The sequence below is a fragment of the Ruditapes philippinarum genome, unplaced genomic scaffold (assembly GCF_026571515.1).
Source record: "Ruditapes philippinarum isolate M1 unplaced genomic scaffold, ASM2657151v2 ctg207_1_1_1_1, whole genome shotgun sequence".
In the NCBI taxonomy this organism is placed as follows: domain Eukaryota; kingdom Metazoa; phylum Mollusca; class Bivalvia; order Venerida; family Veneridae; genus Ruditapes; species Ruditapes philippinarum.
In genome coordinates this window covers 101,860-246,038 of record NW_026859581.1, presented here as the reverse complement: position 1 = coordinate 246,038, position 144,179 = coordinate 101,860, and the positions used below count along the sequence as shown (strand labels likewise).

The 144,179-nt window shown below is 32.0% G+C and overlaps 6 protein-coding genes across 7 annotated transcripts; 4 read left to right on the top strand and 2 right to left on the bottom strand.

The window, feature by feature from the left end:
- Window positions 1-16,087: 16,087 nt before the first annotated feature.
- On the bottom strand, window positions 16,088-25,384 carry LOC132757118 (coadhesin-like). 2 transcript variants are annotated; one of them, XM_060748306.1, is made up of 5 exons: window positions 24,818-25,384; window positions 24,027-24,105; window positions 23,644-23,826; window positions 21,408-21,587; window positions 16,088-19,136 (listed from the first exon to the last, which is right to left on the bottom strand). In XM_060748306.1, the coding sequence occupies exons 1-5, from the start codon at window positions 25,136-25,138 to the stop codon at window positions 19,126-19,128; spliced, it is 774 nt and encodes a 257-aa protein (XP_060604289.1). In that variant the 5' UTR covers window positions 25,139-25,384; the 3' UTR covers window positions 16,088-19,125. The 2 variants fall into 2 exon arrangements, with proteins under 2 accessions (XP_060604289.1, XP_060604290.1); XM_060748307.1 differs by having other exon boundaries at window positions 16,088-19,192; window positions 24,818-25,383.
- Window positions 25,385-33,248: 7,864 nt separating this feature from the next.
- On the bottom strand, window positions 33,249-45,680 carry LOC132757117 (plexin-B2-like). The gene is made up of 6 exons (XM_060748305.1): window positions 44,708-45,680; window positions 44,011-44,113; window positions 39,984-40,190; window positions 37,808-37,939; window positions 35,881-35,981; window positions 33,249-35,609 (listed from the first exon to the last, which is right to left on the bottom strand). The coding sequence occupies exons 1-6, from the start codon at window positions 45,589-45,591 to the stop codon at window positions 35,459-35,461; spliced, it is 1,578 nt and encodes a 525-aa protein (XP_060604288.1). The 5' UTR covers window positions 45,592-45,680; the 3' UTR covers window positions 33,249-35,458.
- A 35,263-nt stretch (window positions 45,681-80,943) lies between these two features.
- Window positions 80,944-85,936, top strand: LOC132757116 (toll-like receptor 4). Its single transcript, XM_060748304.1, has one exon. It carries the CDS (start codon window positions 81,085-81,087, stop codon window positions 83,686-83,688), a length of 2,604 nt encoding a protein of 867 aa, XP_060604287.1. The 5' UTR covers window positions 80,944-81,084; the 3' UTR covers window positions 83,689-85,936.
- A 5,135-nt stretch (window positions 85,937-91,071) lies between these two features.
- Window positions 91,072-92,379, top strand: LOC132757132 (alpha-2A adrenergic receptor-like). The gene has a single exon (XM_060748329.1). The coding sequence runs from the start codon at window positions 91,234-91,236 to the stop codon at window positions 92,377-92,379; it is 1,146 nt and encodes a 381-aa protein (XP_060604312.1). The 5' UTR covers window positions 91,072-91,233.
- Window positions 92,380-99,655: 7,276 nt separating this feature from the next.
- LOC132757114 (plexin-A1-like) lies at window positions 99,656-132,311 on the top strand. The gene is made up of 31 exons (XM_060748302.1): window positions 99,656-100,992; window positions 101,520-101,622; window positions 103,909-104,115; window positions 105,418-105,549; window positions 107,431-107,531; window positions 107,808-107,928; window positions 108,733-108,904; window positions 109,103-109,196; window positions 109,926-110,013; window positions 111,437-111,589; window positions 111,911-112,030; window positions 112,610-112,706; window positions 113,044-113,216; window positions 113,530-113,681; window positions 115,254-115,359; window positions 117,212-117,372; window positions 119,007-119,186; window positions 120,028-120,124; window positions 120,708-120,817; window positions 122,158-122,299; window positions 123,631-123,795; window positions 124,003-124,264; window positions 124,728-124,876; window positions 125,275-125,381; window positions 126,224-126,283; window positions 126,998-127,072; window positions 128,091-128,313; window positions 128,851-129,016; window positions 129,250-129,432; window positions 130,844-130,929; window positions 132,114-132,311. Exons 1-31 carry the CDS (start codon window positions 100,109-100,111, stop codon window positions 132,285-132,287), a joined length of 5,043 nt encoding a protein of 1,680 aa, XP_060604285.1. The 5' UTR covers window positions 99,656-100,108; the 3' UTR covers window positions 132,288-132,311.
- Window positions 132,312-132,788: 477 nt separating this feature from the next.
- Window positions 132,789-141,754, top strand: LOC132757115 (plexin-A1-like). The gene is made up of 5 exons (XM_060748303.1): window positions 132,789-132,846; window positions 137,079-137,226; window positions 137,597-137,740; window positions 138,175-138,249; window positions 138,742-141,754. Exons 2-5 carry the CDS (start codon window positions 137,188-137,190, stop codon window positions 138,838-138,840), a joined length of 357 nt encoding a protein of 118 aa, XP_060604286.1. The 5' UTR covers window positions 132,789-132,846; window positions 137,079-137,187; the 3' UTR covers window positions 138,841-141,754.
- The last annotated feature ends 2,425 nt before the right edge of the window (window positions 141,755-144,179 follow it).

Sequence of the window (144,179 nt, the reverse complement as noted above, 5' to 3'; positions counted from 1 at the left end):
GTCAATGAGAACATAACTGTACAGTAACCTGTGACAATAGGAAAGATTATCCCTGAAAAGGGTTGTTGGTGCCAGAAAAAGGCCTGCCGTTAAAGCCGTTTAATCGTGCGAGGGGCTCACGCACCGTAGCACACCGTCCTCGTCGACCCAAGCACCTACTTTGTAGGGCCACTTCACTCGGCATAAGTCAGAACATCGGCAGCTGGTCCGATCTTTATTTGCCGTTCCCAGTCTTCAAAACTTCTGCCGATGCCCTGTGCCTTCTTAGCGACGTGCAAGCTCCGAGGGGAAGTCCATTGGTCGGTGTTGGGAGTTTTCTATTTATATTTCATTGTTGATCAACTAAATATAATTGTAAAAAGATTAAACAAAGAGTTACAATAGCTAAACTGCCCTAACCTAATCATACTGTAGTGTACTGTACTTTATTCGTACTTGACAAGTTATTTTTCTTTCATTCTTTAAGCAAGTTATGATATCTACCATCCATAAACATACAATAAGATGTGTTTTATTTAGAAAACAAAACACAAACCCATTTATAGGGTTATGATCTGTTAAATCTAATCTTTTTGTATCCAGAATATTCTTCGCATGGTTTTTAATAAAGTGCATTTATAAAATAACGAAGGTATCCTATGTCTGTCTACCGTAATGTTTCACTGATAAAAATTGTTAAATAATCCTTTGATGCATGCTGTACTCGGCTGCATGTTCCAGTTTGAAACATAAGTACTCATATTGCAATTACTTCCGATGTAAACGATGTTAACTTTCTATACTATTCAACAAAAAGATATCTTATACGCAAAAAGCACTTATGGGTGCATGCAACTAATTTTTTTCTGGTGATGCCCTATCGTGGTAAACTTCGAAAATAAAAACAAATCGAGAAAATAATGGCGGCCAGATTTTATTTATACTGTTAAAAGGTACTGTTACCTTTGTAAAAAAAACAAATTTCTTAGTCACGTGATACACTTGCATTAACAGTAAGAAAAACTCACAAAAGCTTATGGGAAATTAACATTACGGAAAAAGTGAGAAGTAATAATAAACTATTTACTTACTTCTATATAAATAGAACCATGACGTGCAAGAACTTATGACCATGTCATGTATAAGCTTAGGCCAAAGCCTCTTGGATTACAGAGATAAAAATCCTTCAAAATACATCTTGTGGACATGAACAATTTCACACAAAAATCAATGGTTAAAAGGCACATAACTCTATCAATAATAATTTGATTACAGCAAAAATAGAACTTAAATTTTGTTTTCATATAGCAAACAATAATGCCAAATATAAACTCATTCACTAAAATTTTTCAATAGTTATTCTGCGGAAACTAAAAGCTCCATAGAAAACTCCAGTTAAAAAGGGTGCATAACTTTCAATATAAGTTGTATGATTACGGCAAAATATCTGACTTGTCCAGTGTTTTTGGTATGATATACTTAAATGTCATATATAAACACAATCATTGAAAGCCTTCAAAATTTATGCCGCGGAAACCAATAACTTCATAGAAAATTCAGGAAAATCGGGAAATAACTCTAAAAAAAGGTAAAATCAGTTGATTGCAGCTTAATATCGAATATGATCTGTGCTTTGATAAATATACTTACATGTTAAATTTAACACAATCAGTGTGCTTATTCAAAAGTAATGATGTCGAAACCATTGTCTATGGACAGGCAGACGAATGGATAACGCCATACCAAAATACGCCTCTAAAATCTTCGGATGTATAAAAACAGTTTTTTTGCAATAATAATAAGGAAATCTTTTTGTGCCATCCTGCCAGCCATGTCCCGAATGTTTTTTCGCAAAAAAACTTTCAAATTTCTTTCTAAAAACTGTCAAACTGTTGCTTATTCCAGCTTTTGCTTTCCGCGCTGACAACCGCATTTTGCAGATTCATGCTATTTTTCATTAAAACTTTGAACTTTCATTTAAAGGTAAAATATTTTCAGAGAGCAGAGGAAATAATTTACGTAAATAACCGAATAAAAGTAAAAATATTTATTATTAAAAAACTTTACTGCGTTCGTCACGCAGTATATCAATATGGTGTTAAATATTGCAAATTCAGTCATTTATTGCATGTAACATGTAAATCATTAGTTTAATTGTAAATATTTGTACTTTTCTTAACATCTTAATTAGTATACATTTTTTGAGGTTGTTTATTATCTAGAGGCATCCAGCTTAAAAACACAACAATATGAATGATCACAAACCAAATTTACCAAAAGGTAGGAAAACTCTAGCTGACATATTAAAGGAGTGTTACAAAATGAACGCATTCATTTACTGACGTCATAATTAGTATTTTGTTGTTTTTGCCAACATTTAAGCATGCCAAACTCACATATTATTTTTGCTGTTTTGTTTTCTAGGAGTAGTGTGGAGATGTTTTAGTGTGTCTGGGGAACAAAATAATAACACTATTACGTAAATTCCTTGAATATTTTATTGTTCGGAAATATAAAGACCAAAGTGATTTTCCTCGAACAAAACATGCCTAAAATATCACCACTTTTGGAATAATTGCGTTCTTTGAATATTTGTTTTTGCACAATTTTATGTTGATAGTCTATGACATTTGCATTTTATCCCTGGAATGCTTTAAAAAATGTCGCTTGCTTAAAAGTCGTGAAAGTCATTTTACAAATTTCGTCCAATAATCTGAAAATCATGCAAACAAACTTCTCTTAGTAAATGAAAATGGTCGTTTTTCCGTTCGGGAACTTGATTCTTCTCAATATGATATATAAAATTGTTCGCAAAAGAACACCATTTTCTGCTGACTATCTTTGAAACACCATCTCTTGATTCCGTTGCGGATAAACTAAAAAAGCGAAGAAAAAATACTAAAAGTTTCATGCAACATAATAAGACAAATCTTGTTATAAAGATGTTTCCAGAAATTGTTTATTTTACAAAATATATACATGTACATGAAATATATAAGGAGCACGAATTTTCGATTAAAAACAGCCATTTATTGCTAGCCTCTTGATGTATTTTCCCTTGGATTAGAGCTTCGTGCCTGATATTGCAGATAGTTTAGAAGAGCTTATCTGAAAGAGAATCAGACATATTGCGTTCTAACGGTTGGCTCTATATACATGTTTAATTTAAGAAACATTATAAGACAGAAAAAATTGCCAATTAATTAATAAAACCACTATGGATTGTGCCCCATCGTGGCTTTTTCTCAAGGACTAGAGCTTTGAGCGTTATTTTGCTGTATAGAACGTCTAAACTAAATGAAGGCTAATCTGCAACCGAATTAAACTAATGTAGTTATAACCGTTGGCTCCAGAAATGTTTAATGGAATGTCATAAACATTATATACTGATTAACAAATCGCTGTTCCGAGAACTTTATTACACGAGGTCATTTGTTATTGGTCAGAGCTTTTAGCCTTATATTGCTATAAAGAAGAACACTTAAAGATCAGGTATGTTGTAAATGAGGTTGTTACCACACTTAATCGAAATTTTATATATGTATATAATTATGCTTATAAAACAATTTTCAAACATCTAAGAATATGTAAAATATGTACTGCAAATATTTGAGCATATAATATGTAATTATTTAAACATACGCATTCATTTCTTATTGAAAAATTGACTTTAAAGAAAATAAATTTCTTATTACCTCCCTTTATTTACATGAAATGCTAAATTCGGTAATATCTTTATAAATAATGCTTTTGGAACTTACACTATTGATAAATCTTAAGTTGATCATACCATTTATGATATAAAAATATAAAAAAATGTATTACAGGATCTTAAAACTGATACAAGTGCTTATCCACAACGGAATCAGGAAGATTGTGTTTTAACGGTGGACAATAAGGAATTTGTTTTTAATGAAATTTATACACTGTATATACAGATAAACAAATCGCCGATCCAAAACAAAACGACCTTGCCAAGCGGACCACAAGAGATCATTTGCTTTTGCTTAGAGCTTTGTACCAAAAATTGCTGTAAAGAACAATCTGCAGGGTTATGCCAGATCTAAACCGCATAGTATAACACAATTTGTGTTTAAATGGTTTTGCACTAGAAAATGGTATTTTGTAACAAAAATTTATACTTTTTTATGCCATAACACACGTGCCTCTTGCTATCATTTTCCTAACGTTAGAACTTTCTGCTATTAAGAAGATTCTCCAAACTAAAACAGTGGCTATAGAAAAAATTGTGGGTTTTTGTTACGAAAATTCTTAAGCATTATATACAGAAAGGAAAATAACCGATCTAAAATACAACCATGCCATGCAGGCCTCTCGGGGATTTTGCCGTTGGGTTTTAGCTTTGTGATAATAGTGGTTTTAGAAAACCCTTAAAATATGATTAACAAGATCAACAAGGAAAGGCGGCATTCCCATACGACCCAGCAACAAGAACAAGTTGCAAGGAGCCCAGGCGGACCCCAAACAAAAACAGGACAGGGCAAAGACAGTGCGCGGACAGGTTAATCATTAAATGATAAATAATTTGTAAACTTCCACAAGGGCTAGTCCGCAACACAACCATACATATGTTGTTTTTTCGAATTACACCATAAAATAGAGTATTTTTTACAAAAATTCTTACATTTTGCATTTTTTAAAGTCTACGGAAAGAAAGAATAGAAAGACAATAGCCAGGTTTCTGCAATATATTTTATATGTAAATATAATGTAAAACAAAATAAAAATAACGATACGTATTGACAATAATTGTAAGGCAGAAAAAAATGGTACGAAATGACAATTATTGTAAAACAAAAAAAAAGGTATGTGTTGACTATGATTGTGATATAGGGAAATAATAGTATGTTTTGACAAAATGACAGTAATTGTAAAACAGGGAAATGATAGTATGTTTTGATAAAATGGTGAAAAAATAATAATGTTTGTATTGACAAATATTGTAGAACAGAAAAATAACGGTATATATTGACAATAATAGTAAAACAAAAAATGTATGTGTTGACACTATTTAAAAAACAAACAAACAGTGAAATAATGGTATGTATTAACAATAATGTTGAAACAAAAAATAATGGTTTGTATTGACAATAATTGTAAAACAGGAAAAAGAGTGGTATGTATTGACAATAATGGTTAGATTGAAAAAAAGTAATGGTCGTTTTGCCAATAATTGTGAAGCAAAAATATTTTGATGTATTGACAAATACTCTAAAACAGAAAAAATAACAGTACGTATTGACAATAATTGTAAGGCAGAAAAAAGGGACGAAAGGACAATAATTGTAAAACAGATAAAAATAATGGTATGTGTTGACAATAATCTAAAACATGCAAACATGGTCTGATTAATAACTATTGTAAAACATAAAAATAGCATTGAAAAATGTATTGAAAATAATAATTTATTGTTCAGCAAAAAGAAAGGCATTTGTTGACAGTAATTGAAAAAGGAAAATAATGGTATGTATGAATAATGATTTATAAACAGACCAACATTGTCCGATCGATGATTATTGTTTAACAGAAAAATAGCGGTATAAATTGACAACAATTGTTAAATAAAAATAATGGCATGTATTGAAAATAACTGTAAAGCAAAACACAATAGTATGTATTAACAATAATTCTAAAACAGAAAGTAACACTATATATTTTCAATCATTAAAAAAGAAACAACAGAAAATAATGGTATGTATTGATAAAAATGGTGAAACAAAAATAATGGTATGTATTGATAGTAATTATAAAACAGGAAAAAAATAAATGCTGCATAAATTGTAATGGAGAAGATTATGTTATGTATTGACAATATTTTAATAACTACAAGTAATAATATTTCATGCAAAAATATGTAAATAAGAGGTATTGACAATAATTGAAACACAGAAAAATAGTCGTATGTATTGACAATAATTGAAAAACAGAAAATAACGGTATGTATTGACAATTATTGTTAAACAGAAAATAAAGGCATGTTTTGACTATAATTGTGAAACAAAAATATTTTAATGTATTGACAATGTTTGTCAAACACACAATTAGTGTATGTACCAATTCGGGCAATATGTATTTCACATAAACAGAATTGAAAAAAAACAACGTTGTTCATCTTTTTATAATATATTCAAATGTTATTTGGACATAAATTTCTTAACTATTTAAGGGCTAGCTAGCTAGCTCACAGAACGTCGGTGCTTCTTCTCGGGTACCTGTTTTCCCGGAAAGTCGCCATATGACTGGTGCGACGTTAAACCAAATAGAAATTGTTTACCTAACATTTTAATTCATGACCAATTAAATTCTTGAGAAAATACTGTATATAAAAAAACTAATCTCTAAAGTTAGTATGGCATTATTTGAATAATATGATCAAAAACAAATTGAGGAAAGCAAAAGTAAAGACACTAATGTATGTTTCTGGCGTTAGAATTTGATTCAAGTCTTAGAAACTTTGTTAAAGAATACATGCACATCATATTTTCATAAAACATACAGATACTTAAAAAGAATCTACAAATGCGTAAGTCCTTTTTAGGAATAAAGTCAATCACATTTAACCAATGAAATAATATGAATAAAAATATACCCAAAATCAAATTATCAAGACGGTGCTATGGCGCAGGCAGTTACATTTGTTTCATATTTTTTATAAAAACACATATGCTTCAAAGGTCACATCGAATAAAAGCATTAGCAGCTTAAACAGTGGTGAAATGATGTTTGGCATAAGTAGGGGGGGGGGGGACTTTGATACCGTGTAATGTAAATATTGCAAGGATCTTATTACTGTATTAGGTAAATGTTTGTTAACAGGAGAGACCTAAATATTGTACCAGATAATAATTATTTTCGCTGTCAAGATTGCCTTTAATAATGATGGTTTACAATTGACAATAAAAATATTAAGGATAAAATATGAAAACTACCTAAATTACGCTACTGATAGATTCTAAACGACATTTATATAACATACAACAAATAACGAATACACCAGCAGTGATGTTGATAATACAATTTCATATAAGATTTAAAAATATATATATTAAAAAAGTAATGGTTTTAACATATACACCAGCAGTGAAATTGATAATACAATTTCAAACGACATTTTAAAAAAATATATTAAAAAAGTAACATTTTTATATATCTACTTAAACATGAATTAACAAAGTGTATGCCAACTGTGCATTACTCATGGTGTTGTTGGAGCTTTATGCTTTTTTGTCACATCAGTGTTATTTGTTCCGTGTGGCGGATGTAAAAAGTCTCCCGTAAATTTAATCAATGATGTTATATTTTCGATCCTTGAAGATCGTTCAGCACGACATTACTGCTGTGTATACATGTTATATGGTACTTTTAGATTCTTCTATTTGGCCATTTTCAACTTGGGTGGATCCAGTATTCCTACTTGAATACTGTATAATCACCTTAGGGATATGCCGCCTGCTTTTTAAATTTGTCTTTTGACGTTTTTTCTGTGATATGCAGGGCTTCATAACATCAGATCCCCTTTCAAAATTCCATTTTATTTAGTTTCGCCCATTGTTGTCTCGTTTAGAGAACATGCATTCTTTTACTTGGAGACCATACACTGCTTATCATGGAACGGCACCACTGTGTCATATTGAAGGTTCCATGATAACCGCCGTATGAACACATCTGCGGATAATACAAAATTCAAAAAACCACCATTTTCGTGATAAAGTGTTGAATTCTGCTTAAGAATAAAATAATATACCGGTAAAAACAACCAAATTTATATAATATACCGGTAAATAGAACCAAGTTTATATAATATAACCAAGTTTATATATCATACCGGTATATGGAACCAAGTCTATAAGATATACCGGTATATACAACAAAGTTTATATCATATACAATTGCACATGTAAATACAACCAAGTTAACATAATAAACTGGTAAATAGAACCAAGTTTATGTCATATACCTGTATATGCAATCAATTTTAATAATTCTGACCCTGACAGAGGCTGTGCCATACTGTTCCAGCCAACAATATATTTGTCTACTTTTTATGCTTCACATGTGATGAATCACACACATACAAAGTAATGTATTGTTTATGTCATTATTCACATTTCCTTCAGATACAAAGTAGTTGCTTTAAGTCTTGCTGGAAATCTTTGGATGCCAATGAGTAGAGTAAAAAATTAAAAGCGTTATTTAAAAAGAGAAGAAAATAAGATACAAAAGCAAAGGTAGAATAACTTTTAATTTCTATGTTTAGGTCAATATAGTCAGTTTCAGATAGTGATACTAGCATATATGGGAGTACACAAACACAGTGGAAGATTCCTGTTACTGTACTTAAACGCGTGAATTTTGTCAAATGTCTTCTGCTACTGCTTACAACAGATGATTTCCTTTTACAAAGAATTACAATAAGTATTATATTGCATATTGTTATAAACGAAAGTGGTAATACACCAAAGACATACACGTCTGAGATATGTCTTATTGTATATCCTGAGCTAGAGTAGTAGCCATTACATACTAAAGTTGCATCATACAGGTTCATTCCAGCAAGTAAAATGAAAAGTGTAATAAAGGCAAATTTTGCTCTTCTGCCAGCCCCCTTTGTATTGAATTGTAATGGAAAACAAATACTCAACGTTCTTTCAGCACAAATACAAACAATCAACCAGGCTGAGAGCTGAGGACAAAACAAATCACTGCATAGCAATACGCACTCAAAGGACAGTGTCAAAGGTATGACAGAATTCGTCCATGGATTAAATACCACATTTGTAGTTAATCTATATAGCATACAAAAACTGTCAGATGCTGAAAAACATATAAAGTACATTGAACATGCTAGCTTTCTTGTATTTTTTCCTTTGATCCAAACAGTAAGAGAGATACAATTTCCTAAAAGTCCTACAGCAAACACACATGCATTAATAAAGAACGACACTTTTCTCATGTACATACGAAATAAAATAAAATCATCCAATGAATCATCATCATCCAGGTTTGAAATATTCATTTTTATAGATTTTAGTACAACACTGTTAAAAGAATTGAATATAGGTTCCGATGTTTAAATAATTTCTCACTATGAAGTCTAAATAGCAGATACTTTGTTAAGCCTTTATATTAAATAAAAAAATATTTTCATACTGAAGAGTCAATCATGCCATTTAATAGTTGAAAAGGTTAAGCTTCATACCACGTAAAGATATTTCATCTGAAAACTATACATTTTTAACATTGTATTGTGTGTATATTTTTGCTAAATTACAAATAAAAAATATCAGTATACTTTTTTCATTTGTAGTAAATATTATTAGATCTTATTAAAAAATTCGGAAATTGAACAAATTTTTGTTTTATAAATGAATGCAGATCTTGAAAGACTGAAGGAAAAGAATTGATATGATAATAGATATCATGCTATTTATTCGTGTAGATTGGTCTGTTTATATAAGGATAGGTAATTGATAAACTTAAATCATTTGGTATGAAAATTGTTTGTCATAACAATTTTAGTTCACGTCATAACTCGTTGTCTCTCTTATCAAATCAATATAATTACTATGAAAAATGTTTTTTCAGCTCGTTTTCTCTTTTACTTACGTTGTGTACCAGATTAAATTTAGAACAAATTTGTGAGCTTATACCATTCTTATTTATATGGTAACGTCAATTATAGAATGACATGCCTCTTTTTAAAAAGTGATTTGTCATACTTCAAACTACACACGTCTTGTTTTTAGTTTCTTTTGCCAGACTGCACACGTTATGTTTTCAGTTTCTTTTGCAAAACTACACATTTTCATGTTTTAGTTTCTTTTGTTAAACTACACACATCTTGTTGTAGTTTCTTTTTCAGACTATACACATCTTGTTGTCAGTTTCTTTTGCCAGACTGCACACATCTTGGTGTCATTTTTTGTCAGACTTCATTTGTTTTGTTTTCACTTTCTTTCGTCAGAGTACACACGTCTTGTTTTCACCTTTTTTTGCCAGAAGTCTTGTTTTAAGTTTCTTTTGTCGGACTACACACGTCTTAATTTTCAGTTTCTTTTGTAAGATAATACACGTCATGTTTTCAGTTTCTTTTGCGTGGCCACTTTAGACTTGTTTTTTGCCGAACTACACGCTTTTTATCTTTTAATTTTTCTGCCTGAATACATCAATCCTTGTTTAACTGATGGCATGAGTTATAAAATTATTTATTGCTCACACAAATTTTAACCAGCTTAATTTCCAGAGTTTTTATTTATATGTATTTTAGAAGTTGTTTTTGATTAATGTAATGAGACATTAGATATAAAATAAGTAATATATAAAAACACCTGCCTTAACTGTAGGTACATAATCTTTCTTCAAGTTAGTATGACCATGTCAAATTTTCCACAGGTTTCTCAACGTTGATGAAATAGATTTTCCAAATTGGTAATTCACTACTTCAACTTGTTGTTAATATGTTGTATGTTTTTTCAACTTTAATTTAATCTGGTCTGATAAAAAGTTAATTTGGAATCACAATGACTGTATAATTTCTTTTACATTAAGTTACTTTTATTTCATCATGTTTTTTGTTGCTGACAAATACTATAACAAATCCTCACTTAAAGACAAAATATTTTAATTTTTCACAATTCTGAAGCACATTTTAGGAGAACGGTCATGTTCCTCTGACAACTTCTCAAACATTTATATATACTTGCTGAAAGTTGTTTTGATAAAAACGTAAAAATATGTTAACAGCCTGCCAACATCTAAAACTGGGACTCATTTATTAACTATTTTTATTTTGGTATTTCAAATCTTAAAGGCACATTAGATTAACCATCAGATATCAATAAAGGTCCTCTTCTTTAGAAAGGGCAAACATGTGTTTTATACTATTTTGATAATGCATTTAGAGCATAATTGACGATTATCACTTAACGTAATTTTCTTAGATATAAAGTCAGTATTTATTTATTTTAATTTATTTATTTATTTCTTTTGCAGAAGTGTTTTCAGTATTTTACTTATAATCTATATTGTGAATCACTGCTTTGCTTCAAAAGCTCAAAAAACAACAATTTCGAGATTAATTATGCAATAAGAATGCGGTTTAACATTTTCTTGACGAGACAGTTCTGGCCTGCGTGCTTTTGTTGTTTGTTTTTTTCCAAATCGATTATGCATAAATATTTATCATTATTATTATTATTATTATTGTTAAAGTGAAACATTGGGCGAGAGATGTATGCTATAATTATTTGTGTGGCCAACCTTATTATAAAAACATAAATGATTTATGAAATGATAAATATTTTGATAATCTTCACTCATATTTCATTTATTATCCGACTGCTAGTACGCGCGTCTGGTCATGCACTTTGAGTTTGTTTATCTTTATTTAAGTGTAACATAGACCATCTGAAATAATGCAAGGACTTGTACGCGACAGACAAATGGTGTTATAACAGTTGCCTTCAGAAAATGGTAATTATTTCTAAAACTGATACATATTTTATACATAAAAAACAAGTTGCCGATTTAAAATAAGGACCAAGCCCTGAGGCCTCTCGGGAATATTATCCTTGGGCTAGAGCTTTGTCCTTTATAGTGTTGCAACTGAGAAGATCCCAGCTAATGCAACAGAATCAGACAAATGTTGTTATAAAGAAAGTTCCAGAAAAATGATTTTATCCACAACGGGATCAGGTAGATTGTGTTTTAACTTTTGGCAAAAAGGAATGTTTTTTAAAGTAAAATTTACACACTGTATATACAGATTAACAAATTACCGACAAAAAAACGACCTTGCCATGCCGACCACTTTTTATCATTTGCCTTTAATTAGAGCTTTATACCATAACTTTATGTAAAGAACAACCTGCATACTAATGGTATTTTGTCATGAAAATCTTTACAACTCATATACCATTTAACACACGTGCCTCTTGCAGTCATTTTCGCAACGTTACAGTAAAGCTTTCTGCTGATACGAAGATTTTCCAAACAAAAACAATGGCTTTAAAAATGGTGTTGTTTTACGAAATTTCATAAGCTTTATAAATAGAAATGAAAAACGCCTTTCCAAAAGCCAATCATGCCATGCAGGTCTCTCGGGGCTATTGCATTTGGGTTATACTTTTGTTGCTCCGCGTCCGTAGACGCGGAGGTATTTGTGTTTACTTTTTTTGTCCATGGATCCGATTTTTATCAATTAATCCCTTCGATTTACAGCTAAAAATAAATTCGGGATCAAGAATACCTTCCGATTTCTATCATGGAAAGTCATATACTGGTTTCTTTCCCCTTCGGTGATGCGCATGAATGAGAATAGGAAATAGTTTTACGCCTCAACCGCTGGGAAGGCAGTATAAAAGATAAAACAAAAATAAACTCAAATTCGGTAATTTATTTCTTACATTTGTATCTTCTACAGGAAATTATTTTGTAGTTAATGTATTTTATTTATTTATTTAGTATATATAATGATGACCTTAACATTGTGAAAGTCCTTAAATCTATTTATAGAAGTAGTTTTATGAAACGGTCATAGTCGCGCTTTGATAATAGATAACGATCTGGAGAATTTTCAAAGAAATGAAATGCAAATATATTCAAACATTAAATTGCAATGTTTATAAAATAGAACAAAAATCAAGTAGGCCATTTTTTACGAATTGTTGTTATACATGTACGTAGTATTATCAATTTGACAGACTGATGGGTCAGACGAGGTTTTCGAAGCAATTCAACAAAATACATGTAGCAGATTGACCTCCCAATAAATCAATTAACAGACTTTGTTCATTTTGACTACTCTTTTGTATGTTCCAAAGAAAATACCACAGAAACTTGAAATTATATCAAATAACCAATATTAATGATAATATCCAAAAATTACCCCCTATAAATTATAAATAAACTTATACAATATGGGTGGTCTATTTTGGATATTATAGGTATTTTTGGATATTATCGTTATTATTTATAGAGTTTCATGTTCCTATGGAAAAGAAACATTTATTATTCTAATCTCTTGCATGCTTAACTGATGGCATGAGTTATAAAATTATTTATTGCTCACACAAATTTCAACCAGCTTAATTTCCAGAGTTTTTATTTATATGTATTTTAGAAGTTGTTTTTGATTAATGTAATGAGACATTAGATATAAAATAAGTAATATATAAAAACACCTGCCTTAACTGTAGGTACATAATCTTTCTTCAAGTTAGTATGATCATGTCAAATTTTCCACAGGTTTCTCAACGTTGATGTAATAGATTTTCCAAATTGGTAATTCACTACTTCAACTCGTTGTTAATATGTTGTATGTTTTTTCAACTTTAATTTAATCTGGTCTGATAAAAAGTTAATTTGGAATCACAATGACTGTATAATTTCTTTTACATTAAGTTACTTTTATTTCATCATGTTTTTTGTTGCTGACAAATACTATAACAAATCCTCACTTAAAGACAAAATATTTTAATTTTTCACAATTCTGAAGCACATTTTAGGAGAACGGTCATGTTCCTCTGACAACTTCTCAAACATTTATATATACTTGCTGAAAGTTGTTTTGATAAAAACGTAATAATATGTTAACAGCCTGCCAACATCTAAAACTGGGACTCATTTATTAACTATTTATATTTGGTATTTCAAATCTTAAAGGCACATTATTAACCATCAGATATCAATAAAGGTCCTCTTCTTTAGAAAGGGCAAACATGTGTCTTATACTATTTTGATAATGCATTTAGAGCATTATTGACGATTATCACTTAACCTAATTGCAATTTTCTTAGATACAAAGTCAGTATTTATTTATTTTAATTTATTTATTTCTTTCTTTTGCAGAAGTGTTTTCAGTATTTTACTTATAATCTATATTGTGAATCACTGCTTTGCTTCAAAAGCTCAAAAATCAACAATTTCGAGATTAATCATGCAATAAGAATGCGGTTTAACATTTTCTTGACGTGACAGTTCTGGCCTGCGTCAATTGACAGACTGATGGGTCAGACGAGGTTTTCGAAGCAATTCAACAAAATACATGTAGCAGATTGACCTCCCAATAAATCAATTAACAGACTTTGTTCATTTTGACTACTCTTTTGTATGTTCCAAAGAAAATACCACATATAAATTATAAATAAACTTATACAATATGGGTGGTCTATTTTGGATATTATAGGTATTTTTGGATATTATCGTTATTATTTATAGAGTTTCATGTTCCTATGGAAAAGAAACATTTATTATTCTAATCTCTTGCATGCTTAGCAAAGTTCATGATAAATAATGTCTTTCGTCCGCCTTTCATAAATAATATACAATTCTGGTAAAAACCAATTAACCATTGAAAAGTTTATAAGAATATCTGGTCATCAGATATCCATTAGTTCATCTTCACTTGCTGCATTTCTTACTTGGACGCCCTTTGATGCTTTGCACCAATGCTTTTCCTGTTATATCATGTTATATCATTTGCCGCGAAACATGTAACGGACATTTTGAAAAAAAAGCCCAAAAACGTCCATGAAAGTTTTTGGTTTGGCTTACTTTGGATATTACTAACCATCATTAGTTGTTGATAATTGTAAAAACATGAGTAGCATTAAATATGAAAAAGAAAATGTACATGCTTTGATATATTTTTTACAATCAAAAATTACTACAGTAAGGACACAAACAGATCAATGTTGCACTATTGTCATGTCACATTACAAAACTTGTAAGTATGGTGGCTGATTTACGCCATGTCGTATTTTCGCTTCTTCGCCTCCAAAATGCGAAAACACGAAGGGACTACAAAGTTGGTCTTTTTCGTCCTTTTGTGTTTTCGCTTCAGTCTTGTTTGTATTGGAATTACTTTCCTAACCAGGCAGGCATCAGTGAAAAGATTTTGTTTAAATTTAATATCTGCCTCCTCTCTCATGTACAGTGTATACGATAAGTATAATTGTGCAAATTTAAATGATTTACAAAATATCCGGAATAATGTATAATAGTACTAAATCTAAATAGAAAATGACCTGTGCGTAGGAATGATTTGATAACTTATCTTTAATGTGGGCATTTATTGCGCGGAGCTTCTCGATTGCTGCATATTGAAACAACAGTTGTATTTATGTTATTTTAGTGCTGTTTAGAAAAATCTACAAACTCTCAAAATGGCTTATCTGCAATATAATCATACAGATGTTGTTTTTATGAATGGCACTTTAGAATGGTGTGTTTTTTTTAAACAAAATTTCTTACAGTTTTCATTATTAATGTCGATTAATACAATAAAAAATAGAAAGATAAAAAATAGCCAGGTTTCTGCATGTTACTTTTATTACAAATAAAACTGACAATAAATGTAAAAGAAAACAAAAATAACGGTACGTATTGTCAATAACTGTAAGGCAGAAAAATGGTACGTAATGACAATAGTTGTAAAACAAAAATGTTATACGTTGACAGTTATTGCAAAACAGGAAAAATGGTTTGTATTGACAAATATTGTAAAACAGAAAAAAATGGTATATATTGACAATATTGTAAAACAAAAAATGGTATGTGATGACACTATTTGAAAAACAGGGAAATGTTGAAACAAAAGACTATTTTTTTGTATTGACAATAATTGTAAACAGTTACAAAGAATGGTATGTATGGACAATAATAATTGCAACAGGTACTTTGAAATCTGTATTTGAAAGGTCCAAGCCCTTGTCGACACTCTGTAACGTGGTAAATATTGCTTTGTGTGATATCTTACATTATAATAGTGTGACTTTAAAAAAGGGATATTGTGTATACAAATATGATGTAAGAAATTCAGTTTCTGATGGTCATCAAAATCATAACTATATTTATTTATTGCATGTATAAAGGTATAATTTTCATTAAAATAGAGTATTTAAAGAACCAATATGCCTCAGATATTCTGATGTTAGAAGTTTGAAATATGGAAACTTAATAAGTGCACATGGAAAAAATGGCAAAATTTGCTAAGAAAAGTGTGAATAACTAAATTACTGACATATATTTAGTTAAATTAAACAAGAATTTGTAACAGAGATACCAACGTCCCCCGCCTCGGTGAAGTATGGATCTTAGGACTTTCAGTCCAAATTACTATCAATGATAGATCTGCTAATGCAACAATAAATTTATTAAAGAAATAAAATAAAACACGGAATTAAAAAATCTATCATGTTTATCTTTGATCTCTAAGTGTGACCTTAACCTTGGAGGTAGGGGTGCAGGTGTTGTGCATGACATATCATCTTATTATTGTGACTATTGGTGCAAAGTATTTTCAAAAGTCCTTGAACTATGAAGAAGTTGTAGATCGGACATAAAATATACCATTAAGTGTGACATTGGAGGTAGGGACCCATGTTTTTCTACACATTGTCTTATTATTGTGATTATTTGTGCAAAGTATTTTTAAAAGCCCTTGATCTATGAAAAAAGTATGGACTGGACACAAAATATACCCTATATATACCCTTAAGTGTGACATTGGAGGTAGGGACCCATGTTTTTCGCCTTACATATCGTCTTATTATTGTGATTATTTGTGCAAAGTATTTTTAAAAGCCCTTGATCTATGAAAAAGTATGGACTGGACACAAAATATACCCTATATCAGACTTGTTTAAAATCTTTTACACCTTAGGGTGACCTTCACCTTGTAGGTAGTGACACAGGTGTTACGCATGACATATCATCTTATCATTGTGACTATTTGTGCCAAGTATATTGAAAATCCCTTGATCTATGAAGAAGTTATGTACGGCACACAAAATATACCACACAACAGACTCTCTTAACCTTTGACCTCTAAGTATGACCTTGACCTAGGAGGTAGGGATGCAGGTGTTGTACTTGACATAACCTCCTATCATTGTGACAATTTGTGCCAAGTTATTTCAAAATCCCGAAGAAGTTCTATTAACATTAAGTTCTATGTTAATCATTGACCTCTAAGTGTGACCTTGAACTTGGAGGTAGGGATGCAGGTGTTGTGCATGACACATCATCTTATTATAGTGACTGTTTGTGACAAGTATTTACAAAATCCTTTGATCTATGAAAAAGTTATGGACCGGACACAAACTATACTTTATAACAAACTATGTTAATCTTTGACCTCCAAGTGTGACCTTGACCTTGGAGGTAGGTGACCGGTTATTACGCATGACACATTGTCTTATTATTATGAACAATTGTGGCAAGTATTTACAAAATCCCTTCAAGGATAAGAAAGGTATGGACCAGACACGACATATACCCTCAAAAGACAATGTTGACCTTGAATGTGCAAGTGCGACCTTAACCCTGGAGGTAGGGGTCTGGTTGTTCCGCATGACACATCGTCTTATTATAACAAACAATTGTGCCAAGTTATTTCAGATTCCTTTGTTAAATGACAAAGTAATGGACCGGACACGAAAGTGTGACGGACGGACAGACGGACGGACGTTCCAACATTTTGGCTTTAGGGGCTATTTTATTGGTTATTTTCTTTGTTTTCTTAAGGGCTACTAGCCCCTAAACCCTTTGATGAAGGAATGAACCTATTGTTCTCTTTTGTTCTCTTTACTGTTATATAGCCCCTAAACCCAAAATGTTTGCTCGGACAGACAGACAGACAGACGGACGGACGGACGGACGGAACCTATTTCTATATCCCCCTTTTTTCTTCGAAAAGGCGGGGGACAAAAATAAAACGTATACAATGTATATTGTGATTACTGTAATTTGTGATATGTATTCATAAATGCATAATATATTTTATGTTGAAATTTAATACGTGTGTTTCTGTTTCTTATATAAAATATTTGATAACAAATAACGACTTAATATGATTTCATTTATATTTTAATATCTATTAAATTGTATATAATAATCAAAATTGTAAAAAGCATTTATATTGTCTTCATGCAAATCATTTTTTTTCTTTAGAAACGTCTTTTGTACATTATGTAATAACGGGTCGAAACGTCCAGTCATTAAAAGGGGTCTTCGTGTCTAAGGGTCTAAGTGTCTTGGGTCGAGGTGTCTAATGGGTCGAGATGTCATAAAGTCCTTGGCAGTAGAGTGTAGACGACAATAGATTCGACATAATACTGCTGTCATTAAACAGTTCCATTGAAATCGGGTCTACGCATTTATGAAAATTTTATTTTATGTTCAAGTTAAAATTTGTTTCTAATAGTGCCGCTAATTTGACTGTGCACATTGCAGTCACCTATGACTATATGCCTATATTTAGTTTGATACTGTACTCCAACATTAGGTTGTCTCAGTACATCTGTTTCGACTACAATGTAATTGACTAAAGGACTTATTAGCTTTATTCCATGTACATTATATTTATGTTTTATATCTCATATCAACTTAAAACTTAAAAGTTTTATTTTGTTTACATTGTATTCACTTTAGATCTCTTTTGACTCATTGTTACTGACCCTTTATCTCCATTTGCCAGAGTATTAATTTACTTCTATAGCTGGTATGAAATAGTGTGTTAGCTGTAAAAAGTTGCCACTTACTTCATCTCTGTATATATACTTTTCTGGTCCTCCGAGATCAATGATTCGAACACTTTCAGTGTTCAGGATTAATTACCGCATAATACGGTGCTTAAGGGCGTTAGAGATGCTTCTGTTCTTTTTTTCCATAATTTCAATAAAATCGAATCTGCAACTTTGTAATATTTGTTTTTGTTTTATTTACATCGAGAAATCTGTTCTTCCAACAACTTTAAGATAAGTGTAGTCCATTGTTTCTCCAACTGAATGGACAAATATGTGAACATGAAAATAACGAATTTACAAATACAATGTCCGACATATTCTTTACTTACTAAGACTTAACCTTACAACATTGAATAGACATAATGTTTTCTTCAATCAGAATAATAATTTTTTTTCAAGACGTGTATTTTTGGATATGGTAAATGTAATTACAGATGAATTCATATTTTTTTATCATCATTCTAAAGTCCTGTCGTTTCTGTTGATTATTAGAACGTCACAAAAGCTACAGTATTTAAATCAAAATCCTCTTCTTCTTAAGTCATCATAGTTGAAAATGAAAGTTGTTTTCTCTAATAAAGTAAATGCAGCCAATACATCACGGCAAACCTTAAAAATTCAAACCAACTTATATGCCTCATTAATCTGATCCATATTTTATGGTTCTGGAAAAAAATGAGATATTATTTCTATAAAATAAATAGATAATTAAATTTTACAAACTTGTCTTAATAACTCCTTGGTTTTTAACTTAAACATTAATATATAATCATATTATCATAAAGTAAAACATATATAATATGCTATTGACATTATTTTGACATAAACCATATGGTATAAATTGTTTGTAGAGTAACATGAATTCTGTTCTATTTTCAGACAAGTACACACATTCATACATGAGCTATAGGGTGAAAACCCTTATATATATTTTCTTGAATGATCCGAAGAACACAATAATTTAGTTATACGAGGTATAGTCAAATAGTTCCCGGACTGGTCTGTTTAAAAAGATTATTGATGTCTGATTGTCATGAAATTTACCATGAAGGTATTTTTAACTAATTTGAGTAGCAACATGTATGAAAAATGATCAATTTAGTAAATATTTGGATTTTTTTCACATGTAACACGCCCGCAACCCGTGTACAGAGCATTTCAGAATTAATTTGATTTTTATAGAAGTGAATAATACTCTTTAATGAATGTTTCAAAATACTGGCACCAGAACGTCGTGCTGAACGTTACTAGTAAACAACTGCAAAAATTCAGCGTGATGACGTATCGCCATTTTGTGCACGATTATTCAAGCCACGTGAAAATTTCTATACGAAAGAATGTCAACCTAAGAAAAACGTACGGAGCAGCGGGCAATAATGAAATTCTGTGCGATGTGTGGAATGACTCTGACTGATACCTGGAAGTTTTTGAAGAAGGGTGTTCATAATTGTTTTAGGACATTTGTGTTTGACTGGCGCAAGCGTTTTAGGGAAGGTCGGACAGAAATTACCGAAAGTGCACGAAGCGGAAGACCGGGTAACGATCAGCGCTCAATCCCAGATATGAAGGACGTCATCGCCGAAGATCGGAGAAAGTCGATTGCTGAACCGTCGGGCTCTGTCATGGAACTGTACATAAGATAGTGACGAAGGATTTAAACATGAATAAGGTATGCGCCCACTAGGTACCTAGGTTACTTACAGCTGAAAACAAAGCAACCCGTGTAGACGCTTCCCGAGAATTTTTACGGGGCGATATGATAGAGACGGCGAACGATTCCATTATCACTACGGATGAGACGTGGGTGAATTTTTACGACCCAGAGAGTAAACGAGAGTCGATGGTGTGGAAACGACCTTCATCACCTCCCCCCAAGAAGGCAAAAACCTGCAAGTCGGCAAAGAAAGTTATGTGTATTTTCTTCATGGAAGCCAGGGTATACTGTTGCAACATGCGGTGCCAAAATCGGCGACAGTCAACAAAGAGTACAATCAAAAGGTAAGCATTAATTATGTCGCATGAAATGTTTTTACTAAATTTCTATGTTTATTTAAATGTAAGGTGAAAAGTATATAAAATATAACAAAAAATGAAAGAAACTATTATTTTTATAATTTGCCGCATTTTTGGAAGTTTCAAATAAAATGAAGTTGTTATAAACATGTTGTGCGGAGGGATCTAACGAACGCTTTCAGGAAATAGCGAGCAGGGTGCGACATCGAAAAATTAAATTTTTCATCAAGATAACGCTCCAGCACACCGCGCAGATGAGGCACTCTTTACCATTGACTGTTTAGGATATGAGCGGCTACGTCACCCCCCTTATAGTCCTGATCTCGCCCCCTTAGACTTTTGTGTTTTCCTTAGACTGAAAGCAGATTTGAGGGGTCGGAGGTTTGATACAGAAGATGATATCAAATATCCTGTGAGGTCCGCAATAAGAAGTTACACTCAAGAGTGATATGCAGACATTTTCCGGAAGTGGGTACAGCGGCAATGGAAGTGTATTGAACACAATGGGGACTATTTTCAAAAAGTTTGAATGAACGTGACGGTAAGTTGTTTCTGGAATATGAACGCCACCTGAACGTCGTTAGCGTCGTCGACGTCGCCGAAGTGCTCCGTACGTGACATAATGTGTAACTTTAACGGAGTGTTAAATATGTGTAACATTTATGAAAATCATTGACTCTTATATATTCATGCAGCGATTTCTCTAAATTTTAATGTGATATATGTCATAAAAACATACACAAAATAACAAAGTTATCGTTAAGTGTCCGAGAACTTTTTTACTATACCTCGCATTGAGATCATGCATTAAATACATACTCATATCTGTTTAAATACAAGCATAATAAAAAGAGAATAACTTCTTACAAGTGCATGCTTCCTTGTTACACGATGCTCCTGCGCCGGTGTACATGTTTTCTTCACACTCTTCCTCGCCATTCAAGGCTACAGTAGGTATCGTGCAAGTTCGTGATCTACTTTTAACACCTCCGCCACATGAGACACTACATGTACTCCATTCTGTCCACGTGGTCCACATGTAGGAAACTTTATATCCATGGAGAATAGGGTAAATATAAAAAAATGGTGGTCTGACGGCATAAAGAAAAAACTTATATATATATTATAGATAGTCTTTTGTGGCATCAGATCACTCAATATATCATATAAAGTTTTCAAATAATTTCCAGTACAGATTATTTTCATAAAGTTTGTTTATAGTCAAACTGTTTTTTAATATTTCGGATCAGCAATATGACAAAATAAATACAGATAATAAGGGTATTGTTTTGGAAACGTTTATCTCCCTATAAAATTCTTGAATTTGCGCCTTTAAATAAGGGTTTTGTTTGAAAATAAGCTGTGGGTTGCGTAATGTTTTGATTAAGTGCGCATGCGTTTGACGGATGAATTGTGAATAATAATAAAAATTGCACGAGAAGATAATATAGAGGAGGGGTATAATATGGTTACTAACATTATGGTGGTAGTATCTAATAACAAACTCACGGTTAATGATAAGTAACTGACTGCTCAATTCTGCTTTACAGTATCTTTTTTTTCATTATGCAAAGACATTATATGTGCAGCTACTTATTTTTGGACAATGTTTCATTTTAATTAATATATAGGTCTTATCTGTTGAATGATGTGAAATTTTTTTACCAAGAAAACGATTTTATAGGTTGAAAATCTGTTGCTATTCGGTCTGAAATTAATGTTTTTAAGTAAGAGAACATTAATTACTTATATATTCACTAAAAAGCAATTGTAGCAAGAAATTCTTTTAGTCTTTTAGAACAAGCTTATTTAAGTTGTATTATGGAATGGAAAGAGAGGTAACTCTATAAATTATGTTGGAAATTCTTCAGAGTTGCCTTCCTTCTATTATGTTTTTCTTTTACCTTTTTCAGCCTCTCTGTAAAGGGCATGACAGTTAAACAAATACGAACACAAAAACATACAACAAAAGTCGTTATGTAGGTAATTTAAACTTGACCATGTAAACATTCCTCATGTATTTACCATTTGTTATTATCAAAAGTTATGCTAGAATTTGAACAATAAAATAGCATTTGATGTAAATATCTTTTGTATATTATCCGTGCAGAAAAACCCAAGCCTGTTTTCTTAGAACTAACAAGTACTGTTATTACCCCTCACTTTTTCGTAATGATAATTCCCCATAGGCCTCTAGGAGTAACTTTTACGGTTAATTCAAGTGTACCACGTGACTAAGAATTTTGTACTGTAACAGTACTTTTTAACACTATAAAATCTGGTCACGTTGTCTATTTTCTAAATAAAATGGCCGCCATATTTTCTCGATTCATTCTTATTTTCGACGTTTACAACGATAGGAGATCACCATCTTTTTCTGGAGTAACTGTGTCACCAAAAAAATTAAGTTGTCTGCACTCTGGAGAGATTTGCGTATACAATCTCTTTTTGTAAACATCCGTTTTCATCGGAAATAATTGCAATGTGAATAATTATGTGTCGAACTGACACATGCAGACAAAAGATTATTTAACAATTTTAATCAGTGAAACGTTACAGATATGGTGGATTGATATAGGATATCATCGTTATTTTGTCAAAAACCATGCGAAGAATATTCTGGAAACAGAATGATCAGATTTCACTGATCATTACCGTATAAATGGGTTAGTTTTTGTTTTTCTAAATAAAATACAGCTTATTGTATGTTTATTACTAGTAGATATCATCACTTGCTTAAAGAATAAAAAGAAAAGAAAACTTCTCAAGTAGGCCTAAAGTTCATTTAAAACGTAAAAGGTAAGGACAGTTTAATTATTGTTACTATTTGTTTATTTCTGTTACAGTTAAGATTTAGTTCACAATTTCAGATCATCACAGTGTTTTTGTTCGGCGTGATAAAATAAACAACACATGGGTTTGTGAGGAACAGTAAAAATATCACCCCTCGTAAATATACGCCTTGGGTAACAGTATTTCCTCGGGATGATATCTTTACTGTTACCCACAAACCCATGTGCTATTTATATAATGTCACATTATCGTAAAGTTATGCGGGTAACTAACATTCTGGATGAAAATGAACTGCACGATGTAAACTTACTCTTACTGGGGATGCATTCAGTGAATGTACTCCAGTCTCCGGTATAAAGGCATTCAGCGACTGTTCCAATCTCAGCATTAGATTCAACATACCCTACGTTACATTTATACCGTATCCTTTTCCCAATGTCTCTCTTATTTCCAAGTATAAACCCGTTCTCAGGAATCGTTATATTGACGCATTCTGAAACAATGGGAGAATAAGAAAAGATAATTACAGATTAACATGATATTTTACAACACAGATGAAATTGAAATATTGATATACGTGAATGAATCAAATTAGCTTTACTTGTAAAGCAATTATAGGGATTTTTGGGGGTGGGGAACGCGAAAGAATTAGTGCTTTGTATGCAAGTTGTCCATCACATGTACACATTTTACCTTTGACAACACAGGTGCTTACATCAGACTCATTCGTTTCACAAACCTCGCCATACTTGCAATTATCCTGACACGGAGACTGAAAATAAAATAAAAAATATATGTGTCAAAGAAAACCACATATTGATTATCTTATCCTCGTGAATGCTACATTTAAATGCAAAGTTTGTAACCAAAACAACTACTTAATAATTAGTTAAGATATACATTGCTAATAAGAGATTTCTTCTGTTACACTTACATTGTTGAATTTGCTTTCATGATATCAGCTTTATTAAATGTATCAAAAGAACAATGATCCAATTAATACATAACATGGTTGTAGTATATATGTTTCATACATTATATAAAGCGAACTTTAAACCTCTTGCTCATAACCGCTGCAAAATAAAATAGTGATATTCGTCTTTAATATCGTTACGATTACAACATATGAGACTTGTGATCAGTAAAAGACAGTAGCGTTCGAGAAAATATGTCCTCTACCCAACAGGAACACAACAGATATGGATATGAAAAGGGTATACCCGATGCAGAGTATTTATTTCCTTATTTGATAATAGAAAAAAGTTAAATAAACCATATATTTTGCAATACTTTCTGATGCATTAGAAGTATTTTGCCTACATAATCAATATTTATTGATTCTACAAATCTAAGGGAACGAATATTCAATTGAGGTAGCTTATTTATAATTCACTATGTATATAACCTACCTTTAAAAGAGAATATAAATGAAATAACTGCTTAACACGAGAAAAAAATAGCAAAAATAAATTAAGAAATGGCACCTTTGTTATGTTTTGTTCCCCTTCCTGCAGAGTTATACTCCCAGTTGTGAGTGTAAGGTCTTGTAATGATGATGCAAATAGTTCACAGACGTTTATTCTATTCCTAAACCTTAATGCTTTGCAGTGCGTACGAGCAGCGCATTCCTTTACGCAATGTGTGACGGAAATTCCAGATATAAACTGAAGTCGATGTTCTGTCAAATAACTCATTTTGTCAAATGTAAAAGAATAACTTAGTTCAAACTTGTCAAAAGTTATGAATACCGATGATATATTTGCAATGTGAAACGACATCAAACTGAGAAAACATTTGAACTTCATAATTTGATATAAATCTATTCAAATTATTGCAAAAGGTAGTCAAATTGAAATTATAATTAAAGTCTTACTTTAATGACAGAACATTTAGTTATTGTGCCTTCAACGTCACGGCTACAATCAATGTCAGTAATTCTTGCGAGGGTAAATAAAATTTACTGGCATGAAGTGGAAAGCGATGAATAAAGTCATAAAGTAAAATGTTTTAGATTTCTGAACAAAGGATGCTTTTCAAAACAAATTATCTGATCGAAACTTTTGATAAGCTACTCCTTTTGAATCCGTTCGTATATTGATTCACAATTAAAACATTCATATTTCAATAAAAGTACATAAAAAGACTTTCCGGAAAGCTTTCAATAATTTTATTGTTAGTTGAAGCGCCATGTACTTTGCAAAAAATAAAAAAGCCTACAAACAATGAAACGTAAAAAGCTTAATCAATTTCTATATAATAACAATCTTTCAAATGTGAAAGACTTGTTGTGTTTTAAAGCAAACAATTCAGTAAAATATCAAATGATTAAGAGAAAAGTACTGGATAATTTCTTCCTCTTAAATAAAGCAATAAAAATAAATAAAACAACAATTTATACATGGTATAAAAATACAATTATAATAATTGTCAGTCAAAAATGAATTTAATAAGTTAACCCCCTACCCCCACACCCAACAAAAAAAACAATGATAAATGGATTGGAATTGATTGAAATGAATTGGAATAAACAAACATTTTATTTCCAAACGCCAGTTACAAAATATGAAAGTTTATGTGCAAGTCTCGTAAGAAACGATAAGTTTGAAATGTTTTTCCCTACTTACCCCCTCCCTGGCCCTTTGGCCTCTCTCTCGTTCCCAATCTCCCCCTCTCTCTTCCACTCTCTCTCTTTCTACCTCCCCATTCATGTGATAAGCATGTCAATTGCTCTTCATGTGCTTTTAATACTTCATTGTCGTATTTATTTTTCTCGTGTTTTTTTTTCTCTTTTTTTGTTCGATGGGTTTTGTTGTTGTTGTTGTTCTTATTGTTGTTGTTGTTGTTTTTGTTACTTTTATTAGTGTTATATACATGCAAGAATAAGTTCAACTTCAAAATATGACTATATTGATGCTACATATATTCACACGGTTTTTGAATTAATTAAATGCAAAGTTTAAACTGAACTGAAAGGATGAGATCATTTGAATTCTATCTAAAGCTATACGGCTCATAAAGCTGAAAATTAGTGAAAAATGTACATAACGAGAGGAAAACGTACATAACGAGGACGAGGTCCGTTCAAGCAGGTAGGTTCTGTCAGACACGTACAGTAGAGGTCATATAGCAACTTCCTGCTTTAGCAGTGGATAAAGACTTCGAGAGTAGAACTGCAGACGTTCCATAAGCTAGCTTGATAACTTCCTCACATGAAAGTCCTCGGTGAGATAGTTGATAGCCTATCACCTGTTGATTATTTTGCAGACACTCAAGACCAACATTATATATCCACATTTTTGTGCAAAGGATAAGACTTCTACATTTCATTATGTCTTGCAACCTTTTTGAATATTAAAGAACGTTACAACCTGTCGTGAATTAGCGTGAAACACACTCGCAGTAACAAATTTATCACAAGAACTCTAGGACATCTTCAGAGTTATCACTAGAACTCCAGACATTTGAAAAATCGGGCATACATTTGTAAGCGGGCGCTTCATGTTTGCAACTTTGCATTATAATTAAGTAATTAAAAATGGCAAGGATAATGGCCAGAAATAAACAGGTCAATATTGCGAATTGGCAAATTATTTTTTACTTAAAACTACCTGATTTTAAACAAGAGGCGACGAAAAATTGATTTGTTTTGACACATAAAACATAATACAATGTAAGGCGAGCTGAATCATTAAAGTTTAATTTAGTACTTTAAACTTACTTTTAAAGATGAGTATTACCATTTTTGACGAGTGTTTTTGTAGTATATACAAAAGTTTTTTGTGTACGAAACAGGCGTATCTTATGAATTTAAACATGTGTCAAGATCCCGAAAAGTGGATTTTGTCGCACATGGAAATAAGAAAGAAACAGACCACCTATTTTTAGACATTTTGCGGTTAAATCAAATAAAGTAAGAGTTAAATTTTGCCGCGACTTTTTTTAAAAAAAAACAACAACACCTTTTTAGTAAAATAAATAAATATAAGAAACAAAATCGTGGAAAAGTTGTCCTATTTCCAAAATAGACCTGCAAACATTCGATTATTATAAAAATATGTATATTTCTTCTGAAGTCGCGTGATCGAATGAATAGGAACCAGTGGTTGCAAGACGGGTTAGATAAAATATATGCAATAATTTTCATGGGACGGATATATTATTCTTGTAATATACATGTAAGCAATTATTTTAATGCGGCAGATATATTATTCTTGATCCGTAAATGTGACCAAGCAGTAAAATGCAAAGTTCCACAAAGTATAATATATTTGTGCTGTCCTAAGTCAAGATAGTAAACAAAAAGTTTGTGAGTTATACGTGTTAGTGGTGCATATAATATTGAGTAATATTGTACCCTCTTGACAGCACTGATTCAAGATTGCCTCGGGAAGATAAGTTGCTTCCCAGCTTTAATTACCAATTATGAATATCTTTTCTCTGCAATTTTCTGCTGCTGGTTAACATGCATCCAAGGTTGAATTTTGAAACTTGAATTTTTCATATCAGAAATCTATATAACTTGATTACGAAAGATCGGTGGTCCTGTTCAGGCGTCCACACGTGTCTAAAATTCTTTACGGATTTGTAACAGAGGTGTTGCTACACAAGAGCAGTAAGGTGTTTACACAATTTGCGTGACTTAAAGCAAACGAGTTCATGTCACGTTTTTAATGAAGCTTTTTATATTGAAACTCCATACAATAATTATGATGTCGCCCTCGTATATAAAAAGACCCAGCCTGTTGTAGTCTAGAAAGTAGTAATTTTGAAGTGGCCTATTTTAAGTCATCCTTAGCAAGACTGGTTACATTTAAAGTATATCTTTAGTTATTTAGTGCATTAAATGTTGTTTCTGAGTTCTTTCAAGGTTAATTTTTGTGTATTTTTGCTGGACATCTGGGTAGAAGGTTTAAGGGCGCACTTTGCATAAAAATACACACCTATTGCTATTTGGAATATTTTATAGTCTATGATTACACGAATTAAAAGCTGCATAACAAATTTTAAGGGCTAATGTATTTTTTGTGCTTAATTAACTAGGATTGCATTTTCGATACCCATACAGTTCCTGAACCCAGAATTAGGCCTTAAATGTGATGGATTAATTATTGGATATATAGTAGGAAAAATCAGTATGAACTGTCTTAAAGTCTAAGGAAGTCGAGTCCACCCCACCATAATAAAAGCATTATAAGGGTTAAAAGTGCTCACGAGTATCGTGTATGCAATTCGAACATCTCGGTTATTTCCGAAGTTTGACTGTAAGGGCCGATAAGATGTGATTGCCGTGCACTGTATTTTGAATTTATTCGGTTATTGCCCTCCTTAACATATTTTGTTTGTTTTATAGATCTATACCGACACCAAACAAAGCAAAACAAAAATATTATTTTTTATTATATACTTTTAAATGAAATATTGAGAAATATTGATGAAATAACATGCATATTTTCATTTTCCGTATTTTCACTGTAAAAATTTATTTTTCACTGCAGTGAAACATATTTTCTGTATTTTCACTGGTGTCTGGCCGGACTACTTTCTTTTAAATTCTGCCAGTACACAAAATTTAAGGGAAAGTCTTTCAAATTTTATCGCAAAAAAGAGAAAAATGTATATAATAAACAGAAAATTCAAGTTTTTTCTATAAATACATGATTTATTTTCATCTTGTGGTATGAAAATCATGATATTTCACTCGTGGCGATATATTTATTTTCATACCACTTTACGAAAAAAAAGTTTCTGTATTTATATTAAAAAAAACTTGAATATCCTCTATTTATTTAATTTTATCCATGAAATATGGTGCTATATCAGTCAAATATATTTCATATTTTTTGAAAATAAATATGAAATATAAATATGAAAGTGGGCGGAGTCAAAACTCATATTTATTATAAGGGACTTCTTTCGCCGTTTTGTTTAAAAAATCTGATAAATACAAAACAACTTTTTCTTGAATTTTGTTTTGAAAACTATCTAGCATGATAGAAAATGGGCTAACTAAGAAAATTAATCCGAACACCAATATCTTTAATTTAGTAATTAACGCTGTACAGACGTTTAAAGAGTTGTTTACATGACGTCACAATGTAGCGCCAAACAGCGCGTGCTTACGCATAAATTACTGCGCGCTGTACAATTGCAGTTGGTAGCAAGCAAGGGGATTCGTTACCATTTTCTTTGATAATGAAATTAAATAAAAAGGTTATTTTTTCGTTTTTCGTGAAATATGGTATATATTTTCACTCAACATGATAGAATCCCACATATTTTCACTCGCCGTACCGGCTCGTGAAAATATGTGGCATTTTATCATGTTTCGTGAAAATATATTCCATATTTCACGCAAACGAAAAAATATCTTCTTAATAATTATACTGTGCGAACCATTGCAATTTGTTTTTACCAATTTTTAACCTAATAAGTTATCAAATCATAGATGATACTATAGACACTTTTAAAAAGAAGTCCTTTATATAACAGATATGGACATATTTTCCAGTGATAATTCAATAATGATATAAAAAGATACTATAATGTCATTATAATGTGAAAAAAATATATTAATAAGAATGCCATTATATTCTGCAAAAGAAAAAGATTTAAGAGCTCCAATATGATTTGAAAAAGATAAAGTTAGAAGAATACCTTGATAATGATTATAATATGATATATGAAAAATATAAAAATCCCATTTAAAGATGAAAAATATATAAGAATACCTTTAAAATATGACAAAAAATATAACTTTAAGAATATAATTAAAAATCGAAATAATGATATAAGAATACTATTATAATGAGGAGAAATATACATAAATGCCATTATAATATGAAAAAAAGTTATAGAAGTACAATTATAATATAAAAAGAAGATAATATCAATTCCATTGTAATATGAAAAATGAGATTATACGAATACCATTGTAATATGGAAAATATATAAGAATACCATTATCATATGGAAAGACGATCGATATAACAATACTCGTACCATTATCATATAAGAATACCATCATTGTAATAAAACTAAATAGATATAAGAATATAGAATACAATTGGTATAAGAAAGAAGATAATATATGAATACCATGATTATAATATGCGACGACCATTTTAATAAAAGAAAAATAGAAGAATACCGATATAATACGTCAAAAGATAATGAAAAAATATACTATTATACCATAATATATATATAAAAAGATACAAGAATGTCACATTTTTTGAATGCCAAAAAGGTTATTATAGAAATACATCATCATATGATTATTTTAATATAAAAAAAATATACAATTATGAAACAAGAGTTAAAATACCATAATGATATGAAAAAAGATATACAAGGACCATTCAATTATGGAAAATAGATTTAAGAAATATCATTATGGTATGAAAAAAAGAGATAGTAAGAATACAATCATGAAATAAAAATGTATAAAAAATATAAGAATCAAACTCACTACAATTACGCGGTTTACAGTTTAATGCTTATTTTTCTGTCATTCATGTGAGATTATGATTTGCTCACTTGAGAACAAATTGGTAATCACTGGTTTATGCATCAAAGCCGTTTACTTGGACCGGCCGCCAAGATGTTACCAAACATTTAAACTGGCGTAAAAACAAGGCAAACAAAAATAATTCATATTCACAAGTCAAATTTGAAAAAAAAAATGTTTGTTTGAACAGTGGTTCTGCGCTTGCACCATCATTTATCATTTCTGTTTCCTTCAAATTCATATAATTTCTTAGAGCGGTTTTATACCACCCGCTAAAAACAAAAACAACCAAAAAATATAGAAAACAAATTCACATAATAAAAAATAGGTATATCATTTATGAAGGTTAAGAACAAAACAGCTTATGCTCATACAATGTCCTTAGATTCATTTCCCTAGACTACTGTATAATGTTTTATATCCGAACTTGTACATTTAAATTGACTTTTACAAAAACAGACAATTGTAAGGCCTGATCTTAACTTTTCACGAATGCATTGCTTTAGACAATTCAATTACCATTAATAACACGATTCAATGAATAAAGTAAATAAAGTTTGATAACTGTGACATACTTATACATATAATTGATACCACATTTGGGTCGTCCGTGGCTGAGACGTTAGGGTCGTTGACTACAAACCGCTGTAGGTTCGAATATCCCCGAGGACTTACATGTGAGGGAGTTATCCAGCTAGCTGGATCTGCTCTTGAAAAACTTCTCCTTTGCTTAAGCTGGAAGTCACTTTATGACCTCTACTGTACGTGTCCGACGAAACCCCGTCTGTTTAAATGAACCTCGTTCCAGTTATATACGTTTTTGAGCTTAATGAGCCTTAAAGCTTTAGATAAAATTCAAGTGAACTCATCTTTCTTTTCAGTTAAAATTTTACAAGATATTCTTATACAAATACATGTTCTGTAACACTGAATTATTTCATGAACCCTGTGAATATATGTGGTATCAATAAAGTCATATTCTTAAGTTGAACATACTTCTTGCATGCGTATAACATCAAGAAAAACAACAAGAACAACCTTAAGCAAAGCAAAAACAACAGAACCCATCGAAAAAAAAAAGAAAAAAGAATAAAATGCGAGAAAAACAAAAACGACAAATAAAGTATAAAAAGAAGAACATGTCACGTGCTTATCACATGAATGGGGAGGTGGAAAGAGAGGGGGAGAAGGAGGGGAGATGGAGAGAGGGAGAGAGGGGCTAAAGGGTAACTAGGAAAAAAATTCTCAATTTAATGCGTTTGACTTATCGTTTCTGACTTTCATATCATGTAATTGACGATTGGAAATAAAATGTTTGTATATTCCAATTCAATTCAATCAATTCCAGTTCGTTTTATTATTGTTAATTTAAACTTATTAAAATCACATTTAACTGACAATAATTGTATTTCTTATACCTTGTATGAATTTTTGTTTTAATTTTTAGGTGCTTTTTTAAAGGAAGAAGTACCCAGTACTTTATCCAAAACAATTATTATTTTATAGAAATTGATTAAGCTTCTTAAGGTTCCATTGGTGTAGGCTTTTTATATATTTTTGAAAAGTAAAGGGCGCTTCAACCAATAATAAAATTATTGAAAGCTCTCCGGAAATTGTTTATTTCTGTATTTATTATTGAAATTTGAATGTATAATTGTAAATTAATATGCAAGCGGATACAACAGGAGTAGCTGATCAAAAGTTTTGTTCAGATAACATGTTTTGAAAAGCATTCTTTGTTCAGAAATCTAAAACAAATGTTTTCTCTGTTTGATTTCGTTTCACAGTGCAAATACATCAGCAGTATTCATAACTGTGGACAAGCTTGAACTAAGTTATTCCTTTACATTTGACAAAATGAGTAACTTGACAGAATATCGACTTCAGATTATATCTGACATTTCCGTAGCACACTGCGTAAAGGAATGCGCTGCTCGTACGCACTACAAAGCATTCAGGTTTAGGAATAGAATACATGTCTGTGAACTATTTTCATCATCATTACAAGACCATACTCTCACAAATGGAGGGAAGGAGAACAACACATAACAACGGTTTCAGTTCTTAATTTATTTTCCCTATATTTAACTCTTATTGAGCAGTGATTTCATTTATATTCACTATTAAAGATAAATAAGTAATATTCATAATCAATTAAAACCAATTAAAATATGAGCCGTGTCATGACAAAACCAACGTAATGCGTTTGCGACAAGCATGGATCCAGACCAGCCTGCGCATCCGCGCAGTCTGATCAGGATCCATACTGTTCGCTATTAGTTTCTCTACTTGTTATTGGGTTTGTAAGGCTGGTCTGGATCCATGCTGGGCTCATATTTTGATTCTCGTTTGATGTACTGTTCATATTTTGATTCTCGTTTAATGTACTGTTTAATACATATTGACTACATTGCTCTTTTGTTGAATTGATGAAAGTTAAAGCTGCATTAAACTAGAACTGCCACTGTCATGGCGTGAATACCCCCGCATACCACTATGTCAGAATCAACAGTGACCATTGAGAGCCCATAGACAACCTCCCTGCAAAATCTGAGGTTACTAAGCCAGTGCATTGCTAAGTTATGTATTCTACATGCTTCAAATGTGAAAATGTCAAAATCAATACACTGCAGACATGTATTCTTAAGTATTTGAGCAGACAAGCTTATTTTAGTAAAATCCCTATGACCTTGACCTTTGACACAGTCGCCTTAAAATCAAAAGGGGTCATCTACTAGTCATAAACAACCTCAATACCAAATATGAAGACTGTTGACCAAAGCCTTCTTAAGCAATTGAGCAGACAAGCTTTTTTTAGTCAAGACCCCTGTGACTTTTGACCAAGTGACTTCAAAATTAATAGGGGTCACCTAATGGTCATGATAAACCTCCATGCTAAATATGAAGACTGTGGGTCAAAGGATTCTTAAGTTATTGGGCGGACAAGCTTTTTTAAGTCAAGGCCCCTTTGACCTTGACCTTTGACCTGGTAACCTCAAAATCCATAGGGATCATCTACTAATTGTGACTAACCTCCATGCCAAATATAAAGACTGTAGGTCAAAGGATTCTTAAGTTATTGGGCGGACAAGCTTTTTTAAGTCAATGCCCCTGTGACCTTGACCTTTGACCTGGTGACCTCATAATCCATAGGGGTCATCTACTAATTGTGACTAACCTCCATGCCAAATATGAAGACTGTGAGTCAAAGGATTCTTAAGTTATTGGGCGGACAAGCTTTTTGAAGTCAAGGCCCCTGTGACCTTGAACTTTGACCTGGTGACCTCAAAATCAATAGGGGTCATCTACTAATCATGACTAACCTCCTTTCCAAATATAAAGACTGTAGGTCAAAGGAATTCTTAAGTTATTGGGCGGACAAGAAAAAACCGACGGACGCCCGACGGCCGGACAGCCGGACGGACAAGCTGATTCCAGTATACCCCCCTTACAACTTTGTTGTGCGGGGATATAATAAATTTCATAAAAACGAAATAGCTACTTTCCGTCAATAAAATGTGTTTCATATCGACTCCAATTATTATTTTGGTATCTAGACAACCAAAATGTCATAATCCTAACATTCTTTAACCTAATTGTTGCAAAATCGGAAGTACAATTTCTATTTGCAGGAGAATCTCCGCCTTTGGGTCATACAAAAGAACATCAAAAGAAAATCAATAAACATTTATAAGTAGCAGTCCAAATTTAAACGTTTAACGGTATATTTCCGCATTATGGATGTTTTCATACAAATTTGATCTTTTTTATGAAATGATAACATTTTTTGTGAACGACAGGTCTAATGCACCGTGAAACTAAAACGGTAAAACAAAAGAAATGTTTTACATGGTACGTCAAGTTTGCATTGCCTATATATCGACTGTTGCTGTTTTTTTTCGTGTTTGTATTTGTTTATAAAGTTATGTTTAACTGTCATGTCCTTCATTGATTACCGTAGTCCTTACGTTAATACTTACTTTCACACCATAGCACATTTCCAAAAATCATTCAATTATAAAAGATATATTTTCATCCATACATTACAACATAAAAACAATTCAATTACATAATTTTACAAAATAAAAGTTGTTTGTGTACGGTCATTCTTATCAGAATTACAAGAGACTGTAAAAAGTAGCATAACAGAGGGGAGGCAACTCTGAAAGAATTTATAGCATACCTTACAGAGTTACCTCCCTTCTCATTCAATATTCATATGCATAATACAACTAAAATAAGCTTGTTTTAAAAGACTTAAAGAATTTCTGGTACAATTGCTTTATAGCGAATATACTAGTAATGTTCTCTTACTTAAAATCACTAAATTTTAGACCGAATAGCAACAGATTCTTAACCTATAAAATCATTTTTTGATAAACTTATTTCACATCATTGAACAGATAAGACCTATATTAATTAAGATAAAACATTATTCAAATTTAAGTAACTGTACATATAACGTCTATGGTGGCATATTTCTGCCACCAGATAACCATATAACTAACTAGTTAATTGATATGCTAAGTAGTTACATAACATGTTAACCTCTTAATTAACTAGTTACTTATGTGGTCAACTAGTTACGTGACTAGTTAATTTTTCAATTTTTTATTGCTTAAAAAATAAAAGAAAAAATGTTACAGTAAAGTAAAATTGAGCAGTCAGACATTACTGTAGGAGAAACATCTTTTACATGTGGACATGTATCACCACTTGAAGCTGATGTCCACTCTCTGTTTGCTGGGCAAGCATCTTTTGTACTGCATCTAGATATATATGAAAATGAATATAACCCCTATGACATTTTCATTATTTTTTACCAAATACAGAAACAGATCGTTTCAAATCGTTTTAATACATGTATCTTAAATATTGTAATTTTCTTTTCTTTCATCGTATTACTTGAAAATTCAGAGAATAAAACAATCACCTACATTTTTTTAAATGTGAAAAGAAAATATGTTTTACAGAATTATATTAGCTTAATAATAAAAAGTAATTTTGAACATTTGAATGAATCACACACATAGTTTTTACCTTTCTTCTAAGAAACACCATCCACAGTATGGGTCATTACTACCTAAACACTCATTGCAGGTAAGAAATCCAGAACACGACTCCACAGGAACTTTGAAAACCTGAATTGTTGATAATATTGCTTATTTAATAAAATATGAAAAACAAGATCAACACGGAAAAGCGGAAATCAATGAACGAATCCCACAACACAAGACCACTATCAAGACCATGTTAATTATTTTTTCAAGGAAAAAAAAGAAAGAAACACTATAAAAATAAAATTAAAACACCAAAGCTAAAAAAGGTGTAGGCTTGGTTGGCTTGATTTAACAATTTCATTTGAGATGTTGAATTTTGCTAAAAAAGCAGGTGTTTTGGTTCTTTGCATGCACTTTTCAGTACAGTCCATGGACAGGCTTCACTACAGTGAATCTTTAACATTTTTTATTTTCGCCATTGAGATGTTCTTTAGGATTCCATTTATCTATCTTTTTTATTGATGCCAGCTTCATGTAGCGATACTTTGTTAATGTGTTTAAATGCCCCCTCAATAAATACGATTACACACTCTTGGAAGATTGTTTTGTGGTCAATATATCTATCTTGTCAATAAAGAATTGAAAATTATTTTTAAAAAATCAAATAGTTTTATACATTATTGGAATTTGAAAATAGTTTTGAAAATTATGCACACATGTAACCTTTAATCATCTTTGTAAATCTATGATTATAGCAAAGGTTAAAGAATCTTTTAACATTATTTAACACTTTTATGTGTGTGTGTATCATTAATATTCTTTCGAGGAGGATCTTGCAGGTGACAAGTTATGATTATTCAACAATGTGTTTATAGTCTTACGTCATTCTATAACTTACACCAGAATATCACTTTGACAACAATATTGATGATATAGTTTGTCACAGGACCTATACAGTGACGCAGTAGAAGAGAAAGTATGCAGGGTTTTTGAAATGGTTAATTTCATCCCTGACACACGAAAATGCGAGGTGAGGAAACACACCCCACACTGGCAGGATATTTAGATATTTAATACTAGATGAAAAACTATCCTTAATTATTTTCTTTTTCCTTTAAATGGTGCAAATATTATTTAATTAATTTTTTGGCTTTTAATTTTGTTATGTTGTTGCTGTTTTTGTTGTTGTTTGTGGTGTTTGTGGTTACCGTAGTGATGATGTTTCTTTTGTACTTTATCATGGTTACAGAGATACATTATGATAGAATATAAACTTATAACATTGGTAGGCACTAACATATCAGTCAAAATGAATTTAATATGTTAAGGTGTTATGTATTAAACATGAATATATACAGATACTTTAGTATGCAAAGTGTAACACTTATCAGTTGCTTACTCGTGCAATTCAGGCTTCATACTAACACAACAATCAAGTGGACCTCTAACTCACATAGTAACTAGTTTATAAAAAATATATAATTAAATGACAGCTTAAGGTTCTGGTAACCAAAATGTGTACTTTTTGATAATCTTATGACGATTGTAAGAGTACAATTTAAATGGGATGTGGTGGGCATGAGTCAGAGAATGAAGGAAGGTTATTGATTATTGAAGAATCAACGACTGTACACTGGTTGTATATTCTTATTCCATGAACATAAACATAAATACACTTTACAGATAGATGTTTTCGAAACAAATGCTCTACGCAATATCAAGAGAAATACAGTTTCAAGTGTTGTTATCCTAATTAGATTCACATATAGTTTCCTTCATGTGTTTCCTTTTGATAAGTAACGGATATTACAGTCATGTTGAAGGGATCGCAAAGCAATTTATTTATAATTTTAATCGGGATGTGCAATAACTTCCCGTGCATTTTTATAGTGATTTGTTTTCCATAATATAAAGTATGATCGAAAAATAAAATCTGCGGAAAAAACTAGAATGTTGATACGGTTTACCTTTCTCTCACTCAGAACGAAGATGTGTTTTTCATCGCTTGATGTAAACATGTCCTTTTTAATAGTATCCCCAATGTTTAGGATTCTAGGTTGATGTATAAAACTTGTAGAATTTTTTGGGAAGACAACTGCCTACGTAAAATGTAAAAAACAACAATTAAGCATACAATTTATTTGCATTTTTAAAAAGATGTATATAAAATCTAATAATATACATAAAAATGACAGGAAGTAATGACCATATAGCATCAAAAATATATTTCAAAAAATATTCATCAATAACAAATAATATCATTTACGACAAGTATAATTTAATGCACATTATTATATGAAACGTGTCACGATTATCATAAATCAAGTGAATAATCATAAAAAGTATAATAATATTTAAACGGTTTATTTTCCTGATGTGTTTTTCTGAAGAAAAAAAAAAGTATACAATTGTTTATTGACATCAAAGAACATATCAACTATTGACACTGTCAGTACATTAATTCACTGACTTGCATACAGTTTTGCAAAATGCTAACAAATATGACCTGATATAGAATCCACTCAAAGTAAAGAGTACAGATTGGCTAGCTAGCTATCTGTGACTTAATGTTTCTTACAACACTACAAGTAATGTAGATAATTATGTAATTTATCAGTTGTTTAAAGATGTAAATAAATGCGGGAAAATATTGTAATTATAACATGAATTCTTTTAGAAATATTCCGTTAAAAAAATCATCGAATATTTCGTTTGATTAGCCTTCAATTAAACAAGAGGACCGATATGGCCGTAGATCGCTCACCTGCCCGATCAATCTCAGCAGTTCCTAAGACAATTATCCAGACCAAGTTTGATGACAATTGATTCCAAAATGTTATCTCTAAAGTGTTAACAAGGTTTTTCCATATTTGGGACCTAGGTTTTGACCCCAGGTGACCCATATTTAAACTTGACCTAGAAATAATCAAAACAAAATTGCCAACCAGTTTCCATGATATTTGGATTACAAAAGTAGCCACTAGAGAGTTAACATTTTTTTTCTAATTTTAGCTACTGTAACCTAGTTTTTCATCAGAGATGACCTATGTTCGAACTCCTCCGAGCAATTACCAAGACAAGCATCCTGACCAAGTTAGATTACAAAAATGTGACCACTGGAGTGCTAACAAGGTTTTTTCATATTTGGTCGTTGTTACCTAGTTTTTGACCCCATATTCTGAATTGACCTAGAAATCATCAAAACAAACTTTCAGATCACTTTTTCAGGATATAGGAACAAAACAGTAGCCACCAGAGAGTTAACAAGATTTTTCTTTGACCTAGTTTTTCAATAGAGATGACCCATGTTAGAACTCATTCGAGCATTTACCTAGACAAGATTCCTGACAAAGTTTAATGACAATTGAGGACAAACTGTGACCACTAGAGTCTTAACGAAAAAATCATGTCGGACGAGGGACTTTCAACGATCCTAAAAGCTCACCCTGTGCTAGCTCAGGTGAGCTAAAAAGCTAAAATATACCGAGAGAGTTGTTTCTACAAGAAATAGTTTGTACGACCTTGTCATGATAATATTTAATTTTAATCAGATTTTTATTTGAATATTCAAGCTTATGTAACGGTTATAGTTTTGTACTAAAATTCTATATATTTTCTACTATATTTATAAGAGATCTTGATCATCATTCATTCACTTTTCTCAGGCATTTCGTACAAATCGTTTTACTTAACAACACACAAACTTACTAGTGTATATATAAAGTAATAAATATGTAAAAACCCTCGATATCAAGACAATGCATTACATGTATGATTGACATGTATGAATTCAGTTAAAGTATTTTGTTAAAAGTAAATGTTTTGAAAAGACTAGAGAATGTAACAAGTATTGTCACTCCAAAAACTTATTATGCGATAGTCAGCCTATCAAATGTCCGTTAGACTCCCTACAGCGATTATTTCCCCTAATCAGTACAATTTTATAAGGAATGCCCTAAACGTGTTTGCGTAGTATTTTCTGTAACAGTTAGTATTTTGGAACTTCTGCAAATGCGTTTGCTGACATAAGTGGTCTAAGATCCTTCAGATTGCTGTCGAATCGACAAAAATAGTAGACTGTATAATCTAAAACATAAGTTAGCAATGGTATAGCAATAGCTAGATAACCAGCCTAAAAATTACCTTTAAAATGTCGCCAGATGTTGTTCCAAGGAATGCAATGATCTTCGAATCTTCAACAGACACTGTGACAGCTGTTATTGATATGTTATACGTAACAGCCGGCTGTTGGGACAAAACATGGGTGCCGATGACTTGTTGATAGGTTAGTAATCGGTCCTCGTTGCACAGGAAATAATCGTCCGTTTTAGAGGAGTCAACATCGCCACGCTGAAAATAGCAAAAAACTTTCATGAATTTTCTAAGAAGCAATGACAAAGCTCTAATGGTGGTTCAAAATAATAGAACAATCCTCACTTTGTATAATTAAAAGCGTTAAAAAGCCACGTCATGCTTGATAGAAAACGTCCATGCTGAAGAGAAACAATAGAAAAAAACTTGTGCACGTAGAAGACAAGCTCACATTGAAGAAAATGACAGAAAACGAACACAATAGCCCCGGCCCAGATTTATGTCGGCGGCACATTTTCAAAAAAAGTTTATCCATTCAATCAATTATCAATTCCCGTACTCCACTCAAGACAGAAAAATACAAAGTTATCTTTCTTTTTTAAATATAAAGGGCATCTGTCAACAAAAAGGTTGTACGTGCAAAAGTGAAATATCGATTTTTGGCAATGATTGACCCTGACCCGAATGACCCTGAATCCAACCATAAGTAGAGGACCAGCCTATGTCTTCATCAAACATTTATGACACTATGTTACAGATAATAAATAAAGTGCAATGACAAAAGTGCAAACAATATTTTTACACCAGTAACTGACATGACACTGACTCCATTGATCCAAAACTGCAACCAAAGTAAGAAGATCATTAAGGTTACCTACCTACTACATAATTACGGCAGATACCAATATATAAATGAAATTTAAGATATATCCAACATGCCAGAATAGGTTTACCATAAATGGCGCCTATACGTGATAAAAACGTAAATAACTTGGCACGGTTAAATTAGATTTGTATCATAGTTTGGACTCCTTTCTGTTGAAAATGTATCAACATTTCGTTTCGTATACATAAACAAGCACAATGCAATAAATTGAATGCAGGTATGATTTACCCGCACTACAAAGCATACTCATTGATTTGCTCGTTATTTTCTGGAGTTTACTTATTGTGACGACAGACGAAGTGATAGGCGATAGAAATATTATATTCAGATGCCCGTCCACAGGGTCCTTTTTTCTTGGGTTTCAGGGAACGTGTTTTTATTTTTGTCTTCATAAGAGAAAGAACAGCAAAACACACGGCAATCTGATTCATACTCTGAGGCTCCGCCCACACGTATAAATCAAATATGTAACAAGCCAATACCATAAATTTTGTATTGCATGAATTGTCTAAATTGTCTTAATTAAAAGCCATTGATACAGGTAGAATTCGGCTTTCGGTTTATTTTGACATCTTATCGACAGACGGATTGCCAATGCAAGGTAACATAAAAATAAAACTGTTAGTATAATGTCTATGGATTGTATAATACACAAAAGAAACAGCTCGTGAATCTTGATGTATCTTTATTCTATTATTTCTTTGTTGTTAGAACAGTTAGTAAAACATGTGTTTTTACGGTGCATAAAAGAATTAACATATCGTGAAAATTACATACTAAAATAGGTTTAAGTCCACTAATAAAATATGGTCAAAGACCACTAAGATACAACATTCCTCCCAACCTTGAATGAAAATTGTCTTTACTATTTAGAATTATCCATATTTACTTTATAACTGACATTACAGAGTAAAATGTATATATAAAGAAAATAATCCAGCAACTAAAAATTTACTTTAAGAAAAGAAAACAAAGTTAAACAAATCTTCTATTATTAGATGCGAGAAAAAACAATTGTAACAACTAATGATTTCAAAATCCGTGTTTCATCAAGTAACATAAATGACTAGTAAAGATATGTTTGACTAGGTAATATAAATTCAAAACTGATCTAAATGCCAAAATTAGCAATATGAATATATTTATTTTAAAACAAAATCTTTGAATTTTGGAGGCATTTTTGTCTGTCTTGGTGGGTTTCTACGCGGGACAAAAGGGTGAATGACAGGATTTGGTGGAGTAGCTGGCGGAGGCCCAATTGCTACAGGATCAGACTGTTGATCTGATTGACTTTGGACATCATCGACGTCGCTATCCTCCTCAATTGGACTCACTTCAACTTTTACCGGCTTGAAAAAGGATGAATTTCTGGTTATCTTGTTATTACCAGATTCAGCAGTTATCATACTTCCATATTTTTCAGTAACTACATAGGGTTTAGGAGAATATGGAGGAGACAATTTGTTTTCCCTTTTCTGTTTAACAAGAACTGTGTCACCAGGTGAGATGGTTGATTCACAGACATTTCTTTTTTTATCAGCGTATATTTTCATTTTAGATTTACTTGTAAGGTCATTGTTTATTATCTTTGCCGATGTGCTGACAGGAGTGATTTCATGACGGTTTACTTCAGGCATGCCAATATTCATTTTCCTTCCGGTCATAGCCTCAAAAGGAGAGACCTTGGTTGAGTTATTGGGAGTAGCCCGGTAATGTAATAGGAAACTTGCTAATTCATTTTTCCAGTTCTTTCCCTCAGAAACCATAGAACGGACAAATTTGTTAATGACTGCCATGAAGCGTTTAACAGCGCCACTGGCTTCTGGCCACAGAGGTGTAATACGCCTGTCCCTAAAACCACACAAACTTGCAAAATCTGCAAAATTTTGGCCTTGAAATGGCGGGCCATTATCACTTTTAACCACATACTGCGTCATACCAAGAAAAGATCTAACTTCACTAGGATTCTTAGGTGGGAGTTAATAATTGACTTAATCTTGTCAGGATCTGCTGCTACACCAGTATCACTGAAAAAATGACCAAAGAATGCGATTTTGTTCACAGAGAATATTCGTGAAAATACTAAAATAGGTTTAAGTCCACTAATAAAATATGGTCAAAGACCACTAAGATACAACAGTTAGAAGCAGTTGGGGTGGAAAATTATTACGCTATAAAAACATAATAACAAAAACAATTCAAACTGAAGAAATATTAGAAAAAAGGAAACATTTAACGCTAAAAAGAACAATAGAACAAACTCACGCCGAAGGAAATATTAAAGAATAACGCTGAAGAGAAAAACACAGGCAAAAACCCTATCACTGAAGAATAAAATGGCTAAAACACTCAGCAGAAAAATAAAAGAAAACAACACACGCTGAAAGAAACCAAATGTATAAGAAACACACTCAATCTGAAAAGCAAAACAATGGAATAAAACTCACAAAGAAAAGTAACAAAAGAAAATCATCAACGCAAGTACATGATAGCGAAATACTCACGATGAAGAGATTGCGAAATAAAAACTAATGCTGTAGAGAACATATAGCGACAAGTATTATCTCCGAATTAAACAATAATAATAAAAATTCTTACACTGAAAAGAAGAAATAGACATACTTTTCTGCTGAAGAGAATAAAACAGTCTACCTAAAAGCTATAGCAACAAACGAAAATTGTTAAAACATTCAATGGCTCAAATTTAGGATTTTTATACTAGTCTAATAGTTTTGTTTAAGTGTTGTGTTAGAAGCATAAATGGTGTTAAGTTGAAGGTATAAATATCAATATTTTTCTTTGCATATTCTACCGAGAATTAAGTGTTTAATTTCAATAAATAAAATTTTCATAGAAATTTATGTCATTTTGTCCGTTATTATTTTCTTAAAGTAACGTATTAATTTACAGCTTCGTTTTAAAACGGCTTTATTTCGTTATCTTTGGCATCTAACCAATATTAATCTTTTTGGAACACACAACTCCTCTGGCACCATCAAACGTCAGATAAAATTTCATGCATGGGTAAAGCTAACAGAAACACCACTCTTTTGCAAGAAATGATTGAACAAATAACTTCAAAGTCTGAACACTTAGTTAAATATTTTGTTCGCAACATTGACTGTGGTAAGAAAGCGAGCCTATATATTTATTGTTATGTTAAATGGACATTCATTGAAAACAAATACATACAATCGGTGTTGTACATGGACGGCTTTCTATTGGAAACTTGAAATAATCTTCATTTTGAGGAACACGTGTACCGTTATAACAATCTTTGATGTTTTCTACAAACCTACAATGGATACAAATATGAGCATAAAGTATACTTTAGAAATTGAAAAATCATGTTGGTTTAATAATCGTAAAGTTACACTTTACGATTTTGGTAAGAAGTATCTCTATTGCGTAATGTGAATTATACATGTAAGTTTATATAAGAAAACAGAATAAAACATTCCATAACAAAACAGATTAAGCTGCAATATAATACACACGCCGCCCGCTCATATCGAGGATTAAGGAACATTTCTATGCAAATATTGTCACCTTCATATTATTTTTATCAATAACATGTAATTAATGTATGGATTCTACCCTTTCTCCCAAAACAAACACATAACAATCACTTATTTGTAAAACTGTACAATAATATCACTATCCGTACCCTAATTACACCAAAATGTTTTTCTTGCCATGTATAACGTCGACTTAGCTTAAAATTTATGAAATCAAATAAGGCTCTGAAATATCGATGTAATTGAAAGTATTGATTTTTATATAAAGAACAATAACTTTAAGAAACTGGACAAGTAAATTAAAGAAATTCAGCAAGTTATTAGTTATTTAAGATACAGTTAATAAGTTTTAATGAAAATAAAACACTTACGTTCGTTTTGTTTCACTCATCGTGTAAACACATACTGACGATTTCACTGCATCAGAAAACACCGCAATGAAAACGACCTCCGTTTCAAATTCAATTTTCTTTACTGCTTGTATTACCTTTAAATCTCCACATTCTATTGGCATATCAGCATACGTAAATGGCGTGGTGTAGGTGTGATATTTGAAGAACTGACACACTTGAGCTATTCTGCTTTTTCTTTTCAGTGAAGATTTATTAAGTTGCCAACTGAAAAATAATCTATATTTGTCTACGATGAAAGCATCAATGTATTTTTCGGTCAGAATTGGTGTATCAGCGAACGATATGAACGTACGCCATGTGTCTTGATTGTTGGGTACGCTATTTAAAAACAAATTAATTCCTGGACTTGAGCATCTGTTATCCTGGACTTCGGCATGTGGACAGGCGACAAATAAGAAAGTTTCTCGTCCATTTGGCTTCTTATATGATGTCATAAAAGCTTGTACTCCGTCTGACTTGATAGGTGGCTCTAGTCGATTTACGACATCCGAAATATCACTTAATCGTCTGATTTCACAATATGAATTCAAGTTATCGCATGTTGTTATATAAGCGTCATTGTTAGGTTCTGTTTTGTTGTATATGACTAGTCTCACATTGTTATCAATGTTATTCACTGGTCCAATTACAACATCATTTATAAGCTGCAAGTTTGTTGTATTTAAACTATACAAATGGTTTAATCCACTTACTATCAACTTCTGTCCATCGCCTATCAAAATCATGCTATTGATTTTTTTCTCAGATGAAGGCCATGACACATTCGACAATCCCGCTGAACAAATGTTAAATATACACCAACACATCCAGAGAACTAAATTTGGTATAAAATTCATTGTCATTTATTTACATTTACAGATCAACATTAATGTTATTGTCTTCTGAAATTTTAGCAGCCAAGACACTCCAGCTAAAGTTTTAAATTATTAAAGTTATGGGCAAATTATCATATTTTCTACTTTGCTGTAGATCATCACTATTTAGAGTGTCTCTCTTCTTATATACATCAGACAGTGCATACCAAACAAATAAAACAACATTTCATTTGCATTGGAACTAATTCAAATCAACGACACAGATCTACCCGATCCTTTAAGTAGACTTGTATCAGATGATTGGCCTTAAACTTTGTTCTTCTTTATTCTTTTCTCGAAGATTACCATTTTTGTGGTTTTATGACCTATTGAATTGTTTAATTGATTTTATCCAGTCTTAAATTTGGAACAGTACATTCAAAGTCTAAGGGATTTCAAAATAAAAAATTAAGATACCGGAAGTAAAACATTACAATGTTAACGTTAACACACTTTTGGCAGAAGTCGGATGAGTTGTTTTATTTGTGAACCATATGCAGCTTTAAGAACGCAGACACATTGAATATTTCATGATAATCGCCATATGATCACACATATATATATATTGCCAATTTCAGTAATTCCATTTCATATACCTACCAGTGCCGTCCATAAACATGCCCAACTAAGCCTTCAATAATTTCAAATATGTCTTTTAGGATGCTTTTTAGGGATTACTTTCTTCTCTATTTCAAACTTCAGAAAATGTATGTATATATCCAGCACTATATGTAATGTTAATAAGTGATATAATGTTGAGGAAAATAATGTTACCCCAATTATTAATCTAATGTGTTGATCAAATCCTTGTGTTCAAATATGATTGGCTTTTGTTCAAGAACAAACAAATATACATGTAGAAACTCAAGAACCAGTAGAATTCAAGATGACAATAGTCAATGAGTAATAAAAGTATTTGTGTAGTTCGGATGATCAGATAAGAGGAAATTCGTTTGAGATTTTGAACATTCTCTAAAAGTACACAAAATGTAGTTTTGATTCAAACTTTAAATCCAAGAATCAGTTAACATTCTTATTCAGAAAGTACATGTAAGATATTAGAGCTATTTGCATCACACTGAAGATACAAGTATTGAAAATCTTTCCAGGTCCGATCAACTAGATGTGTTTAAAATTCTGTATAACTCTTCATAAAAATTCTTTGGTTTGTCGTGTGAAAATGAAACTTCTGTCCGATAAATGTAGCTTTTTCAATAATGCTACACTTAAAGAGTTTAACTTCAGTAAACTCGAACAATGCATATACATTGTACGTTAATAAAATAAATGTGTCATTTGATGAATAATCTAACGGATTGTTTAAGAAAATATTATCATTTTAAATCACGGTTTCTATGTCAAAATAGTTCACCACAAGCATAGCAGTACAGTAAAGTTTACAGTAAAAAATAGTAATTATTAATAAGTAATGTTTTATTGATAACCGAAAACATTGTTTATCTAAAATTAGCATCACGAACTTTATCGATTTTACAGTCTTATGTCCGATCAACAATTTGATGATGAAATTTCCTGTTACACTTCCTTGACCACTTCTATCCGGATATCATTATTAAACAGCTTTAATACATTAAAGTGTAGTTATTGCATCTGTGCATTTTTGTGTGTGTTTTATTGTGACTTTAAAAGTTGTTTTTTTGTATCTCTAGGACCTCATTGGTTGGCTTAAGGATGAAAGATGTACTACCTACCAATAGTCAGGAGTTTTTTTAATTGGCGAGTTTAAAAAGAATTTCAGCAGAATGATGATTTCTGAAAAAAAAGATTGCTAACATATTATATTTCGGGCATCATTTGACTTAGATAGTGTTGATCTTTAAAGCTGAAAACTGTATATTATTCATCAAGAACAGTGGAATCAAGAATTATGCCTCAAAAGTGACTGATTGACTATAGAACAAAGAGTACGAAAATTGGGCCGAGACCTTATATAGATATAATATATATTCCTTCATTAGACCAAAACAATTAAAAGTTGTTTGTCTGTTCGTTCGTATAGTGTAAGAATAATGTATAAATATATAGATGCGAAAGGTAAATGATGTTGATAAGACACGAGAGACAAGGTTACATCTGGCGTTACAATAGACAATCGCACTGTTTATATTCATAAATATTTGGAGATTTGAACAGTTTAAAATATAACCTGTTGAGCATTTTATATTTGATTTAAGTGTATTTCTACTTAAATTTCTTTGCATTTGTTATAAAAAAATATTTTATCTGATTCAAATATAGTGGCTTGGAAATTATATTATGATAGTATAAAGATTTGATTCAGTGTGGTAGAAATGAAATAAAAGTGTATTTGTATATCGACCATGTTCAGAAGGTATGGTTTTGTAAAAGTATTAACATTTTTTACACAACAATCTAATCAATCTATCCTCGTTTCCATTTTCATATATATCCAAATATATCAAAATATCCATATTAAATGCATATCATAATACATATAGCGTCGTTTTCAGTTTCAGACTACAAAATATCTATATCAAATGCATATAGTACTCCATACAGCATATCTTACCCAATTAGTCTCATTTTAATACTCGGATACCAAAATATCTATATAAAACATTGTACTCCATTTAGCAGTTTGTTTGGCAAACTTAGTTCAAATTAAACTTGATCACACATACATACAAAATGTCCATAGGCAGAGAAAAATGAAACTTGCCACAGTTAATACAAGATCTATACGGAATAAATCAGCAGATCTTCTCCAGCATATCCTTGAAGAGAATATTGACTTTTGTTTAATAACGGAAACTTGGCTACAGACTGATGGTGATGATGTTGTTAGGGGTGAACTGGCTCAGGAAGGGTTCTGCTTTGAAAATGTACCCAGGCCTGATCATAGTGGTGGAGGAATAGGCCTTCTATACAGAGATAACCTGAAAGTGTCAAGCCTACCCAGCAAATCGTATCAATCATTTGAATGTGCTGAATGGCAAATATGTATCCAAACATTCATACTTAGAATCGTTGGCATTTATAGACCGCCATATTATGCAAAACACACGGTCACTCAAGCTACATTCATGACTGAATTCACTGAATATTTAGAACAAGTTTCATCTCAATCAAGGTCCATGGTAATTCTTGGGGACTTCAATATTCATATGGACATGCAATCAGACTGCTACACCAAGCAATTCCAACAATGTTTGAAATCATATGGACTTGTTCAGCATGTGAATACTCCAACTCATTCTAGTGGGCATATTATTGACCTGATCATCACAAAAAAGGAAGAAAAACTTGCTAGTATAACCAATCTTCAGTCTGACTATTACATCTCTGATCACTGTTTTGTCAGTTGTAATATTCAACAATTCTGCCCCCCTTTGGTTACAAAAACATCATATCACGTAACTGGAAATGTGTGTCGAAGAACTTGTTAGAAGCCGATCTTGAAGAGTTAAACAGTTTGGCAGAGAAATCATCTACCGTGAATGAATTTGTGTCTGATTTCACAAAGACTGCATCTGATAGAATTTGTAAACATGCTCCATTGAAAGAAAGATCAATTACTGTTAGACCCAAACTTCCATGGAACTCAAGCAATTAAAACAGTACAAAAGATCAATTGAGAAAATATACTTAAAGGACAGGTCAGATCTCACAAAAATAGTGTACAATAATGTAAGAAACTCCTATACTGCGGCAATAGCATCAGCAAAGGATAGGTTCTATCAAAGTAGAATCGGAGAGGCTGAAGGGAATGTGAAGAAGTTATATAGCGTGACTTCAGACTTGCTTGGACGTTCGAAGGATAACCCACTTCCACCTCACACCAGTGAGGCAGCACTTGCAAACGATTTCTTGCGTTATTTTAGTGACAAAATCCTTAGACTTCGTGATGATCTAGATAACATAAACACAGAAACATTATCTTCAGTGATTGATAGTATTATGGCATCTTATGTCCAATCAAGTGAAAATATCATGAACAAATTTATACCACAAAATGAAAAAGACATAATAAAACTTGTGAGTGAATCAAAGTCAACAACATGTGAGTTGGACGTTATGCCAACACCAAAGCTGAAAGAAAATCTTCATTTGCTTGCACCTGTTGTGACAGAAATCGTGAATCGGTCATTGTCTTCTGGTGTTTTTCAAAGACGTGGAAGAAGCGCTGTTATCACGCCCCTTTTGAAAAAGAAAGGCCTTCCCTTAGAATTGAAAAAACTATCGGCCTGTGTCAAACCTGTCATTCTTGTCGAAAATTCTTGAAAAAGCTGCAATGAACCAAATTTCAAGCCACATTGAGTCCAACAATTTGTTACCATCTTACCAAAGTGCATACCGTAAATTTCACAGTGTTGAGTCTGCTATGATGAAAATGTACAGTGATCTGCTAGAAACAGCTGATAGCCGCCATGTGACAATAGTTCTAATGATTGAGTTAAGCGCCGCCTTCGATACTATCGATATACCAATATTACTTGAAATCCTACGCAAAGACTTTGCCATACAGGGTATTCCATTAAAGTGGATCGAATCTTATTTAACCAACAGAGATATGAAAGTTGTCATTGAACAGTCATCATCGGATACTGAACCACTGAGGTTCGGGGTTCCCAAGGGTTCTTGTGCTGGACCGGTGATATTTACTCTCTATATAGCTGCCCTTAACAAAATAGTCCAGAAATATCCGGCGGAATTGTATGGATATGCAGACGATCATAAAGTAGCATTTAAAATTAGAGCTGGTGACCATCACAGCGAAGAAATCGTCCGCCAAACACTCACTGACTGTCTTAATGATATTGTGTCATGGATGACCAGATTTAAGTTAAAATTGAACAATAGCAAAACAGAAATCATCATTTATGGTACAAGACATCAGCTGAAGAAATTGAACATTTCCAGTGTCAATGTTGGTGGGGTCGAAGTCAACTATGTTGATAGTGTGAGAGACCTTGGAGTACAGATGACCAGCACTTTAAGTTTTGACATCCATATTTAAAAGAAGTGTCAGATTGCACACATACAGTTAAGAAATTTGAAAGCAATCAGAAAACATCTCACTCAGAAATCTGCAGAAATCCTTGTTCACGGTTTGATTCATTCACATTTAGACTTTTGCAATGGATTATTCGGGGATATTCCAGCCTATCAACTTGATAAATTACAACGTGTGCAGAATTATGCTGCTAGAATTGTCACTGGAGCTGCTTACTATCAATCCAGTGCTGAAATTCTTAAATCACTCCACTGGCTTCCAATTCGTGCAAGAATCACGTACAAAGTTATTGTGACTGTGTTTCGTGTTGCAAATGGCACCGCTCCATTGTATCTTCGTGAATTGTTCACTAAATGCCAGAGTCAGTACAGGAAAAGACTGAGATCCTCATCATCTAGCAACATTCGGTTTGATATACCATCAACAAATTCAAAACTTGCTGATAGATCTTTGGCTATTGTGGGACCTAAATGGTTGAATTCATTGCCAGACTATCTGAAGGACATTACCAATGAAAATCAGTTTAAGGCCAAACTTAAAACATTCTTGTTTGGACTGTTTTTCAACTAGAATTGTAGATTGGCTGTGCCATCGAGACTGGGTTTGGGAGTGTCTTGATCAAGCATAATTATTATGTGTATATAGTCTTAATACTGTACAGCGCAATCGAATATCTAATACATTTTTGCGCTATATAAATGTCTTGTATTTGTATATTTGTATTTGCACCACGACACAGTATAGGTAATATAGCGAAGTTTCAGATTTACTGGGGGAGGAAGACCTCTGCTGCCCTTCCGTGCATTATTTCAGGCCCAAACGTGCACCTTGGTAGAACATACGACATATTTAGTAGTATGCTAAAGAAAGCATAATAACACAATATACAGGGGAATCGTCTGATTCACATGACAATGAAAAACAACTTTTAATGTCATAATTGCTGAACAAGAAAATCAGAAGATAATTAAATTATTCCAGAGTATCTTTGTGCTGTAAATTATCAGCATATATAACGCTTTTTGCAGTTTGCGTACTAAATATACTGAATTTGTTTATTTAATTTTGTTAAATTATTGTCAGAAATAAAAAGTAAGTGTCGGTAACAATAATTTGTTAAAAATACATGAATCTTATATCGCTTATCATAGAAATATCTCAGAATTTCTAAAAAAACACACTTACTATGTTACCATTAAGCCGACAAGATAGACCTTTGGGGGAGGACACTAGATAATGTTGATATAACTTTTGGTCCAACCCTTTTGTATGTACGTTATATTTATGCTTAAGATAAAAATGTTAGATTGTGTAAATTTATCATGTACTAAATGTACAATTAAATATTATTAAACCAAAAACAATAATTTATTTCCGTTCTGTCTGTGTGTTATCATCATTCGCTGTCTTAAACAAATGCATATGACAATGACCTGTCTGATATACCTACTCTATGGACTAATTAACTGATTGATTTGCTTATTATTTCTAGACTTTTATATGTTAACAATTATAAAGAATTTGGCGGAATGATATTATGGTTCTCTTTAAAAATAGTATACGTAGCTGTTAGCCATATAATTTATTTCATATGAAAAGATCCTGTTTACTCGTGCCCTTTTAAGAAACATCTAAAACTCGAACAAGTTTGTAATTGAAATATTATATCGCCATGAAGTTAGTGTCATTTCAAATGTTTAAGGTTCACTGTACTTAGTAAATGTACTTAAAAATGTTCATGCAAACCAAGGGAAGCAATCAAAACAAGAAGAAAATAATTAAATATAGATGGTCTCCCTTTATAAATGAAGAATAAAAAGGTAAAAATGTAACGCTTACTTTTCTTACAGTTATGGCGTGAAATGAAAGTATTGTGTCAATCATACCGGTGTCGCTTTTGCGACTCCATAAAAATGGTATTGCACCGCCGTGCATATATTTTGACGTGTCCTCATTTGCGTTATTTAAACATAGCTTTAAGTGGCACTAAATGTTAGTGTTATACTATATCTTCGTCAAATTTCACTTTAAACGGTGTTAATGTCGGTATATATAAATTGAAACTGATACTCGTGTTAGTTCATTAGTTCATTAAACTAAACTTTATTGAACTTCCTAAGGCTTGCATAATATATTATTATTAATTCCTTCAATAAATTCAATATAAAACTCACACAATGTCAATGATTCCATTTAATGTGATATTTTACTTGGACACCATTCGTCGCTTTAAGTACGGAATGGCACTATCATGTTCCATGTTTCATGATAACCGCCATATGATCACACATCTGTGGATGTTTCTATATTCAAATTTATTCCATTTCATGTAAAATGTTGAACGTTTATTAAATGAGTAACTAGGTTGCATATACGAATTCCATGAAATATTTAATTTATTGTTATAATTAAATAGCTCTTTATGTAATATTTTGTAAAATACAATGTTAAGTAGTTACAGATTGTAACCTTGTGACAAACCAGGTGAATATTACATTGTTTGTTAAGCTTTTGTTGACCCGTTTCATACATAAAGTATCTAAACATAAGTTTATTTATATTATATTGTATAATGTGTTTAAATGCCTCCAAGAAAAATGCAATAATTTATTTTATTCAAACACATAGTTTACCATCTACGATGTAGGAACTATTGTAATTTGTGCATGGGTTGGTTCTTAACGATTTATACGGCATAGTACGACAACAACAACAACAACAACAAAAACAATTATCACTTTTGTTTTCAAGTCAGTTTACAAATGTAACAACATGACATGTAAACAATATATGTTTCAAACGGTATGTTGGATTAACTTAGAACTTAGAAGTATATGCCTGATTGATTTCGCAGGAACAGCAAAAATAGATTTTGGAAAAGAATAGTATCGTTATATTGAGTTAGACAATATAGAAAAATACCGTGGAAATATTTTTATTCTTTTCACTTTAATCTATAAATAACTCGTGCGCACGAGATACTATGTCGTGGTCACGAGTTACTAAGTCGTGACCTCGAGATAGTTAAGTCGTGGGAATGCGAGTTACTTAGTCGTGGCCACGAGTAACAAAGTCATGGCCACAAGTTACTAAGTCGTGCAAACGAGATAGCTAAGTCGTGCAAACGAGATACTATGTCGTGGACACGAGTTACTAAGTCGTGGCCACGAGAGATCTTAGTCGTGGGAACGAGATAGTATATCGTGGCCACAACTTCTAAGTTGTGGACACGAGTAACTACGTCGTGACCACGAGATAGCTTAGTCGTGGCCACGAGTTACTCAGTCGTGGCCACGAGATAGTTAAGTCGAGGGAAGGAGATAGTATGTTGTGGCCACGAGTTACTAACTGTGGCCACATGATAGCTTAGTCGTGGGAACGCGATTGAATGTTGTGGCCACAAGTTACTTAGTCGTGGCCACGAGATAGCTAAGTCGTGGCAACGGGTGACTAAGTCGTGTGCACGAGATAATTAACTAATCAGATTACACTATATATATATTGAATTTTGTAAACTTTAAAAAAATCTGTGTTAAATTTTACATGCAACATTAATCTTTGAAAATACTGAAGATATTCACTTTGAACCTTTTTTTTTAACTTGAAAATAACTTTATTTCCCTTGTCATGGGTATTTTGGGGTCAAGGGAATCGCCTTCTATACCTTACAAAGATTATATATATATATACACACACACACACGCACGCACCAATACATACACGCACACATTCGCGTGCGCGCACACACACACTCATACATATATACATTTCTCATCACGTGTAGATCCAATATAAATCATTATTGAATCCATTTTTATCAATCTATCCCCGTTTGCATTTCCAGAGTCCATGGAGTGTTCTTCTTATTTGGAACTGCTTGTTGAAATTTTAACAAAAGATATTCCAATAATCTTGAAAAGTTTTCAAAATTTGATGTCAACGCTGATAAGTCAGAAATAAATGTTCCAAAATGACGACGATGTACAATAAATTTACTTTACGCAACAGTGCAGTAATGGTATGTATGTTTTGTATAAATGTACATAAAGCTCCATTATGCTTTAGAAATACTTATTTTATTTTTTTATTCAAAAGCTTTATAATTTAATAGAATTTTTTTTTATAGTATTCAAAATATTACTCATTGGCCACTAACATGAACAATCTCATTCATGTATTGCTTTGAAAGACAGTAATAACAAATAAGTATTGTGTATGGAAGTCAAACTATTTCTTTGTTTACATAAGGTTACCTTTACGACAAATTAGTTCACAATTATCTCTACTTTCTTTGGATAACAAGCATCTAACATTCTCATAAATCACTACTTAAATATCAAAAAATCATGTTTGCCCTTTCTCTAAAAGTAAAAATTTGTTTCTGAGGCTTATTGTGCCTTAAAAAATTACAATTTGTTCGTTTGGGTTTTAATTCCGCAAGAGACTTTGGATATTTTCATGGTTCATCAGAGTTATATAATACTTGATATCCCGTACAAAAACTGACTGTCTGCAAGGAACAACGGTAACTCTAAAATTAAATATCAGAATTAAATATAAACCGGCCTTTCATTTTTATACTTAAATATATTTTAACAGTAAACATCAATCGACAAGTTGTGACTTATTCAATTTGCTGCTTCTGTACTCAATATTGTCGTACGCAGTATTGAAAAAAATCAACAAAATATTTTTTATTCCGGTTTATATATAACTTGCCTAGAGTCATTGTTATGGTGCTTTATGTCAAATAAAAAAAAACTTTTGATAATAAATGAACAGGATTAATTGCTCAGGTTAAAGAACTGTTATGCCAAGATGCAAATTCAGATACAAATTCAGTGCTTTCAGCCCTTTGATTTATAGTTATTATTCTTTCAGTGTTCCCTCCGTGACCATGGTTGTTTACTTTCATCAATAAATAAATGTAGTGTAGTAACAAGAAATGTGTCCCGTGGGTTTCCAACGGTGAACTTTGGTACATTGCGAGATATTTGATTATTTAGGATGTGCTAATATCTCTCACAACAGTTAACACTTGCAGATGTGACTATATAGTTTCTAATTTTCGATAATTAATGTCACGGATTTAAATAACAATAAATCCGTGTTTATATCGAATTATCTTCACCCGTGCAGTGAGACATTAACACTAAGTATCATTTTAGAAACAAAACTCCACTTGGAATGTAAATTCGTTTGCATATACATAATATTGGTGTTTCTTATTTCATATATAATGAATGTGTAAAAAATATTAACAGGGGTCAGGGATGCATTATATTAATTTATTATATATACTTCATGTAATGTCAATGGAGGGATTATACAGAAATAAGTGAGTGTATGTATCTATATTTAAGTGTGCTGGAGGTGAGGCTAAGTGTGCTCATTGAAAGGAGCTGATGTGTAGATAGAAATGTGATTCGTAAAAAAATGTTTTTTTTCTTCTTTGGGTTTTACGTCGCACCAACACAGTATAGGTCATATGGGAACTTTCTAGCTTTACTGGTGGCGGAAGAGGAAGACATCATATGCTATTCTGTGCATTATACAAGGCCAACACCGGCACCTGAGTAGAACCAAAATAAGCTGACTGGATAGCTTTCTCACATGAAAGAATCCGAAGCCGCTTGCGCGGCTCGAATCTACAGCTGTGAGAGACAAGTGGTTTGAAGTCAACGACCTTAACCACTTAGCCCTTTCAATATGTGTCGAAGTCAAAACAAAAATTCCACAACTATATTATTTTAATTTTACAGTTTAAAGAGGGAAAAAATAACAATGAATATTTATAAAACATTACCCGTATATTATCTTCATGGCATATTAAATGGAATTCTTAGTCTTAAACAAGTGTCTCATTCTTTGCCAGTCTTAACTTAATTTCATCATATTTACAAATTATTGAACTCACGTTGGATGTATTCAGTCAAACAAATGGTTACTTAAGTTGAAAATCACTGCATCACTTATTTTTGCTGTAAAAGCCTTTTCAAGAAGCATGCCACCAGGTCCATAGTGGCTACACTACACTTCCGTAAACTTGTCTATTACATGTCAAATTGTTTCAATTTCTCTGACTCCGTTTCCATCTAATGGAAATATATAACCTTAGATTAGTTTGATTTTTTATATTTTAATTTTTTAAATTATTTACTCACCTGGAGGCGTGCAACTTTAAATATTAGTTTACATAAGAAAATGAAATTGGCTCCATGAATATCAGTCAAGCATTGATAACATAAGTCACGTGACTTTTATCTTGTGATATAAGTCACGTGACCATAATGATATCAGTCACGTGACTATCTGATAATAACAGACGGTTTCTGATCATATTGTTAATATACTTGAATATCTGTTATTTAACATTTGTTTGAAAGTCAGTGAGTTGACGCAGTGCCGGTATTGCTCTTTGCTGATGGATATTAATAAAGAGATGCATTCGTCATCTCGTAAACTGAAATCAGTGAGTGACATATGAATACTCTCTCGACGGCCTGGGTAAAGACAAGAAAAAGCCACTTTTAGGCCTAATGTGTAATTCATGCAGACGTGACAATTCATCTAGTAAATGAAGTTTATCAATACTTTTGTATTGTGATTTTGACGACAACACAATCAACTTTGGATAATTTGCAAAGCAGAATAAACACGCGGAATGTCTCATATGCAAGTTACAATTACGGCCCCTTTGAAACCCTCAATAACTGTGACTCCTCATTCTTGGGTTCTTCCTCCTTTACTGGAGTGTCTTCTTTGTCTTCAAACGACGTCTGCTTTTCCGGAATAGGATGTGCTTTTATGTTGTTCAAGTCATTTATATCGAGGTTGTCATTCTGATTAGCGTTTATATTCGTTTTCATTTTTAATATACACATAGTCTCTCTCGTTCTTTATTAAAGGTGCATGCGCGCTCTGTCCATCGCGTAGTCTACCTCTTTCGCCGCTGAATTGATTCTCGTCAATACATTACAGTGACATTTGTCAAATATCATCATTTTAAAACACTTACAAGCTCTTGCTAAAAGCTCATTTGTATTTCTGTATTCGAATCTTCAAATAGAATTAAGTCACGAAACACGTCTTAAAATAGTAAAAAGGAATTGACTTAGTATGTACAAAAGACAGTGTACACTTGGTTTCTTTAAAATTCTTTTTACTTTATTGGAGCAAAAAGTGGCAAATATGATATTAAGATTTGCAGAATGTATTGACCACACATTGGTTTACTTTGTATTGGAATTTGATGATAATCAGAATTTTGGTTTCGTGTGAATAGCGGAAAGATGACTAAATGCATATTAATGTTTTTTTTTCTTTCATGCAACAATAAATCCCCCGTCTATGGATCAACAAAAGTGTTCAAACTGCATGGACCTGATGTAACGTAATTGGGTTAAAATGATGTTCAATATCTAAAAGGCAAAATGCAATTTTTAAAATGCAAATTTTTTATCAACTTTTACTAATACGTAAATAAAGATCTGATTTTAATCAATTTCAATTAAATATAAACCATCATGTAGGCAATAAATTAATCAAGGAATTAAAAAAATGTCGGCATCTAGAGCTAGCTCAAACAGTGTATATTTCTCTTCTGATTTTTTTTTCTTTTTGTACATTAATAGCTTTACATAAATTGAGATAAAGAGGTTACATATTTTGTTTTGACAAAACTATTATCATGACATTGCAATTAAAAATGTGTTAACTTTGCCTAAGGGTACAGGAACGTACATATCAATTACAAACATAACAAATATATCAGGCAATAAATGAAGGTTGCATGATAAAAAAGTGACAAACGGACGGAGGACGGAATAAAACACGGTCGAAAGGAAAAAATTATAAAAAAGAAGGGAAAGGAAAGAAGAGCGGAAGACACAAGGAACAGAGGAACCGGCATCAGGAAGGTTTTCGATTGAATAAAGTGCTGCGCAGAGAACAACTTACCAAGAACGGACACCAGCATGTTGAGAATATGAAGATAATCCCAAGTAGCAACACCATCATTTGTAACTCGCTGTCACACGTTTTAGCATTACTCATATTCATCATCTTTATGGCCTTCCGTCTCATTTTTACCAACACCATTGACACAACAATGTAAGAGATGGCAGTCACCCCAATAACAAGCAGTCCGATTATGGAATAAAGATAGGCAAATATCTGATTTTTCACTTCGGCACTTGTGAAGTTGTCAAAACACCAAGAACCCGGGAATTGGTTAATATTTTCACATTTTTGCATATTATTCACAATTAAATTCTTGATGTCTCCAGGGCCCTTGTACGATTTTTGGGTCGGAATTCAATTCCGTTCCGCTCTGTTGCACCGTATACAGTTTATGATGTAAAAAAGCTGTTTTCTGCGGATGTTTCAAAATTCTAAATTTTACCAGTTCATGTTAAATGTTGAATTCTGCTTAAGCCGGTGCTAGGGGGCGTGGACGGTAACTTGCACTTTCCAGTACCGTCCATGAACAGGCTCAATCAAACCGAGCCTGCAACATTTTCAATATTGCCGTGCTGGGCTTTCTTTAGGGATTCTGTATTTATCTATTTTTCGGCGTAAGCTTTGACTGCAACACCGTGTACAGCTTACACCGTATACAACAGCTTACAGTTAGCTGTATACGTCAATATGTTGCTAATCACCGTGTACAGCCCATTTCCCTCCCAAGTATATATTCACCATATTTCTGTTTAAAGAAAGAATGTTTACTTGCCTGAACCAGGAGACGGATCAAGTTTCCATTTTCTTCTAAAACAACGCAAAATTCCTTACATTTTAAACCCTGAGTCTAGTTTCGTGATATGTAATATGGGCCATGGTCTCTCAATTTTTCATCAGCACTGGCTAACCGGAATAAAAGGAAGTGTCACTTGAAGAACGGACGAATGAGGCACACCCGACGATGGGTGATCCAAACGTTCACTATTGTTTTTTTTGCGCTTGGTGAGTTGAAAGCGGATCTTGCAAAACTTATTTATTCTAGCATGTGCTAGTGAAATGACCCTTCAACATTAAACATCTTATGTAACTTTGAATTGAATGTGTTTGCTGGTTTTGAAGAGAAGTTTAATTTACGTCTTGAACTATTTTAAGACACATGTAACCAAGTAACATTTGAACTCTTCTTTGTATCAATTGTACTTCAGAAATATCATTAAATATCATTAACAGCGCTATCGGTATTGAATAACGACACTATATTATTAATTTATTACACAATCATAGTATAACTTACAATAAAGGATGTGTTAGTCAGTAGCGCACGTTCACAATAACGGCGGTAAAAGGTGTGATATAACTCGTATTAAAATCTCATGTTGCAATTTATCTGATACAATATTACAAAAAGATTCAAATTAGTTATTATCACCTTATGACTTTTTGGCAGAGTTAACACACAAAATATGATAAACAAGATCAACAAGGAAAGGCGGCGTTCAATGAACGCAACCCCCACATGACCCAGCAACAAGAACCAATGGCAAGGAGCCCAGGGGGACCCCAAACAAAAACAGGACAGGGCAAAGACAGAGCACGGACAGGTTAATCATTAAATGATAATTAATTTGTAACTGATTAGGAATTCAAAGAAAATAATAATAGGCCCACAAAGGGGAAGGGGACAGGAGACCGGGGGGAGGGGGTGGGAGTAATCAAAGAAATAAAAACTAGAGGCAATGGGGAAGATACTTACCGTAGACGAGAAAACAACAAGGGACACAAGCAAAAGTGTCACCAAACAGTATGAAACAACATAAGACATACATCTGAGGAACACAGTGGGGCGCCGCCTTGGAACGGTCAGCAGCATAATAATGACTGCTGGGGAGTTTAAACCGGTTAATGGTGCACCAAACCTCGCTCTTAGCCCCACCATGTTCCTATAAACGAGACAGTGTAAATAAAATGAATCCCCGCCAAGTGAAATTCTAACAGTTGTCATGGTTACAAAAAGTTAAATAAGTAAAACACTAAAATGATCATGTAGAAACATATAAAAGTAAACCCAATGACCATAACAAAAGTACTCAATGTCCTAAAGGAAGTTCATATAATGAAACAGCAGAAACTCTAGTAAATAAACCTAATTAAAGTTCCCAATGTAATAATGATATTGACACGTTTTCCCCACATAAAATTATATTCTTCAGATTCATGTAATTTACGATCACAAGCGGAACCCATTTGGAAGAGTTTTTATCATTCGATTTATTAGGCGTGGTATATATACACATCGATGATATGCTTTAAGTAGTAAATCGCTGGACTGCCCAGCAGGTCTAAATTACATCACAAGTGCAAATCGTTTTACCTGAAGATTGGATCATCTTGGGATTAATAAGAAATCGACTCGAATAAAAGTGATAAAGCATTATGATGGTTTTCGTACAAATAATAATTTGCACACTCTGTTTTATTAAGAACATTAGTTCAAATGAAATAGAGTCTGCAGTAGAGAACGTTTGTGGCGGTGTAAACAGTTGTTCTTCAAAGAGAAATGAACATATAGTTTCGGACTCCTGTTGTCGACCATGCGAGTGTGAAGACATTTGCTTTGAAAAAGGTACATGTTGTCATGATAAACAAGACAGTGAGCCTGAAAACATTACGAAGCAAGTTTGTTTACCGTCGGTTTCATATGCAAAAACAATCGCCGATACTCGCCGATTTTCAAATTATTTTGTGCGTTCCAAATGCCCGGAAAGTTATCCAAGAAATCTTACACGAAAGAAATGCGAAGAACAAAGGCCAGAATCTGTTTTGGATGCACCATTTGTATCTTCAAAGGACGGCAGTGTCATATATAAGAACAGACACTGCGCTGTGTGTTTTGGCGAAGTTGATACGATTCCATGGAAAATTGAAATTGACTCGTTTTGCATTAAACAGAGTTTCCTTACTGACGGATTTGAAATGTCGGTGAATCAAACATATCTGACGCAAATCTTGTTAACACAGTGCACTCTTTCATTCAAGCGGCCAAAAATTACGAGTTGGACATCAACTGTTTGTTTCGAAAGTAATCAAGTGGTTTCATCATGTGCAAATGCCGACACTTCCGGTTTTCAGGGTACTCGTGCTGCATACCACGAGTTGAGTGTAAAGTGCGAAACCGACAGAAGTAAGTTATTTTATGTTTGACTATAACCACGGTTTATGTTCCTCCTTGAAGTTGATCATTTGTGTCATAAAAAGTTGAGTTAACACAAACACAAAACTTTGCCAGGTCTTTATTGTCTAAAAATTGATTATGGTATAGTAACCAAAATCTTCAAATACGCTTTCATATAGAAAACAATTACAGCAAACGTTATAATAGATGACACAAAGATGGACAACAAAAACCACCAAACTGTTTATGTTCATTTTGTATTATACAGATACCGCGTGTAATTCAAAAACACGGTCTCACTGGTATTTCATTAATATTTTTGAATTTTGTTGTTTAATAGACAAAGGCTTGAAAAATAGTAAACCAGATATTGAAATAAATGAAAAATGTTCATCAATTAGAATTGGTTAAAAATATATATTTTGTAATATTGCAGCGCCGTGCTGTTTATAATTCGTTAAACGAATAAAACAGCGCGCGGTTTGTTTGTTGTTGTTGTTTTATTTTAATTTTCTGTTTGTTTGTTTTTGTTTTTGATTTTTTTATGGGGGTGTTTTTGTTATTTTTTATGTATTTTTTCTTTATTGGGGGAGAGGGGGTTGCGATCAGGAATGAATATGACTTGTGACCTCTCGAGACTTACTCGGGAGGATGACCCATTGTTGAGCCGCTATTATCATTAGTATAAGGGGTGTCAGGTTTATCCATTTTAACGATAACCTATGTTTGTTTTTTGAGAAAGAGGCGAAAAAGTTTTAAATTGTTTCTAAATTTTACCTTAGTTTCTTATAATGAGATACGACAATTTTGTTTGCATTTTAGTTGCGCACAATTGTACATATTCATTGCGTTGAGAAAAACAAGTCTTTTTTCTTTTTAAGAAGCACTGACAGTTTTCAGTAGAAATGGATTTCATCCGTACGCAAATGTATATTGCTTTTTGTGTAACAATGGTAATGCTCGGTGGATATGCGATATGGACGAGCCAATGAAAATTACACGAAGCCTTCTATTCCTTCTGAAAATTGACCCAATAGTAGATGAAATATCAGATGACAGACGTACATGTACCCAATATGAGTATTATGACAGTTACTTTGTAAGTATACTACCAGTATATATCAGAAACAGATGATAGTCTTTTGTGCTCGTTTAATCTGTTTGAATTTGAGTTAAATATTATTATTGACGAACACTTGTATATTGAACTGTTTATTGAAAAAAATCAGTCAATGTTAAGACTGTGTTTATTTGAAGAAAGTAGCAAATGTGTTGAATAATATTCCATCATTGCCAAAACTACCACCACTTTCATCATCATTTTATTCGTTTTCACTACCTAATTTTTTTTGGGACGAAGTCCATCTGAGAACGGTTGTACTTCCTGTAAAATTTTCAAGGAAGAACCGAATATTAGCAGGGATTTCATTGGTATTTAAAAAAATATAAACATGCATACCGAAAGACACCGAATAAAAGAAAATCCGGAACTTTTAGGTACACTCAGTAGATGATGTTTTATGTTCAAGATACATGTATATCATATTATTATTGATGAGTTCAATTTCTTTAAATTCTAAATTTTTTATATATTTTTGCATATTAACAAAGCATATATTAATGTGAACATAAATACGTAAGTGTAGGTAAACTTAAGGAAACATGACGGTTCTTTTTAGAAACATATCTTGCAGTGTTTCCCAGATCTAAAAATTAAATGCTATTACAAAACTCCGAAAAAACCTATCAAGTAAAAACACTTTAAGCTCGTCCGAGAATCTTTTCAAGGACACTTCTTGTTTGCATTGAATTTGTTTGTAACCTCTTTCAGAGCATTTGCAGGATTCTTCAGTGTCCAAATTTTCACTTGGTCAGGCGTGGGAAATGTGAGTCTCTTATCATCCGGGGATCAAGCAAACTCAACTATATATTTCATTTCAAAATTTCGTCTGCAGATCCAAAAGCACAAACAGAAAATGAAACACTCGAATTCGCACGGGCGTTGCCAAGCATTTTACGACATAATTTGAAACTTCAGCATTGCGTAATATGCAGCTCTAGGGTGTTGAGTGAGAAACGTAATACATTTAAACGGTCAGAAACAGTGATGTTCATGAGTATCAGTTTCACTACAACGCCGAGATGTCGAGAGGAGCAGATTTCGTCACCAGCCGCCACACTGCAAGGTAACCAAATGATCAATAAATATAAATTTATTAAATGGAATCAAGTGGAATACAAAACAGAATACATCGCTTCTTCGGAAACGTATAGAAAACTTACTCAAAATACCACCACAATATCCAAACAATATCAGTCATCATGTAAGTCTTTCTCCTCCTCAAAGTTGGAAAACTGTCCCAAGATTGTTCTCACTTCTGATGAGTTTAATGATATTGCAAATAAGAGTGACATTAGCTCGGTGTACGTAAATAAACTAAACGCTGACGAGGCAATTGAAATATGTGTCGACGACTTTGAAGCAATAACCACTGCAAACATCTGTGGAAGTGTGAGCACGGATATCGTTTTCGTCCTTTTATCAGCATTTGTTGGGTTTGTTTTATAAACAGTTTAAAGTTGTTGAATAAACGCATTAAAAATGCAGTTTTAATCGGTCGGAATACTTACGATAGGAATACTTACAAATTTAGTAATTATGTAATTATTTAAAGTGCTCGAATGAAAGAGTGAGTGTGCGTCTGTATGTTTTTTGCTGATTATAACGTCGATTTTATCAAATATTTTGGTCATACCCATTATCGTCATACTTTACTTGTCAATCCACTTTGGTTATGCGTCAGTGGTTAATCAACCTTCGTCATATATCAGTGGTCAATCCACCTTGATAATATCTCAGTGGTCAATCCACAATGGTCATATATCTCAGTGGTCAATTGACCTTGGTCATATATCTCAGTCGTCAATCAACCTTGATCATATATCAGTGGTCTATCCACATTGATCATATATCAGTGGTCAGTCCGACTTGTAAAAATTATCTCAGTCGACAATCAACCTTGGTCAAATATCTCAGTCGTCAATCAACCTTGGTCATATATCAGTGGTCTATCTACCTTGATCATATATCAGTGGTCAATCTACCTTGGTCATATATCTCAGTCGTCAATCAATCTTGGTCATATATCTCAGTCGTCAATCAACCTTTGTCATATATCAGTGGTTTATCCACCTTGATCATATATCAGTGGTCAATCCACCTTGGTCATATATCTCTGTCGTCAATCAACCTTGGTCATATATCTCAGTCGTCAATCCACCTTGGTGATATATCAGTGGTCAATCCACCTTGATCATATATCTCAGTCGTCAATCAACCTTGGTCATATATCTCAGTCATCAATCAATCTTGGTCATATATCAGTGGTCTATCCACCTTGATCATATCTCAGTGGTCAGTCCACCTTGGTCATATCTCAGTGGTCAATCAACCTTGGTCATATATCAGTGGTCAATCCACTTTGGTCATATATCTCAGTTGCAAATCAACCTTGGTCATATATCAGTGGTCTATCGACCTTGATCATATATCAGTGGTCTATCCACCTTGATCATATATCAGTGGTCAATCCACCTTGTTCATATGTCTCACTGGTCAATCCACCTTGGTCATACATATATCTCAGTCGTCAATCAACCTTGGTCATATATCTCAGTCGTCAATCAACCTTGGTCATATATCAGTGGTCTATCCACCTTGATCATATATCAGTTGTCAATCCACCTTGGTCATATGTCTCAGTCGTCAATCAACCTTGGTCATATATCTCAGTCGCCAATCCACCTTTGTGATATATCAGTGGTCTATCGACCCGTGTCATATCTCAGTGGTCTATCCTTTTTGGTCATATATCAGTGGTAAATCCATCCTGGTCATGCGTCAGTGGTCAATCCACCTTGGCCATAACTCAGTGGTTAATCCACCTTGGTCATATCTCAGTGGTCAATCCACCTTGGTCATATTTCAGTGGGTAATCCACCTTGGTCATAACTCAGTGGTTAATCAACCTTGGTCATATCTCAGTGGTTAATCAACCTTGGTCATGTCTCAGTGGTAAATCCACCTTGGTCATACCTCAGTGGTCAATTCACCTTGGTCATATATCAGTGGTAAATCTACCTTGGTCATACCTCAGTGGTCAATCAACCTTGGTCATATATCTCAGTGGTCAATCCACCTTGGTGATATTTCAGTGGTCAATCCACCTTGGTCATATCTCAGTGGTCAATCCACCTTGGTCATACCTCAGTGGTTAATCCACCTTGGCCATACCTCAGTGGTCAATCCACCTTGGTCATATCTCAGTGGTCAATCCACTTTGGTCATATCTCAGTGGTCAATCCACTTTGGTCATGCGTCAGTGGTTAATGCACCTTCGTCATACCTCTGTCGTCAATCCACCTTGGTGATACCTCAGTGGTCAATCCATCCTGGTCATATCTCATTGGTCAATCCATCCTGGTCATGCGTCAGTGGTTAATACACCTTTGTCATATCTCTGTCGTCAATCCACCTTGGTGATACCTCATTGGTTAATCCACATTGGTCATATCTCAGTGGTCAATCCATACTGGTCATACCTCAGTGGTCTATCCGCCTTGGTTATTTCTCAGTGGTCAATCCACCTTGGTCAGTTGTCACTTGTCTAATCGAAAAATAAGCAAATGACCAGTTTATTTTTTCAATAATTTTTTCAGTTGAAAAACTAGGAAACTGAAACCCAAAACCGTGTGCTATAAACATTGCCTGATGGAATGGGCATATTAAAGAATTTCAAAATAACAAACAAACCCACTAACTTTTATCTCGCTTTAACCAATGTGCAACCACAGCACGTCCTGTCCCTTGTAATAAGATGCTCTGTATAATGATAATGAGCAAAGCAGGCAGTGAGTGAGTGATGCTTTATGTTGGTATGGAAGTTGAGGTGCGCTTGTAAGGAACAATATATAATCTCAGTTATTCGAGATAAATATAACATCTTACATTTATTGCATATGCATACATGCACATTTTGTTGTACTATATTCATGATTTTCCCATTAATTGTTTGTTTTGTGTAAATGCATGTGCCAGGTTATGACACACTCGGATTATTTTGTTTTGAAGCCGCATCCCTCCAGATGAGACAAAATATTTCAAGAAAATCAAACTTTCAAAAAATGTACTAGGATTTTAAGAAAAGTAAACAATTCAAGATTCAAATTTTCTGCGATATCTGGCTTTTTTGCAATACGATTTATGGCTATTTTTGCAGTATTTATCACTATATTTCAACTGCGTTACTTACGCAGTAAGGGCTATTTTTTGTATATTTTACTTCATTTTGGGAATTTATTGTCAGTGCTATTTCGGTCCACAGATATTTTACTTCAAAAACATTAGCTGGTGGCATGCTGCTTTTATAACAACAAAAAGTCAATCTTCAGTATTGTTTTGTTGAATATGTAATAAGATAGTACAGAAATCTCTATACGTAGCTTACTGTCCTTTTTATGATGTCTTGTTAGTCGATAAATTTGAAGGCTTTAGCAGCCAGCAGTGAACAGTCTTGCAGTTAGTATCGTTATAAACATTTTCTAAATACATCACTAGCATATAAGACACGGAAAAATCTGAAATAATAGAAACTTAAACTCCTCGTCAGCCTTAAGTTAGTGTCATATTGTGTCATAGTATGTTTTATAAAAGTTAAAAAAATGACTTTATAACAGAATCATACCTAGATCAAGTTGAAAATTCATATTTTATGTCTCTCATTGTTAAATTAAGAGGCGGTTTACTATCCATATGTTATAACACTGGATTCTTCTATAATATATAATGTAGATGATGAATATTCTCTTGATTTGAACTCACTTTAATTCTATACGTAAAATACATTCTACCAGAGATATTTGTAAAAAATCCTTCACGTGAAAATTTGAATCTGTTCTAAGAAACACAGATGCGGCATTATATAAGATTATTACCCCTCACTTTTTTCGTAATGTTAATTTCCCATAGGCCTATGGGAGTTATTTTTACTGTTAATGCAAGTGCACCACGTGACTAAGAATTTTGTACTGTTACATAGGTAACAGTATTTTTAACAGTATAAAATCTGGTCACGTGGTCTATTTTCTACATAAAATTAAATAAAATGGCCTCCATTTTTTCTCGATTCATTTTTATTTTCGAAGATAGGGCATCGCCGAAGTAACTATTACTCTCATTAAATTTAGTTCTTTGCACCCTAGAGTTCTTTTTGAGTATAAAATATCTTTTTGTTGAATAGTCAAAAGTATACATCCGTTTTCAATGGAAGTAATTGTAATGTTAATAATTTTGTGTCAAACAGGAACATGCAGACGATTAAAGCATGCAACAAAGGATTATTTAACAATTTTAACCGTTGATAGAGTTAGAGTTGGTGGACAGACATCTGTAGGATATCATCGTTATTTTCTAAATGCACTTTGTCAAAAACCATGCGAAGAATATTCTGGATGCAGAAGGACCAGATTTCACAGATCATAATCTTATAAATGGGTTAGTGTTTTGTTTTCTAAATAAAACAAAGCTTATTTTATGTTTATGACTGGTAAATATCATCACTTGCCTAAAGAATAAAAGAAAAACAGCTTCTCAAGTTGGCCTACAGTACACTTAAAACTTGCAAGGTAAGACAGTTTAGTTATTGCTTCTCTTGGTTTATTTTTGTTACAGTTAGATTTAGTTGACAAATTCAGATCATATCTGTTCGGGGTAATAAAATAAATAACACATGGGTTTTTGGGTAACAGTAAAAATATCATCCCTCGGCTACGTCTCGGGTAACAGTATTTTCCTCGGGATGATATTTTTACTGTTACCCACAAACCCATGTGTTTTTATATACTATTGCACGTTTTCTCGATCATGGACTTAAATATAAACGCCGATTCAGTACATGAAAAATATAAAACATTAAGATGGTAATAATATGGTGTAATATATCCGATGATCTACGAAATTCTCCTTATATCTTTTAATTGCTTTTATATGATGTCAACCAATGTTCATATTACAATATACTATGTATATTTATGATCATCTCAATGTATTTTCCATGGCTATGTCATGTTTGTTGTATTATGTTGTATTTTGGGCCGAAGACCTATGTTACAAGAAATAAACTCTACTTTTCTTACTCTACTTACTTACATATTCAATGGATTAGAAAAAAGGGAATATAATCGCCTTCATTAGGTTGCTAGGCTGCTACAATTTCAGCACCATGTAAAATGATTAACTTATAATTGTCGGTGTGATAGTGGATATGACCAACCCTTCAACTGACATAATATTCCTTCGTTGCGTCTTCATGTTATACGCCACTTCGGGGGTTAACAGTTTCATTAGACAGTAAATCAGTGCCGCTGGATGGCGATCATTTAACCACTCTGTTGGTGAATACAGGATACTTTTTTCTTCGTCCTTAAATTTAAGCTGCCCAATATCTAGCCATTCTGGTCCACTTACCGATGTGTTGGACTGTACTGGCTCTCCTGGTTCAATATCCTGCTCAATATATATCGTATACGATGGTTCTTCCGGCGACTGAGTCGTCACGGATTTTTCATCATGGTCCTGAGTTGGTACTGTCACGGGTGAATCTAATTTCCGTGACGACTGAATCGTCACGGGGTTTTCGACTTCATCAGTCACGGGTGACTGTAATTTCCGAGATGGCTGTATTGAAGCCAAGTTTGGTTCTGTCACGGGCGAATTTCATTTCTGTGACAGCTGAATAGTCACGGGTTTTTGAATTCTCAGTGAATTTTTGTCAGGAGAAATTATGTAGTCAAAATCATCTTCGTCTATGTCGTTTTCTTCCTGCTGTTTTCTTTTCATCTAAACCTGTACGTGTTGTTAGGTTGGGTTTTGTTTTCAAGTTCACTTCTATACCTAAAGATTTCTTGATAGCAATGTGTGTTTCCGCATGAACATGACTCGGGGAATAGTGTTACAACCCGAGCCTTGTCATCTTGTCCTAATATCGTAAAATGTACCTTGCCTTGCAGCGAAAACGATTCTATCATTTATTTATAAGTTCATTGGTCCGTGAGAAGTTAATATCAATCTTAGGGATATTTAAGTCTGGATTTCCTGCATTAGAAACAAATTGCCATTTACAATATCTTCTGTTTGCGAAACTGTAAATTGGATCATTTCTGAGATATCAATTTTAGCTGAAATGTATTGAGGTTTGAAAGTGTAGGTACCAATGCCTGCGCGACCACGAGAAATTTCTTTAAGATTATATTGATGAAGACGTAGAAATGACAACACTACCACATCTGCTGGGACTTCTTTCCATTTATTGAGTTGTTTAAATACTTTGTTCGTACTTTCGCTCTGATTTTAAGTTATACCACTGTATGGGTCGTACTTAGTATTTTTTTTTATTGCTAATTTTGAAACCTTCCAAAAGTGAGGTAATATTCTTTCTTCAAAATACTTTCAAAATTGTTCATCTCAGGCTGTGTTTAATTCTGCAAATGCAGCCATACCGACATCTCTAGAATATGTTTCAAAAATAAATCGAGTATGGTCCTTATATACTAGAACTTCTGAGTTAGAAAATCTATGTTCAGTCAGCCATCTTTAAATGTCATTTAATATGTGGTTCCAACATCTCACATCAACAAGTGTTGGAACACAAAACATAGCATTTATGATCCCCTTTTCACCGTCTGTGACACAAGTAAACATTGTTTTTGGAAGTCTTATATTTTCTTTAAAAAATGAACAATAATTCGTGATGTTTTTGGAATTTGCGCTCATGCAGCATAAATATTGCTGACATGCATGGCATTTCCTTAAAAAGAATATGTCTAAATATCAACGTAGATACGTAGAAATCCCAAAGTTGAAAAGTGGTGTCATAGCTAAGACACTGACTTTCATTGTCAAGGTAAACAACTCTTTCAAGTTTTTCAAACATAAGTTTATGTCCGCATGTAACAACTTAATTTGGAAAAGTATTGATTACATATGAATAAACTGATTGCGTCTCCAGCTAAAGCATGCAGATTGTATAAGGCATCACGAGATATTCTAAGTTCTATGTTTCCTTTTTTGTCGCAGATTTTGGATTTGTTTTAAGTCTCTTGGCTGTTCGTCGAATTTCTTTCTTATAAACTAAATTTGGATCCTCCGATTTTGTTTTATTTAGCCATTTTTCTAGACTGCTTGGCTTTGATCTTAAACAAGGGCGTTCCTGGTTTTTTTAATTTCCATGGGACATCGGCTGTGAGATTTGTTCACTGTCGATGTACTGAATTACAAAAGGACCATGAATGCAATCAGGTTCATGGTGAACAAATTTAACAAATTCTTTTGATGCCCCATTCTCGGTATGTATATAAAAATACTTTTTCTTTAACCGCGGATTTTTGCGTGGAAGACCCATAGTGCCTTGGTTTATCCAACGATGTCCGTCAGCTCGCCAATCCTGTGCTTTTAGACCGTCCCCTTTAAAAATCCACGTTTCGCCACCTCTTGGTCTAAAATGAAGCGCCGATATCTGCGGTTCAGACCGTATAAGACGTAAAATTTGGTCTGTACTCAACGACATTTAATTCTATGTTTCTACCATCTTAACTGACGTCGTTACTAAGTAAAATAAAAGAAAAGAAAAAAGGAAGGGTAGCTCATACATTGAACAGAGAAAACATACATAGTTGTTACTTATACTCAAACTTTTAACACTTTGAACTTGTCTTAAGGATCATATTAGAAAGTCACATTCCAACGCCCATCGGACATAAATTTTGATTATAGCCCTTTGTGGGGGCAATTTTGTGATCGAATTGGTCAGTTTGTACGTAGTCTTTTAACCGTATGTTTATATTTTCCAACAAATCAAATCGCAAAACAAACACAGCACGTTACTTCTGAAGGAGCCGATGCTGTTAATTATTATTTATCAACGAGCGCAAAAGTCATGGGTCAAGAACTAGTTTCATGTTAATCTTAATAATTCTGACTAGCCCTTGAACGGCTGAAAAAGAAAATAATTTGCCTTTGACACCAGTATGGAACCAAATAATAACTTTGTAATTTTGAGTGACAGAATTTCCAAATATACCGGTTACAAACACAAATGTCAGATAAATGAACAATGGTTTCTTCGTAGTCAAGTTCATCTAATGTCTTTGAAGTTATATTCTCACGTTGTTCCATTTTTATCCTGATTTTGGGGACAACTCTTTTTGGTGTATTAATATTAATTTGATTGCCGTGTCGTCAAAGCACGGTTTTTGTAATAGTTATCATATCTTTGGACTTTAATAAAATCTTCAAGGAATTACTCTTAATACGAGGGCTGCCCGGAAAGTTAGTAGACAATGCTATAAAATTATTATTAACAGTCATATCAATATGATGATTGAATATTTTGCTTAAGTATTTATCTGCTACATATTTCTAAATTAAAAAAACATGATAAAAGAAATATTCGCTAAGCGCTGATCACCATGGCAACATAATCAACGAATCACGGAGCACTTTGATTTCATGACTATAGCTATTTGAATAATAAGTTGCTAAAAGTTGTAATTTTAATGCAAACTCTCGTTTTAATTTTGTGACATCATGAAATACTATTAGATGATATTTAGTGAAAATTATGACGTCATACGCAAATAAACCGCTTGTTAACGACGGTTTGGGCAATGAAGGTGCATAAATTTTGTGTTGCAAAAATGACGTCAAATTCATGGACGGAGCAACGTTATGATATTTAACTTCATAGCAACGCTAATATGGCACCAAGTGAGATTTTAATCTTTACTTTAAAAACAACACCAACCATAAAATGATAAAGGCAACTTGTGTTTAAAAGTCAAACAAGATTAAGAAGCGGAGATGACAGTATATATCGTATAAAAAAAACGCTACAGACGACCAAAGGTAGCATGGGCAAAATATCGTAAATTGCGTTGCAACAACCTTTGAAAAAGACAAGACATCTCACTCACTGTATGAGAACCAGTGACTTTTTTGTTTTTAAATAATAATTTTAAGTATGAAATTCATAAAGTAAAAGCAACATAACATGTATTAAGTATATGCCAGACAGGTACCATGGCTATTGAAATCGGAAGAAATTGAATAGCGGGTAAACATAAAGTTAATTTGACGCCGTTGGCGTTGTCAAAGTGCTCTATGATGAGGTATATATGTTGTATGTAATTACTGTTAAAATACAAATGTAAGTCGCAGTGCAATTATTTTTGATAAATGTGTTCGCTAGATATGTATATTTTTGCTGACAAAGTTTGTACAACATATGTATTGTTATACAATAAAAATGAAGAAGTATATGAACTTTCCGGACATCCCTCATACAAGTACTTTTGAGACACAGCTTACGTTAGCTGCAAAAGATAAAATATGATGTAAGACAACAAAATACTTCCTGCTGTCGGCTTTACGTCCCTATCGCAACTTGTGCGTCATGTCTAATGACTGAAACAATGAAGTAAGTGTAGACAACCACAAGTTTTATTTCGCTAACGCTTCAAAATAAATATCAAACAAAATAATTGAAAAAGAATGATTTAAATATTTTATTACATTATGTAAGTCAACTTTATAGACTTACTCCGGAATTAAGAATATTTTGGATTTTCCAAGATAATAAACAAACTTTTACAGATTACGGCTTCGAAAATAAGTGCAACAGGTTGACTTATTTATTTTGAACGGTAGCACACTATGAACTTTAAGGGTAAAAATTTGTTTGCACCAGGGGATTAGCTTAGAAAACCCACATTTGCCGAGTCATGAAGTTGAAGCTGTAAATTCATGACGCTGAAATCGTAAATTGGTGGATTTGATTTAAACATAAATGCACGAACTTAAAATTGTGAATTCTCGAAGATGAAATCGAGAATTCATGAAGTTGAAATGTTCACATAATAATAAGTCTTACGCAGCATCAGTAGTTTAAAAAATAAAACTTGTGTGTATGAATATATAACATGTAAGTTATACAGTTTAATTTTCTAAAATGTTTTAAACTCGATGATTTTAGATCTTAAATTCAACAAAATACTGCAATATTATAGCACTTAAATGTTAACATATACAAATGATGGTACTATTTTCTCTCGCGGATGTAAAGAAAAAAGGCGATCATGCGATTATGACTACAAATCGTGTGTACATCTTAAGAAGCTTATGCCTTTCATGATAAAGTCTCTGATAAGCTAGAAGCGGATAATAATGTCAATATTTACAAGCATTTTACAACTAGAAATGAGTCCATAGGACACGGGCGCCCTAACACTTTGTCAATATTACTCTAGGTCAAATATTTTTGGGCTACATGTGGTACAAGTTGAAAACTCAAAATCTTTTACAAACATAGGGTCAAGATCTTTACAAATAAATCCACAAGTGAACCCCAAGTTTCATAAGTACATTTGTTGACCAACATTCTTGTAAACTTTCAGGCCTAAAGGTAAAATACTGTTTGAGCTATGCATGAATAAGTTGAGAATTGCAAATTTATACTTAGTCAAGAGCAATAACTCTAACAAAACTAAAAATATACACATGCAAAATCACAGGTGCATAGCTTCACATTGATGGTTGATTCTAACTCAAGGAACAAAGAACACAACATAATGAAACGGTTTTTACTAAGTCAAGGACAATAACTCTACAAATACTGAATAAATCCACAAGCGAAACCCTAGGTGCACAACTACACCTGCTGATCACATTTCTGTTTAGTTTCATGACTCTACATGCAACACAAATTGAAAAATGCAAATTTTCACTAAGTCAAGGGCAATCACTCTAACGAAACAAAATACACCCAAAAGCGTAAGCCATGGTGCACAACTTCACATGCTGACTAATATTCCTGTAAGGTTCCATGACTCTAGGTCAAATACTTTTGAGTTATGTGCGACATAAGTTGAAAATTTCAATTTTTGAATAAGTCAAGGGCAATAACCGCAAGTTGTTAACAAACACTTTATAAATCCACATGAAAATACCCAGGTGCACGACTACACATGCTGATTAACCATTCCTGTAAAGTTTCATGACTCTAGGTCAAATACTTTTTGAGTTACGTGCGACAGAAGTTGAAAATTGCAAAATTTTACTAAGTCAAGGGCAATAACTCTAAAACCCTAAACAAATCCACACGAAAGTACCCAGGTGCACAACTTCACATGCTCGGTGACATTCCTGTAAGGTTTCATGACTCTAGGTCAATTACTTTTTGAACTACTTGCGACACAAAATATGAACGGACGGACGGATGGACGGACAGATGGACGGACGGACAAGCGTAAATTTAAATGCCGCGGCCCCCTAAAGTGGGAGCACAAAATTACACGATAATAAACATTAAATGAAATAAAATAAATTAATTCTACAAATGCATGTATGGCTATATAAGAAAAATATTGTGTACTTGAAAACAAGGAGAAAACTCTTTTACAACCCTAAGAACTATATTAGAAATTAATGACTAAGGGTTTATTAGAAGGAAATGACATAAATAGCCACTTATTGTTTATGTATTTTGTTATTTGTTTATGAACAAGAAATTTGATGTTGGTGTTGTCATTGGTACATACACCAAATATCATTATAGCCAACGGTATTTTTTGTTGTTTTATCTCGACTGATGACTCTTTTCGAGTGATATATTAGGGCATTATGCTGCAGTATTTACTCCTGGTAACTGCAAACCCCTTGTACGATAATTTCTACAAAGCGCTGCAAAAGAGTCTGTCAGAATGTTAGTAATACTTCTGACAGAAAGTTAGTAATACTTCTGACAGAAAGTCAAAACCTGAAGTGAGCATCTTTGGAATAGTCAGACACTTTAAACAAGTTGAAACCATTTTTTAAAAATTATATGTTTAATATTTTCAGTGAAGAAAATAGTAAAGTAATACTGCCATCACCTTTCAATACTGGACAGTGTAACGATGCTACTAAGACGATGATCAGCAACTGCTGTAACTCACAATTATGTGAAATGTATCTATTTTGCCCAATGTATCGCTTGCCTTTGGTCTATGATTTCTATATAAAAATAACTTGACTGTGTGTAGGGGCTGCAAATTTTACCTGAGGTAGGACAAGGGATCATATGCTTTTGTGATTATATTTCTTTTAATGAATCCTAAGAATTTATCTGCCTTTGATATTTTCCTGAAACAACAGAGTGGTACACTCAATCTGTGGACTCTTGTAAAGCAAAATAATATCAATTTTGAAAAAGATGCTAGGCTTTACTATGACGTTTAATGTCTTTTTGAGATTACTTTACTTGAATTGCGTGTCTGAAGGGAAGGGTTAGTGGACCACATCGACATAAGCGAAGATGTTGGCTTTAGCTTTTGAGATGATTAAAGATGCTAATTGATGTAGACCAACACAAGTAATTTGATAAACTGATTTGTGACAATAGATGAGAATTGCGCCAACATGTTAAGATGTTTGCACTGAATGTTTTAAGAAAATTAACGGACAGTTTGTAAATTTTGTAACCGATCAAAACTGAGTCATAAAGAACTATTTAATTACTCGTATAGTAAAAGCGATTAATAATGTTGTCGTTTATTCTATATTAAGTGTATACATTTTTTTTAAGTTCGATTGTTTTGGAAGCTAGTAGCTTATTGAAACACTCTCGAATCCGTTCCTGTAACCAACCAGTACAAAGCAAAGAACGTAAAGTGTATTGCTCTCTGAAACAACGGCTTGCCCCTGTATTGTGCAATATTGCCTTTTAAACCATATTTCTTATCTTCATAGTTCGCGAAATATTTTCAAAAATGTTTAGAGTGATAGGACTTAAAAGGAATAGATCCCGTTGATCAATACCATACAACTATTCAATAAAAATGTCTGCAATCATGATATCAAGGTATGTAATCAAAAAGAGGGTTCGCAAACACTGCTTATTATGCTTATGTTGCTGATGCTGCTTGTTAGAAAGGTTATATGGTGAAGCATGTTGTTAACCCGTAACATGCTGAAACCAATTGTCATCATTATAGTGCCAGACTGGTCTGTATATGTATACAGTCTATCAAGCTCTTTTCTGTTGATGGCTCACGGAAAGTATTTTAAATCCCTTTAACTTTGGATGGACTGTTTTAAGTTCATTGAAGGAGAAATCTTTTACAAAATTTTGCAAGTTATGGGTTAAGTTTTTTGTGTATGTAATCATTTCATATGTTTGTACCAATCATTGCTAATGATTAATACATGTACACTCAAGTTATCAAGAAACATTATAATGAACTTGTTGCCGCTATTCAGTAAGATGACATGGCTTCTCTGTGCCCTTTTGAAGTAAATATAAACAACTTTATGGGCCTTATAGTCAATCAATTGTCTATGATTTCCTTATCAGTAACTATTATTTCCTTTCATGTATTATTATAGTGATAATCCTGTACTTGCTCTGCTATGTTCCTTGTCCTGTGTTTGTTTGGGGTCCGTCCTCCTAAGCTCCTTGCCGGTGTCCTTGTTTTTGCAGGGTCGTGTAGGGGCCCGCGTTAATTGAACGCCGCCGTTCCTTGTTTATGTTCTTAGCATATTTTATCTAATTAAACTCTTTATTAATATGTGTTTATCTTAGTTTACATATTCTCATTAGATGAAAAAGTTGGGCAAATAGTAATACATATTATAAGATATATACGGCTTTATGGTTTTATTTTAGGGAAAAGTATTGTTATTGTAACACACTTTTCTGCTTATATTGACAATTAAAAAGTAATTTCTGTTAAAATGTCTAACACCAGTTAAATTCATTACATTTGGCCACTTCACTAATAAGAGTGATCTATAAGTTTTCATAATAGATAAAAGTATACACAAATTTAAAGGGGTTTTCCCTGAGTATTATTTTAATTCACTACCCTAATTGCATGCTGATAAAAATGATTTCTATGTTGAAGTTTTCTTTAAAGTGATACGTAGGAAAATGAATGACAAAAGTATTAATTGATAATATTTACTGAGATCATGCTAAAATGACATTTTTAAAGGCCTAACATGAATTTCTGTATAAATACTATATATTTTGGGTTTGAAGCGTAATTATATCTTTATATGTTGAAGGAAAATAAGTCACCGAGTAGTTTTAAAACAAGTCATGTAATAAGATATTGTAGATATTATTAGAATGAAATAGCTCTTAGTCATTCATTTGACATGCAATTTAACGTTTTCATAGTTCTCTGTAACAACTGTTGTGAAATCTAAATGCTCTGACCTAACCCACGTAGGTCAAGTTGAGAAACCACAATGTTATTCGTTATAAGGAGAAAAGTTTCGTTCATGTAACTGCTTTGTATATTCATTTCAAGGATTAAAATCGAAGAAATGAAAGTTTTGCCTGTGTCTCCCTTTTAAACTCAAACTTTGGCAGTTTTATAACGTTTGCTTTCTTTGTCTTAAATGGTAAGAGTGTAATATTTTGCCAACACACACGCACACGCTTACACACACGCACGCACGCACCAACACACACACACACACACACACGCACACCCTTACGTGCATATGGTGTAAAATGAGGGCACAGTTTTTTTGTAGGACAATGAGGACACTGCTTTCCAATAGGTAGATTCAAATGAAAATTTGTACAAACAAGCGTTACCTAATTATGGTTGTATTTTGATACTTTAAATTCCTCTTTACTTTAAAGTTTTTTTTAAAATATAATGTAAAAAAGGAATTTTAAACAGTATATTAGTGATGACCAACTGAGGACGTCCTCACTGTTCCAAAAAGTCCTCAGTTGCTGCTGTGTTGTCTGGCGTGTGTCCTTAGTCTCGACATATGCAAAGACACACACACACACACACAAACAGGCAAGCTTGGTACGATTAAAGAATATAACATTTCTCAAGTTTATGACTTAAACTCCTAATCTGTACATTTTGAACAGCATTGTGTATTGTATTTTTGCAATTTATGTAAATGGACAACGTATGAAATTGCCAATATGTTTAAGGATGATCAATGCCTATTTAAGGGTATAAGGCTTACGAAATATTTTTACAAATTATATCAACAGTAAAAGTGTGTTGTTTCTTTAATCAAATGGATGATTCTAGAAAGAGATGTAACATAATATGTCTCTGTTATTTAACACACATAAATATTGTTCATAAAAACAATAAAATGTTCCAGAACAAAATATTATGCTGCTATTTCAAGTAGGGTTTAGACCGTTTAGCAATGATTTATTACATTCACCATTCGCTTTAAAGGCAATATATAGGAACTTCCCTTTTTCTTTCATAGTATTCTTTTGCAACAGATATATAGCTTTATACACTTCAAGCTTGCATAAGTTAATGTAAAGTAAAGTATGTTAAACAAGAATAAACAATGCTTAATTACTAAGCTTTAGCACATCACTGTCAACGTTTTACTTCGAAACACTGTCTAGATAAATTTTCAAACTTTAAATACGCAGTTTTAGCGGATCACGGACTAAAACCGCCTCAGGAAGGCTTTTATTGGACAAGCAAGATTTTGCGTTGTGCATTACTGCTAAAGTGATATGACAGTCAAAAGAGAACCCTTACTGCGGCAAAAAGGCAAAGCGGTAAATTTGAAGCCTTTATATATCTAAACTGTAAGCATGAAGGTAAATATCAATAAATGCCACGCAACACCTACGAAGATTTCTTGTGAGAAACACAAAATGCAAATGTAGGGGCAACAGAAAAATATACCGCAATGTGTTGGATTTGATTTAATTACAATTACTTTCAGATTTTATTGTAATTGATTATTATTGATTACTCAGACTTGCCTCTGTTATCATTTGAATTACAATTACTTTAAGAGAGTAATTATATGCTTCTTGATTTCATTCAATGTAAAGTAGAATCCCTACTAATGACCACCCTTGAATTAAGACCACCCCCTTAATAAGACTATTTTTTACAAGGTTCTTTATGTCATCCAGAATTAAGAACAACCGCTTATCCACTTTTAAGACCACCTGATTCAGTCCAAATTCTTTGCTTTATTCTTAATTTGACCCAAGTATTGGGACCACTGATATTTTAAAATCAACACCTATCTAGATCTTAAATTTGTTGTTATGATCTGCTGATACTTAATTTCACAAGGTGTGAAAAACTGTTATTATTGGTTAGTGTATGAAATAAGGTGAGAAGGTAAATTTTAGAGTGCCTATTTTATTTTTTGTGAAGAATTAATTTTTATTTGATATTGAAATCTGACCAAAGAGAATTTTAAGTTAATTTTTTTTTCAGAAATATGTTTTCCTCTTGTTAGATATCAAAACATACTTTTATAGTGTCTTTTATATTGTATTTGTAGCTTAAGATACATACTGTTTAATTTTCATACAAAATGACTAAAACAGACCATGGTCATAAAGTATGTAAGCAATGATAAGAATATTTACAATTAAGACCAACCCACAATTAAGACCACTTCGGTCCAGCCAAGATGATGGTCTTAATTAAGGGCTTTTACTGTATAAATAGAATCACCAAGTGGTTTTATAACAAGTCTTGTGACTTGAAAAAATCCTGGAAGTTACAATAACAGATATTATAGATATTGTATGATTGAAATAAGTCTAACTCATTCAATTGGCATGTTCTTTAACGTTTCCAGAGATCACTCTGACAACTTTTGTGAAATATTAACCCTCTAATCTGACCCGCGTGGGTCAAGATAGGAAAACAACCTTTGATATTGCTTAATCCCTGATAATTCGTTGCATATATAAGGCTTCTCATTTTCTAACCTCTGTCCTGAATACATTTCATTTTACTCACCTCACGCACAGTAAAATTTCATTCGAATGTGTTATTAATTAGCTTTTTCTTTTAAATTGAGACAATGTTCACTTTTACCCATCTTAACAGAGTACATGCATCTTAACTTATAACTTTCATATCTCAAACTCTTTATCAATGAATTTTGAATTTTTCACTTATCCAAATGCGCAGTGTGTTTTTAAACCTTTGATAATATTATGATAATTTGTCTAAACTACGCCCTCACTGTAAAAACTGTATACCCTACCACAATAAGAGCTTGCAATAACTTTATTTCCTTTTACAATCTCAGTCTGATGATGTTCAGAAGCGAAACGAATCTTGACTGGTTAACAATGAACATCGCTCGGTGATTATAAGTATGTACACTTGCTTCCTTTATTGATCACATGTGGAGCGACATTGATACAAATGCAGATATAACAGCATGCTTTAGCATTGCAACTTTTCGAAAGTTTTGATCCTTTTCTAAGTTGACAATATGAAATTTGTTTTGTTGTTTGCGAGTATTATCTGTATAGTTGATTCATCATCTCTTTCATGTGGACCTGATGGATTATGCCAGTGTGAACATATAGATGTTATGGATTGTTCCGAAAACAAACAGTTACCATTACGGAACGTATGCGACTATATGGATGACAGTAAAGATGTCAACATTACTATTTTGCACCTGGAACAAAATGGATACAAATATATTCGGACAGAAGACATTAAAGGTTGTAAGTCATTGAAAACCCTGTTTCTAAAATTAAACGAAATAAGCTATATCGAAGATGTTTCTTTGACAAAGTTTGATAATCTAAAGACGCTTGATATGAGCTTTAACCAGCTTGATATTTATAATAAAAGAGGGACACTAGCATTTAAACTTCCGCTGTCTTTAAAAAAGCTTGTGCTGAACGGAAATCTGAATGTTACGGACTATGGCGGTGCTATGTATCCGGACCTTTCAAATCTTTTTAATGTTGAACAGCTTATTTTCGACGGACTGAAAGACACAAATTTTCCTGAATCTTACAGTGAAATTCAATCATTACGTAGCGTATCACTATCGGGTTTGGATGGAAATTGTAGTATTCCTTATGTTTCAAATGACACATTTCAACACCTTACTCATGTAAGAACATTGAATTTGTCGTTTTGTAATATACAAAATGTAACAGCTGGAGCTTTTGAAAAACTGAAGAATTTAGAAGTTTTAGATCTGTCTCAAAACATGAATATTGGATTTCGTAAAGCAATGAATGTTACATACAGTTTGCAATTCACAAAGATTAAATCATTGAATATTTCCAAACTTTATCCAACATTCGGACTTGGAACTCAAATAAAATTACAAGATTTGTGTTATCTTTGGAATACGAACTTAACTGAACTTGTTTTAAATGATAATAGAATTGAATTAATAGACAGAAATGTTTTAATATTGACGCCAAACACTTTGAAGATCATACGAGCGGAAGGTAACACGTTTACTTTTGGGCCATATTTATATCAACTAGGGTGTATGTCGCATTTAGAAGAATTCTATGGGAATTTCCAAAGTATTGTACGTGATCCACACTTGTATATGAAAGAGCCTAATACAGATGAGTCCGAATTAATTACTATCAACTTAAATTGTCCATATACTGCACCAGAAGTATTGAAAAACATAAGTAAAATGAAAAGAGGACTTTGTCCATATTTGAAGGACAATAAAATAAACATAAACAAGACTTTTCCCACTTTTCCAACAAAAATGAAAAGACTTGAATTTTCCAATTGTGGCATGCAGTACAATGCAACTGATATTTTAGTCAAACCAGTTCCATATAAAATGGAATATATTGATGCCTCAGATAACATTTTATACTCATGGATTGGACCTTGCGGCCCGTTTCCAAATGTTAAATATCTTAATTTATCTCGCAATTATTGTTCACACATTGGACTAAACTTCTTTGATAGCTTTAAAAATCTTGAAAATCTTCAGATTCAGGAGAACTTTCTAGGTTTAGTTCTCTCAAATGAATATTATGGACCAGGTATATTTGAAAAGTTATCGAAAGTGAAAGTTATGAACTTATCGTCAAACATTATTTCCTATCTACATCCAACTGTATTTTCAAACATGGTGCATCTGACGAAATTAGACCTAAGTGTGAACAATATTGAGTCTTTAGATATTGACGTTGGTTCCTTGAATAATTTGATGCATTTGAACTTAAAATTTAACTTTATCCACTCGGTCCCGTCTCATCTTAGGGAGAAGCTGGAATTGAATTCAAAACGTCTCAACAAGAACTTCACAATTGACCTCAGTAACAACACTTTATCAGTTAGTTGTGATGAAAAGGACTTTTTGGAATGGATGGTGAAACATAGAATGAATATGCTAAATTTCGATCATTACAAGTTTCATAACATGTCGGGTCAGCGTGTAAATGCGGAACGATTTGTAAGTGATGTAATGAAACTTGATATGGATTGTGGGTCATACAGTTTACCCATTGTAGCTTGCTCTATAGGTATATCCGTATACCTGTCAGTTGTTATTGGTGGTGCGATATACAAGAATAGGTGGAACTTACGATATCTTATGCGCATGAATAAGATCAAGCATTTTGGTTATATCAGACTACATCAATACTTTAACGAACCAGAAAGGTTCATGTATGATGCTTTTATTTCATATGCAAATGAAGATTTACGTTTTATTCTTGACGTAATGATGCCAAAACTAGAAGGACACGGTTTAAAATTGTGTTTACATGATAAAGACTTTTTACCAGGTAACAATATTGCTGACAATATTCTACAAGCCATCGGAGATAGCAGAAAGACCGTTGCTGTTATATCTGAACAGTTTCTAAAAAGCGAATGGTGTTTGTTTGAGTTCAACATGGCAAGAATGGAAAGCATTTACTCTCGTGGGGGTAATAGTTGTCTCATAATTGTTATATTGGAAGACGTCCCAACGCGAAATATGTCCAATGAAATGTTGGACTGGATGAGAACCAATACATACATAGAGTACACACAAGAGGAAAATGGTGAACTGCTGTTTTGGGACAATTTCCTGCGAGTCTTAAATGCATAATTCAGAAACAATAAATGAACGTTTCAGCATCAAATGAATTCGTCCATATATGTATACCAATTGTTAACTTATTCCAAATTAATATGCTTTTAGAATCATATGATACAATTTAATACATTGTTTTATTATATATACCTTTTGGTGATTGCAAGTTTGTGCTGTGCGTGCGTACATGTGTTTATTATGTTTATTTATTGTTATTGTTAAAGCGATTGTTGCATGGGTTAGTGAATAATTGACATGATTTTATTACTATTATACTTATGTATTGTATATACCTTCAATAACCATCATCTAGCATAGATTGATGCGAATTTATATAAATATTCAAGGATAGTTAAAATAAGAAAATCTTTTATTACACAAAAATTTTAAGATAATCTCAGGCATTTATTTTCCAAAGAAAATGTCTGTTTAATTATTTATGTTCAGATACATGTAATTATGATGAAATAGCCCCGGATCCGTTACTCATTTCGTCACAGGGGGAAGAAAAGTAGTTACTTTTATTCAACATTGTTTACTCTTCTTGACGCATGCATCTTTAAAGCTGTTATAAAATGCGGAAGCATTCAAATGACTCATCAATTTAGCGCCGGATATGCGTTCTAAAAACGTGATTTCCTATCCATTGAATATCGAAATGAATTACCCGTTGTTCATCATTTCTTCTTTGTTGTGCTCTCATAGCTAAACAATTGCTCAGTGACCATCTGTAACGCTGTATCAGTGACATGGTTTAGTGCAGAGAATGTTAGGCTAGGTTTAAATGTTGTTGGCGACATAGACAGAACCTGCATTATTTTGAAAGTTGCTTTTACTCCTTAATTATACATTTAGTTTTTATTGTTGCATCTTTTTAGATTTTTATAATCTAAAACAGTATAGCATTTCTCCGTTTTTACGTTTAACAATGCGATTTTTTTGTATCGGGGACATTTAGATTATTATAACCTAGATCTGGCTAATTTGTAATGTTTAGAGAAAAAACACTCGGAAAACTTAAAAAATGTGGAACAATGAGTAAATTTACTTTAACGATTTAAAACAAATACAATTTGTTTATTGGTGACAAGCTCTTATTAAAATAGTAGAATATTCGCATCCTGTATGTGTTTTATTATTGAATTGATTTATGTATTACATAGATCTTTGTCATGGTTTCCACAGCTTTCCACGCTCGACAAGCAAGCACTCCGCGTCAGATTTCCAAACAAATGTGCTAAAGTCAGCTTGGCTCTGAATTCATGTTATTTTTAGGAAGATGTTGAAAATAAATTATCATTAAATATTACAAAGTGAAAAATGAAATTAATTTGATATATTGATAACGACACTTAAAATCTACATAAATTTGCAGGAAGAAGTCATAATATGCTAAAATAGATCTAACTGCGTTAGTACCGTTGATAAATACTGCAAAATCAGTCAATTATCGCACATTATATGTAAGACTAGTCATTACTTGAATTTTGATTTTCTTTTCTCATCATCTTACTCTTGGCTCAATGTTCGATTTTCTTGAAAATGTTTGGATCACTTGGAGGCATTCAGCTTTAATGTACGAGATAATAATCAAGTAAAATGGTAATTAGATCTAGAGATATATGTAGATCTATACGAACTCCTTTTGTATAAGTGACCAATTCTAGCCATTTTTATTCCATCGTCTTTATAATAATTATATTTCAAAGGCCCATTAAGCACCCATTAGAAGAAGAAAATATTTCTCAAAAGTGTTATATTGTGTGTACTGTAGAATATTAGCCTTTAAAACTTAAGTTCGAATCCAACACATTGCAGTACATTTGCTGTTGCAGCTGCATTTGTTTTTTGTGTCATGCACCAGAAATGTTCGTTTTTGTTTGACGTTGCGTGACATTTATTAATATTTCCCGTAATGCGTACATTTTAGGTATGCAAATGTTTCAAATTAACCGCACTTCTTGTATTTTGCCTTGTTTACCAGAGGCAGGCTGTTTTCTTTTCACTGTCATGTCACTTTAACATTAATGCACAACGCAGAACATTGAGAAACATTGTCCAATAAAAGCCTTCCGGGGGCGGTGTTTGTCAGACATTCGCTAGAACTGCTTATCAAAACCAGAAGGTAAGTGTTTGAAAATTTATTTAGACAGTGCTTGGAAGTTGAAAGTAGACGACGATGTGCTAAAGGTAAATGATATAGAATTTTATGTTCGTGTTATATTTTCTTTTGAGTAAAACTTTTTTCTAGAATCATCCATAAGGTTATGGAAACATCATTATTTTACTGCTGATATATTTTGTTAATATTTCATTAGATATAGTCATGCACCTTTAATATATATATATCTGATTTCTGCATTCATTATACATATGTATTAATATTCAACATTAAAATATATTAAAATGTTGGCTTTATATTTAGATAACTTGCAAATACAATACGCAATGCTGTTCATAGTGAACAGGAGTTTAAGCAATCAACTTGAGTATTGTTACATTACACGTGCCAAGCTACCCTAGGTGCGTGTCTATGGGTAAGATATTACGAACTTACCAATTAATGCAGAAATAACATTGACTAGAAAGCATACGTTATGAAACGTTATGAAACTTTCAAAATTTTAGTTTTAAAACACTTCAACATTAAACAATAGTTTTAAAGAAAACTTCAACAATGACATAAACATAGATATACTTTTCTTAAATGTTATATCTTGAAGATAAACTTACATAGAGGCTTTCCGTTTCAGATTAACTAGTTATTTTTTTTTATCAAAATTAGATATTTATGAAACAATGTTTTGAAGTTAAGCCTATATTGTGGTAAAGCAAACCAATAACACCTTTCAAATAATATCACTGAAAGTGTTTATCGCACCAATATTTTATGATATTTTTTTCTTACTTAAACTGTCCTTAATAAGATTTATTTAATCATTCATTTAAATGCCGCGTCTATAATTTTTTAAGAGCTCAATAGTCTAGACCAATAACTTGTGTGTAACCTTCAGAATTTGCATTATGAATTTGTCCTTCTGTGATCTTGAAACAGTCCATTCAAAGTTCAAGGGATTTAAATTAAAATACTAAAACTGAGCTGCCAGCAGGTTAGAGCCTGGTCAGACTGCACGGATGTGCATGCTAGCCTAGCACTTTAATCAGCATCAGCAACATCAGCATTTTCAGCGGGGTCTGCGAGCGCAGGCATTTTTTGATTGAATAGTTGTATGGTATTTCTCAACGGCAATTTTTCTTTTTAAGTCGTATCACTCCAAACATTTTTGAAAATATTTCGCGAGCTATATGAAGATGAGGAATATGGTTTAAAAGACAATATTGCATAACGTGATACAGTACAATACAATTTCGAAATGTAAACAAATTTAAGCCGAAAGTCGGTTGCAAAAATTATATATTTGACGTTTATAATCAAGGACAAAGCAGTATTTAACCAGAAAATAATAACCAGAAAATGATAGTTCATGTAAAGACAGTACAAAAATCAATATGAAACATGTAAACATCATCGGGAAAATAATATATTAACAACAACGGTATTAATCACTTTCACTATTACAAAGTTCTTTATGACCCAGTTTTGATTGTTAACAAAATTAACAAACTGTCCGTTAATTTCCTTAAAACATTCTTGCGAAAATCTAAACACGATGTGCCAATTCACACACAAAGTCAAACATCAGTATATCACAATAATTAATTTTGTAGTCGCTATACATGTAGACAGTGTCTTTTACAGCTTATCGAACTTATGGATATTCTGGTCAATAACATTTTATCACTGTAAAACACATGTAATACTGAACTTTATAAATGCGTTTGATATCAAAACATCTCAATCTGCTTGACACCAATTAGAAAAAATGGCGTCTCGGCCAAAATAATCAACCGGATATATACCCTTTCTAACTAGCCGTAATGACAATGTAGTGTTAAGATCATACATATACCAAAGAAGCTGCGTAGATCTCAGAAGTGCACAAAGGCTATGTCCCTCTGTCCTCGGCCAACACTGCTCCAGTATCTATATCAATGAGCATCTTTAATCATCTCAAAAGTTAAAGCCCATGTCGTTGCTAATGGCGTTGTGGCCCACAGTTCCACTAACTCTTCCCCTCAGACTCCCAATACAAACAAACAAACAAGGTTATCTCATGTTCACTTGTTTTCTCTGTACGCAGATATGTCAATGATATGATCTGGCTTGCATGCAGTGTTTAGAAAAGTTAAAATATAAACTGAGTATATTTCCTAAAGTAATCGTATCATTTTTTCTTTTAAAAAGAGGGTAATGATGACCCCGGATCACTAACCTAGAATCAAAAGGTCACAATTCTGTAATAAAGATCGGTAAAAAGATCATTTAGGGTGTGTAATTACATACATACATAACATACATTATTTGTGTAATATTTGTATCAGATTGTCTTTACAATTGTCAGATAAATTTACTCCATCTTCTTTGAATAAGTATAAAACCTTCCACATTTTATAATTTTGTTACATTTATACAATAACACGTATTGTTGATTGAATATTTAATACACTTCATGAAACTAAGTAACTTTTTGACTTTTGTACACAGACCTAAAAAAACATGTTTGAGAAAAATGCAAAAATGGCAATTTTTCTTTGATATTTTCTAAGATTTTTATTGTACAAAAAAACCTTTAAAACATGACTTACAATGTGGTTTACATATAATTTGATTTTTTTCTACTATGTTTAAACATATTTATATGGAAATAAGCATAATTTGTGCAAGATATTATATATCAGTTTTGCATAAAATTGGCAGCCATATTGGTCGCCATCTTTGAAGATTCTGAAGAAAGTTTGTTAGATTTAAACTTTTGAAAAGGGGAAACTATATGCATGCTTTGGTATAAGTTTAAGGTCTGTAACAAATTGGAATGAATGAGCAATTATGTACGTTAAATTTATATGGCGGCCATTTTGAAAATGGCGGTAATCTTGAACGAGCAGAGATTTATTTGGGCCCGCTTCACTTTTGAAATCTACATGGTCTAAAGATAATTTCCTGACAGTTTCATGCTTGTATCACAATTTGAACTATTTTGACAGCAGAAGCCTAATTTCCCACCCCACTACTGAGCAAATTACCTGTTTCATCAGATGATCACTAGTGCTTATATTTTCTTCATTTCACTGCCCTTTGGAACTGACCGTCGTCTCGGTAGCGTCGTTACCCTGTCTATTCCTGAAAGCAGATGGTAATATTGCCTTATTATTTTCTTCATCCAAACCAATAAACGAATAATTAAAAAATGGTTTGAATTTGTTAAAAGTGTCTCACTGTTCCAATGATGCTCATTTCAGGTTTTGACTTTTTGTCGGAAATATTACTTACACTTTTGACTAACCCTTTTGCTGCGCTTTGTTGAAATTATCGTACAAAGGCTTAGCAGTTACCAGGAGTAAATAATGCAACATAATGATATTCTTAAACTACCCTAAAATTTCACTTAAAACAGTAATTGCACATGGAAAAAGCACTATTACCAAAAATTTAATATTTGGTGTATGAATAAAAGACAACACCAATATCAAATATTTTGTTCAATATACGTAAACAATACGAGACTTCATTTATAAATTGCATTTTGTGTCACCAGATGCTCATAATGTCTTATATTCTTTATGAATATTTTAACAAATTAAATTTCCCGTTTTTTTTTAATATTAAAAGACATATGAAAATAGAAATTTATAATTAAGTTTTTTAAATCAACTGGATATAATTTTACATAAAGCAATCGAATAAGAAATATAATTATGAAATGAACACAATTATAATTTCACATTAATGTTAAAGATATAGACTTGATTATTGGTGTTTATACTGTTGTTAATGACAACAATGTTTTCCTATAAAATATTTAATTATTTTAATTTCAAATGCTATTAACAATTTATTGGCGATTTTCATTTGATTTGAATTTTACTCAAATTGAATACTTTCAAATGTTCTTTAATTGTTAAACATCAAACAGAATTTAAACAATTGAACATTTCAATTTCTTTAAAATCTCTGTAATCAATATTATTTCCTTATAATAAGCCCTTAGACATTGTTTTCTAATATAAATCTTAGAGTTGTAAAAGAGTTTGCTCATTGGATTAAGTAATTAATTTCTAGTAAACAATATTTTTCTTACATAACCATACATGCATTTATAGAGTAAATCGTATTTCTTTATTTCATTTAATAATGTTATTTATCGTATATGTTTTCTTATGAAATACTTGTACTCGTATACTCGTATATTGACAATATTGTCTGCCTCTAGATTATCAGAGACCCAAAAGCTATTTAAGCTGCACACTAGATGTTGTAGTAATAATCGCATGACCGCCTCTTTTCTATACATTCGCGAGAGAAAATAGTACCATCATTTTTATATGTTGTAATTTTAGTGCTTAAATATTGCAGTATTTTGATGACTTTAAAATCATAGAATTTGATTAAAACTTATTTAGAAAGTCAAACTGTACAATGTACACGTTGTTAATTAAGTATTTATCAATACAAGTTTCATTAAATTTATTAAACTACTGATGCTACGAAAGATTTATAGGGACATTTCAACGTCATAAATTTCTGATTTCATTTTCGTGAATTCACAATTTTTATTCGTTATTTCAGCTTCATGAATTTACAATTTCAACTTCATTAATCAACTTCGCGAATTCACGTTTCAACTTCACGATTTTAAATTCACGAATTCAAGATTTGAACTTAAGGATTTCCCGATTTCATTTTCATGAATTCACGATTTCAATTTCATAAAGTCACGATTTCAACTTCACAAATTCCCGATTTCAACTACATGATAATCAGTACTTAAACATTGTATATATTGTTTTTGAAACTTAATCAATAGTTGTAATCCGTGACTCGGCAAATGATTTCCAAGCAATAACTTAATGGTGTGCTACCGTCCACAATAAATGGTGCGCTACCGTTCACAATAAATAAGTCAATATGTTGCGATTCTTTTAAAAGCTGTATTTGTAAACGTTTGTGTCCCGGGATAACCTGGGAAAATCCAAAATATTCTTAATTCCGGAGTAAGTCTATTAGGTTGAATTACACACTCGTAATGCAATTGTTAAAACATTCTTTTCAATTATTTATTACTTTTAACATGTTTGATATTTGTTATGAAGTGTAAACGAAATAAAACGTGTGGACGTCTATACTTACTACACTGTTTGAGTTTACAGACAGGACGCACAAGTTGCGATAGGGACAAAAAGCCGGCAGCATGGCGATTCACGGAAGTATTTTGTTTTCTATCATTATATTTATTCCCTAATAAGATATTTATTTTTTGCAGCTAACATCATCTGTGTCTCACAAGTACATATACTAAGAGCAACTACTTTGAAGATTGCATTAAACTCAAATATTCTCATGATCAAAAGTTATGATAACGATTATTAAAACCCTGCTTTGAAGACACGGCAATAAAATTCAAACATCAAAAGGAGTTGTCTTCCAGAACCCGGATAAAAATGGAACAACATGAGAATATTAGTTTAAAGACATTAGACGAACTTGACTACGAAGAAAAACGAAGAGATATTCCACTGTTCACTTATCTGACACTAGTGTTTGTAACCGGTATATTCGGAAATACTGTAGTTTTACATATTTTTAATAAATCTTACACGCGTTCTACATTTCGCTTGTTTGTAATATATCTCTCTTCAGTGGATCTTCTGTCGTGTACATTTGGTATTCCCATAGAAATAGTTGCCTTAATATTTGGATTAAAGAATGTCAACTCTATTTTGTGCAAGGCACTGGCATTTTTTACAGCATTGCCTACTATAACATCTGTACTTCTTCTTCTTGCAATTTCATTTGACAGATACAGGAAAATTTGTCGACCTTTTTTATGGCAAATTACATATAAAGGTGCCAGAAATATTTTCATTATTTCTGTGTCTGTCAGTTTTGCTTGTTCTGCATTAAGATCTGTTACATTTGGTTCGCGACCTACTACCTTTGAAATGTATAATGTTACTATCATTACATGTGAGGTAACAGAAGACATGGAAAAGTCTGTTATAGCTATTATAGCGCCCAATCTAATTGGTGGATTATTTTTGATTGTCATTAGTTTAATTATAACTTTGTATTGTTGTATAGCTGTCCGCATCGGAAAACAAATGCACACAAAGCGTAAAATGCTTGGTAAAGGCATAAACAAAACTAAAGGTAATAAAAATGGTAATATTAATCCCAGCATGTCGGACACAAAAAACAACCAGGGACAAATTAGCGAATTTAAAACTGACGCGAACGAAAACAGTACTGCAAAACAGTCGGATCAAAACGACATGCCTCACAATATTGAAATCTCACAAGACCCCAAACAACATCCTGGAAAACTGTCAAATTTAAAGCAAACAAACAGCAACAGGTCAGCCTTTGTAATGTTCATGGTAACCATTGCCTTCTTTTTATCATTTGCCCCTGCGTTCCCATTAATTTTCATCAAATCGTCAATAGAATCAAATCTAGAAAGGACACTCTACAAGTTCTTCATCAGATCATACCTTTTAAATTGTGTGGTAAACCCCATCATTTATGGTTTCTTTGATCCTCAGTTTAGAAGATTGTGTAAAATGTTTTTCTCTTGCAGACAAGTTTAAATTATCAAACATTTTAAACCGATAAAGTCTTTACAAGAGATGTGCACCACGTGTTTCTATGCCTTGTCATATGAAACTTATTTTGTCTGAATTATCGTAGTTTTCTTTTATGTTGTTATTTCATGTTGTCAGAGCTATACTTTATAATATATTTGCAAGGATCACTGAACACATGTTGTAAACTAGCTTTTATGCAACAAGATTTACGTGAACATTTCTTTCCTCAAATAAGAGAATAAGTGGACTAAGATTTTGTTGTTATTTTAACTCAAAAGTAAAAATTAATATGCAACGTCACGTCGAATTACAAAATTAAAGCTGAGTAATTTGGTTCCATACTGCGTCAAAGTACTCAAAGACAAATCATTTTCTTTTCGAGCCGTTCAAGGGCTAGTCAGAGTTGTTTAGATTAACATTGTGATACATCCTGAAGGTAATTTCAAAATCTTTTGTAATTTCAAAATCTTTTGTTCCGAAATCTATATTATCATATATTTATGTACATGTATATTGTATGAATTAAAACAGAAATAATTCTTCTGATTCATTTTAAGATGCATTCGTAATTTCAAATTTTTGTATAAAAAAAAGATGTAAATCAAATATAAATAAAAAAGGGTATAAAATCATTGCCCCATTATTATATTAACATTATAATCATTGTTATTTTATATATTTGATATTTATATCTGCTAGTTGGTGTTGTTATGTATTATATGAATAGCCGCGATAATTATTGCATAAATTAATATACATGTATTGTAAAATTATATCTTTTCATCTGACTGTGTATACACTCTCACTTAAGTTCATGTACAACATGTAGCTGCATGTTACTTAGAATCTGATTTTAATCAAATTGAAAGTTTATTTGTAATGTTTATTTAAAGGCACATTATGCTTCAGAAATAAATATTGTTTTACCTTCTTTAGAAATGGCAAATATGAATTCTATAACGTTTCAATAACGGTTTTAAAGTATGTTAGATGCTTATTACCTCTACAAATGAATTTATTTGTCAAAAGATAGTAGAATGTAACCATAGTTACGAAGTATTTTGACTTTCATACTAACTATCAAAATTCACACTATTTGCCAAAAAGCAAAAGATGGGATTTGGCTAATGAGTAAAATTTTAGAAATTATAACAGGGTATCATAAATTAAAAAAAAACTTTTCAGAAATGAGAATTGAAGATTTTCCGGGACACAATTGCCCTTAATTATGTACAAAATGTGTAGAGTTTTATGTATTTTAGTCGTTTTGAATAAGCTTGACAGCATGCAAATTTAACTGGACATTGTATATAACATCTATGACTATGATACAATATAAAATTGTATAGAAAATATATTGTACAGTTTTAATAGTAAATATATCATATATTGTATAAAATGTATTTAGTACACATCAAAAATAATTGTGTTCGTTTTTTGTTCTGTAAGATTTCTGTTTGGTACGATTAGGTTGAGAATGTCTACGGTTTATGATTTACATTTCTTTTAAAATTTTACATTATAATGTTATAATTGTTTTTGTGTTTTTTTTACATTGTTATTTCTTTTAGTATGTACACCCGATTTATTAACGCACAAAAAGTGTTTTTTATTGCCATTTTCACTTAAATAATTTATAACATATATAGAAAGGACAAACTTGTATTTCATTTCATTCCAATATATTTATTATTTGTATTACATATTTTCAACACAGGAGTTTCTTTTGTGTTGTAATTTTGTATTTTTATATTTCTTTTCATGCTTACAAACTATACACCGTCATTAAAGAGTTGGTAGAAAATTAAATATTAAAGAGTATTACTAGCCAAACTTTTATCCTTTTGATCATGTCTGTTACAAATGATTGAACATTGAAAATCTAGAAATTGGTTGATATATCGTGAAATATTGATAAGACTTTTTGTTTTAGAAATACGCATTTTCGATGAGACATGGAAAGATTATCAGGCTAGAAACTGACTGACGTATAGAATAATGGTTAGCGTCCTAAATGTTTAATGATTTAGCAAAGAAGAATGCAAAACGGTTGTGACATCATAGAAAACATCTTATGATCATGCAAAAAAATTGACCACATTCCGATTAGCTTTAATACTTTGTACTTTGCACTTTTTTACCGGTTCCAATTAATCAAATCGCAACAAACACAGCACGTGACTTCTGAAGGAGCCGATGCTGTTAAATTATAATAAATGAACGAGCGGAAAAGTCATGGAAATCGTGCCTCTGTATCTTCTATAGAAAACAAGTATATATTTATAGATCATAGTAAAATTTATTCCAATGGAATTTTTTTATTATTTTTTTATTATTGTCTAACACAATAAAAAGGCTATTAATAGATTTAAAAAAAAAGAATAAAAATATTTAAACGGTAAATTTTATTAATGTCTTACTCAATATAACGATACTATCCTTTTCCAAAAATTTTTTGTTAATGTCCCCATGAAAACAATCATACTTAGTTCTAAGTTAAACCCACATACTGTTTAAAACTTATATTGTTTATATGTCATGTTGTTATTTTTGTAAACTGATTGGAAAATAAAGTTTTTGTTGTCGTTGTTGTTGTTGATGTACTATGCGGTATATACTGTGAAGAACCAAACCATGCACAAATAAAAATGGTCTCTACATCGCAGTTGGTAAACTATGTGTTTGCATAAAAAATAAATTTATTATTGAATTCATTTTCTTTTTGGCATTTCTCTTGCTTTGAAGCATATCATTCTATATAATGTAAATATACTTATATTTAGATACTTAATGTATGAAACGGGTCTACAAAAGCTAAACAAGTTATGTAATACAAAACTATTGTAAGAATCCACCTAGTTTGTCACATGGTTATAATATGTTACCTCTTAACATTTATCTTTAAAAATGTTACATGAAGAGCTTTAATAATACAATAATATTTACACTGAAATGTTGGAGATATTAAAACATGTTGAAATTAAACTATTTAGTTGAATTCGTATATGCAACCTAGTTACTCATTAAATGAAACGTTTACGTTATTATTGTGCAACTGCTATCATATATATACATTTATGTCGAGTATGATATGAACATTGTATATTTTGTTAATACGAAATATATATGAATATATAACATGAATGAACTCTGTTTTGTTTTATTTATTTTATGTATTACCAATATCTTAAATCTTAAAGCGACGAAATGGAAATAATCCAAAGATATTGACATCATCGTCTCTCCTATCAACTGTGAAGGTTATTCTCAAGAGTAATATTTCTATGCATCAAACTACATGTAAAATTTTAATTTAGAATTACTTTGGGATGTAAACAAAAAATAGCCCATTAACATCAAATACATTTACAAGAAAACGTTTAAGCGAAATCAGTATTTTTAATAAAAATAGATAGCTAAGGTATAAGTTTGAAACAGAGAAAAGGGGAATTTGTAAAAAAATGTCTAAAACGGCAAAAATAAAACTATTTGAGTGAGCAGCTATTGGTATGTGCATGTTACTGTTTACGCCCCCCCCCCCCCAAGTACAAGCTGATGCAGAATTCAACATTTAACATAAAATGGAAAAATTTTGAATAAAGAAACATCTACATATGGCGATTATCGTACAACATTCCATGGAACACGATAGTGCCATTCCGTACTTAAAGCGGCGTATGGTTTCCAAGTAAAATATCTCATTAAATAGAATCATTGCGTTTACATATGACAAATAAAATGATATAAAATACGTGTAAGTTTTATACTGCAGTTAATAAAATTATATTATGCGAGCCTCTGGCGAGTTCAATAAATTTAGTTATGAACCTACACGCGTTTGATTTTCTATTTATCAAATAGCCGTGCAATACCTTTTTACGGAGACAAGTATGAGACAAAACTCATCAATTGAAATAATACTGTCATTGCGCGATATAAGTTTAAGAAAAGTGAGTGTTACCCTTTGAATTCTTACTTTATAAAGGGAGACCATCTATATAAAATTATTTTCTTCTTGTTTTGATGGCTTCCCTTGGTTTGCATTTAAAAATATATATAAATATAAATATAAATAAATTCAACATTATAACATTTCAATTACACACTTGTTTGAATTTATAGATGCATTTAAATAGGGCACGAGTAAACATAATCTTTTCATAGAAACAAATTCTCTGGTTAACAATTACATGTACGTTTACTTATGTATATAGGACAAATAGATCAAAAACCAACAAAATTTTAAATATTAATACATGTATCGCTTTATTAGCTTCATTAGTTGATAAATAACAAAGAAAAATATATACATAACTATATGGATACAGAGAATCATAATATCATCTCGCCTAATTCTTTATAATTGTTAACCGATAAAAGTCTAGAAATAACAAGTAAACAAATCAGTTAATTAGTCCATCGTGAAAGTTTATCAGAAAGGCCATTCATATGCATTTGTTTAAATATAGACAGCGAATGATACGTGAATTAAATGATAACAAGCAGGCAAAACGGAAACAAATAATTGTTACCGATACTTTTAATTCCCGACAATCATTTTTTAAAAAAAAACGTCAACTACTGGTATGTTCAGTACACAGTACTGATAAGCGTTAAATACGCTGATAATTTACAGCACAAAGTTCTTATTTTCGTTTTTTAGCAATTCTTATATTCTTAAAGTTTTTTTCATTGTCATATGAATAAGACGATTTCCTTGTATTTTGTGTTATTAGGCTCTCTTGAGCATACTACTGAATATGTCGGTGGTTCTATCCAGGTGCCTGTTCGTGCCTGAAATAATGCACGGAAAGGCACCTGTGGTTTTCCTTCACCAGTCAAGCTGCACCATCGCCATGACCTATAATGTGTCGGTGTGACGTACAACCCAATCAAACAAAACAAACTGCTAAATGGAGTAGAATATTTTATATAGATATTTTGGTATCCGAATATTAAAATGAGATTAATGGGGTAAGAAATGCTGTATGGGGTACTATATGCATTTGATATAGATATTTTGTAGTCTGAAACTGAAAACGAGGCAATATGTGCTATGATATGCATTTAATATGGATATTTTGGTCTATGAAAATGGAAACGAGGATGTATTGATACGATTGTTGTGTATTAAAGGTTAATACGTTTACAATACTTTACCTTCTCAACATGGTTGATATATAAATACATTTTATTTCATTTCTACCACACTGAATCAAATCTTGATACTATCATAATATAATGTAATTTCCATGTAAGTTAAAATAGTTTTTATAATAGATGGAAAGAAATTTCTGTAGAAAAACACTCTAATCAAACTTAAAATGCACAACAGCTTATACTTTAAACTGTTCAAATCTCCAAATATTTATGAATATAAATAGTGCGATGGTCTATTGTAACACCAGATGTAACCTTGTCACTCTTGTCTAATCAACATCATTAACATTTCGCATCAATATATTTATACATTGTTCTAACAATGAAACAAACAATCAATCGAACGAACAGATACACAACTTTCAATTGTTTTGGTCTAATGAAGGAATAAATATTATATCTATGAAGTATTAAAGCTGTATCAAATTGATATCCGCATGAAAGTGGTCCCGGAAGCGAAACAGGAAATATTCACATCAAATTGTTGATCAGACAAAAGACTGTAAAGACTGTAAAATCGATAAAATTTGTGATGCAAATTTTAGATAAACAACGTTTTCGGTTATTAATGAAACATTACTTATTATTAATTACTAATTATTATTTTTTTCACTGTAAACTTGACTGTACTGCTTGCTATACTTGTGGGAGGTATTTTGATATAGAAACCGTGATTTAAAGTGATAATATTTTCTTAAACAATCTGTTAGATTATTCATCAAATGACACATTTACTTTATTAACGTACATTGTATATACATTGTTTAATCTGACTGAAGTTAAACTCTTAAGTGTAGCGTTATTTAAAAAGCTGACTTAATTGGACAGTTTCATTTTCACACGACAAACCAAGAATTAGTTATAAATGATTCTGTTTTTTGAAGAGTTATACAGAATTTAATAAACAACAACATCTAGTTGATCGGACCTATTAAGATTTTCAATATTTGTACCTTATTGATTAGGGTCTTCTGTCTCTTCTGTCCCTAACTGACGTCAATTTGGAGCAGATGGAGTAAAGAACAAATGTAATTTTTAGAGAAAGTTTGAAATCACACACGAATTTCCTCTTGCCTGATCATCTGAACTAAACAAATACTTTTATAACTCATTGACTATTGTCATCTTCAATTTTTCTGTTTCTTGCGTTTCTACATGTATATTTTCTTACATTAAGGCGTTAATATTAGGTGTTTGTTCTTGAACAAAAACTAATCATATTTGAACTCAAGGATATGATAAACACATTAGATTAATGATTGGGATATCATTCTTTTCCTCAACATTTTATCGCTTATTAACATTGCATATATTGTTGAATATAAACATAAATTTTCTGAATGAAAATAGAAAGCTTAGCTAAGTTTGAAATAGAGAAAACAGTAAACTCTTATTAAGCCTCCTAAACAACAAATTTGAAACTATTGCGGGTTTAATTGGGCATTTTCTTGGACGGTACTGATAGGTACATGAAATGGAATAACTTAATTTGGAAATATACATAGATGTGTGATCATATGGCGGTTATCATGGAACATTCAATGTGGCACGAAAGTGCAATTCCGTACGTTGAGCTGCATATGGTTCACAAATAAAACGACTTGTGCAACTTCTGCCATGGCCAGTTCATTGTTAAAGTGTGTTAACGTTAATCTTTTAATGTTTTACTTTTGTTTCTTAATTTTGAAACCCACTACACTTTGAATGTACTGTTCCAAATTCAAAACTTGAAAAAAATCCATTTAACAAATTCAATAGGCCATAAAACCACAAAGAATGAAAATTTTTGAGAAAAGAACAAAGTTTGAAAGAATTTAAGTTTGAAAGAGGACGTAATATTGTTGCTAGTTATGGTACATGAGTGTGTTGTTTCATTGCATTGTTTTTTTTTCCTAAACTTTAAGTTAATTATGAGAGTAAGGCCAATCAACTGATACCAGCCTAGTTAAAGGATCGGGTAAATCTGTGCCGTTGATTTGAATTAGTTTCTATTTAAATTCAATGTTGTTTTCTATGTTTGGTGTACACAGTTCTACGCGTATTACTAGAGAGACTCTCTAAATATTGATGACCTACGGTAAAATTGACGCAGATCACAACTATATTAGAATATAACACTTACAAGAGTGTACACGCGTGACATCGTTAAGTATTCACTGATCAAGAAACTGATCACATTATTTCTTTATAAAAATGGTGAAATATTAGCTGAATTTAATTAAATATTGTTTGAGTAGGATTTATTTTAAATATGAATGGGTTTGTGTAAAAACTAACAAGCAAAACGTTGGACTTTTATCCAGAAATTGGATTTGCTGATAGTAAATCATTCTCATTAAAATTTATGACGAGTGATATACATACGATACAAAATGATGAGAAAAATAACTTCACAAGATAAGCTACGGTAGACCAATTTCTCATAGGAATAAGATATTACATTATGTTTTTCAAAGTAGAAAATATGATAATTTACCAATAACTTTAAAACTTTGAAACTTGAGCTGGAGTGTCTTGGCTGCTAAAGTTCTATAAGACAATAACATGAATGTTGATCCGTAAATGTTAATAAATGATAATGAATCGTAAACAATATTTAGTTTTCTGGATGTGTTTGTGTATATTTAACATTTGTTCAGCGGAATTGTCGAATGTGTCATGGCCTTCATCAGAGAAAAACATTAGTAGCATGATTTTGATAGGCGATGGACAGAAGTTGATAGTAAGTGGATTAAACCATTTGTATAGTTTAAATACAACAAACTTGCAGCTTATAAATGATGTTGTTATTGGACCAGTAAATGAAATTCATAACAATGTGAAACTTGTCATATACAACAAAACAGAACCTAACAATAACGCTTATATAACAACATGTGATACATTGAATTCATATTGTGAAATCAGACGATTAAGTGATATTTCGGATGTCGTTAATCGACTAGAGTCACCTATCAAGTCAGACGGAGTACAAGCTTTTATGACATCGTATAAAAAGCCAATGGAATGGGAAACTTTCCTATTTGTCGCCTGTCCGCATAATGAAATCCAGGAAAACAGATGTTCAAGGCCAGGAATTAATTTATTCTCAAATAGCGGGCGTAACGATCCAGTCACAAGGTTTAGGTTCAAATCGTTTGCTTATACACCAATTCTGACCGAAAAATACATTGATGCTTTCGTCGTAGACAAATATAGATTATTTTTCAGTTGGCAACAGAAAAAATCTTCACTGAACAGAACAAGCAAAATAGCTCAAGTGTGTCAGCTCTTCAAACAAAACACGTACACCACACCATTTACGTATGCTGATATGCCAATAGAATGTGGAGATTTAAAGGAATTACAAGCAGTAAAGAAGATTGTATTTGAAACGGAGGTCGTTTTTATTGCGGTGTTTTCTGATTCAGTGAAATCGTCGGTATGTGTTTACACGATGAATGAAATAAAACGAACGTAAGTATTTTCACTTAAATAACTTGCTGAATTTCTTAAATTTACTTGTCCAGTTTCTAAATAAAAACAACAGTTTCAATTATATCAATATTTCAAAGCCTTGTTTGATTTCATAAATTTCTAGGCCAAGTCTGCTTTGTACTTGGCAGAAACAAAAACATTTTGGTGTTATTAGGGTAAGGATAATAATATTATTGCACAGTTTCACTAATAAGTGAGTGTTGTGAGAGGGGGGAGAATCCATGCATTACTTACATATTGTTGATGAAAATAATATGAAGTTGCTTAAAAATCTTCGTAAATCTCCGGCGTGTGTATGATATTGCAGCTTAATCTTTTTTGATTTGGAATGCTTTTTTTCTGTTTTCTTAGATAAACTTACACGTATAAGTCACATTACACAATAGAGATACTTCTTACTTAACCTCGTTAAGTGTAACTTTACGATTATTTAACCAACATGACTTTACAATTTTTAATGTATACTTTATATTAAGTTTCACAGCTCATATTTGTATCCATTTTAGGTTTGTAGAAAACATCAAAGATTGTTATAACGGTACACGTGTTCCTGAAGAAGAAGATTATTTCCAGTCTCCAACTGGTGGCCGTCCATGTACATCACCGATTGTAAGTATTTGTTTTCTATGAATGTCCATTGAACATGACAATATTTTTATAGACTCGCTTTATTCAAGCATTTTTTTCTATTGTTTCTTTCAGTGTTTATTATAATTATTATTTATTATTATAATTATTATTGTAATTATTATTATAATTATTATTATTATTATATCTCTTCATCGTGAGCATTTCGATACCATGTTTTGCTGAGTGTTTCTACCAATCTTTTCTTCAGTGATGATTTTTATTGTGTTGCTCTTCAGCGTTATTTCAATTTTTAATATTTAATATCTTTAAATAATGAGTTTTTTCTATTTTTTTCAGCGTATTTCTTCAGTGTTAATTATTTTTTCTGTTTTCACTTCAGCGAGATTTCCTCTACTGCTTCTTATAGCCTTATCTTTATTATGGAAAGCCATGGCTATCTGATATTGTTCTTTTTCAATTTATGTAACCATTTGGATAATATATAAGTTCACTTAGAATATATATGAATTGAAAACACCTTCTTATTTAATCGGAATCCATTATATTAATCCACAGTTACAATATATGAAACCATACCGTCAGTGTATGAAACTGAAGTAGCAATATATAAGATGATTCTGTCAATATATGATTCCAGTTCTTCAATATATGGTGCCAATGCAGCAATGTATGGAATCAGATATCCTTATATGAAACCGAATTATCAATATATTAATTCATTTTTCAATATATGAACCCAATTTATCTATATATGAAACCAAAGTAGCAATATATAAGTAACTGTGGATTAATATAATGGATTCCGGTATTTCAATTCATATATATTCTAAGTTGTTGAACTGTCAATCCGTCTGTCGATAAGTGGTCAACATTAACCACAAGCCGCATTCTACCTGTACCAATGACTTCTTATTAGGCCATTAAGCCAATGAATGCAATACATTATGCATGATCTTGGCTTGTAACATATTTTCCGAGTTAATTTCCTTTTGCACCTCGAAAATAGTTAATCTAAACCACCATGTTTGGTATATCTTAAGTCATTCCTGTACTAATAAACACTTATCAAAACTACTTATCAAAACTAAGTTCATAATGTGTAATAGAAAGAGTATCAACACACGAGGCTATCCGATTTGTACGGATTTGTATCCGAGGGTGTTGAGCCCCCGAGTATAAATCAAATTACCGTGTGTTTTGCTATTCTTTCTCTTTGCTATTTTTTTATCTATGTATCATAGATAAAAAAACACATTCCCTGTTGTCTAAATATGAAACTCCACAAAAAAGTAACCAGTGAACGGGCGTGTGAATATTATATTTCTATCGCCTATCACTTTCTCTGTTGTCACAGTAATTAAGTAAACTCCATAAAAAATGAGCCAATCAGTGGGTATGGTCTGTTACTCTGTAGTGCGGGTAACTAATACCTGCGCTCCAGTTAACGCACTGTTCATGTATATGTATACGATTTAACTCTGACATATTTTAAACTGAAAGCAGCCCTAACTGTGATACAAAATCTAAATATTTACATTTTTATCACGTATAGGCGCCATTAATGGTAAACCTATTCTGGAAAGATGGATATATCTCAAATTTTTCCAAGAAATTTCATTAATATAATGGTATCTTCCATATGTAGTAAATAGGTAACTTAAATGATCCTCTAACTTTGGTTGAAGTTTGGGATCAATTGAGTCAATGTCATGTTAGTCAAATATAAAATATTTTTACACTTTCGTCATGACACTTTATTCATTATCTGTAAGATAGTGTCATAAGTGTTTAAGAAAGACATAGGCCGGTTCACTTTTTGTTGGATTTAGGGTCATTTTGTTTTAGGGTCAACCATTGCCAAAAATCGATTTAACACTTTTGCAGGTCACTCTTTTTGTTGACAGATGTCCTTTATATCTAGTAGGAACATAACTTTGGTAGTTGATTGAATGAGTAAACCTTTTTAGAAAATATGCCACCGACATAAATCTGGGCCGGGGGCATTTGTGTTTACTAAACAACTTACTTTCTTCTGTCAGTTTTCTTTAGTGTGAGGTTTCTCGCTATTATGATCTTCAGCGTAACGATTATCTTCAACTTCTTTGCAGTGTAAGGTTATCTTCTACGCAAGGATTTTTCTATTGTTTCTCTTCAGCGCGGAGGTTTTTTTATCTTTAGATCAAGCATGACTTGGCATTTTTACGCTTTTAAATTTTATAAAGTGAGGATTGTTCTATTATTTTTAACCAGCATTAGAGATTTGTCATTGCTTCTTTTATTCATGAAAGTTTTTTTATTTTTAAGCGTGGCGGTGTTGACTCCACTGAAACGGACGATTACTTCCTGTGCAACGAGTTCCGATTACCAACCTATAATTTAGTCATCGGCACCCATGTTTTGTCTCAACAGCCAGCTATTACGTATAACATGTCAATAACAGCTGTCACAGTGTCTGTTGTAGATTCGAAGATCATTGCATTCCTTGGAACAACATCTGGCGACATTTTAAAGGTAATTTTAGGCTGGGGGATCTTTTGTTATACCATTACTAACCGTACTTTTAAGATTATGCAGTCTACTCTGTTTGTCGAAACGATGGCAAATTGCCGAATATTTAGATCGTTCATGTCAGCATACGCATTTGCAAAAAGTTCCAAAATACTAACTGTTACAAAAAATACTACACAAACATGTTAAGGAGTAGCATTCCTTCTTAAATTGTACTGATTAGGGGAAATAATCGCTGTAGGGAGTTTGCTTATCTCAGGGACATTTTGGAGTGACAATACTTACATTCTCCGCTCCAGTCTTTTCAAGACAGGTACTTTTCACAAAATATTGAATTGAATTCATACATGTAATTCATACATGTAATGTATTGTCTTTATATCGAGTTTTTATATATATATATATTTTATTACACAATATATACAATAAGACGTTTGTGTTTTGTTAAGTAAAATGCAATGCCTGAAAAAATGGATGAAGATCAGATCTGTTATGAATATAGTAGAAAATATATAGAATTTCAGTAAAAATATTATTACCGTTACATAAGCTTGAATAGATAAATAATATAAGTGAAAATCTGATTAAAATCAAATATTATCATGGCAAGGTCGTGCAGTTTCAAAAAGTTACCAAAAGACAATACTTTTGGTATTTTTTTAGCTTTTTTTAAATGAAAAGTCTAGTCAAACGATATAACTTTTAACGAAATATTTATGAAAACATTCATGCTATATTCACAATATTTTCCATATTGATTTTCATCTTAAAACAATGCAAACTATGTAACTGTCTAATAGTATTATAATCAGACTGATAAAAGCCATAATTATCTACATACTTGAAGTGGTGAAAGAAATATTAAGTCACAGATAATTTATTTTTAGTGGTTACTATATCAGGTTAAATTTGTTAGCATTTTCAAAACCTGTATAAAAGTCAGTGAATTAATGTACTGGCAGTGTCAATATTTGGTACCATGTTTGATCTCAATAAACAACTGTTTACTTTCTCTTCAGATAAATACTACATCAGGAAAATAAATTATTGATATAAAACTATGTTTTTTTATGAATATGAACTGGATTTTGACAATTGTGACAAGCTTCATATTATAATGTGCATAAATTGATGTACTTGTCGTAAATGATGTTATCTGTTGTTGAATATTTTCTTGAAATATATTTTTGATGTTATATCGTCATTACTTCCTTTCATTTATATGCATGTTATTAGATTTCAGTATACATCTTTTTAAAAAATGCAAGTAAACTGTATGCGTTATTGTTTTTACATTTTACATAGGCTGTTGTCTTCCCCAGAAATTCCAGTAGTCATATACATCAACCTAGAACCAAAACCTTTAGGGATACGATAAAGAAGGACATGTTTACATCACACGATGAAAAACACATCTTTGTTCTGAGTGAGAGAAAGGTACATTCTAGTTTTCTCCTGCAGATTTCATTTTTCAATCAAACTTTGATAGTGTTATGGAAAACAAATAACTATAAAAATGCACAGGAAGTTGTTGCACATCCCGATTACAATTATAAGTAAATTGCTTTGCTATCCATTCAAAATGACTATAATATCCGTTACTTAACAAAAGGAAACAAATGAAGGAAACTTTATGTGAATCTAATTAGGATAATAACACTTGACACTGTATTTCCTTTGATATGGCGTAGAGCATCTCATGAAGCTTTAAGGCTTGTTTCAAAAAAATCTATCTGTTAAGTGTGTTTTTGTTTATATTCATGGTATAAGAATATACAATCCGCGTACAGTCGCTGATTCTTCTCTAATCAATGTCCTTCATGTATCCACTGACTCCTGTCCTCCACATACCAATTAAGTTATACTCTTACAATCGTCTTAAAATTATCTTAAAGTACAAATTTTGTTGAACGGAAACCTTAAGCTGTCATTTAACATATATATTTTTATAAACTAGTTTCTATGCGAGTCAGATGGTCACTCGGTTGTTGTGTTAGTATGAGGCCTGAATTGCACGGGAAACACACTTTGCATACTGACGTATCTGTATATATACATGTTTCATACATAAACGCCTTTAGACATTCAATTCATTTTGACTGATATGTAAGTGCTCATTAATGTTTTAAGTTTATATTGTAATAGTTCATAATGTATCTTGGTAATCATGATAAAATACAAAAGAAACATCATCACAACGGTAACCACAAACAACAATAACAAAAACAGCAACAACAAAAAAAATAAAAGCCAAAATATAACAGTAATTAATTATATTTGCACCATTGAAAGAAAAATGAAATTATTTAGGGTATGTTTTAATCTAATATCAAATATCTAAATATCTTGCTGGTGTGGGGTGTGTTGCTTCAACTCGCATTTTCATGTGACAGAGATGAGGTTCACCATTTCAAAAACACTGCAGACTTACTCTTAAACTGCGTCACTGTATAGGTCCTGTGACAAAGTATATCATCAATACTGTTGTCAAAGTGATATTATGGTGTTTTTCATATAAGGATGTATGACCATAAACACGTTGTTGAATAATCATAACTTGTCACCTGCAAGATCCTCAAAAGAATATCTATGATATATACACAAATAAAAGTGTTAAATAATGCTAAAAGATTCTTTAACCTATGCTAAAAATTTAAACATAGATATACAAAAAAGATAATAAAAGGTTACATGTCTGCATAATTATCAAATCTATTTTTGAATTCCAATAATGTATAAAACTATTTGATTTAAAAAAAAAATTGTTAATTCTTTATTGGCTTTACAGTCAGTTAAAAATATTCTATTGGAATTAAATTTAAGATAGATAAATACTAATATATTGTATATTGACCACAAAATAATTTTCCAAGATATGTAATCGTATTTATAAAGGGGGGGGGGGCATGTAAACACACTAAAACAGGTCGTTACATCAACATGGCATCAACATGGTATCAATAACAAAGACAGATGAATGGAATCCCTTAGAACGTCTCAATAACGAAAATAAGTGTTGCAGGTTCACTGAAGTTTATCCTGTCCATGGACAAAACTGAAAAGTGCATGCAAATACCCAATACTACTGTTTTAGCAAAATTCAACATCTAAAAGTGAAATTGTTAAATCAAACAAATCAAGCAAACCAAGCCTACACATTTTTTTAGCTTAAGTGTTTTAATTCTATTTTTATAGCGTTTCTTTCTGTTTTCTTTGAAGACTTAACATGGTCTTGATAGTGATCTAGTAGAATGCCGCCTTCCTTGTTGGTCCTGTTTTTCATATTTTATAATATAACCAATATTATCAACAATTCAGGTTTTCAAAATTCCTGTGGAGTCATGTTCTGAGTTTCGTACCTGCGATGGGTGTTTAGGTAGTAATGACCCATACTGTGGCTGGTGTTTCTTAGAAGAAAGGTAAATATTATGTGTGTGATTCATTCTAATATTCAAAATTACTATTTATTATTAAGCTTATATAATTCTGTAAAAATATTTGTTCCCCACATTTAAAGAAATGCAGGCACTTGTTTTATTCTCTGAATTTTCAAGTAACACTATGAAGGAAAAGAAAATAGCAATATTTAAAATAGTTTAAGATATAAAAACAATTTGAAACGATCCTTTTCTGTAATTGGAATAAAATAATGAAAAAAAATGTCATATGTTATATTCATTTGCATATATATCTAGATGCAGTACGAGTGATGCTTGCCCAGTAAACAGGGAGTGGATATCAGCTTCAAGTGGTGATATATGTCCACATGTAAAAGATATTTCTCCTGCAGTAATGTCCATTGAGGAAATAGTAACGGTATGGCTAATCTAATAACAATGTTTCATATCTTTTCAAAAATATTGCTTCTTTCGGTATTTGATATTTCAGTCCTTTGGAATCAATAGTTCTGCTACCTTTTTTGCTTTAGTCAGTGTTAGGGGGCATGAGAGATATTGCACAATTCATTTTCTTTAACAAAATTATTCATATGAAAATGAGTTTCCATTTTTGTTATTTTTAATTTTTGAATGTCGATGCCTGTGTTATTTTTAGGGATATTCAGATTGTATATAGTTGGTATTTGTTTCTTTTTAAAACAATATTGAGATGAGATGTGACGAATTTTTAATGCGCGCATGAAACATATTGTTAGAAGATTATATCTTAGTGTCCAGCTTCATTTGTCATCCAATGAAAACGCAGTATTGTTTTTACAAAATATGTGTGTTGAATTTTCAAAGAAGAACAAAAGCTGATACTATAAAAACTCCGTTCATAGTCGCCTTTTATTTCTCAAAGTGCTTCATAAAAATAGTCATTTGCAAAAATGAAGTAATAAAGTGGATATCAATGAAGCCAATTAAAGCTTGCCACTAATTAAGTAAGTAGCTATTATACAGAAATAAGAAACATTCTCCCGAAACTATCGCCCCATCTGTAGCGTCGCCCCCTCTGTAGAACAGCACAGATGAACACTTACATATACTTAATAAATAAAACTAGTAATTGGTGTTAAATGTAAAACTGCCTATTTATAATATGCTTGATAACTAGCATTCATATTGATACGTTAAGCAACCATAAAATGAAATTAATAGATGTACTATAACTTTCTTGTAGCTTGACATAAAAGTTTCAAACGTATTACAAGGCGTGAATGTGTCATGTAAATTTCACAGTGATGAAATCGGACCCACCTTCTATACCACTGAAATAGCACGGGTTTTCAACGATGGGTTATCAGTGCTATGTTCGCCAACGGACATATTAGATATTACACACAGAATAAAAGGTAATTAATTTCATCATGTACTAGTATATTAATCAAATTAACATTTTTTAACCTTAGCTGATAATCGAAAAATTTAATTAATTGACATTTATTTAACATCAATTATTATAAACAAATATTTATAAAATCTAACAATCGTCATCGTATTTTGAGCTACTTTATTGTACATTGAATGGGTTTTGAACATTCTTTTTTCAGGTTCTCTTGAAATGAAAGTTTCCATATTGACGAATGGTACAGCAACAACCATAGAAGGAACTTTTATTATATATAGCTGTGAAACATTTGAAAGGTATAACAAATCAATTTGAAGAACTTGTTATTTTTTACGGCTACTTTTGAACATTCATTTGTAAGTTTATAATATTTGATATATAAACGATTTGCTTCTTATGAATATATACTTTTCTCATTATGGTGAGAAAATTTGTCGAAAACTTGTATAATTGTTATGAAATTTAATAGAATTACGATTCTTTCTATTTTATTTTCCTATCTTAATTATGTTTCAATGTTCAACTTATCATTTTACTGTCACTGCTCTTGTTCTTTGATCTCACTTTTGCTGAATATTGATATACCGTTACCGCCGCTATTAAATGTTATATGGAATTGTAACTAAGCCCTGTATCTCTCCTCAGTGCATTTCTAAATTCAAAGGGCAAAATATCTAAATACTGTTCAAATTATTATTCGTATTTTTGCCTGGTCCTTTAGAATCAGGGATTTAAGTGTTAAAGGCCTACTATTCATGTATTGGTAGGTGTTTCATTTTAAATTATCTCTCTTTTCATCTTTCGTTTCAATTGCTCACGATGGATACCCTCTCATTCATATGTCCAATATCTGTAACATTATTGCAATATTATGTTATGTATACATCATATGCCATGTTTTTATATCAATTTAATAGCCTTCAAGTGCTATTTTGATTTTTTACGATTTAAAAAATGTTAACTAAAGTATTATTATGTTAGATCGAAAGTCGTTTAATTATATTTGTTTTAATTCCGTGTTTCAGGTGTATTGACTGTTCATCAAGGAATTGGAAATGTAGATGGTGCCCTTACTCAAACCAATGTAAAGAGCGTCATATCAACTGTGCTGATGTAAATACATATATCTTATTCAATTAAATTATAAATTATATATTTCATGCAGTCGGCACTGCCATTTTAATATTACAAATGTATCATAAACCAAACAGAGTACACTACTGAAAATTAAAATCGATTATCTTTTTGGCCAATCAAATCAATTTCTTACAAACTCTGTTGATGTAAGAAAAAACTCTGAAGATTATGCCTACTTCACTAAAGGTCTTGAAAGAAACAATCATATTTCTCAAGTGAGGAGGTTAATTTATTTGTTTTACATTTATGTCATTTCTTCCATCAATCATTTTTCAAACAGCATAAAGGAACAAGGAAGCTTTTTTATATTTTAAGTTATATAAGTTGCTTGCGGTGACATACGGTAGAAAATATCCTGGAAGAAAAAAAATCTTGAATAAGATAAGCAACTCTGCTCATTTATTTTTATATCAACAAAGTTGTGTTCTCCCGATGCGTTGCGGTTCCTTTTTAGGATGTTATCATTACTTTTTTACTTCTCAGCAATAACTTACGTATAACCAATTCTATATTTATATATCAGTGAGTGTTTAAATTTTAATTCCAGTCGGAAAAAATATAATTTTTTTCTTGTTGAAACTATACTTAAATTGGCACCAGTGCACATTTTAACTTTGCATGAAATCTAATATAATCATAATACCGCTTCCGGGTCAATGTACACCTAGCTGAATGTTTATATATGATGAAAACCTGGCAGTTTATACAGGTTAACGTTAGAGGATAATTTCCTAAATCAGGATTTATTACTACTAAATTAGACGGGTTTTTGAAAATGATTGACATATTGAATAGTAACAAAAATAATTATTAATACTAGTAGATTGAAGAAGGATAACAGTTGAAAAAGAGACGTCACTAAGAAATGAAATATAGATTAAATACACATCTACTACGAGTTTTCTTCTTATATTTTCATTGTTTTAAAAATACCATATTCATTGTGATGGAAGATGGTTCACTTAATTGTGTTCGACATTTTCGTACAACAGGCATGCGATAACTTAGTAATATTCATTTTCTTTACATCTGTTTAAACAGAAACAAAATATCATTGATCTCTTTCCGTGATGTTTCTAGAAAAACGTCCCGTATCAATAGCTAGATAGGCTTAATATTAAGATAATCTTAACACTAATAATGTATTTTTAAATTCAGATTACAAAACATCTTAATACTGTTAACAATCTATTTTTATTCAAAATCACTTATACTAATGTTCTATACTCCTGTATACGTAGAACTATTAATAACTTTTGTTAAATATATAGTAAGCCAAACATAATATTTATCTAATTTGCATAGGGTTGGATATGACAAACCTCCGCAAGGAAGCTCAGAAGAAAGTAAAAAAAATTACCTTATTACATTAACAGTGTTACTAATTATATATTTGTAGATTAGCATCATTAATGCAGAAGATTGTCCACGCGCCATTAACTACACAGTTGTCACAAAGAGTGTGGATATCGTCCATGATTCGAATGGTTCCGTGTATTTCTCTAGAGACAGAAACTATACGATAAACATAACAGGATCCAACTTGCTAGAAGTATTTTTATAAGTGACTTTATTTATACTAGATTTCTTTGTTTAGGCTGTTCTGCACATATTATTTTTAGGAAAAAATCAAACACCATTACAGTAACAGTGATATCATATATAGCGGTATATGATGAATTGCCGTATTACTAAAAACAACTTGGTTAAAACAAATACTGCATACCAGTTATTTGTTGTAAAAGACACATGTTTTCACATGTTATTCTATTCTTTTATTTTGTTTTCAAAATGAGTTGTATAAGCGAAAAATTGACTTTTTAAGCAATTTTAGACAATCTATAATTATCGTTATGAATATCATTTATTTTAGCCAAAAACAACACCGGGCGCTCTGGAATATGGTTGCAAGATAGTTGTATCAGGAACACAAGAACTTTGGTTTAACAGGACTTACTTTAATCATGGAAGTCTTAAGTGTTATTTAGAAAAGGTTCGACAAGGTCATTTTTTTCTTTATTCCGACCACGTATGAAATTCTAATTTCGTTTCAATGACCACCCCCGTTGAATTTGTTCAATAGTTTGTTTGGGTTTACGTCACACCGACACAGTATAGATCATTTAGCGACGTTCCAGCTTTACTGGTGGAGAAAACCTCAGGTGCCCTTCCGTGCATTTTTTCAGGCACGAACGGGCACCTGAGTAGAACCACCGGCGTTTCGTAAGCTAGATGGATAGCCTTCTCGCATGAAAGAATCCAAAGTCCATGTCGGGATTCGAAACCCAAAGCGGTGAAGGGTAAGTAGTTTGAAGTCAACAAACTTAACCACTCAACCACGGATGGCCCTTTGTTCAATAGTTTTTGAGACATGCAATGTATAATGCATCAAGCTACCGAATACAAATAAACGAATCTTCGATAAGATGAAAAAAATAATTATGATACTATTTTTTCCGTTTTTCTCTTTTAAGTTAGATGTTCAATTTTAGAGAGAAAAAAGCGCATTACCTAAAATCGAACTATTTGATTCAATTAAATGATAATTATTGATATATTATATATGACCCAGGAGAGCTTGTCTAAAATAACGTTACAAGAAGGTAAACTTAATGCTACGGTCCAACTTATGTGGGGAGGATCTCCAGTCTACGGGGATACAATGCCAGGTAATAGATGATGCTTTATTTGGAAAATTGTACCTTCCTTTTGTTGCCGTACAACGTTTGGAATAACTTCCCGATTTTCTACATTCTTCACCTTCAACATGGTTTGAATTTAGATGAAAGTTGTATTTAAGTGCATTGCTCTTTCATTATTAAAGCAGGTATACTTTAAGGACAGTTGTTTTCTACCTGTTTGGATTGCTTAGTGTACTATTGATTGGATAACGATTACAAATCAATCATAAATGATAATAACATAAGAAATAAAACATAAGATATCTTACTTACTCAATATTTTAAACCGTTGAATGTGAATGATGCGTTAAATGATATATTTTAGTCACCATTTACGCATGTGAACGACTTCCGACACCGGCCAACAATTGTGGGCATTGCAAGAGTTTTGCATTGTATCAACCTCATTTTAATTGCCAATGGTGTGGCGTATCAGCGTGTGTGGACAACAGTCAAATGTGTAACACCACAGCTTGTGACGCTCCTGTCATTACTGAGGTAAGCAGAATCTTCGAGAAATTTACTTTTAGATTAAAGAACTAAGTACTTCCAATATGGACCGACATTTTTCTAGAAAGAAAGGGAATAATGAAAATAATAACACGAAAACAGAGAAACAAAAACAAGTGAATAATTTGATTTCTTAATCGGATTTTAATTGACAGGCATGTCTGATTTAAAATGTTTCTAATGTAGATGCAAGATTGTGATAGTTCTTGAAGCTCAGCACACATGCAATTATAAGACACCTGTTGTACTTGATTTATTGTAAACATGTTTGGAAATTATTATAATAACTTTATTTTAATAGGTGCATCCACTCAGTGCTCATATAAATGCAACGACATTGATACAAATAACAGGTGTAAACCTTGGGTCTTCCTATAATGATACTGTCGATTCCGTGACAGTTGCTGGAATTGCCTGTGATTCTATTGAAACTGGCTACAATCCCGGCAGAAAGTGAGATGAAGTTTTAATATGTTGACCTGTAAAGATGTTCATTACTTGTCTATGCCGCGAATTAATATTTTGCTCTGTCTATGGTTAAATCTTTGCAGTCTTACCTATTTCCTAATACTTCTGTCCCTTACATCATCGTGCATATCCAGTAACGCAGGAATGTGCAAATAATGTAAAAGTAACGCCGAATCTGTGCAATGGTATTGCCAAAACGAATAACTCAGTAAGTAAACGAACCAAAATATTTTATTCTAAATCAAATTCAAAGAAATCAATTAGCGCAGACGGCTGTTACGACATTATACTATAACCAGCATTAATAATGTTTTCAGAAATATGTTTACTTCTTTAGATCATTCGTGAGAAACACAAACTGATTACCGTTTTGAGTTATCGTCAAATAAATATGTTCATTTAACACATTTAAAACATTATTTGAGCCGTGCCATGACAAAACCAACATAATGGGTTTGCGACCTGCGCAGTCTGATCAGGATCCATGCTGTTCGCTTACCAACCCTTTTACAAGTAGAGTAACTGATAGCGAACAGCATGGATCCTGATCAGACTGCGCGGATGCCTGGATCCATGATTGGATCCATGCACTATTTTGGTTTTGTCGTGATGCGGCTCATTTATTCTTAGTCAGTATACCCAAGACATTTACTAACCTGCAAGTGTCGTATAACAATAGTAGGAAGCTGGTAAAATTAGATTGAGCTACTTTTAATGAGATAACCGCCGTTGCTTACGAATTTGGCGTTACCTCGTAAATATGGTCTCAATTATGTTTTATCTGCTTAATTCAATTACACGAGAACATTGGAAAATGTCTCAGGTACAATCATAAACAAATATGTATGTTATTGTATTTAATGATATCAACGAAACTAAAATTCGCCATCAATACGCTAGTCAGGTCGTCATTTTCATGAATAATCTTGAAAAATATTTTCATGAAGTATAATGTCTCAGCAACCGTATTCTTTCAATTTGGTGTATAACAATATTGGTCCATTCACTCGGTGCTCGTTTTAGCCACTAAATTACACAATTTTATGTTACATTTGCAAAATGTCTGCTTTATTTGCACATTCCTGCGTTACTGGATATACAAGGTGTTACATTGAAGTTGAGAATTTATAGGACAGTAAATTACGATTAGGACAAATAAAGAATCTTACATTAAAAAAGTATTTATTCATTTATTACCAAGTTTTTTTATAATTATTTAATTTCTGAATTGATTTGATTTATCCTTATGTGTGAACCAGTGTATTTTATTTCTTTGAGGGGACTAGCATATGAATACTCTATAAATGTGACAAATTAGAGTATATAGAATGATAATATTATGGCCAAGTACGGCCCTGAATTGTAAATTATCTCGCAAACTTATCTATTAAAAATTATTGAAGATAGTTCTCACTGAATTGATTCAACATCTTTATTTCATGTCTGATATTGTTTATACAAGATTTAAACAGTGATTCTGATTATAGTTTCATTAAAAACAATAATTTCATGAATTGATTAGTTTTGATTTAATCGGTTGATATTCAATAAATTTAGGATCGAGTGTAAACTTCCGCCAAGTAACACAGTGATGAACGGAAGTGTGATTGTGACAAGAAAAGATAACGCTAGAGGGGTGTACTCTTTACCGTTCCAATTTCGGGTATTATAATAATTACGTTCTTTTTTATTGAATATCAAACTTACAAACAACTTAATAACATTACATATACGCTTATATATTGTTTTGTTTGTTTGTTTAATTCTACGCCTTTTCCCAACAGTATTTCAGTCATATAGGCGGGTAGTTTCCTAACCATCGTTCCTGGAGAGATACACCAGTACTAGACTACCTTCCTCCGTGCTAAACTACCAAAGCATCTCCCGGGGTACACTTATATAACACATTATCATAATACACAGGATCGTTATTGCAGCCGCCGTTATCATCAGCAGCAAAATACGATTATTATGATGAGGATGATAATGATGATGATTATGATGACCATCTTCATTATTATTATCATTATATTTGCAGTTTTGATAAAAAATAATATGTCTTGTTCCAGACGACCTTTGACTGTTGAAACTTAATTTTTAAGATATACAATGCTCAAATTTGATATTAGAAAATACTGATTATTGGTTTACAGTGTCTTTGTAAATAAAAACTGAACATGTTTTGACTTAACATAAAGTAAGTACGTGTATGTTATGTTCAAAATTCTGCACATTGTCATTATAAATGGTAAAAAAAATGAATTCATAGTGTCTTAAAAAAAGACACTTTTTTTGGCACTGTTTTGAAGAAAATACCAACTTTACTTAACCTGTAATAGGGATCGCATCTTGCCATACATAATTTAATCATACTTTTATTCAAATCAGACATATTCAGTAAGAATTTCAATAAATATCTGTGATAAAAATATTTTACTCTAGTAGGAGCAGAGTAAATCTTTAAGTAATGTCGACACTGTCATTATAATATTGTAAATTTTCAGTTTTAATGGCATAAAACAAAGTTTACGTAAACATAATTTTAAACTTCTTTATGTTGTGTATATAATTTTATATCTAAAATGTTGTCTAGTTACAATGTTTAAGTACAGTTTCCTGGCCATCATGATTATCTGATCGAATGAGTCACGTTTTATTTGTTTCCACCTATACTTATAAACACACTTATATCAAACAGATGTACGGTCAATGAGATCATGAAGTTGACCTTTGGTGCACGTGGTCTATTTAGAATAAGCAGTATATAATGAAATTATTAACTAGTACTTCGTCTTGTTCAAGTAATTAAAAATGTAACAACACTTAAGTTAAATGTTATAAATGAATATAATTATATAATTTCCAAACATCCAAGAATATGTTAAATATGTACAGCAAATGTTTATACGCATTATAAGTAATCTTTAAAATATCCACATTCAACAAATAGCTAAGACTATATCGAAAATAAATTTCTACTTTCCCCTCTTTATTTACATGAAATGTTAATTCGGTAATATCTTTACAAATAATGCTTTTTGGAACTTACAATATTAATACATCTTCATTTGAGCATCATATTTATGATATAAAACCATACAAAATTGAGTTACAGAATCTTTAAAATTCCTAATTGCTGCTCTACGATGTAAAAAGTTAAATTGATTATAATTAGTTATTGAGTTATTGAGACAATGTTGTTTAAATGGTTAAGGTGCCTGTATTATAACTAATGGAATAAGGATTTAAGCTTTACTCTGGTCAAGGCCATGTTTCTTTCAATGACATAAGTACCGATTTGTATAGTATGGCAGCAGCTCTAGTACATTTAAAATATAAACTGCATATATTCTAATCATCAAAAACATATACTTATACACTTGGGTAATTGTTCTAATGAATTTTATGATACATAATGATATGTTTATATTACTTTTGGTTTGACACAAAGTCATCAATAGGTTGAATGCAATAATCTTAAAATGACTGTTTAAGGCTCATTGATATTATTACAGGTTCCTAAGGTTACCGCTATAAAGCCCTCCATTGGACCAATGTCAGGTGGCACGCTTGTTACGCTATATGGACACCTGCTGGACACTGGAAAAAAATTGAATGTTTCTATTGGTGGGAAAACATGCAGAGTCAACGATTTTAGAGATGGCACTATTAACATGTATTTATATTTAAGAAATAATATCGGTCTAAGCGGTGTGCTTCGGCTATTAAACACTGGTTTACAGTTTTGATGCGTTAAAATTGACCACGAAGGCTGTGGGCCGGAGTAGTTAACTTTTTCGAATCAAAACAACAGACATGTTTTCAATAGCAGATAAACAACGATATTATTTCAGTTCTAACATGACTTAATAAAGGAGATCAATAACGCTATTTTCCAACAGAGATAATTTCCAGTTACGATTTTGTGTTTGGCTTTTTTTATTCTGCATCCTACACTTAGGTTTTAAAAACACGAAATAATAAGAACAAATGTTTCATTTTAAGTTTCGAAGATATCTTAATTGTTCAAGTTTTGTTATTATCAATATTTCAACAATATTATTAACCTATCAGACTGGATTGTACTGTGTGACTAAATCGGCGCATTCGTTTCCATCCATGCCATCCTTTATGGATAAGTTGCATACTTCAGATGACGTTATTACGCTGTTTACGAATTGCCGAAAATGCTTCTAATAATAGTTTATAATATTGATAAAATTCAAAACCTATCGCGTTAATGTATGTGAGATGTTCTTTTAGCGTTATATAAAAAAGAAAACATGATAAGAACGGAAAATACCAATACAAATGCTTTATTAGTGTTGTCTTTGTTATTTGGGCGGGGAACACTTATAAGAAGAACAGCTGCATGTACATGTAGCTGGAGCCAGATAATATTAACAGTTCAACACTGGTTATTTTCTCATTTGTTTATAGTGACAAAATCATGTTAAAAGATTTAGAAGATCTCCTTTATTGTGTCTTGTTAGAGTTAGCATTACAAGATTTTCAGCATCATTTGAAGCCTTTTTGATATACCTATTTAAAGATGTACTATGCTCAAATTTGATATAAGAAAACATTGATTATTGCAACACAATCTCTGTGTAAATATAAAATGAATAAGTTTTGACTTCCCATGAAACAGGTATGTAATGTTTAAAATTCTAAACACTATAGGTGAGCACAATATGACTTTATATATATTGTGTTATTAAAAAAGTGGCATTTATTTAAGACAAGACCAACTTTGCTTGAACAATAATAGGTTACGCAACTTCCCATAGGTAGATTATTCATTCTTTTATTCATATAAGACATTTTCGGTAAGATTTTTATAAATTCCAATACATTTATTTCACTCAATGTTGAGCATAGCATTTTTTAAAATATTGAATATTGTGACAAAACATAAACAGATTTCAATTACTCATTCAGAACAAATTGGTTTCGATATGTTGGGTTCTTGAATGTTTGTGTACTTTCTATGTTTTTTTCCTTATTCATAGCAGATGATTGTTAATTGTCATCCTTAGTATTTGAATTAGTGTATTAGCCATATAATTTGAACTCCTTATCTTTACGATGAATAATATAATTGATATATAGTCTATCGACACATTAAACATATAAGTAGGTTCAAAATGGTATAGTTATCATTTTTCAATTAGAAACTTTTAAATGCTATCATAAATTCTTTCTTATTGAGGGTTCATGCTAATTTGTTATACGCATGTCTTATATGAATATTTTCAATTGCTATGGGAAGAAACGTCTTTTGTAATGTTATGACTATTTACAAAACAGAAATTCATCAACAAAGCGTGTATGCACGACAACTGCTGGAAACGTTAATGACCAAGATAAGGCTCTCGACGTAAATATACAATTTGACGGTGCGAATGCCATAATAAGCGAAGATGTTGCATATACATATGTTAAAGATCCCAACATAACATCTATTTCGCCGAAAGAAAGTTTTAAAAGGTAATTATTTCGAATGATTCCAAGGTATGAATTGAGTTTCTTAACAAATAAGCGCCAATATCAATATAAGGAAAGCATGGCATAAGTAAACAGTTTATTTGTACACTCTGAACATTAAAAGTAAACTTTCCTTGTAAATCTATTTCAGAAGTAATTTGTATAGAATTGCATTGAATTAACAATATACAAATGTAAATACCTCAATTAAGAGAAAGATATGTCTTTTACACAAACAAATTGTGTTGTTACAAGTAAAAAAACAACACTTTATTAGACAACAAACTTATAGTTTGAGAACATCACTAAATCAGATTAAACAAAAAAATAATAAAGAAAATATCTTACAAAAAATCACTTAAATGCGCACCTCAGCCCATTAGCGTGTATAGATTTTCTAATCATTATTTACTATTTATAACAAAGGGTTTCACATTTTAATAAAAAGTGTAAATGCATATTCTTCTGATCTTTTCCACGATTTCGCTATCATTTGAAATGCACTGAGATTTAAATCTGAGTTGTTTGTCAAATGATTTTTCATTATTTCTATGTAGTGTATCAAAACTTTATTTGAGCCGCGTCATGACAAAACCAGCATAGTGCGTTTGCGACCAGCATGGATCCAGACCAGCCTGCGCATACGCGCAGTCTGATCAGGATCCATGCTGTTCGCTTACCAACCCTTTTACAAGTAGAGAAACTGATAGCGAACAGCATGGATCCTGATCAGACTGCGCGGATGCGCAGGCTAGTCTGAATCCATGCTGGTCGCAAACGCACTATGTTGGTTTTGTCATGACGCGGCTTATTTATTTATTTATGCCATTTCTTTCTGATTAAGTGGCGGGCGAACACTTACGATTGAAGGAGATAACTTACACGCATTACAACGACCGAAGATCTATGCAGTAATTGGTAACAGGAGACTGAAGTCCGAGGTAATCTATCAAATTAACCCTTATTATGCTTACTTTAGTTTATCAAATGAACAGTATTACACGGCCGTGCATATATTTTGACGTGGTCATTTGCGTTATACAAACATAGAGCATAGACGCACTGAATGTTAGCGTTACACTGTAAGCGCGTCAATGAAAAACCGATTATTTTATCGTTAACACTTCTTAGAATGGATATGTGATAAAAAGCATTATAATGTTATTCAACTCGTCCAATAAATTCATTGTTGAATTTACACTCGATCAATATTCTTTATATAATGACATTATTTTGCTCGAATTTTAAACAGTCCGTTTGATTTTTGAGGATTATTTTCACAAAATACAAAAAAAAACTAGTTAAACTGATCGAATGTAATTATTCGGTTGTTAAAGGCACTGTTTAAGGTCATGCAAAATGTCATGCCACTTAGACCTTACGTAGCGTTATCACAGGTATATTCAAAACATTTGATTCCACCTTAATGGAAAATATCGAAGGATGACAGCCTATGTCGTGTCAATTACTTATAAATTATTTGCAAAATTTATAATGTATCACATCTAATTTTATGTAAAACAGGATTGCACCAGAGAAGATGATGGTGGCGTTATTTATTGTCCTAGTCCTAGATATACTGACAATAGAAATAAAAGGCGTAAAAGATCGGATAGCAGTTCACAAGAAGCAAGGTATATTTCTTGTGTTTTTTATTATTTTATATTCATCATAGAGTAAGCAGTTATGTGAACGTGAACTGGAATTTTCATATTGATTTAATTCATACAAAATATGTATTCCTATTTATTTGATAGCGACCAACAAGAGTGCAGTTTCATACAAAATATATCAAACTTACATTCCAATGGACAGCATAGTGCCGTCTAATGTGAACTTAGTTACATGATATATAATTAAGGTTATAGCTTATCGCTTTGAAATGAAAATTGATTACCATTCAAAATTGAGTGAAAGGGAAAATTTATTATTATAAAAATATGAAGTTATCAGAAGCACTATTAAATTGAACTTATTTAAGATTTTATCACTGTTTACATTTGGCTGTGTCTTAAAAACAACGCGACAACTAAGATTTAAAGTATGTCTGTTGTATGGAAAAAGGGTCATTCATGACATCCGTACTAGATCTTATAGCTAACACAAACATAACGAGTATATATATATATATAGAAATGAAATATCTAACTTTGAAAGAGACAAGAATTGAATCATTTATATTATTATATGGTTACAAAACTGTTCTCGTAACATGTCTTATTCTCTCATGTTGTCAAAATTTTCATTTGCTAAATATTTATATTCTGCAATGAATTTTAGTAAGTTGTATAATTGATAAATTTTTGAATCCATTACATTTAAGTTCAATTTTGTTTATAATTTGTCTTTTAATTGAACTGTTATACTTGGTGTTTTAGACCATAAAAACATGTATTTTACATTGTTCATTTGTTTATTCGGTTTACGGCGCACCAACACAAGTTTGGCCATATCGCATTGGACAGTAAAAATGGTTCTGTTTTACCTCGAATTCTACGAACTTTAATCAACACAAGGGGTTAAAACACCTCACCTGCTGGGATTAAGAGATGCATAGACTCAAGATATTCAAACTCATTTAATCGCCTCCTATGACCATGCAGATATAAATGGTGGCTGCAATTCTGATGCATCAGCCCCTCAGCCATAGGGTTTACATTGTTGAACATATGTGTTAATGATAATGTAAATTTAGTCGACCAGTGAGACTTCTAATTAAAAAAAACAACAACAAAAATAATTATGATACGTTAATTTCTATTTTATGTCATAAGAAACCGAATGGATTTTTGCTGTTTTTGCATTGCACGAGAGTTATTTAGAAAATAACATAGACTTTAAGTTTTGTATTGTTTTGCACTTTATTACACTGTATTCTATTCTATTCGAGTTTAGTGTGCCGTATCAAATTATATCGCATAGCATGTTATTGTTAATCATTTTTTCATATTTTATATTAATTCTTGTATTGAAGAATTGGATTTGAAATGGATGACGTTGCATCGGTAAAAGCAGAAAATCTACCAAGAAACATAGCTGTGCTTTTGTACTTCGAAGATCCTTCTATCAAAAACTTCACAGAAGATAAACAATACACTGAATATCTTTCTATAAAGGTATAAACATTGAGTTTATGTACACTACACGGTTTTCTTCGACTACTTTCATGCTCTTGACTTCTATTATACCGACTATTAGTACAGCTACGACGCCCACGACGACTACCAGTATTACACATAACGACTACTTCTTTGATGACAACTGACACGACGACTATGACAACGTAGTTTAATTACACCGAGGAATAAGGCCACGACTACAACAACAATTGGACCATAACAACACTTTTCACGATATCGAGTACGACAACTTCTATGGCCACGACTACTTAACATAATATTGGGTATATAGATACGACTACGACTACTACAAATAAACGACGACGCCTACAACTAGTAAAATGTCGACTACTTCGGCGATTATGACTAAGGCTACTTCGGTAACTACAGTGACATCTATAGAGATAACGACTGCTACGACAACAACATCGATCACAACACAAGTCATTTTCTGAACATTAATAATCTCCTTTCTTAATATGAAGATTGCTGGCAAAAGAGTTCTTTTGATATAATTGATCGAAAAAAGTTTTTCTTAAAGATAGTCAAGATAGGTGTGATTGTCTGGCCTTAAATATTATATCATTTCTAGTTGAATTTAAGACTGCACAATTCTTTCTTATCAATCGGACAAGATTTTTTACAGCAAAAGTTAACTAAACAAAATGAAATTGACAATATACTTACTTGAGAATCATTAAGGGCTAAATAGTCATTTTCTGATTTTTTTATTGGTTTATACAGAATATATTTTAGTTCGATTGTGTAGGAAGCTATAAGCTTATAGACACACTTTCGAATCCGTTCCTAGAACCAACCAGTACTGAGCAATGAGTGTAAAATTTCTTGCTCAAGGAAACAACGAATTGCCCCTGACTGGGTTTGAACCCATGCGGCCAGCGATTATTAGGTTACTAGTCCGCAGCGTTAACAACTTGGCCATGCCGCCACGGCATTTTTATTAACATCCCTTCTATATTTGAAAACTACATGTCTCACAGTTCATGATTATAACTGTCAATGTCAACAGTCAATGACTTATATATTTATACAAAATGTTTTTATTCGAATATTATGCACATGTCACGTCATCGCATGCAGTATAAGTTCAACAACTATCGTAAAAAGCTCACCCGTAACTTTTATACACAGAAAACTGTATACGTTGCAACATAGCAGTCATCAAGACCCTCTGCCACAAGTGTATACGTAGTTGTAGGCAAGTCCGACCAGGTTCTAAAATGTTGGCTTCTCAATATTGGTATATTGATATTGAAAATAACGAAAGAAATGCGAATTGAATGCTAAAATTTTTTTTATTAATATAGGGAGAACGTTTTGACGTTGCAGCAGTACAAAGTGACGTTGTCATAGAAATCGGCTGTGAGAGGTGTAACGTGACAAGTATGGCTCACGAGTATATAATTTGTAAGCCTCCAACGGAAGAACCGAAATGCAGTCATCGGGTTAAAAGCCATAAATTTATCGTCAACGTAAGTAGGCATCTTTCTGTGCAGTGCTATTATTTAAGTGTACTTGTGTAACTTGAACCTCACAGACAGGCTGTTGGTCACATTTAGATTCTTTAGAAAACAAATAGAAATAAGTCACACAGCTTCTCAACATGCTTTCTAATTCAAACATGTAGTTTATATACCGCATACATGAAACGCTAAAGCAAACAATACTTTGCTTTTAAGGTGAATATTGGATTTCTGTCAAGAAATGTTGGTAACATCACATACAATGATCCATCTGTTAAGCCGCTGGATGATCCCGGGCGGAAAACCGAATACATCATAGCAGGAAGCATAGTAGGGATTCTAATCTTTGGTCTGCTGATATCTTTTGGCATTGTCTTTGCAATGATGAGAAAACGTAAGCTCATGAAGAAAGAGAAAGCCGGTCTACTGTATAAAATGGATAAAATAGAAGCAAAGTTTAGAAATCAATGCAGAGAAGGTGGGTCTCTCTTTTTGAATACTAATGATAGTAACTTACTTAACTCTTAACCTGCAATAGGGTTTAGGTTTGAATGGTCAAGTTTAAGGAACTTTTATCAAAATACAATAAATTAGATAACACCGGTGCAAAGCCTGGTGAGATTTCAAAAAATGAGCAGGGTGACCTTGCTTTAGGGTCATCACTTTTGGTTCCAGGCCTCAATACTGGTCATTGCTTAATTGTAGTATTATGATATTGCGATTTGACAAATTCGTCATAGAAAATTCAAAACATAGCAGTTTAAAAAAATCGGATATAGATAGATTCAGATATAGATATAATTATTTCTAAGGTAAATTGAGCTATTGACTTTTATAGTTTCAATATTTGTTCAGGTGATGTGAAGAATATTTTCTAAACACAGAATCAACTTTTTGTCATATTTAATCATTTTCAAGCAAATGTGTATGTTTGTTTCCAGAATTCGCTGCACTTCAAACTGCCGTCTCTGATTTAACAAGCGATTTGAAAGGAGGGAATGTCTTGTTTCGAGAATATGAAGTGTATGCGAGTAAAACACTTCTTTCATCACAAAAGTCAGACATATTGATGAACCGAGAATCAGTGCCTGTAAGTTTTTTTTAATATAACATGAATACAGATTGATTTGTTTTTAATTTGGAGACAGGATATTGTTTATACAATTGATATCAAACACATACTTTGACTTCTTTGTTTACAGTTTTATTTGTGAATTAGACCCTACATCATTCATCTATGTAATTCATGCAACAGCAGACAATTAGCACTTTCATAATATTTTTTCAAGCTAACTTCGTCACAGTAAAATTATCAACGTTTTTGAAAAGATGTGAATCACAATTATGATAAGAAATTAACGTTCACCACAAAGCTTACAAGATTGACATTTGAACTTCGGATAAAAAGATATTTTCATATCTGACTTTTAAAATTGTGCAAATTTGCCTAAATAATTATCTTAATATTTTTCATTTTATATTGAGCAGAATCAGCAAGCTATGGATACGTTTAAAGGATTACTACGTAATAGGCAGTTTCTTCTGATGTTGATTAAAACATTCGAGAAAGAGCAATCTTTTACAATAAATGACAAGTAAGATATAATTATCATTTTAATAACACACTTTATTGCTGTAAAAGGATTTAGTTAAGTGGCTTAGTAACTGTGCCATTCAATTTAGAGATTGTTAGTTAAAGCATTTACTCCTAACCTACTGGATTTGCCCTGATTCGACGTTGGAATAATCCAATCAAAGCTTAAAGGATTTCAATATCAAACTGCCAAATAATAGCTACCAACTATGGTGGCTGATTTTCACTATGTTGTATGTCCGCTTCTTCGCCTCAAAATACGAAAATGCAAACACACGAAGGGATGACAACGGAGGGATGACAACGTTTGACTTTGTCATCTCTTTGTGTTTTCGCTTTTTCGGATTTTCAAAGCAGAAAAGCGATAATACGACAGAAGGAGTGCGAAGATACGACACATAAAATCTGTCGTAAAAAGCGAAAACACTAAGAGACGACAAAGTCCTTTGTCGTCTCTTCGTGTTTCTCGCATTTTGAGGCGAAAAAGCGAAAATACAACTTGAAAATACGACTTGGCGCAAATCAGCCACTTGAGCCAACACAATAGAGCATGGCTAGATTGCTAGGACATGCATATTGGCCTGGCACTATACTATTGGCACGGGTTTATCATGTTTTTGCTGACAGGTTAAATGTTAAACTTTTTACGACCAATTTTTCAATGTAACACCAGTAATGGGTAATGCAATGAAGTGGGCCAGAACTTTGTTATATCAAATTTGTATACATTTAATTACATATTACAAAGTTTAGCTAGTTCTTGATTAGTCATATCTATTATCATATATAAACAAAGATATATTTCACTGATGTATAAATCAATATATACTTCGAATATTACAGGTCAAATGTTGCAACAATACTGATGATCCTTAATCACGACAACATGGAATATGTGACTGGGTAAGTCACGATAGTTTGCAGAAATATTTTTTGTAAAGTTTTATCTAAAAACACATGTGTCATAAAACTGCTATGCTTTGAATATGTGACAGCGCAGGTTCAACGTTGATTATGGTCAATTGCACTTTTAGTTTAATGACTCTCTAAACTATTATACTACTAATTTTGTGTAATTATTCTTTTATTTAATTAGTCTGTGATTTTTGTCAGGATTAATTACGTTTTATATTTTTCCCATATATTCAATAATACTGTATAACAATCTAAATTTAGGGTAGATAATTATCGAGTTCCAATAATGCTTTAAATATTAATGTGATTTTGGTGCTTGGTGAATTACAAATTTACTGTTAAGTAAAATGTGAGTAGCTGTTTCAAATCTACTTAAATTATAGTTTGTTTCATTAATTAGAGTATGCTATTAAAATTACATGTAACAATTTGTTTTTGCATTAAAGAGATGATTGTTTTAAATGTCCTATAGTCCTATAAATATTATAGAAATGTAATCAATGATTACACAAATACTAGAGCGGTAATTTATAAAATTACAATTACATGTAATCGAAAGTGACTTTGATTACTGACAACGGTCGATTACTTTAAAAATGTTTTTGATTACAATCAATTACGATTACTGCTTACTAATTCACCATCCCTGAATATCATGCTAGAAGCAATATTTTGTTAAAAACTTGTGATTTTATTCAACAGCATACTAACAACACTGCTTGATGGTCTGATTGACAAGAACATTGCCTCAGGTACCCCGAAACTTCTCCTCAGAAGGTAAATATATTTATCATTCTTATGTGTAGATAATCATTTTCATAGTATTAAAAATGTTATGTATACTTATGGAAAACAGTAAAAATCTTTTTCAGCCAATTTTGATATAACCACAAAAATGCAATGTCTTATACTTAAAGCGCAATCATCTATGTGTGTGTTACTGAAACTTAATAATGCATTATATATTATAATAACATTATTAGGACATATACGCTTTAAAACGTTTATTCTACCATTATCATTTGAGACAAGTATTAGGACTTCTCACATAGACTAGTAATAATAATATCAATCATTTCAATAACAAACAGTTGGCAAAAAAAAATTGTCATCAAACATTTTTTAGTTTTACAAGGTTACTTATACAAAAAACATACCAACTACCTCTACCATTGCTTTACATAGAGCAAAACAAAATGTTAATATCCTAGAATCACCGGATAACAATAATAATGATTCACTCTACCTTCACTCAAGGCCTCAATATATATTAGGTTTTAATATCAATCAAGCATTCTATACACCATCAACATGGACATTGCTACATTATCTTTTTTGTGTATACAGGGATGTTATTCGTATGATCGTATCTGTGGTATTTTTCATATCTGCGAGGTGGAATTATTTGAAAAAACATTGAGGACAAAAATCCTGAAAATTTAAGCACATATGTTGCATAACACTGTTTTTAGAAACGTAGATACATGCACTTACAATAATGACTCCTTTAAGTACCAACAAACTCAAATATAGTGTTAATTTCAAAACAGAGAAAACAAATCTCATAAGATTTGTTTAAACTTTGGAACTTAAGAAGCATACAAAGCACTTCATTAAAATAACGGTTGATTATAAATCGCAACGTTGCATCAGTGTTAGACGAAGAGTAGCAGAGAGAGACATGCGGTTATATCAGACTGTTCGTTTTAGTGATGCCTATATACAATCATTTAAATATAAACATATATTATCTTTAAGTTCACTTATTCAAAACATCTGATAACCCACCTTTCAGATCAGAATGTGTAGCCGAGAAACTCCTCACCCATTGGCTGTCAATCTGCTTGTACCATTACCTCAAAGAGCGTTCGGGATCACCCTTGTATATACTATACAAAGCAATCAAAATTCAGACTGAGAAAGGACCGATGGACTACATTACAAACTGTGGGAAATATACGCTTTCGGAGGATAAACTGATCACATCGGCCGATAACGAAATCAATCCAGTCACTCTGGTAAAGTTAAAGATGTTTTATAAATTGTATGTACTGCATGAAAATGGTTTATGCTAAACTGATGGTTTTTACATTTTGTCATTCACGGTATTACTTGATTCTCTTACATAAAGCACACAATTACACAAAACACCACATTGGTATTTGGAAAGTAATACATTTATTCTAATAGATGTGATGATACATTTATACAATACCGTGGCATATGGTGTTTATTCAAGTCAGTTGAAATACATTTTAACATCTAATTATTGGAACCGAAAGTAATTTGCCTTTGCCACGAATATATATGCGAAGTCAGTTTGCCCAGTTTGCCCATTTATCAAATCCATTTTATATTAAATCCCTAATACTTGACCGGACCAAATTCAAAGCTAGGCAAACACAAAAAAAGTTCAACAAGATAAAAGCAAGGCTTAGATTTGTTTAAAACTGTAACAGAATGCTATGTATAATGAAAAACATTATCTTATGTAATAATTCCAGTAGATTTTTATGATTCAGACTTTAAAAGTTGCAACTTTTATTTTCATCCAGACGCTTGACGTTACCCATTTTGATTATATTGACAACACGGAAAAGCAGATTTCAGTCCAAGTTCTAGACTGTGATACTGTCACTCAAGCGAAAGCAAAAATGCTGGAGATTTTATATAAAAATGTGCCATACTCACAGAGACCTTCCGTACATAGTACAAATCTAGGTAATTATTATCTATAATTATGTACTTTTCGAACATCAAATAATTTGAAATTGATAATGATTTCTTTCTTTTACATTGTTTCCACAGTTTTTCAGAGACGAACAGCAACATTTTAAGTTTTATAATACAATATTTTTTTTTAAATCACTCCGTTGCTTTACAACTGTAACAATGTACTTAAGGCGATTGTATACCAGACATAGATAGTTGAACTCTTTATGTATAAATTGTAGAGGTCGAAGAAGGTAATGGGGGATCTAAACGTTTCTTAAGCGATGAAGATGCGTCAAGTACAAAAGATGGTATCTGGAAGAGAATAAATACACTTCAGCACTACAAAATTCAAGATGGGGCTAAAGTCTATCTCCTTTTGAGCAAAGAATTAAAAGAATCCTTGACGGCAGTTGCAGCCGGAGGTAAACAAACTTATAATGTATTTGAGTAAATGATAAAACAAGAATAAACAAGTTTGTATCCAGATAATGTGGGACAATCAATGAATTGTTACCTCTTTTGGACCTTTCGAATTGTATTATACAAAACAAAATAATGTGTACTTTAACACCCGCACCTAATAGTCCAGCACATGTTGAAAAAAATATTTTGTTCAATATTGGACATACTCCGAATTAGCAAGCCTAGCTTAAACTAAGGCAATGTGAATCACATATATATCTGTCAATGCAATGATAATTATCAGCTTGATAACTAACGCACCTGCTTGGTTGATTTAGTTCATTTTTTGAGATCTGAAGAGCAATGCACCCTGATTGTAAAGAATGAATAGTTGTTTTTAGATTTGTCTCGCACGTTACTTCTAGAGCCACAAAACTTTGTAAGAACGTTTGTCAGCATGTGACCTTACACACATTGGTTTCTTGTTTCAAATACATGGAGACATTGAGATTAGCAGAGAAATACTTCCCCAGATGGAGCCTTAAAAACTAAATCATATTTTGAATTTTGTCACATATATCTTACAATAGTATACCTGCTGTGTTTATGTACACCAGTCATTGTTCAGAAATATTGTGACTATACTGTGGAATGTGGGGACATCCGTGTCACATGTACTTCTTATGAAAGGAAATACTAGCATATGTTTTGAGTCATCAATCTGGAAGTACGAGTACTGAAATGAAATATTGCTTACGCAAAATTTTCTTTTAAATTAAGGATTTAATGCCGATCTTTTTTTTAACAATTGTATAATGTGTGGGTAAATTTTTTCATGCAGTTTTCTGTCTTTATTTGTAACCAAAAATGAATGATAAAATTTTTAGACCTCCACCACAACTTAAACATGAGTTTATCAACAATTTGATGATCATGAAAAATAACATCAGTTACCTTTATATATACCATATCATGAAAGCAAATGTTAAAATAAGTCGAAATATATTGAAACAAACAAACACTTTCAATTCCGACTATCTACACCAAGTATATTAAAATTTGGAACTGGCTTTTCTTCGTGTTACATTGTTGATAAGACAAGTTATTGCATTTTATAGTTTTATGTATATATGAATTGATTTGGGCTGTATGTGTGTACTTAGAACATGCGTGGAATAGTTAAACATGTTAAATGTATTTAAATCAATCGAATAAGATATTAGTAGAGACCAAAAAAAATTACCGATAATTTTTTTTCATAACAGTGCAACACTTTAGATTTTATCACATTTTCTTCTGTATTTGTTATTACAAATATTTTGAAGATGGCTTCGACTACGTGTATTCATCTACAGGTTCATTTTTTAAATATTTGATTGACAGAAAAGTTAAACATTGCGTCAAAACAAGAAAACCTTTTATATTTTACAGAATCACCAGGTTCATTCATAGTCGGTAGTTTAAGAAGATCTAAACCTGTTGTAAGGACAATCAGTGGGTCAAACTTTTGGCACCTGGTAATTCCGGAATGAAATATGCATGCACATACATTATATCAATATACATATGTTAAGAAAACATTCAGTTGTACAATTGATATAGCAATAATTGTTGGACTGTATTAAACGATTATTTTCATCGTTTGGTTTGTTTATAGCATGTCTATACTCCTCTTTTCCATTTAAAATTCGTCTTAAGAATTTAGATGAAAACGTAGCAAATTTTATTTTTACTGTCACGGAAAGTCATAATGAAAAGGTAAATTTACATTTGATCCTTCAATCAGTTAAATGCTTTTATATTCAACCTCGCCTAGTCAATATTGTATTACACATATAAAAAATAGCCTTGCAAGTATGTGCAACCCTGAAATCTGAGCAAATTCAAAATTGTATACTTCAGAAGCATCTCAAGTAACAACGAACATTTCCAATTTCAGATAAGAATGATCAAATTTATAAGATGTTTAGTGTAATGGTTGAGTACTGCAATTATTCATTAGTGCTTTAAATATGATTAACTTATCTATCTTATCCTACTTGACTGATTATCGCTCTATTGTTGTATCATATTCCGGACAATTTCCTGTTATAAATATTACTTTCTACCTTAATAAATAGGCATGTGATAATATTCTTACCTTGCTGGCCATGTAAGAGCAGAACTTATACTGGCACTTACTACTATTCTTTAACTTATTAGGAAATCAAAACTGTGTAAAGCAAAGAAAAGGCTCTTTATATATGTTTGTATGTAAATAGAATGGTATCTGACTGCCTAATTTTAGGCACCTCTGGAAAAAAATACCAAAATAATCTTTGTAACAAAAATTTCGGAATCAATTACCTTCAAGAAAATGTTTATTTTGATTAACTATCAAATGTTACCTCCGAAAGTAATCAGCCTTTGCAAATAGTATAGATCCGGACAAGCGTGAACTTCGGTTTAGTTTGACCATACTCTATACTGTTAGCAGTTCAATTTTCGTAAACAATGCATTGTGATATCATAATTCCTGAAAATTCAAATTGACTGGTTTAGGGTTATCATTCCTAGTGATTGTCAATGTTAATAATGGTTAAATATATTAGATTATACCAGTTATAATGAATCATTTTAGTATTATTAGTAGATAAGTTAGACCTGCAAGATAAAGATCTAAGAATAAAAGAAATTATCTCTTTTTGGATATGTTTTTCAGACAAAGAAGCATCATACCGATGACGATGTGCAATTATCGAGTGATCTATTTCTTCCGAGATTGCTTAACACAAAGGTAGGAGGTCTGAGAGATGTTATATTTATCATTGTTTTTTTAAACGCTTTTGCAATTATCTTTTTGTGTGCTCATCGCTGTTCTCAAATATATATATAAGTAAATATGAGTGAATATTCCAACAACTACAATTTGAACTTTTACTTGTTAATAAACACTTTTTGTTTGATGTAAAGCTTTTGTTGATATCATTATGCTCCCATCATTTGATTGCAGATAAATTCTCTCTTAATAATTATTTTAAAATGATATAAATTTAAATTTCTAAACTAAAAATGTACATTTTCAGTAATGTTACTTAGAAAATATATGCAAGATTGTTCAACAATGTACCTTATTATGGTTAATTATTGTACATAAAAACATAAACTAAACGCATACAATTTATTAAGTTACTAAAAAGTCGCAAGCGGCCAACAATGAACCTGTTGCGTTCATGTTAATAGAACTAACAATACCACATTTTCTAGTAAAGCTGCAGCGTTAAATAACGACCCGTTCATGAAAAGTCCATCATAACCATCGGAACGCTCAGCTCTGACACATTTCAGCTCCTATTGAGAGGACACAATCATTTTAAGTTTCTAGATAGCCAGATAGTGCGCTTAAGGTGTGGTCTAAAAGACCCGGATGTTCTACATACCTGGAAGTGCAACAGGTAAACACGTTTTGGCATATCCGAAATCGCTGTAATGAGTCTGGTATTCAAAAAAAGTTTCGTCAAAATACACTCCTTCTCGAACAATTAAGTACAAGGGAAATACTCCGAATACTGTTTACCCCGCATGAGCCTATTCACTTGTTTCGAGTTCCGTACATGGAGATAGTATTTCATTTATATATACAGGTTACTCGACAAAAACAAATAAACATGTCAGATAGCGTGTCCCATATGCACAGTGCGCATATCACCAGGCGCTTTTAACGCCGTGCTCCCGCTGTGGCTTAATCTCCAAATCAATCTCACCGCTGTGCTATAAAAGTCACCGCGGCTCTTTCTATTGTTCAGGGGTTAACAATTCCGTAAAGCGTTTGCAGAATCGCGGACACAATGATTAATCCAATACACAGCGATTGTCAATCAGCACGTGTGATAACGGTTAAACAGGTTGTTTTTGGGATGCAATAAATAATCAATGTACAAAGTCTGTCGGTCCTCGGTCATGGCTGAATAAAAATATGCAGTCCGAGATAAAATTCGTTACCGTCAGTCCTCATGTTCGAATAAAATTCCAAAAGACTTAAAATATCAATGACCTGTTTGATAATAATCTCTCGTTGACGCAAAGAAATTTGTTAAAGAACCTGTCTGCAATAAGTTACATCAGCAATGGTAAAATTTTGCCGTAAATTACAAATTTTAAAATTTTGTTTTACGATGATTCTTGAAATATCCCATGAATTACAATCTTAAAATAATCAAAAAAATTAAATCTAATATAATCAGAAAACAGACAAATTTTCATTTGTCACATATTTTCGCGATGCCGGATTTTTATTATTTAGAAAAGTAACCAAAATGAAACTATAATTTGTTAAAATTTGTGTTATAGCACTTTAAATGTAGTTTATGAATTGAATTTACTTAAGTTATTGTTAACATTAGTTAAGATGGAGAATCACATACTTATGGGGGGTGTGGAGTGTATTAGGAAGAACACGGCATATTGGTCTAATGATGTAGGGTATTAGAAATTATCATTCAGATCTTTTCAATCACTTCTTTATGATACAGTCTTTCCCGTTTTCCTATTACAATAAGCTTTTTTCTCAGTTCAAATTCTGACTCCCTCCCCCTTACTCTGTTTATTCATCATATATATCAACTGCTTATATAAATAAATATTTTACATGATTTTGGACTCCTATTTTAAAAATAATAGTGAGATTTCTGTTTATTTAAATGGGTCGTTTCTACATTGATGTTCATATTAATTTAAAGAAAGACTATCAGTTTTTAAGAAGAGTGACTGTGAAGATAAACAGTTAATATATATAATTATTGTTTATAAAATGATTTTTTCTTTGTGTTGTTTTCTTAATTTTATGATAATAATGTGATAAATTGTTGCAAATATCTGATATCTTTTTTGCTTACAAAGACTCTTAAATACAGTAGATTTTTATGTAGCAAACATAAAAATAGCAAAAAAAGTCGTACCTACCCCCATTTCTGCGAAAAACTTGCCCCTATGCAAAATTCCTGGGGAAAGGCCAATTTGTCTTTAGTCATCATGTGGCGTTAAAGTCTCAATTTTGAATTGCTTAGGGCAGTAGATGTACTGGTAGAAGTGGTCATCTCTTATTTATTATGTAAACGAAGTTGGGGGGGTATTTAGGAGTTACCTGGTGGTCAGTCACTTGGTCGCTCTGTCCAGCGGTCCGTTGCATTTTCCTTGTCCGGACATTTTAAATACAACTTCATACAATGGTAAAGCACATTGAGAAGAAGTTCAGTGCACAAGAACCATAGCTTCATCTTGACTAATTACAGTTATTGCCTTTGTTACTTTTCCATTGCTTTTTTTATCCGGAGCATAACTTGAAGACTGATGGTTGGAATTCCATACACCTTCATACAATGGACAAGCACATTAAGCGTAAGTGCAGTGCACCAGGGGGCCGTTTTATCAACGCTCTCAGACACGTCGTAGGCTAGTTTTTTGTCGCAGACATGTCTCAGAACGTTAAGACCGTTTTATTAACGTTTGTCGTAGCCTACGACGTCGTAAAAAATGTCGCAGCTCTACGACAGGGTTAGGGCTGTCGTACGACGTTACTGTAACGTCAAGACTGGCGATCACTGTTTACATGTATACATGCTCAGCACATTAATTTTTATGAAATAACTTTTTTTTTAAATAAAAGTTACCGTGGATGAAAAGCACTAATGTTTAAATTATCAAATTTTATGATAAACTGCAATATACAGTGTACATATAATAATTCAGTCTGCACAGTCTGCACAATTTGCATGTTGTATTAATTATTCATTTTAAATCTTTAAGAAAAATCTAGAATCCGAACTGTAACCATAACTCCATTTTGACAAATTACAGAGTAATTGCCCTTTGATACTTTTCCTTATCCGGAGCATAACTTGAAAAGTACTAGTTGGAATTCAAAACAACTTCCTACAATGGTCAAGCGCAATAAGAGGAAGTGCAGTGCCCAAGAACAATAATTCTGTCCAGAGTTATTGCCCTTTGTTACTTTTACATTGTTTTTTTCTGGTCCGGAGCATAACTTGAAAACGTTTAGATAGAATTCAATACAACTTAATACAACAGCCATGCACATTGAGAGGAGTGCAGTGCACAAGAACCATAACTCTATCTTGACTAATTACAGAGAAACTGTCCTTTGATACGTTTCCTTTTCCGGAGCATAACTTGAAAGTTAATGGTTTTAATTCAATGCAACTTCTTGCAATGGTCAATCACAATAAGAGGAAGTGCAGTGCACAAGAACCATAACTCTATCCAAAGTAATTATAGAGTGATTGCCATTTGTAATTTTTCCTTGTTGCAGAGCATAACATGAAATCTAGTGGTTGGAATTAAATACAGTTTCATACAATGATCAAGTATATTGAGAGGAAGCGCAGTGCACATAAATCATAACTCTTCTTTGACTCATTTAAGAGTATGGCCCTTTGTTACTTTTTATTGTCCAGTTCATAACTTGAAAATAATGGTTGGAATTCAATAAAACTTCATAGAATGGTTAAGGGAAGTGAGATAAGGTGCAATGCACAAGAACCATTACTTTATTTGGACTAGCCTACATGTAATTACATAGTTATTGCCCTTTGTTACTTTTTGTCCAGTGTATAACTTGAAAACTAGTAGATGGAATTCAATACAACTTCATACAATGGTACAATGGTCAAGTGCAATGAGAGGATGTGCAGTGTACAATAACCATAATTCCATCTTCAGTATTTGTAGAGTTATTGCGCTTTGTTCCTTTTCCTTGTCCGATGCAAAACTTATAAACTAATATTTAGAATTCAATGCAACTTCATACAGTAGTCAAGCGCAATGAGAGGAAGTGCAATGCTTAAGAAGCTCAACTCTTTCTGGACTTATTACAAATTAATTCAATAAAACTTCATCAATGGTCAACCACAGTGAAAGGAAATGCAACATACAAGAATCACAACTATCTTTAATTGCCGACAACCACAACTCTTTTTCAATTACTTTACAAGGTATCCTGTTACTAGATACTTCCGCATTTCCGAAGCAGTCTTGCGAGGGTATTAATCACATTTAGTAATAGTTCGTTCGTTCTAGTAATATATGCTGCTGTCCAGAAACGGCAAGAATAAATGAAATGTTATGCAGTTCATGAACTGATTTCTCATGGTTCAAATGGAGGACTTAAGGGAACGTTGAATCTTTGCTCCGATAGAAAACATTTTAGTTTCACCACTTAAGGATATTTGTTCAGCACTTTTCTGATACTTGTATGACCTATACTTTGAATCTTTACTCCGATTTAAAACATTTTAGTTTAACCACTCAAAGGATGTTTGTGAAACAAAAACATCGAAAGAACATAATGACGTGTATATACAATATTTACTAAACAATGCTAGCTGTTGTAATTGTTACGCAGAATTTGGAACAATTTAAGATTGTCTTCTCTTAATTACTACAGATCAACATACATTCAATTGAAATTTAAATTCTGATTGTATTTTTGTTGGGATCGTAAGAAAAAGAAGGACGTCAGTAGTATAATGGCAAATATATACAATACCTATTAAGCAATGTTAACAATTGAAATGATTTTACAAAAGCATTAAATAATAATTCTATATTAATAAACTGTGTTTTATTTTGCTGACAAACATATCTTTGAGATTTAAAGTAAATATTTCAGTTTGTTGCTACGTTTTTGGGTGAACATTATCAAGAACCCGGAGTTTGTGTTTGATGTTCACAAACCACTTATTGTCGACTCCTGTCTGTCTGTTGTTGCTCAAACACTAATGGACAGTTGCTCTACAGCTGATCTTGTTCTTGGTCCGGTAAGATACGAAATATTTATGCTCTTTGTAAAAGCTGTCATGATAAAATTATGCAGTTTTTGCAAACAATTAGTGTTTATATTATTTTTTGTCTTCAGTTTTAGTAACCGAATAGTTTCATCTTGATTTTGTTCTTTTTAGTATCTGGGACACCATTTAGGTTCTTGCATGGACACAATATTTGTCATTCACAAATAACTAATAGTCAGTTTTGCCGCATAAAAGCTTATTATTACATTAATTTCTAGACTTAATGTTATTGTGATTTTGAAATAGATATTTTTAAGGTTTTATTTGAAACTTTCGTGATTTTTAAGATGCGTTATGATTAATGTATAGTTTTCATGAAATCTCTGTCATAACATTTTAGAGTTCACCATCAAATAAACTCCTGTTTGCCAAAGAAATACCCAAATACAAATCTTTGGTACGTCAGTACTTTGAAAACATGAAAATGGCGCCAGCAATCAGTGACCAAGACCTTAATTCGTACCTTACACAAAATGTATCACAGGTAAGGAAAGGGTTCAATAAAAAGTCATCCAAAAATATGTAATTATTCAAAACATCTTTCAGTTCATATGCATTATCTTGTGTTATTTAAAATGCAAAGAAAAACTAATGTCATGACAAGTGTTGTCTAAAAAATACGTATATCTTTAAAGCTGTAGTGCGCTGTGTTGCGCTGTATTTAGGGATGAGACCTTTTGTTTGTATTTTCAATTAACCTCCTTATGTAAAGCTGACACAAAATCACCGCCAGATTTACTATGTTCTGCTGTTGAATATTCGAATTTAACCGATTAAACATTTTATAGAGTTTACGTGTAACATATTCTCTAGATAGCTTTAGTTAATTAGACGAAAAGTTGAGATATTTTCAGAAATTTTTAAAATGAATAAAAGTACTGGCCTGTGTTTTCTAAACATAACATGAATCTTTTGCAGAAATTTTACGGAAACACCAACCAATCAAGTGCTATAATGCAGATGTATAAATACGCAGCCAAATACAAGAATGAGGTACATAATGAATGTTCTAATAAACACTTAACTTGCAGTATTTCTTTAATGAACTTTTCTAGCTTCGATTTTTTTAAGTTTAGGGATATAAAGATGAAAAACTAGTTATTTAGTGGACAGATTGCATGGATGTGCATGTTGAACTTGTAATATACGAGTACTGATGTCAAAGGCCAACCACTTTCAGTTCCTGTAAGTTAACTGTTTAGACGATTAACATTTTAATAAAATAAAAACATTTCTTAGTTCAATAAATCCTACTGCTACATAGATCTAATCCGACACTATGGATATTTTTCCCACATAAAATATCCGAAATATATATTATTGTATATACAATATATTGCATATATGTTTAGTGTATAAGAATACTCAAAATACACAGCAATAGCATTTCCGAAGTTTATATTGCATTACCAAAGTTTGTAATAAAATGTTTTCATGTAAGGTGAAGGAGTGAATACAAAAGTCATCAAAAGTTTGTTGTTTCAGATTTATAAAGAGATGAGCAATCCAGAAACACCTTCCCCTGGAAGTTTTTCAACTCTCGTACCAAAGCTGGAGTCTGTTTTTAAAGCCATGGATTGCTAGATACAATATAGAAGAATATCTCTATATAAAGATTTGTAGAAACATACTTACAGGTGTATAAATGATCGTATGGGACATTCAGAAACTAAGAAAACAGGCGGAATGAAATTAAACAAATATTCTATAAACTATGAAAAGAAAGAGTTTATACACCAAATCTTACATGTTACGTTCTTGTAAAATTTACACATATGCTAATATTCTTATCATGATAATACATAATAATCAACTACCTATGTGTAGATATTAAATTGTAAGTTGTGCACATGAATGAGCATGTAATTGTTTCCGTTTTCTTTGAATATGTCATTTCCTTGTCATTTTTATTAAAGATATTGAAAATCAATCCTTTAAAAAAAAAAATCGACACTTAATTCGCAAATTTAAAATTTATAGAATAGCACTTTTCAAGTAAGTGTACAAGACATTTGAAATCGGCTAGGGTATTTTAAAATCATAAGTAATAAAAAGAACAGAAATGCAACATCAAATATAATCATGTATGAACGTATTCTAAAGAGGTGTATAAATAAAATTACTTTTGCATAAATTTTTTGAATATTGATGTGTGAGGTTAAACTTAAATCTTATCAAATGCTGTTTTTTTTCTATTAACAATGTAAAACATAAATTTCTATTTATTTTTCGAATATTTACCTGATAATATAAATGCTATGTATTTGGTAAGAGTTTCTGTTTTCGGAAGTGAACTGTCACTTTTTGTGTGTGATTGATTGTTTTTTTTCTGTTTTATGTTGTTTCTGTTTTGTTTTTAGTGTATGTTGTTTTGTCACTGTAATACAACACTTTTTGCTACTGCAACACCCAACTGATAAAATGACGTCAGTTTCAAATTTAAAGCATTTAATTGTTAGCAAAAAAGAGAGAAAATAAGTCTAGTGTATAAACATAGTAAAAATAAGTCCTGCGTTCAATTGTTAAATCTTATTTGTTTATATTTATTTATAAATCGTATATTGCTTTTTTTAAATTCTAAATGATATCAAGATTTAACATGTCATTTTAACATTGGATATGCCGTTAAAATAATTATTCAAAAATTTACATTTTTATAGCAGTCGCAAGAGCATTATATGTAAATCTTTGGTGTTGGGGAGTGTTTAAGTATAGGTTAGTGTTTAATAATACGTATTAACAAAAATAATTGGTCAAGCCTGCCGCAGGCAACATTATTTTTTTTTCAACCAAAAACAAGGCATTTCTCTAAATCACCGATAGCTCCGCCCTTTCGCTCTACAATATATCTACACCTTGTCAAGTTTCTAACATGTCACATTAAGATAAGTTAAATAAATGGCCCTTTCAGCATATAATCAGGTACATTTTTTATTGAAATAAATGTATACTTTTATCTATTGTAAGACTATCATGTTTCTATAAAATATCTGAAAAAAACAGCGAAGAAAAGAGGAAAACGATGCAATTAGGTAAAACAATGGAGTTAATGAAATGTGTACATCCTTTTAAAATAAATGGAAAATGTGAGAAAAATACATTAGAGATTATTAATCAATTGATATGCTTCAAGTTATTCACTAACATTTAAAATCCCTATTGATTTGCTCATTTGAAAAACAGTTCATTTTTTTTATTTTTCTGTGTGTCAATTTAGGTTAACAGGTGGATGGGGTCCATTTTCAATGAGTTTCCCAGCCAAAAATGTAATCACTGTATTCTTAATATCAAGGATTGTTAATGCAGTTCATTCCTATCAAGTGAAAGAAAATAATGTTTTGGTTACTTTTTCTAGAAATTATGAAGTTTAAAAGAGTCAGCAATTTACATTTTTCTTAGAGTTAAAAAGATATAAAACAAAATACTATGTAATCATTTGAGCCGCGTCACGTCAAAACCAACATAGTGCGTTTGCGACCAGCATTGATCCAGACCAGCCTGCGCATCCGCGCAGACTGATCAGGATCCATGCTGTTCGCCATCAGTTTCTCTACTTGTAATAGGGTTGGTAAGATAAATTAATTGATTGTATCCTCCTCACATTTAAAAACACCTGACCTCGCCTTATTTTTTTACGTTGGCATTGTTTTGCTCACCTAGATATTTTACAATTCTACAATTCAGAGTCTAACTCCTCCCTAATATAATGCATTATTGAAATGTGTTAGACTGGGTTAGACGACAGATTAAGTAATTTTATTTAGTTAGTACACATTAACCAAAGTTAGACTTAGCAGAAATTTGATAAATACTATGATTAGACAAAAAATAATGTTGATCATTAAACATGATGACTGTAGGCACTCTATACATTTCCTGAACAACGAATATAATATGCCGAGAGATTTGTAATATTTCATACAAACGTTTCTAAAATAAAATATTAATTGGATCCTATGAGACAATTAAAATAATTTGCAGATAGGAATTAACTAGATATAACATTGTTTTTAATAAACATACTATATGTACATGTATTTGTTATATTTTGCCAAACAATTTAACTTATATTGTTTACCATGCTGTGCTGTGAAAACACTTGAAATTGTATCATTACAGGACAGGAATGTACGATATATATTATAATTTTGATACATTTGTTCTATTTGATCAGTTCAGTTTCTGCGATAAAAGTCACGTGGTCATATGGATGAACCATCCAAGATTTTGATAATCACATGTATGTTGTAAATAATGAGTTTTGTTAAGTGAGCATTCAGATCAATCCAATTCGTTTAAGTGCACATAAAATGGACATGCATCAGTACATGATGCATGAAATACCACACAACTTTATAAAATATGCACCTGTAGCATTGATGTTGTCTTTGTTTTTTTTAGTATATTTTTTGTATTGTATATTTATATGCACTTAGCTGTAAAGCAAACTCTCTCTCTGTAATTATAAAAACCTTAAATAAATTATTACTCGTAGATTTATGAACATTTGGTTGTGCTTTGTAATACATGTAATAATAACACGTGTGTTTTCTTTACTAAATATTATCCTTACCTTTGAAATGATCAACGCTGGTTGGTACAAATAATAGTCAGCCTTTTTTAGATGTAAGTTTAACGTTTTATTCAAATTCCAACGGACTTGTTTTGTACATTTGTATGATTGGTACATTATGTGTTATATGAAATTATACCAGAAGCCACCATTACATTTTTCCAGACCTCCTTACGCGCGAAAACATCATTTTTAGTGCTTGTATGCAATCTGCATTGTAAGCTTAGCACTAAAACCTTCCAAATTTTACCATTTCATGTTAAATGTTTAATACTGCATAAGACGGTGCTCTAGGGCGTGGACGGTAATTTGCACTTTTAATAACCGTCCATGAACAGGCTCAATAAAACTGAGCCTGAAACAGTTTCTATTTCGTCGTTTTGTGCGTTGTTTAGGGATTCGTTAGTTCTCTCTATTTCGTCTTTTATACTTTGGCCTTATTATCATTTTTCATGGCATGAGTTTTCAGTCACATGATTGCCTCTTGTAAATATACCATAAGCTTCTCCAAAATCAGTTATTGAATACCCAAGTTGTAGCAGTGTCGTAAAATCTGAAAAATAAAGCTAATGAGTATTCCGTTCTAGGTTATAATGTAAAACTTAAATAAAAAGCTTTGGTTTTTCCTCTTAAAGTATTATGCGCAAAATTCTCTATTTTAATGTTTGGGAAAGATTCGAATCAGCGGATAGCCTAAATGCTTTAAAACGTTAAGGGTAATCATCTCAAATAAGATTCTTTTCAAATGTCAGGATATATATAAACATTTGTATTTATAAAAACATCTTGTTTAAATTTTTTGTCTAGTTCAATTATTTCTGTTTAGCTCTGATTATTCATAAAGTATATTTTAAGTAAATAATTATTTTATTCAATGGAAATCTAATATCTTTGTTATTTAAGAAAAGATTTTTTTTCTGAAAAAAACTCGACAATTTGCGATGTTTAAATTTTAAAATAATAAATTAATTGATAATTAAACATTTTCATTGGCAAAACTTTATAAAGCATTAATCATTTAAAAAATAGATCTGAGATTTTTTCATGTTCATGTTCATACAAGGCAAACGTTCACAGGACGCAGCCCACCGACACACTTAAGCAGGGCAACAAACCAAAACCGGGAGTGCACATAAGGGCGGCGAAAGGAGAGGGGCACATAATGTGTGAAATAATAAAACTAAAACGGTTAAACGGAGGGGGTTGCGTGAGAGAATCCATACAGTCAACGACAATCCAACAAAGCAGACATCACAAAACATGCACACATTTAAAAGAAGTAACAAACAGACATGAAAAACACGCGAATGAACACATTATCTTCAAGTCTGGAAATAATAAAATATTTGTTCCGTTCGGTTCTGTTCTGTTATGGAGTTATATAGGTTATATAGAAGCCATTTCCGATGCTTTGATTATCTCATTTATGTAGACGATTATTATTTTCATCAAAAGATATTTTAAATATATTCTTAAAGAACTTAAACAGATTAAAACAAATTCCTGGAATTTTACATCATTCTTTTTATTTTTTTATTTTTCGAAACGAAATATGTTCATTACTAGCAGCCTTTTTAAACAGGGCGACCTCTATCATGAAATACCGAAATATTTTAAAAGTTTTATACTTGTAATTAATTGCGATTTAATTTCTAAATGCAAATCTTTGAAAAGTTATTTAAAAGCATTAAGTATAAAAATACAATGAAAATCCTTCAAATAGAGCTTACTAACCTTTTATCAAAGATAGTTTGAACAGTAAGACCCTCCAGACCTGCATGCTCTGGTTTTATGCAACTATTCCAGAATGGCAATTATCCTTGGAAGTCCAGTGTCACTTTTCTGCCGATGATTGACATTAATCAAAGTGACCTAACGTGTATAATTTCAACTCTTTTGTTCATTTGCAAGCAAAGAGAGAGATACGGCTTTCCACCTATTGTGACATTTGATCAACCGTTTTTTTTTTTCTTAAAATCAACAGCTGTTATTAATAGTGAAGTTGACAATAGTCCTTTGAAAAACATTGTTCTTCGCCTTGGGGGCTTTCATACCGAGATGAGTTTCTTTAGGAGCATAGGGATTTAATGCGGACAGGTTTACAAGAGTTGCATGAAAAAGTGTATGACCCTAATGCAAAAATACACATGATGTCTGGGAAGTCAGTAGCAAGAACAGTCCGGGGACACTTCTTGATAGATATTGCTTTACATGCTTTACTTGATTCTGAAACATTTGGTATTAATCCCACAGATGTACCAGTTATATCAATTACCACCTGCGATCAAAATATTATACAATTTGAGATCTCTCTGCCACAGATTAGAATGAGCAAGATTAATAAAAACAT

What these genes read in the sequence shown, in the direction of transcription:
- LOC132757118 (XM_060748306.1), bottom strand. Translation starts at nt 25,138, where the DNA reads ATGAAGTTCAAATGTTTTCTCAGTTTGATGTCGTTTCACATTGCAAAT. An exon ending in GGGAACAAAACATAACAAAG is followed by an intron (nt 24,106 to 24,817) that starts GTGCCATTTCTT and finishes TTTTATTTTCAG; the next exon opens with TCTCCGTGTCAGGATAATTG. An exon ending in TGAATGCATCCCCAGTAAGA is followed by an intron (nt 21,588 to 23,643) that starts GTAAGTTTACAT and finishes ATGGATATAAAG; the next exon opens with TTTCCTACATGTGGACCACG.
- LOC132757117 (XM_060748305.1), bottom strand. Translation starts at nt 45,591, where the DNA reads ATGACAATGAATTTTATACCAAATTTAGTTCTCTGGATGTGTTGGTGT. An exon ending in GTCCATGTACAACACCGATT is followed by an intron (nt 40,191 to 44,010) that starts GTATGTATTTGT and finishes TGCTATTTTCAG; the next exon opens with CGTGGCGATGTTGACTCCTC. An exon ending in TCGTTCTGAGTGAGAGAAAG is followed by an intron (nt 35,982 to 37,807) that starts GTAAACCGTATC and finishes TCAACAATTCAG; the next exon opens with GTTTTCAAAGTTCCTGTGGA.
- LOC132757116 (XM_060748304.1), top strand. Translation starts at nt 81,085, where the DNA reads ATGAAATTTGTTTTGTTGTTTGCGAGTATTATCTGTATAGTTGATTCA.
- LOC132757132 (XM_060748329.1), top strand. Translation starts at nt 91,234, where the DNA reads ATGGAACAACATGAGAATATTAGTTTAAAGACATTAGACGAACTTGAC.
- LOC132757114 (XM_060748302.1), top strand. Translation starts at nt 100,109, where the DNA reads ATGATAATGAATCGTAAACAATATTTAGTTTTCTGGATGTGTTTGTGT. An exon ending in TTGTTCTGAGTGAGAGAAAG is followed by an intron (nt 105,550 to 107,430) that starts GTACATTCTAGT and finishes TCAACAATTCAG; the next exon opens with GTTTTCAAAATTCCTGTGGA. An exon ending in GGCTACAATCCCGGCAGAAA is followed by an intron (nt 113,682 to 115,253) that starts GTGAGATGAAGT and finishes CAATAAATTTAG; the next exon opens with GATCGAGTGTAAACTTCCGC.
- LOC132757115 (XM_060748303.1), top strand. Translation starts at nt 137,188, where the DNA reads ATGGACAGTTGCTCTACAGCTGATCTTGTTCTTGGTCCG. An exon ending in CTGATCTTGTTCTTGGTCCG is followed by an intron (nt 137,227 to 137,596) that starts GTAAGATACGAA and finishes ATAACATTTTAG; the next exon opens with AGTTCACCATCAAATAAACT. An exon ending in TTACACAAAATGTATCACAG is followed by an intron (nt 137,741 to 138,174) that starts GTAAGGAAAGGG and finishes AATCTTTTGCAG; the next exon opens with AAATTTTACGGAAACACCAA.